Source organism: Leptidea sinapis, chromosome 31 (assembly GCF_905404315.1).
Source record: "Leptidea sinapis chromosome 31, ilLepSina1.1, whole genome shotgun sequence".
In the NCBI taxonomy this organism is placed as follows: Eukaryota; Metazoa; Arthropoda; class Insecta; order Lepidoptera; family Pieridae; genus Leptidea; species Leptidea sinapis.
The window spans coordinates 2,885,910-3,030,088 of record NC_066295.1 but is presented as its reverse complement, the minus strand read 5'-3'; the positions used below and the strand labels follow the sequence as shown (position 1 = coordinate 3,030,088).

At 34.9% G+C, this 144,179-nt stretch overlaps 1 protein-coding gene, 1 long non-coding RNA gene and 1 other non-coding gene across 3 annotated transcripts; all 3 read right to left on the bottom strand.

Moving 5' to 3' along the window:
- Positions 1-23,928: 23,928 nt before the first annotated feature.
- Positions 23,929-25,457, bottom strand: LOC126974051 (uncharacterized). Its single transcript, XR_007731469.1, has 3 exons — positions 25,184-25,457; positions 24,580-24,779; positions 23,929-23,982 (listed from the first exon to the last, which is right to left on the bottom strand). It is a non-coding gene; the product is annotated as an uncharacterized LOC126974051 (long non-coding RNA).
- A 1,552-nt stretch (positions 25,458-27,009) lies between these two features.
- LOC126974043 (tetratricopeptide repeat protein 28) lies at positions 27,010-143,675 on the bottom strand. The gene is made up of 42 exons (XM_050821415.1): positions 143,410-143,675; positions 131,659-131,710; positions 108,978-109,147; positions 108,589-108,692; positions 106,741-106,943; positions 99,012-99,109; positions 88,581-88,806; positions 74,295-74,540; positions 73,479-73,642; positions 72,123-72,198; positions 71,265-71,378; positions 70,261-70,480; positions 69,552-69,771; positions 67,974-68,247; positions 67,022-67,120; positions 66,636-66,752; positions 64,984-65,106; positions 63,471-63,676; positions 62,723-62,902; positions 59,145-59,289; positions 57,083-57,185; positions 55,892-56,028; positions 54,350-54,527; positions 53,407-53,521; positions 52,041-52,198; positions 51,557-51,655; positions 50,221-50,336; positions 49,561-49,676; positions 47,673-47,800; positions 45,256-45,462; positions 42,580-42,728; positions 41,255-41,362; positions 40,782-40,860; positions 39,528-39,628; positions 38,784-39,007; positions 36,866-37,033; positions 34,860-35,015; positions 32,949-33,052; positions 31,860-32,010; positions 30,941-31,089; positions 29,394-29,519; positions 27,010-29,093 (listed from the first exon to the last, which is right to left on the bottom strand). Exons 2-42 carry the CDS (start codon positions 131,680-131,682, stop codon positions 27,970-27,972), a joined length of 7,005 nt encoding a protein of 2,334 aa, XP_050677372.1. The 5' UTR covers positions 131,683-131,710; positions 143,410-143,675; the 3' UTR covers positions 27,010-27,969.
- Positions 57,459-57,532, bottom strand: Trnaf-gaa (transfer RNA phenylalanine (anticodon GAA)). The gene has a single exon. It is a non-coding gene; the product is annotated as a tRNA-Phe (tRNA).
- Positions 143,676-144,179: the final 504 nt, after the last annotated feature.

Below are 144,179 nucleotides of genomic sequence, written 5' to 3'. Positions count from 1 at the left end.
GTAGCCCGACATCAAACGTCGCAAAGTTGTAAGACTCACTGAGACCGACATATTTGTGACGTTTGCTGTCTTCGGCGGTCAAAGCCGCAACCCCAGCACCAACTGAAGTGCCTTGAACATGAGAAGGAGCCAGAGTGTCGACGCAAGTCGCGTCCCACACCAGCGCCCCTCCCCGTGTCGAAGCCACTAGGTACATTCCATATTAATTGCATGTTATCACATAAAGTATTGTATATTTTAAAAAATTTGATAGACATATTGAAACGTAGATTTAGGTTCAATTGACAGATGACATTAAATCTGGACTTGGATATTAAAATGGGCCGTAGCCCATATTATAAAAGTGTTAACAACAGAAGAGATTTAGTTTCTTTCTGTATATGGTTTCCGTAGATAGTAACTGCTGGCTTTGATCTTGGCTGGCAGTTTCTTATAAGTTCTTCTCCCCATGTCAAAGCCCGTTTACGAACTGATGTAGCTTCATGACGTGTTGCAATATGTAAATTACTTACTTACAACTTACTTCCGATTTTCTTGAAAAGTGCATAATGCATAAATACTGTCGACTGTCTTTTAAAAGTTTCATAAACTGTATATCGGCAGGGTGTGGATAAAATTAGGTTTGGGACTGAACGTAAAAACGTTTGAACGTAAATAAAACAGAACGCAGATTTTTTTGTGTTCTGTGATAAATAAGTGTACTTCCTTCAGACGTGAACACGTATGTCCGGTTTACGAATTCGTTTCGATACATGAAAGGCCTTTTACTTAATTAGTTTGTAATAATATGTACAGTGAGTGATTGCTTAAAACTTGAACTTGTCTGTGGAATGTAAACAGCCTTCAAAAAACCGCGAGTGGCAATAAATCGAGTTATCATAATTTTATGAATGTTTTATTTAATTTTTTTGTAATTTAATTTCAAAATCTGACTGCAAGTATATACAATTTATAACTTTATACAATTGAGAACTTTATACAATTGATATAAAGGGTCAGTTTCATCTATCAATTTAATTATGAAAGTATGTTATTTATAGAGTTTTCTCCATAAGAAAAACTTGAGAGTTATTTATATTTTCAAATTTAAAATGATAATTTTATCATCTGAATGGCTCGTGACCGAAAACGCCGACCACCATTTTGTGACGTCACTCACTGTAACAAAAACCAACACACCCACGATACGGAGTACGGACTATGAAATGTCTTATTATTTGAAGAAACATCGTTATAGATCGCGCTGTACATTTGACGTTTCTTTGTTTATGTTATTGTGACGTCACGATCATGGCGGCGCCCTTTTTGGCGCGAATATTTGCCGTAAAACTTTAAAACAATTTTTCTTAGCGTAAAGTGGAATTATTTTGAGGAAATAAAAAGACCAGTTGACTACCGAATCTTTACGAACATTTTCGAATATATTTTAAAAAGTCGAAGAGTAGCCTATTGAAATCGTTCCACAATAGAGTTCCTGAATTGAGTGTTGTCGAATATACGACTACTGGTTTTTGTTTGTGGTAAACGCGAATACTTGGTTCATTAGATTATCTACCATGTTTATATATCGTCTAGATAGAGCCTCTATCGATTATACGTCACTACGTCTTACACTCGTGATTTCCGTCGCTAGATACTTCGATTTAGTGCACGTGCGTCATCTGAAAATATAAGCTAACTGTTCGCCTCTATTTCTTTGACGAGTTGACAGTTTTCACAGTCTGTCTAGATGTATAAATTATCTTACGCCTGCTTGTTGAAAACGATAACATGAACACAAAACAAAATGTTACTTATTTTTTTGGAAGCCACTAGAAAATATTCCTTGATACAGCAGATTCATAATAAGGTATCTGACAACGAATTTATTTTATTTTTCAATGTTCATGTGCTATCTAAATCTAGATAGATATCAAATCTATAGAATTTGACACCGAGGAATGTTTGTCAATGGATAAACAATGAAATACGTGGACTAAGAAATCTATACTAATATTATAAAGCTGCAGTGTTTGTTTGTTTGTTTGAACGCGCTAATCTCTGGTACTACTGGTCCGATTTGAATGATTCTTTCAGTGTTAGGGTAGTCCATTTATTGAGGAAGGCTATATAGGCTATGTTTTTTTTTTCAAAATTAGGGATCCGTAATAAAATTGCTATTTTGTAACACAAGGTGTAAAATCGAAAACCTATTCTTGCGTGCGCTTCAAAAACTATTGACAATAGAACAAAATGATGTACAGGCTATAATATAGGCAATATTTTATTACTTATAAAACTATCGCGTGAATTATACTTTATATGGCAAAATAATTTGTTTGCCGGGTCAGCTAGCACCTAATAAAACAAGTGCTTGTCCAAAGGCTCACTATATGAATTGTGGACCATTCATTGGTTTTTTGATCAAATATAAACTTAACTACCATAAATCTTGCATAACATCGAATTTTGTTATCTAAAATATAAAAAGAACAGAAAAATACAGACAGAACTCACAAGGTCCTGGCTATATTTTTCTATACTCAATCGAGATGAAAAGTTGTATACTAGCAAAGTAGTACTTAGAATCGACTTATAAGTAACAAATTACTAGGGTACTAGTTGTTACTGGTTGGATTAACGGGTGGGTGGATATACGATGATAATTTGAAACAGTTTAGAATTGTTTTGGACCCAGTTGCAGGCGAAGTTAAACTTGTACTAAAGGTACTGAGAAAATTGCATCGAATCATTCCATAGTATAATGGTTGATAAAAGGTAAGTAATCTTGATAAACGGGGCCATTCGGTGGCTTAATGTATGTAAAATAATGTAATTATTCTATTTATTTATCATAACTTTACGCAAATTACAAAATTACAACTTTTATGTGAAATTAGATCATTCGCTTGCATTAGCTTGCTTGCAATAAATTTGAATTTTGATGTTTAGCAAATAAGAATAAATTATTCACTTGTTTTTAATAAATAATAAATTTAAAATTATATTGTTACTAATTAGAACTATATTTGAAATAGCACTCTGAAATAATTTCCATTCTAAATAATTTGTTTTTATTTAAAGTGACATTCCTCACTTCTGGGAGTACTTAAATTTGTATCCAAAATTTATGAACGATGCGGCACTCGAACCCGCAACTTGTTGGAAGTTGTTTATATTTCAAAGAGCGATGTCTCAAGTTAATATCCTAATATGCAATTATTGGGGTTGAGCAGGTTATTAACTATAAAGTAAATCCTGTAGATGGAGCCACAACCTGAGAGTTGAGAGATTTACGAAGGATACGTTACGTTGGTTCAGTTGGAAGAGCGCTCGGTCGGAACGCAATCAATTAAATTTTTTTTTATTACAAATTTAATTTCCATTATATTATAGTATTTAAAAAAGAATAGAAATCTTTTACATTTAGCTTTATATTGTATAAAATGTAGATATTAGCTATACATATTAGATAGATTGTGACAGCTGTGATAACGCCAAATGCAATGCACGCACACTAACACAAAGTGACATACATATCGCGAGTGTAAGCCGTAGCTTGTCACGCACACTTAAGTATTAAGTTTGGCTTGTTTTCATCGGTTTCCTAGCAGCAAGAGGCTCGATCTTGACGTATAAATTATCTAAGTTATATTACTTTTATTAAAGCAGAGTTTCCGATATCAGGTTCATCTAGCCACCACACTGCAAATCCTTTACAACACCGCGTAATCCCTCTGTGAGCTCTTTTTTTCTTAAAAAAGCATAACTGAAGTATAAATTGAAATTAACGGTATGGTTTTCTTAATTTTACTAATTTCATTTAATTTTCCAATCATACGAATGTGTCTGATAAGCTGTCAGAGCAAATTTGATGCTATATCAGCTGAAATATTTGAACAACTTCAAAGATTGTTAATAAACTTAAATTGTATCATGCTTATACTAAATAACTTAGTCATTATTACCATGACATAATATTTGCATAACATTAATGTGTCCTGGCACGAACAGTAGACAATCTTTGCACAAAATTATATTTCGGTTTCTCAGAAATTAACCTTGTGGTATATAAAATGACGTCAAAAGTTTAGTATTTATAACGCGCTCTGCGATCTAAGTTCATAATTTCTATCGTCAATGTGCTCTCAAACTTATCCAAATCATCATTCTTTTCACATCTCTAAGCCACTTATCACCATGTTCACATGGTTCAATTTAAACTGACCAAAAGGTCGACCACTATAGCGCAGTGTTTAGTGACCCTGCCTAAGCCAGAGGTCCCGGGTTCGAATCCCAGTAGGTGCAATTATTTATATGATGAATATGAATGTTTGTTTCCGAGTCATGGATGTTTATTTGGATTTATGTATGTTTATGTAAGTAAATATATCGTTGTCTTGTACCTATAGTACAGACTATCCTAGTTTGGGGCAAGATAATTTGTGTAAGAGTATGTTAATATTATTATTTAAAAAAAAACATTTGTCCCTCTTAAAAAAACGGAAACAACTTTGTATGAGTACGTTCAGAAGATTCAACTATTATCGATACCAGCCTAGCGAAACTCTCAAAGAAAAAAGCGATTCACTCGATTGTACGAAACGTGCAGTCGGTACCTAACGGTAATTAAACTGCAAACCGTATAGACGCAACAGGAGCGCAAGGGGTTGAAAGGGCAACGGGGCAAGGGGGCTTCAGGTTCCAGCGAGGTCCAGAAATAATATGGGCGTGTTGTACACAGTCAAAGTTGCGGGTAGCCCCTAGTCTATTTACATTATATTAATAAATATAGAATAGTAAGTTTAGTATTAAAGGTCACGCACGCGCTCTATAACTTAATTATTACACTTATTTATCAACTTAATCTATCCAATTGAAATTCTATTCGGTGCTATAAAAACGTGTATCGATCTGAGGTCGAATGTGATTCGATAATCATTCTTGCCAATAGATATATTAAGAGACTTTAGTTTATACATCTATGTATAAGTATTCCTCAGCTAAGTCTATGTAGATATTTTTATAATACGAAGTGACGATATAGGAGGTCGTTCACGAGATTGTAAGATATACCCCCTGCCCATTACAATACAGTACTGCTCCCGGTTCATTTCTAAAGTGAAGCGACGTGCAGATATTTAAGACCAAGTAAACAAGACTCAAAGATGCGTTGGTTTGAGACGAATAATCTGTACTTAAACAATAAAAAAAAATTGTTTACGGTTTGTTACACCAAACACAGCGGAGGTAGAATCCAAGTTACAACCAGAGATTGGAACTTGTGGACACTACGGTCTTCTTGGGTATCACGGAGATAAAAAGCTTCAGTGGGGTCCACATATTGCCCAACTAGCAGATAGACTCAGGCATACGCTGTTAGAAAAATGAGAGAGTACAGGAATGTGCGACCGCTACATTACTATAGTTTAGTTATTTTCATATTCAAATTCAAATTCAAATATTTTTATTCAAAATAGGATGTGAAATCACTTATTGAAAGTCAAAAAAACTACCACCCATTCCAAAGTGAATGCCTCAGGCCTGAGAAGAATGGGCGCAACAAACTCAGCGGGCTTTTTTTTTCATCAAAAATATGTTTTACAATTAAAGTAACATTTACAAAGTAACATTGTACAATTAAACTTATTATTTAATAGCCTGAGGGCGGTCGCTCCATTCCCAATCTGTGGTATCATTAAGAAAGTCATTTATGTTATAGTAACCTTTACCACACAAACGTTTTTTAACAATTCTTTTGAATAACGTAACACCTTTGTTTTGCACATTTTCTGGGATCTTGTTGTAAAAGCATATACATCGCCCCACAAAAGACTTACTAACTCGACTTAGCCGAGTAGTAGGCATCATCAGTTTATGTCTGTTCCTGGTGTTAACATTATGGTTATGACAGTTTCTGGCAAATTCACTTATGTGCCTATGAACATATATTACATTATCAAGAATATATTGAGAAGCAACAGTCAAGATGTTAATTTCTTTGAATTTTGCTCTCAATGATTCCCTAGGACCTAGGTTATAAATAGCGCGAATAGCCCTCTTCTGCAGCACAAATATTGTATTAATATCGGCAGCGTTGCCCCATAGCAATATACCATAGGACATAATACTATGGAAATAACTAAAGTATACTAGTCGCGCCGTATCTATGTCAGTTAATTGTCTAATTTTTTTAACCGCGTATGCTGCAGAACTAAGTCTGTTCGCCAATCCTTCAATATGGGGGCCCCATTGTAATTTGGAATCTAGAGTTATGCCAAGAAATATAGCAGATTCCACCGGTTCTATCACCTCTCCATTTAACAAAACATTTGCATTTACATTTTTGACATTTGGTACGGTAAATTTAATGAATTTAGTTTTCTTGCTATTTAACAATAGGTTATTAGCGCTAAACCAGTACACGATGTCAGATAAAATATCGTTCACTTCGTCATACATAGCTTGGTTTCTTTTCACTTTGAAAATCAGTGAAGTGTCGTCCGCAAACAATACTACCTTATGTTTTTTCTCTATAAGATTAGGAAGATCATTTATATAGATAAGGAAGAGGAACGGTCCAAGAATAGACCCTTGTGGTACCCCCATACTGAGAGGAGTCCCAGGAGATCTCCTGCCATTCACGTCGACCCTCTGAATTCTATTGTTTAGATATGAAGAGCGCAGTTCCTTTTATGCCATAGTGGTATAGCTTCCTGACCAGCGTTGAATGTTGAACACAATCAAAAGCCTTAGATAAATCACAGAAGATGCCAAGTGCATTCTGCGATTCCTCCCAGGCATCAAAAACTTATGAGAGTTAAAGTAAGTAAGCATTTGGCTTAAAATTATTTTTTCAAAAATTTTACTAAGGGTCGGCAAAACCGACACAGGACGATAGTTGTTCGGGTCAGAAGAGCATCCCGACTTAAATATTGGTGTAATTTTACTATGTTTCAGAAGGTCAGGAAACACGGCACGATTAATACAATTATTAAATACTATTGCAAGATATGGTGCTATGACATCAATTATTGAACTTATTATTTTAACAGAAATGCCCCATATATCAGCAGTTTTTTCATGTCTAGAGATTTAAAAGTTTTAATTATTTCTCCAGGGCTAACAAAACTAAAATTGAAACTTTGTTGACATCCTACAACATTTTCCAGAAGAAGTGAGTCAGCAACACTGGTGGAGGAGACAAGAGTGTTTGTGATAGAAACTGGAATCTCAGAAAAAAAATCTCAAAAGCAGTAGCAACTTCCTGCTGAGATTGAATTATTGTATTGTTTATTGATAGATTATATTCAATATTGCGGTCTTTCAATCTTCCAGATTCCCAGTTAATAACATTCCAAGTCATAGCATAATGAAGTACGATATTTTAATGTGGGGTCATGCTGCTGACATTGATATAGTGTTTGCTCTGCAAAAGAGAGCTGTTCGTGTTATTTATCAGCTTGGTTATAGACAGTCACTCAAAGAAAAATTTAAAGAAATAAATATTATGACTGTTCATTGTCAGTTTTATGGAAATTTAATATACGTTCACAATAATCGTCACCTTTTTGCTCTAAATAGTGATTTTTCATTATTTTAACACTATATCTAAGAAATATCTAAGTGATCGGATTGCCTGGGACAAGATTATGATTATTTTATAGCAAAAACAATGACAGTACAAGTTTTATTTACATAAATCTAGTGTCCTGATGTTTGTTTCCAGTGAATTTCTAAAGTAATGAACTTTCATCGAGTGCAGTTTAGTCTCGACTTGAGAGATATTTAGACTTGATTTATTTCGAATTAGGGATTCATAATTCTTTTTATTTTCAATATTTGTTTTGTATGGACATATTTTCTATGAGAGAAATTTATTGACGCACGGTTTGACAGTGCTGCTGTGATACAATTTCGTTACATTAAGTACATTAAGTACGTAAGTAGAAGAACGTCTTTCGGTAGTATTAGAAATGACATCAAAAAGAATGCTGAAGGAATCAATATTGAGAAAACAAATGCCTTTCATTTCTCCACTCGTTGAGACACAAGATGTTAAGCGTCATTAGGTCACTAATGTCATCATCAGCTACGGCACCCTTCAAACAGAAACACAATAATGCTTGCTACCTATCGAAGAAACCTGTTACTGGTGATACAATTTAGGCTTTATGAAGAATATTATTGCGAAATCTTGAAAAATATACACCTACACGTAAATTATTTCCAGAAAAAATAGAGTTTATTAAATTAAGTTTTTGATAATTAAATTAATTTAATTAATTTACCTACAAAAAGTCACCAGTAGGAATTAAACTCGCAAACTAACTTGATTTGGATTCCGTTCGAGTTTCGACCAACGATCTAGTAATTTTCGATTAGCAAAGACTATTAGATTCAAGGTAACAACTTGTTCACTTGAACAGCTTAATCATAGGTCGTCTGTGTGTATTTAACATTGTATCGTACGGTCGTGTGAGCTGTCAGTCGACCGTCGCGTCGCGTTATCGTGCGAGTTATGGTCGATATAGACGTCTTTAAGATTTAAATCGACAGCGCTGTTATTCACGTAATTTCAAAACCGCTGACGTTAAGTTTCGATCCTATCCGGGTTTTGCTCTAAATTCGTATTGTCCTATATTTTTTCTAGAACATTAACTGAACCAAAACTGCACCGGAGCTGCGTGTCAATGATATTTGAACGAAAAGCTCGCTCGAAGAGTCCAATATTGTTTTACCAAATCTAAAATCGTCCAGTAATTTTGTTGCATTTTTTTCTATTATTGAAAATAAGAGACAAGACGAGCAGGACGTTCAGCTGATGGTTAATGATACGCCCTGCCCATTACAATGCAGTGGCGTTCAGGATTCTTGAAAAACCCAACAATTCGGAGCGGCGCTAAAATTGCGCTCGTCAACTTGAGACATAAGATGTGAAGTCTCATTTGCCCAGTAATTTTACTAGCTACGGCGCCCTTCAGTCGAAACACAGTAATGTTTTTCCGTTACTGCTTCACGGCAGAAATAGGCGCTGTTGTGGTACCCATAATCTAGTCAGCATCCTGTGCAAAGGAAACTCATTAAATTTGCATATTTACTATCTTAGTTTTTGTTATTTGTTGTTATAGCTTCAACAGTAATATAAACTCAATCAAAATTTCAGCTGTCTATCTAATGTGGCTTACGAAATACAGCGAGCTGACAGAGAGACAAAAGTATTGACGGATGGTCTGCGGAGATTGGAGTCATAGTAAAAGCGATCGCGTTAGAAAACCTTTACGTACGGAACACATTATAGTGTGATAGTATCAATGAATCGTCAATTATCTACCGATTCGGTTTTGACATCTGGGAAGGCCCCTTGTTAGAGCGTGAGGGTATATACTAGTTGGAGCGATGAGTGTGTGCATAGGTGTATAAAGGTGATACACACACTACACCTCCCCCCTAAAAAGAAAAAATATATAAATAGTACACATATTTTTTATACATATTTGTTCAATTTATATGATCATTACGTTAGATATAATAAAAAAAATTTAACTACTTATATACTAGTTGGAGCGATGAGTGTGTGCATAGATGTATGCATAACATATATATATATATAGCATAAATGCATGTCCACAAAACAGCTCTGAACTCAAAAGAATACAACACATTGCTTAAAAACCGAGTTTACAAATTGCCTGTTACTAATGTCAAAACTGCATTTGCATGTCGCTTTCCAACCTTTTTGTACCCCCGGATTTATAATAAACTGGTCCAGCTATGTAAATTTAAAGAACACTCCATCTTCAAGGCTAAAGAGCTTCTATCAAAATATTTAATACAACTATCCTATATGGAAACTGAAAATCTTCTTAAGGTACAATCCTAAAAAATACACACAATACATATACACAATACACACACTTTCATACACACAACACATATACACACAATTAATACTTGTATAGTTATTACTGTTACTTTATTTCTTTATATGATTGGTAAAATTTTAGTAATCAGCTTGTTGTCACTAGCCGCTTGTATATCTTTATTTTCTGTTAATTCTACTATTTCCCCCACGAGACAGGCAATGCCTAGTGTGGGGGTCAGTATAAAATGTTAATTTGTATATGAAAAGTGCGAAATAAATGATTTTGTATTTTTGTATTTTGTATGTATAAAGGTGATACACACACTACAAGGGTATGATTGGCAAAACCATTAATTTCACTTTTTTGGTCAATAGAATTAACCATAATTCGTTACAGATGATTTATTTTTAAATCAGAAACATCAAAATAAATTCAACACGTAGTAAAGACACATTAATCATTATTGTATTAAGGCTTGGCATTCAGTATTTATAGCCGTTTTGAATTTATTACGGCTAGCGTGTAGTACTTTTAGCTTAGTCATTGTCTGAGCTTTGTGTAAACATATTTTGGTACAATGTGTTCCGCTTGCAACCCACGATTTTATTAAAACTAGCAAATCACCTCAATTTCGGTATTAAGTTATCATAAAATACACAATAGTTTTGAGAACAAATGTATTCAATTTTCTGTAAAGTATCTGTTTTACTTTTCTACTTTTGCGCTTTTGTAAATTATGTATTGTCATTGAATATATTTTATCAGTTGTAACTTGAAATTGCTACAGTATTATATTGAGCGCGTTTATGTCTTTAATATGAACTAATAAGGAAATAAGAAACAGCTGATATTTAAGGCTTTCTACAATAGGGTATTGAACTGTATACACGTGGCTGCATGTGTATAGAAAAGCACTACAAACTTTATTGCCCAAAAATATATATTTCTAATTTAATTCATTAATTATAAAGTTCATACATCAATATTCATTTACAACAAGGTATCAAGATTCTCCATATTTGGGTGTCCACCCTTTAAGTGTTCTTATACCGTTAAGATAAAATATTACCTTAATAGGTAAGGTTGGTAACATATGAGTAAAAAGGAGAATGAGAGAGACGTGGAGAAAAAGAAGAGTAGTGATAGTTACGGAAGTGTTGTGGTGGTTTGGTTATGTGGGGAGGATGGATAAAAGATCGGTACTACTTTGTCAGGCATGTGTAGGAGGAAAATAAAGGAATGGTCGAGTTAGGCCTACATTCCTTGACCAGTTCTGGGATTTATTAAAAAGGGCCAGCCAACAATGCCGAGAACAAGAGAGCGTATTGAACGGTTTTATTAATTATCCTGTTGATCAGGATACAAGATCAAATTAATGAAAATGTCATTGTATAATTTTTCATTCCGTCGCCTTGTTAATTCGTGTTCGATCCGCCATCTCGTTTATACGTACTTACATACAGTTTATATGTCTATACCTATTGTTATTATTCTATAACCTCAAGGAAGTTATTCAAACCCCTGATGTCACCCATGACCGCGGGGAGAGTCCTTGGTGACAACAGGTGTTTGGCCCGGTATGTGGCCACACTTCGGCACTCCAGGACGACGTGAGTGTGTTTCTTCTGTCTCCATGCAAGCCCTGCTCAGGAGACTGTCGGTAGCACCTATATTAAACAGATGCTTGTTAAAGGGGCAGTGACCCGGTATTACATGAGTTATTTTAGATTCATCAGCTTGCGAGAAAGATTCTGATCTATACATGGAAGATCTTTTTTTGTATTTGTTTATTTGGATTAAGGTCTTCCAGCAGTTATTACAATTACTAACCCACTGTTCCTGGTTAGGTTTGAAAATATTTATCTCTCATTCAAAACTTAAAGTCACTTACATTATAATATAATAATTTATACCACTAATAATTCGATTCGTCGTTCTTTACGCATTTATAAGGTTGCAGTACTTACTCACCTTAAATAATCTTCTTCACAGATCAAGATCAATGGCGTTTTACAAAAAAAAAAATAGGCTAGGATATCAAGACATATTAATGAAAATATTTTGTCTAAAAAGGTTCTTAAAGTCTTGAGATGAGATGAAAAAACGTTCAGAGTTTCTGTTATAAAAAGTATCCAGCTATAAATCAAGATTAACCTTCGACGCAACATAATATAATTGATATGTGTATCGGAGAAGCTGTTTTAACTTATAATATAGTCGTCATGTCCTTAATGATGATTTAAACGTGATTAATTTGATTTTCGTCAGATAACTAATGCAAGTAAAGTGCACACAAGTTTATTATCTATACTTAATATTATAAAGAAGAAAGATTTGATTGTTTGTTTGTTTGCATTGAATAGGCTCCGCAACTACTGAACCGATTTGAATAATTCTTTCACTGTTGGGAAGCTACATTATCCCCAAGTGGTATAGGCTACATTTTCAAAAAATTAGGGATCCCTACTAAAAGTCCAGTAATGTAACCCTAGGTGCAAAAATACGTACGCGAACGACGTCGCTGGGTATCAGCTAGTAGGGCAGTAAACTTAGTTCAAAGTGTTCTAAGTGCGTTCTACTTCAAGTTTAAAATCAGCCCTAATAGATTTGTAACTTACTATACAATACAAATAAATCAAAATCAAATCAAAATCACTTTTTTCGTGTAGTTCAAGGAAATGACACTTATGAATGTCAAAATTGCTCTTTTCTTTTTATATTTGCCGCCACATCGGAACGTGTTGGCAAAAAAATCACTGCCAATCTTTTAAATCAACATTTACAAATTATTTCAATAACAATATGCATAAACTAAAAATGTGAGTATATGGAGCAACCTACAAAACTTTTAAACAAGAAAATATATATTACATTATCTTAGAGATACATAACCAGAGTTAAATAACTTTATTTCTACTACCTATATTGTATGTTAGTTTATTTGGTACCTAAATAAAAAAAAAAATTAAAATGTATTTTATATATCTTTTCTCTCTCTATATTATAGACATTAAACTCCTGCTGAATGGCTGCACGGATATTAATAAAATTTTGTGGGTGTCATTAGATTAATCCAGTAATAGTTTAGATTTACAATTTGATCCCTTAGAAAATGATTTTTTGGTTATTAATTAACACTTGAAGGTGGTGTTAGTTTTGAAGATAGGTTAGTTTCACAACCCGGTTTTGCTTATTATATACTTAGAACATTAGGGGCTTTTTCCTGGTTGAATTTGAGTGGAAATTTATGTTATGATATGTTTCTATTTATTGGTGTTTTGGCTTGGTTTGAAGGAAACATTTATTTTACAGAATGCAGATATAGGTATAATTATTTTGTTGTAGTAATGTTGATCTTAAATTTGTTATCAAATTAAAAGATTTTTTGTGGAAGAGGAGGATGACACAGACAGACATAGGTAACCTTTTATGGGCATAACGCGTAGTTACATTCGGGTCCATTCTCTCTTGATACACCAGAGACTTCACCAGAGCCTTGCTGACATTATAAAGCGTCGATTAAACATATGTATTAATTCGAAAGCCGAAAGTACATTGGACGAGTATCGAACCGGGGGCTCCGGGATAAGAGTCGACGGTTCTATCACTACGCCATCGACGCTTTATAGTACATATAATATTAAATTTATTTCGTATCACATCGTTTGTCCGCGATGAACTCCTAAGCTAGTGAATCAATTTTAATCAATTAATATTGTACACTGTATGCATTTTGATCCAAATTGACAGATGGTATAGTTTTTATTTTGATCAATATATTTTAATTTCAAATTTTATTTTTGTATGAATTGAAATGTACTTTTGACGCACAGTTTGACAGTTCAGCTCTGACATTATTTCCTTACAAGAACAGGACCTAGGTAATAATTACACAAATACAATTTAAAAAAAAATATTATCAACGCTGCGGGACTCGAACCCACGACCTGCGGCGTTCCGTGCCGGTGCTCTAACCAACTGAGCTAACCGTTTGAGTGACGTATCGTCATAAAATCTTGTATGCTTTGTTCAACTCTCAGGTTGTGGCTTCATCTACAGGATCTACTTTACAGTTGAAAACCTGCTCAACCCCCGACTTCAGATGTCGCTCTTGTAATAATTATTGTAATGTAAGGTAAAAATATTTTAAATTTTGATATGAAATTTTGTTTATATGCATTTGTGTATGTGAAGCCAAGCACATCGGATACCAGCTAGTATTATATCATTATTCAGAAATATATTTTTTTAAATTTCTCTCTATTCACGATGAATCTTAAAGATTTTTACGGCATTTGACAGATTCTCACGAACAGGGGGTCTATTACCAAAATCGAAAGCCGAAGTTTCGGTCCGGAACGAAAGAACGACGAACTTCAAATTAAATCTTATTACGAAAACACTTCGGATCCGAATAGTGCGGGCGGTTTTCGTGTCGGAACCATAGACACAAGTGAATTTGGGAATAAGGTAAACGAAAGAAAAAATGTCTAATCGCGAACTTCGTTGCGATCTTCAGATCCGAAACACTTTCTCAATAAGAAATACTACGATCCGTCAACCGAAACTTCGTATTTCGATTTTCGTATATAATTATGAACTCTGTCGTCTGTCAGACCATCGAGTATTTTATTTATTAATTAATATTTTACTTATTAATTTAATTATACCGTACGTGTCTAGGACGTGTGTTTGTCACTTTACTGTATCTAAGATCTGCAGCTTCAATAAGAATACGTAACCTTGGGGTTACCTTTAATAAGAATTATGTTATATTAATTAAAATAAAATTAAAATCTTGGGATGCTATTCATGAATATAATTCTGAAGCTGGTATGATCTGCTATTTGAAAATATTAGATGAATTAAACGGGTTTTAGAGTTGAACTGAATATATATAAATAATAATATATAAATACAACGCCTTAAATTCTTTACACATGAAAACATTGAAATGTAAATTTTAAACAATTAATTATACATTTATTTTCGGAGTCCTTCTCTTGAAATATGAAAGTTTTTGTTAAAAACCTTGACGACTGCAGATATAGACGATCGTTAATAACTTTAAATTCGATTTTTTTCCGATATCTGTCTGATATTGCCCACTAAGTAATTTAATATTCACCCCCCCCCCCCCCCCCCCCCCCCTCTCGATGTTTGGCGTTCGTCTTCGAGTGCGGTGAGGAGCAAGCAGTGCGATGTTCAAGGAACTTTCTTCCACGTACAACCAAACTGTGGAATAAGCGTCCTTGTATGGGCTTGTGTATTCAAGACGATAGGACATATTATGTACCTTTAAAAAAGGGCGTATAATCCTGTGATTCCTCTGGTGTTGCAACAGAATGTGGGCGGCGGTGATCACTTAACAGGCTTGTTTGTCCTCCTCGTCAGTGAAAAAAATATTCTTTTGTGTACCTTCATTAACAATTATAAACTGAAAGGCAACAGTTATTATTTTAATTTCCTTAAACTATTTCTTGTTACAATTATTTAGGATCTAGGTCGTAAATAGCACCAATACCGCAATTTTTTAGCACAAATATGGTATAAATATCGGCTGCATTGCCCCATCATAATAATTTTTGTTCCGCTCAGCTCAAAATTTTTACCTATAACATAAGTACATACACATAATTTAACGTAAAAAAAAAGGAACGAAGTTCCTTCGGCTAATGTAGAATCGACACAATTCAATTTTATGTAGGTTTTGATTTGGATTTTTCTCTTAAATTTTGCAGTATAGTTTTTATTTAAGTACAGGAAAGTATTGAGGAAATTCAGTATTTTAGGAAATAATAAATTACGTAAAATAAAAAAAAAATTGTAATCCAAATTATCAATTAAAATAACAAAATATGTCTCTATATTTTTGTTTGACAACATAGTATAGAAATAATTACAAAAGTCGCGCCTGCGCACGTCTCATTTAACGGTTTTATTCCACGGACTTTTTCTTACGGTTTTACTATCACATTTTTTTCAGTTCGGTCCCGCAGCAAAATCCCTATCTCCTCCAAGCCTGCCGTAAGGAACTTCGTTCCAATATTTTTTGATGTGAAGCTTCTAATGCAACTTCCAACAAGGTTGCGTTAAACGTTTAACGCTACGATGGAGAGGGTACGAAAGAACTGTTGCGTTAAACTTTTAACGCGCCTGGTTTGGAGGGTTTTGATGTATTGTTTTTTTTTTGATGCAGTTTTTGCAAGAAATATTGAAAAAATAGAACTCAAACATTTCATATCTTACTTTAGTTATCATAATCCCATTATAAATGTTATATAATTGGATATTTCTCCACTAAAAAATGTTAATTAAAAGATTCGATCAATTGTGAATTCTAAGCAATGTTAATAAAGTTTGTCTTAAAGAAACAATATGATTTCACTAATTATCAATTTCTATCCCTATCATTTCCAAAATAACGAAGTTTCGCTACTTCCGCGCGGAGAGACTCCACTCACTATTTTTTTTATCATAATATCATTGTTTCCCCTCTGGTTCCAGACAAAAATCGACTTATCGGACTGACAACGAAGGACTAAGAAACTAAACTAACGACTTATTTTTGGCAGGGATAATCATGGTTTAAGAAACACATTTTAAAACTATTTGAAACACAATAATATCAAAAAATAATCCCAGGTCGGTCAAATAATCACTGCAATGTAGGCGTAATAACTTTAATGAATATAGATTGGTATTCTTTTGTCGTGTGAATTACTTTACCCTTGGACGCTTCACTTAATCAAGTAATTACACATTAGTACATAGTTTTAGTTCGACAGCAAAAAGGCCAATTTTGTACGCAATGAGTATTTTGTAATAAATCGGATATTACATCTGTTTCGGGCAATTTGAAATAATACTTTTAGCTCCTTTTATAAAGATTAAATTGTCGGTTCACTTCGACGGTAATGCAATTTAATATTTTCTTTTATTAATTCTTATATATTATTCATTAAATCTATAGCACATTACATTACTTATTAGCTAGATAACATAAAACAAAACATTGGCCAACAGTGATGAAAACAACAAAAAAAAAAAACTTAAATTCTTAAATAATCTGCTTGGGGTAAAATATATTTCATAAAAAAATATTTTCATATATCAGCAAAGAGAAAAAATAGTAAGAAAAGTGATAAGCATGACTTGATACCACGACTAGGGTTGGCTCCAGAAGAAGAAACTTCTTAAAGGTCTAGAACACAGCACACACACATCTATTTCCTACGACATACAGTTTTGTATAGTAAGAAAGGTAAACAATCAAATTTCAATTGTGCAGAAGTGCTAAGCAACGAATGTTTTTTTTTATGATAATAAGGGGCGAGACGGGCAGGATTTTCAGCTGATGGTAATTGATACGACCTGCCCATTACAATGCAATGCCGCTCAGGATTCTTGAAAATCCCCAAAAATTCTGAGTGGCACTACAGCTGCGCTCATCACCTTGAGACATAAGACGTTAAGTCTCATTTGGCCAGTAATTTCACTAGCTACGGCGCCCTTCAGACCGTAACACAGTAATGCTTACACATTACTGCTTCACGGCAGAAATAGGCGCCGTTGTGGTACCCATAAGGGTACCCATTAGATCATCATCATCTATCATCATCATCGTCTACGTAGACTGTGAAAACGCCGAAAAAATTGTGGTTGACAGTTAACCACAATTTTGAACAATGCACGCACACTAACACAAAGCGACATACAAAAGTCAGCTGAACGTCCTTTTTTTTCATAAAAAAAATCGCGAGGGTAGGCGTAGCTTGTGACGCACACTAAAGTCATAAACCTGGCCTGCTGTCATCGGTTTTCTAACAGCAAGAGGCTTTATCTAGTATAAAATATCAAAGATAAAGACATTATAACGGAGTTGGTTCCCTCCGCGTTGCCTAATGGCAGGTTTTTGATCACTCTTTTGCTGTTTTCAATACTTTTATATACTTTTATATATTTTTTTTATACCCATGTTATAATGACATGAAAAAAATGCGGTAGGTTGTCTGGTCCGAAGTTTTTGAACAGAATACCTTCATTGGGTAGAATGTGTCATTCATGGGGTATTTATTATATTACTAGCTGACCCGACAGACGTTGTTCTGTATACAGATATTATAGTATAATAAACAAAATGATGTGTTTTATGAATTTGTCAATAATAGAAAATATGACCATACAAAACAAATATTGGAAATTAGAATAACTGCTTTAGATTGTAAATTTTCTCCCACAATGTCAACAACCACTTCGTCAATGGTGAGTGAATTACACCTCCTTGTGTGTTCACCGGCAGGTGTTTTGTCAGCTCGAATGACAATATTATAGCTGTTTAATTTGCACGAACTCGTTGCATTCTAAGCCTATGTACTTCATTGTCACTCTCAAACTTACGACTTATCAGTCTAAATAAAAATAATCTGATAGATAGTTAACAACTGTTGTTAATCTACCAACTATAGTGAGTGAAAAAGTTAAAAAGATAATAATATAAAGATTCTAATCTTTCAATTTCAAACAAAACAAAATTGATGTTTTTTTTTAATTCTGAGCATTCTCATATTTATTCACGTTCCCTGGCCTTCCAAAAATAATTCAAGACGAAAATTAGCCAAATTGGTCCAGCCGTTCTCGAATTTTAGTGAGGCTTACGAACAGCAATTCATTTTTATATATACAGATTTATTTACCGAAGCGAGGCCAAACCCACAATCCGTTGTTGGCAGCATTTAATACACTTGGAAAATGGGCTCAAAATTTTGTTAATTTTAATTAAAGTACATGTTATACAGGACTAACACAGACATATATCATGGACTTAAGGTTTTCGTACGATTATTCTAGACCCAGAGCTTTAACAATTTAAGAAATTAATATCTACAAATAAATCTTTAAAAATTAAAATATATAATTATTATTTTTAAAATATTGGCGCTTTAAACCAGAATCGAGTCAAGGTAAAGTAAATGTATTTTTCACTTTTGTAAAGTTATGGAATGCGGTTTTATATTCCGGTTAAGTTCTTAATACGTTTAAACTATACACTTGTTTTTGAAGTAAATCTACTTTGGGCGCGATTTGAGTGTACCTACTCGTAAATCAGATCTTTTTCTGACGAGATAATTGCTAAGAACTCTGTCTTACTGTAAGTGTACTCAATTTACGTAATGTATTACTAGTAAAATTTTGACACTAAATGACTAACGGCCGTTTTCAATAACCTATCTATCCTTAGTTTAACTTACTAGAGGTAGACAAATCTATCCTTTTACGCTTACTTACATTTCAATTATCTAACAACATAAAGCATTGGACTATAACTATATGGGACATAACTATGGATAGATAAGATCTTGTTATTAAACGGTGACAGCAATGTATTTGTAACTAGAGATACATAATTGAAAACGGCCGTAAATGAGTTATCTAATATTCAAAAACTGCCACCAATTCTACTGTGGCCAACTGAGAATACACATGAAAAATTCAGTACTATTGAAAATATCCGCTAACAAATCAACGCAAAAACATTTAGAAGATAATCCTTATGCCTGATTTGTATTTTTTTACTCTTTTTTAATAATTCCCTTTTCTTTTTCTTTTTTTTTATTACATTGTACAATTTGAACCATGAACCCTACTGTAGTGTCCCTTCTGTCTGTAATAGTCTTGTTAAATCAACTACGCTGGCAGTAGGGTTAAGTAGGAAAAACTTACGCATTCTAACCAGGACACAAACAGATAAAACATTAACCTCTTCATCCTAGGCCTCAGATATTGCAGAGCGTGTACATTCTGTAATAGTACTCATGAAACCAACGGGGCTTCATGTGTATAGATGAAACCCAACGGGTATATGCACTATTGCTTGAAGTTATACAGGAAGCTATCACAATAGATCTCATTGGTCGCAGTGAAACAGTGCACTGAACTGTACACTTAAGCCGCTTTAGAAGCCATAACCATACATTGTAGTACGAATAAATCTGACTCGCTGTTATGTTTATTAAGCTATTGCATAGCTTCTATCGCGGGCCTTGAGCGGGAGACCGAATCCAGAAATTCCGTACACCCCACTTACTAGATGTATATAGATATTTCGCCACGTTCATTACAGTTGCCGTGGAACAGCGGTTATCACGTATGCTTTTATTATCATAATAATTTATATTTAAATATTATCCTAATAATAATGTATTAATATTCCGTTTAATTCATTGCATGTCCATAATTTTCTTCGGTATCGGTATGCAATATTTTATAATTTTTTATTTATTGATTTTTTTTCTAACGGAAGTCATATTCTTCAGCAGTCACCGTGTGTTCGTAGCTTTCGTTATTTAACTTTAGTAATAAATGTAGAATATCGGGACTATAGGACTTGTAGTCTGGCCACAAATATTGTTACAACTTAAAAACTCTTTTTTTTTTTTAAAAACATGGCTCACTATGAAGTATAACTAAGAAGTTCAGATCCTTAATACCTGCTGGGTAACTTCATAGTTTCAAGAGTAAATACCACCGTGTCCCCAGATTCCTTAGCTTTTCTTTACCTTCAGCCACACGTCGCAGCCGTCGATGCACATGGGAAATGACACCCTGACCCAAACGTCAAAGGAAAATCAGATCTTCAAGCATTATTTTTGCCTCCAATTTGACTTTTAACGACTGCTTTCCATAGTCGTACGTCACCACTACCAACTCGCGGTGTCAGAGCTCTATGACGGAAGTACCGTTCAGACAAAAACTACTTTCCCAGCTCTAGCTATTTTCCTTAGACGTAAAGAAGTCGAGCAGGCCGGATGCATTTCTCTCACCGTATTCAGAACATGTACATCTCTGTTATGGCTGGTGGTGTTTATTGTAGTATTCTTTCCAAAACCCGTATTCCCGGACTCATGGAGGTCACCCCAGACCTTTGGCTATAACCTTGCTGCTCTCCAAAATCATGGAAAGCCTAATGAACACGACTGATTTTACGGCTTCAACAAGCTGCAAAAGGTGTTTCTCACAAATCTTCCTTCGTTTGGTCTGCCCGAGAATTATGCAATAGACCACTAGCTTCCTCACTCATTGTCTGGTGTTACCCGAAGCTATGTGCTATCTCCTACACTATTTCTTCTGTTTCCCCGCCATCTGGATATCTGGTGTTCTTCTACATTGCGATTTTCAAGGCTCTTTATTCGACCCACAACCAAAGTATGGAATATTGAGCGGTCCAGGACTATTTTGCACCTTTAAAGTCAAAGTTAAATAAACTTTATTCAAATAGGCTTAATCTAAGCGCTTCTCAATTGTCACTACAAATATTTCTTTTAAATTACTGAATTTACCATATGTTCGTATAATATTTAGATAAGAGCGTATAGTTTGCCTTTGCTTCTTGATTTATATATAATGCTTCAGTTATAATATAATCTAAAAATTAAAGTAGCCTTATATTTTTGGATCATCTGGATCCTTTCGGGGACTCACTCAAAACATTCCGAAGTAAAATTTTATTATGTGATAAATTAAATAATTTGTAATATTAACAAAATATATTTTATATTTAGCTGATTTCAATTTAGCGAACTACCTAGACCTATTTCACTGTGTTTTTTTTCTCGGTAATAAGTTAATACGTTTTTTAAATTATGTATAAGCTTCATAATAATTGCATGCTGTATCTACATTAAACGATAATGCATCGAATAAATAAATAAAAAAAATATTTTGAGATATCTGCCCGTCAAAATCGCTTCAGCTGTATCGAAGGTAAACTAAGTACGCACAGGCAGACGAACATTAATTTGACATTAAAAAGGATCCGTTAGTTTTTAAAGATTAAAGAGTTTAAAGATCAGTATGCTCGAAGGTCAAAACCCGGCCGTAAATACCAATTCAGACCACCATGATGTAATAAGTGATGAAGTGCAACGTGACCTGCGTGTCCACACGATCCTTACATTAGGCCCTGTCAAGTAGCCGCAGACCATGTCACTTACAATTACCTAACTTAACTTACGCATGAAGTATTTATTATTAAATTATGAAGCATGTATTCCTCCACAGCGTTACGATTTCATATGGTTCGCCAAAGGCTGTTCGCAAAAAATTGTAGAAATTACAATTAAATAATTTGTTATTTTTAAAATGTTATCGCTCACTTCTGGGTTAATTAAATTAAATTTGTAACCAAAATTTATGAACGATGCGTGACTTGAACCCGCGATCTCTCGAGTTCCGTTCGAGTGCCCTTCCACTGAGCCAACTGTTCAAGTAACGTATAGATCATAAATATTGGTATGTGTTGCCTACGATGCGGGAGCGTCTCCGGCATCGTTCATAAATTTTGGCTACAAATTTAATTTAAGGCGAGGTTTTCCCAACACTTTAGGTAAAAATTGAGCGAACGTTAGATTCGATAGGTACGCATGGACACGGGCGTCGGGCATCGCTGAGAACGAACCGAGCGATGCGGGTCAACGACCGCCGACCCAAAGGACCGCGTAATTTTTTTTAAACTTATAGTTGTGGTAGAGTACGGAATTACTGTGATAATATTTTTTATGCATTTTTGAAGTAAATCTTTTTTATCGACGTATGAGAGAAATGTTATATTACGCGCAAAATTATGATTTCAACATTATGGATATCGTATCCGAGATTCTCGAGGGTGCAGAGAACGATTGTGTGATCATTTTTGAAATCCAAGATGGCCACCGCTCAAAATTCGTCCTCAACACCCTCGAGTACCTCGAAAACGGTATCCATATTGCTGAAATCATAATTTTGTGCGGCGGCCATCTTGGATTTCAAATATGATCACACAATCGTTCCCGGACCCTCGAGAACCTCGGACACGATATCCATATTGCTGAAATCATAATTTTGTGCGGCGGCCATCTTGGATTTCAAAAATGATCACAAAATTGTTATCTGCACCCTCGAGAACCTCAGACACGATATCCATATTGCTGAAATCATAATTTTGTGCGGCGGCCAAATTGGATTTCAAAAATGATCACAAAATCGTTATCTGCACCCTCGAGAACCTCGGACACGATATCCATATTGCTGAAATCATAATTTTGTGCGGCGGCCATCTTGGATTTCAAAAATGATCACAAAATTGTTATCTGCACACTCGAGAACCTCGGACACGATATCCATATTGCTGAAATCATAATTTTGTGCGGCGGCCATCTTGGATTTCAAATATGATCACACAATCTTTCCCGGACCCTCGAGAACCTCGGACACGATATCCATATTGTTGAAATCATAATTTTGTGCGGCGGCCATCTTGGATTATAAAATGATCGCAAAATCGTTATCTGCACCCTCGAGAACCTCGGACACTATATCCATATTGCTGAAATCATAATTTTGTGCGGCGGCCATCTTGGATTTCAAAAATAGCCACAAAATCGTTATCTGCACCCTCGAGAACCTCGGACACGATATCCATATTGCTGAAATCATAATTTTGTGTGGCGGCCATCTTGGATTTCAAATATGATCATACAATCGTTCTCTGCACCCTCGAGAACCTCGGACACGATATCCATATTGCTGAAATCATAATTTTGTGCGGCGGCCATCTTGGATTTCAAATATGATCACACAATCTTTCCCGGACCCTCGAGAACCTCGGACACGATATCCATATTGTTGAAATCATAATTTTGTGCGGCGGCCATCTTGGATTATAAAATGATCACAAAATCGTTATCTGCACCCTCGAGAACCTCGGACACTATATCCATATTGCTGAAATCATAATTTTGTGCGGCGGCCATCTTGGATTTCAAAAATAACCACACAATCGTTCCCGGACCCTCGAGAACCTCGGACACGATATCCATATTGCTGAAATCATAATTTTGTGCGGCGGCCATCTTGGATTTCAAATATGATCATACAATCGTTCTCTGCACCCTCGGGAACCTCGGACACGATATCCATATTGCTGAAATCATAATTTTGTGCGGCAGCCATCTTGAATTGCAAATATGATCACACAATCGTTCCCGGACCCTCGAGAACCTCGGACACGATATCCATATTGCTGAAATCATAATTTTGTGCGGCGGCCATCTTGGATTTCAAAAATGATCACAAAATCGTTATCTGCACCCTCGAGAACCTCGGACACGATATCCATATTGCTGAAATCGTATTTTGTGCGGTGGCCATCTTGGATTTTAAAAATGATCACAAAATCGTTATCTGCACCCTCGAGAACCTCGGACACGATATCCATATTGCTGAAATCGTATTTTGTGCGGCGACCATCTTGGATTTCAAAAATAATCACAAAATCGTTATCTGCACCCTCGAGAACCTCGGACACGATATCCATATTGCTGAAATCATAATTTTGTGCGGCGGCCATCTTGGATTTCAAATATGATCACACAATCGTTCTCTGCACCCTCGAGAACCTCGGACACGATATCCATATTGCTGAAATCATAATTTTGTGCGGCGGCCATCTTGGGTTTCAAATATGATCACAAAATCGTTATCTGCACCCTCGAGAACCTCGGACACGATATCCATATTGCTGAAATCATAATTTTGTGCGGCGGCCATCTTGGATTTCAAAAATGATCACAAAATCGTTCTCTGCACCCTCGAGAACCTCGGACACGATATCCATATTGCTGAAATCATAATTTTGTGCGGCGGCCATCTTGGATTTCAAATATGATCACACAATCGTTCCCGGACCCTCGAGAACCTCGGACACGATATCCATATTGCTGAAATCATAATTTTGTGCGGCGGCCATCTTGGATTTCAAAAATGATCACAAAATCGTTATCTGCACCCTCGAGAACCTCGGACACGATATCCATATTGCTGAAATCATAATTTTGTGCGGCGGCCATCTTGGATTTCAAAAATGATCACAAAATCGTTATCTGCACCCTCGAGAACCTCGGATACGATATCCATATTGCTAAATCATAATTTTGTGCGGCGGCCATCTTGAATTTCAAAAATGATCACAAAATCAAAATCGTTCTCTGCACCCTCGAGAACTTCGGACACGATATCCATATTGCTGAAATCATAATTATGAGCGGCGGCCATCTTTGAATTCAAAAATGATCACAGAATCGTTCTCTGCACCCTCGAGAACCTCGGACACGATATCCATATTGCTGAAATCATAATTATGAGCGGCGGCCATCTTCGAATTCAAAAATGATCACAGAATCGTTCTCTGCACCCTCGAGAACCTCGGACACGATATCCATATTGCTGAAATCATAATTTTGTGCGGCAGCCATCTTTGATTTCAAATATGATCACACAATCGTTCCCGGACCCTCGAGAACCTCGGACACGATATCCATATTGCTGAAATCATAATTTTGTGCGGCGGCCATCTTGGATTTCAAAAATGATCACAAAATCGTTATCTGCACCCTCGAGAACCTCGGACACGATATCCATATTGCTGAAATCATAATTTTGTGCGGCGGCCATCTTGGATTTCAAAAATGATCACAAAATCGTTATCTGCACCCTCGAGAACCTCGGACACGATATCCATATTGCTGAAATCATAATTTTGTGCGGCGGTCATCTTGGATTTATCTAACTTCCCTAAAGTACATATATACAAAAATCTCGCGTGGCATAATATTCAAAATAATATTACGTATATTTTATTTTAGTACTTTCCGACTTACTTACATACATATTTCAACAAATAGGTACGCTGTCGCATCATCATTATTTTTTTAGTATCATTCCCGCTTTGTACTTTTTCGCTCTTACGTTATGTGAGCCGTGGTCACGGGCGTACTGCTGGCTTGAGCGAGCATGCAACCAAGGCGTCGCGTTTGGTTTATTACGAAAAAAATTAATATAAAATAATTCACAAAGCGTATTGATAAATCCCACAGTTAAAACTTATAAATACTAATAAACTATCGAATAAAATAAGTTTTGTGTTTATAGCTATCATAGTTTTATGATAATATAAACAATTCAAATAAAAAAGACTATTTTTCAAAAAATAAATCTATCGAGATCTTTTTTCGTAATCGTGTTTTCAAAACAGCGATAATTTAGATAAAGAAATGAAGATAAACATGTCAAAAAATTGGAACCGTAGTATTTGTAGAAGTATTTTAAGTAGGTTTTTAAAAATGTTACTTTTTAGGACTATAGCGCCTTAAGCTATAAAAGTAATAATGTTTATTACGATCTAATTACTTTAAAAAAACGATACCAGCTTTTTCAATTCTCCTCCTGTGAACACATTGGTGTTGCAAGAGTTTAACTTACGTATATACGTAGACCATGCATTATTATTTATTTATACAGAGGAAATAAAATATAATGATAAACCTAAGTATCTCAGAAATAAAAAAAAACTTATCTGATACCTGTTTACGTAATAATTAATAAAATATTTTATAAGAAAAGGAAATTTGAAAATAGAAATCTTATTTATGCTATAAACGTTTGTAAGTTTGGATGTTTGTTCCTTTGTCTCGGCAAAATGGCTCAATCGCGATTTGCCTGAAAGTTGAAATGGTGATTGCTTAAACCTTGGATTAGGACATACCGTACATCTTATTATTTTTAGCCGACTTATATATTTTTATATTATATAGGTTGGTTACAATAATATAATGGTCACATGATAACACACGTTACACGCAGGCATTGTATTTTTGCTGCTCTATAGAGTCCACGCGGACGATGTCGCGGGCAACAACTAGTGTGCAATAAATAACTATAAATAAAATAAAAAAACTAACTATTCTTTATTCAGGATCACCTACCCATATTAGGATGTCGTTTACTAAACACGACGTACCAAGTAGCACGCTTCTAGTTTTTTGGTGTGATTTTAAAGACGTTTTTCTCAAAAAGTGAACTAAATTTGACTCCTTTTCCAGCGGGGTAGTTTACAAGAAGGCATAGATTAGGCAAGTCGTTCAATTAAATTGTTGGTTTAATAAGATGGCTCCAACACACAAAAAATCAACGCTCTTGTGATATGGGCCGGGGTGATCACCTTCAGGAAAGCAGTAGACTCGTTCTTCTTCGTCTTCAATAAAAACAAATGGGGTACCCATTTAGCATACTCCCACTGCTAAATAATCCCACTGATAAAATTAAATGAAAAATGCAAAAAAAACTGCAATTTATTATTTAACCATATTTATTCACAATTAATTTATACAATTACACAATGGCAAGAAACTTCTCGTTACTAAAATCAGTAAATAAATAATGAATTTATCTTAATGGAAATAATTACTAAGTATTTATTTGCATATAATGATCTTAAATTAAAAAATTTACAAGTTTGACAGCATTCATCATAGCCAAATAATGTTAGAAATATATCAATATAACATAATATAGATATCACCTATTTTTTAAGTTGTTATTTGTGAGTTTGATTATTTCATTTTATAGGGCCGAGTATAGTTAGGTGAAAGTACTCGGGTTATATAGTGTGCACCGAATATAAAAAATTATAAGCGTTGTTATTGTTTAAGGTTTAACACTGCCTTTCTACCAGAGATGTTCGAGCCAGCATTTGAGAGGTGCGAGGATGTTTAAGTATATACAAAATTCTCTCCCTTCACACCGAAACATAAAAAATGCCTGCAATTTACTGCTTGTCGGCAAAAATACGCCACTTTGGTACCCATCTAACTGGCATCCTGTGCCATAGATTTAGGTGTATTGTTTAATTTAATAATTAAAATATAACAAAACAAGATAAAATATATTTTGCTGCCCATTTAAGAGTAAAGTATTTTAATTACTTTACAAATTACTTTCAAATAAAATTTTAGTAGAACTATTCTCTGTTGTTCAACAACGTTCCATGAGAATACTTTTACTTAATTGTTTCACATTACAAATTGGAAAAACATTTTAAATGTCTCATATTATGTGGATTGGTTCTTGATTTTACCCACTTCCTATCTATCTCTTTAACGTGTTACTGGATGATCACCATGATACGTGGAAGGTAATGGCGTCAGGATTGCCCTAAAGCGACATCTATAAGTCAATATACGACTTAAAATACAAGAAACAAAACATTATTAGCTCGTTATATTGTCTACATAATATTACATAATTACAATCATTTACTGGGCGGAAAATCTAATGTGGTATAAGTTGGTCTAGTTCGTACAGGTGGTCTTCTAATTCGTGGATGTGTTTTACCCCCCTCGTGACTCTTACTAGATTCTCCCTCTTCAGGTAGATATGGCGGGCGTGGATTCAAAACTAATGTTTTGTATGATGAATGTGAATCTGCAATACTTCTTCCATCTCCTTCGTCTCTTTTCGACAATTCTAAAAATGGTGACACGGAGCGTTTCTCTATACCGCTGGGGCCTGGAGTCTCTTCTTTTGGTTTTAGATCGTAAGCGTTCTCCTCTTTTCTCTTGGGTTCTGTGTCTTTCTTGAATTTATTTTGCCGCTCTATAATTTCCGCTGTCGTTAAGTCAGAACCTTGGACGTCAGTTTCCAGTGGTGCCGTGGATAGCCAAGGTCTGGAGTTAGTAGAAACTCCCCAACGTTCTGCATTTTCAGTCGTATCACCCAATAATCCTAACTTTTCTACATTCTGCAAAAGAAGATTCTCACTGGAACTAGCAGTACGCATTTCAGTCTTTGAATCTTCTGCCAAAAGAAGTTCAGCAAGTGGTGGTGCAAGTCCCAATCCAATACTTCTTTCATGGTACACTTCTGAGATAGTTGGAGTCAATTCGCCGCTCATGTGTCTAACTTGAGACATGGGGTCTCTGTTGATCTTCGGTCGTGTACGTTTAGATGTAGATGGCTGGTTCTCTTGCTTGTCTTCTTCAGTTCTTCTGCGTTGTTCTGAGACTAAATAATAGCAAGCATCGAAATACCGCTGCTGAAGGTCAGGTCGCCTTCTGAGGACGGTATCATGTCCAGAGCTCTCCCAGTCAGAGTCGTCAGATGGGGGTCTTCTGGTGTATAGTGTGCGTATTTTGGTTTGGTGTGCTAGGGCAAGGGAGACGTTTTGTTGTGCAGCGGGGGGAGAGGGAGTGAACGCTGCGTCACTCTCTCCTCGGTAGCGGGGTGGGGGCGGTGCGGGGGGAGGGGCTGTGCGCCCATCTGGCTCTCCTCTACCGACCTCGCTGCTTGCTCCGGATCCACGCACGTACATCGTGAAGGCACCGCCGCACGAACCTAATGGCAGAGGCGGCGGGGGTACTGATGATGCGGAGTCTTCTGTAAAATTAATAATTTGACAATTAATGTTTTTATACCTTCTCAATAATAAAGTATTCGTCCAGCAACTGTAAGCAAGTCTAATACCCACTGGAGTGGGATGTATGTGATATTTTTTTTCATGTCTATAAAATTTTGAGACTTTTAAAAATTAACTATTAAATATTCAAAGGCTACGCGCAGACAGTGAAATCTAAGTGTTTCGTCTTTGCATATTTTTATATACAATTATATAAAAATATGCAAAGACGAAACACTTAGATCATATCAATATATGATGATTGTAAATAATTTAATTACGTCTTTGTTGTTTCTGTGATATTTCGCCGTCGGAATGAGGTTCAAGATCTCCATCGTCAATAGACGCCAAGGATTCCACGCTGGAGCTGGACTCCAAACTCAAGCTTCTTGGGGCTTCTTGTGTGTCTGTTAGAAATATGTAAAGTTATTAATATACCTTAAAAAACAGATGATGTGGCCTTTCTGCTAAAACATGGTAGTAAAGTATGGTATTCTTCATGTATAAGTTATTGTGTAACAGCCTTACAAATGAAATTGGCATAAAGTTATAACTATCATAAATCAAGAAAATGTAAAATGTTTACAAATAGACATTTTGCTTACGATTGGTTCATTCGGACGTATAACGTTTCCCGCGTTTATTTTATTGGCTGCTTCTTCGTGCTGCGTCATTCGGAATTATCATTGTATTGACAGCGTTGTCACCGATATTGTAAACATTTAGCATATTCTTTGTTTATGCTTAGTTATAACTTTATACCAAGTTTATTTGTAAGGCCGTAAGTGTTTATACTGCGACACTATTTACAATTAAAAAAAACATATACAAATTAAAAGTTATCGCTTTATAGAAACGTTAAGATTACAGGACTATATGACCTTAATTATAACGAGTGAGTGACAGTTGTAACGAATGATATGTAAACATTTACTTACCAACAAATTATATCAAAAAATAATAATGATCTTTAAACTTAATTAAAATTGAAACCCTAATAAAAAATATTACAAATGTTGATATTGGCTTAAATCCTCGGAAATACAAGGATCCAGGAGCCTGCAAACATCCCATGAATGTTTTGAACTGTTTGGACAAAAAATGGGGTTTACCTCCAAATAGGGGTCCTTATTGCGAAAACGAGCCTACGATACCATACCAACTTGGTATACGAATGAATAGTCATATTCAGTTGTGAGCTTGTGTTTGTAGTCAGCAACATGAAGTAGGTATTGTTGAAGTGAGACTTCTTTATCAACGTATGAGAGAAATTTTATAGCAATGTCATCACGATATCGGTTACGCGCCATGTTGATTTTTCTGATATTTGTGACATTCTTTTATCAATAACAAGAGCGAAAATTTTAAAATGTGAAAGGGTATTAATGGATTTTATATAGAAAATATAACGAAATAACAAACAGTGAAATTAAATGGTGGAGTCCCAGGAACATTTTACACTTTCAACAATAAACAAGAATAAAAGAAAAAATAAGAACCTAAAAATAACTTGTAAAAATCGAATGTATTAATTTATTAATGAATATCAGGTAATATTATTGTGAGGTTTAGTTGGTACCACGTCTATAATTAAAAATTATGTTTTAAGAATAATTATTTATATATATGTTAATTATTACTAAATTTAATGATTATTTTGTTTTACCACAATCGCACGTAAATACACACATTTTTTTATATTACCAACGTTTGTGTGAACTTCCAATGCGACACCAGTTTTGTACTCAGCGCACATTATGAGCAAGAAGATTGTGGGTCTTGGAAGAAGTTGTAACTGGATTTTAGACAGAAACATGTGTTTACTAACCAAATAGTGCAAGAAGCGCTTGTAGAACGAAGTGCACGTGTCGTCTGTTGGTCGCCTTGCCGCGGAGAGTGACGTCATCCTGGCCTACCTCCGCCAGATCGAGACCGAGCGAGGCCAAGAGCTCGTGACAACCGCTCACACGCCATAACCTGAGCACAAATAGAGTTTTTCTTATTTTTGGACAAACGAGCAAACCGGTCAACTATTTTTAAATAACACCGCCATGAGTGTATGAAATGGTACAGAGACAAAGTTTCATACAACCACGCAAAATGGTTGACTACTACCGGGGATGTGTGTGTCCACTTGCCGCTTATTGCGTACGCGGCGAGAAGCACATATAATCGGTTGACGATCGCACAGACAGTGGACAATTTCAGGGTTAGCGCGACAAGTATTGTTTTAGGAATGAATATTAATAAAATAAATAAAAACTACTTAAAATAAATGAATATTAATAAAAAAAAATAAGGCTTGAATATTTTATCATAAAAAGTTATATAATATTGTTATGGTTGTTTAGTGTACTATATGCATGAATAATACGAGAAAAATAACAATATATCATATTTAACTATCCCAGGGACTACAATACCAAGGTAAACATAAAAAAATGGTTTATTTATTTTAACTTTTTGTGACAACTTTAGCAAAATAGGTAACAATATTTCCCTCTTAAGAAGCTTATTCTCTGTACCGTTTATTTACTCATGTGCCTCCGCTACTGTTATTCTGGAATACCAGAAGAATCAAAGAAGCTACTGCTGTTGCGGTTCTTTTAGGGAGAGTACCAAAGTGCTATTCGCATCGATTTAGAAAAAAATATTAATAATTTAACTAAATTATAATTCACTTGTGAATATTTCCCTAAATTTAATAAAATAATTAAACACTTTAATATTTAAACATTATTACTCACCTAACGTTGACAGAAACCTCAATGGTATCGGTGTCAGAACTCTTCACTGAGAACTGCGAGATGATGGATCGTATGACGGATATGATGTCATCAGCCACGTCACCGTTGGCTATCAACTTCGACAGCGCTTGCAACGTGGTGGGGGTTAAACCTTTAAAAAATATATATATAATATAACTAGCTGACACAGCAAACGTTGTATTGCCATATAAAGTAATAAAAAAATCAATATTTAAAATATTTGCGGTATAAAAATAGGGCCTACCAAATATATCGTACTACAATTATAATAATATAACTAATAATATAAAAATCGCGATACATAAATAGGCGTTGATCGTAGAAGGGTTAGAATTTGAAGTTGTATGTTCTATTTTGTCAAAAAAATAAAGAAGAAATTTGGGTTATGGCACCCTTATCATTTAGGGGTATGAGAAACAGATGCACACAAAATTTCATTCAAATCGGTTTAGCCGTTTTGGAGGAGTTTGGTAACAAACATCGGGACACGAGAATTATATATATAAGATATTCTATTAGATTCTTAACTTAATCTCAATTTCTTCTAAGGTTAAGATATCGTTAGTCAATAAAGAAAATAGACAATTTTCTTGACTTCTTCAATAAGATTATCGCCAACTTTACATTCAAGCATTTTCAAACCGATCTTTATCTTAAGCTTTTGGAGTTGTGGTTTATAATAACTAAATTTTGTTAAAAGATTTTTAAATTCTATACTTTTGTTAATAAATGAATAAAATTAAAGGAATTAAAAGATGTTATAAATAGATATAATTGCCGGCTAGATTATGGGTACCACAACGGCGCCTATTTCTTCCGTGAAGCAGTAATGTGTATGTATTACTGTGTTTCGGTCCGAAGGGTGCCGTAGCTAGTGAAATTACTGGGTAAATAAGACTTGACATCTTATGTCTGAAGGTGACAAGCGCAGTTGTAGCACTGTTTAGAATTTTTGGGTTTTTCAATAATCTTGAGCGGCACTGCATTGTAATGGGCAAGGCAATTACTATCAGCTGAACGTCCTGCTCGTCTCGACCCTTATTTTCATAAAAAAAATACGTTGCACACCTAGAAGTGCCTGTAGACTAGCAGAACACTGCGTGAGGCGTTCCTCAGGGTCACTCTGCGGGAAGAACACGCTAGATGGAATACCGTTAGCGGCTGGCTCGAATCTGCAATCAATATAGTCTGAATCAGAGGCGTGCATTGGTTTTCTAGAAAGGTAGGCACTGTAGATGTAATTAGTCGTAGTTGAGCTTTGGAATATGTTATTCAAATTCAATTATTTTTATTCAAAATAGGATGTGAAATCACTTATTGAAAGTCAAAAAACTACCACCCATTCCAAAATGAATGCCTCAGGCCTGAGAAGAATGGGTGCAACAAACTCAGCGGGATTTTTTTTTCATCAAAAATATGTTTTACAATTAAAGTAACATTTACAAAGTAACATTATACACTTAAACTTATTATTTAATAGCCTGAGGTCGCTCCATTCTCAATCTGTGGTATCATTAAGAAAGTCATTTATGTTATAGTAACCTTTACCACACAAAAGTTTTTTAAACTACAAAAAAACTTTTGAATTAATTTGGAGATAGCTTACCGTAGGTATTTAGAATCTTGCGTTAGGAAATTTTTTATGAGTAGGTGTTCAAAAGACTTTTGGTAATAAAATAGTGGAACATAATTAAACTAAATTAACTTTAATTAACCAGCTCTTTACGCCTGAAACACAGGGTTACCTAGTTCAGGTACAGTGTGAACCAGCTTTAAGTAAGATTTGTATTATTATTCTTATTTTGTAATTTAATAATCTCTTAATAAATAAATTGAATTGAATTGAAAATTGAGTTTTACCTTTACATGTTCATATTATGTTTAATAAATACACAAATAAAATTTGAAAAACAAAATTTTATGAACGATGCGGGACTCGAACCCACGACCTCCGGTGTTCCGTGCCGCTGCTCTAAGCAATTGAGCTAACCGTTCGAGTACCGCCTCGTTATAAAATTCTGTTTGCTTTGTTCAACTGTCAGGTTGTGGCTTCATCTACAGGATCTACTTTACAGTTGATAACCTGCTCAACCCCAATATTTGCATTTTAGGAAATTGACTTGAGATGTCGCATTTGTAAATCTAAACAATATGTTATGTTTTTAAAGTGATAACCCTCGCTTCTAGGATTAATACGCAAATAAAATTAGAAAAACAAAATTTTATGAACGATGCGGGGCTCGAACCCACGACCTCCGGCGTTCCGTGCCGGTGCTCTATCCAATTGAGCTAACCGTTCGAGTACCGCCTCGTTATAAAATTATGTTTGCTTTGTTCAACTGTCAGGTTGTGGCTTCATCTACAGGATCTACTTTACAGTTGATAACCTGCTCAACCCCAATATTTGCATATTAGGAAATTGACTTGAGATGTCGCATTTGTAAATCTAAACAATATGTTATGTTTTTAAAGTGATAACCCTCGCTTCTAGGATTAATACGCAAATAAAATTAGAAAAACAAAATTTTATGAACGATGCGGGGCTCGAACCCACGACCTCCGGCGTTCCGTGCCGGTGCTCTATCCAATTGAGCTAACCGTTCGAGTACCGCCTCGTTATAAAATTCTGTTTGCTTTGTTCAACTCTCAGGTTCTGGCTTCATCTACAGGATCTACTTTACAGTTGATAACCTGCTCAACCCCAATATTTGCATATTAGGAAATTGACTTGAGATGTCGCATTTGTAAATCTAAACAATATGTTGTTTTTAAAGTGATAACTCTCGCTTCTAGGATTAATACATAAATAAAATTTTAAAAACAAAATTTTATGCTCTCTTCTGTGCTCTAACCAATTGAGCTAACCGTTCGAGTACCGCCTCGTTATAAAATTCTGTTTGCTTTGTTCAACTCTCAGGTTGTGGCTTCATTGTAAATACATTTTATAAATCTATATTAACATCTGGATGTGCTTCTCACCTAAATCCAACACTCATGAGCAGCTCCCTCCATCCGCTGACGTTTCCAGCTTTATTCTCTATACTCTTCTGTGTGGTGTACATGGCATTCTTCTGCCCTCGCACTATTCGCTGAAGAGACTTCTCAACTAAGTGAAGGCAAACTCGCAACGCGTCCCTGAAGAAATAGGAAAATATTAAATAATTGTAGGAGTTATTGTTATTGGGCATTGTAGCTGGTGAGACTAAATCTGGGGCACATCCAACCAACTCATTAAATATGCATTCCGTTTGAGATGTCTTGAAACTTTGATCTGCTGTTTTAAAGGATCCTATAACATCCTCAGCCTCATATAGCTGGGATTTTAGTTTCACTACCAGATCCAAGGTTTCCTCATATTCACTTCTATACTACTCAAACCTATTGACCATTGCTAACAAGTTTTTATGTTCTTCTAATAACTTTGAGTTTTCTATGTGCAATTGACATAGATCAGTTTATAAATTTAATAACATGAGTAGGTACAAAATAAACAACTAACTACGGCATGGTTTCAATGTGACATTCTGAGATCATTTATTCGTCTAGATAGATTGTGACAGGTGACAACATAAAAAATAAATGCGGTTGACAGTTAACCTCTATTTTGAGCAATGCACGCACAACTACAAAAGTGACATTCAAATTGCGATTGTAAGACGTAGCTTGTCACGCACACTAAAGTAACAAATCTGGCCTGTTTTCATCGGTAGTTTTTTCTTTCAAGTGCATGCGTTATATTAATACTTCTTCTCACTTCCCATATTCATGGATACATAAATATGCTTGATTGCATAAAATCGAAATGTTTATGTTATTAGCTATTTAATAGTTTGCCCTTTATAATAATATATTCTATTCGTAAGTTGTACGAAGAAAAATGAAATAATAATAAAAAGATAAAAATAAATTTTGCATGAAGAATTAAAAATAAATTAACAATATAATGCTAATTGATAAGAGGTAGTTAATTGAGAAAAATATTAATTAAATTGAACTACTAAGACATATTATAAATAATTGATAGTATACTCCATATTATCCTCAAGGAATCAATAAAGGTATTTTAATGTAAGTTTGTTGCATCATTTTGCATATTATATTGCAATTGAAATGATTTGTAAATCGATGGAAATGTAAAGTGGCGATGAGTTTCTTGCTACTTCTTCTCATTAGCTCAACCCTTTACGAAGTAGCGGTAGATTCAATAAGAAAAATATATTTTTGACATTGATAAGTGTCATTTCCTTGACCTACATGAATAAAGTTATTTTGATTTGATTTGAATAATAATTTATTTACAATAAAATAGACAACATTAAATCCTGGGTAGGAATTCATAGACCGTTTCATTCATTTTTTTGTTATAGGTTATAGTTAGTTTATTCAATGACGAGTTGAAAAGAAAGGCTGAAGATACCGGCGCACCCCAGTATCAGCTGGATCCATTTGACCGCGTGCAACGCAGTTCAGCTTAAATTGTCGGGGACCCAGTGCTCTGTGAACGGCTGGATCACTTGGCGTTGTGTAGAGACGTCGCTTCATTGTGTGTCTTCTACCTAATTTATCACGGGAAGTGTACCGAAGAGTTCCTGCCGCCAAATTCCACCTTTCCACGACACGCCACAAGTTAGGATATCACCCCCACCATCTGGATGTGTGGCGGACCTCCACAGTGCGGTTTTCCAGGAACTTTCTTCCACGTACTACAAAGCTGTGGAATGAGCTTCCTTGTGCGGTGTTTCCGGGACGATACGACATGGGTACCTTCAAAAAAGAGGGTACACCTTTCTTAAAGGCCAGCAACGCTCCTGTGGAATCACAGGAGCGTCTGGTGTTGCAAGAGAATGTGACGGCAGCGATCACTTAACACCAGGTGACCAGTACACTCGTTTGTCCCCCATTTCCATAAAAAAGATACAGAAGCTGATATAAAAATGGGCACCAACATTCCTTAGGGGGATATGTTATTAGAAGAAGAAGATTACCTGCAGTGGGGGGCGGGTGACGCTAGTAACTCGCACAGCGCTTGTCCCATGAGCGCCACCTTGTTGCTGAGACGCACGTTGCTGCCCAGCAACACGCAGCCGGCCCAGTGTGCGGGATGTGCGAAGTGCTTCGTGTGCCGCACGGTCTGCATGGCGTCGCCCAGAGCTCTGCGACGATATCATAGTGAGTGAAACACCTACTATACTTCTATATAATAGTGTTACGAGTATATTCCGTGTGGTAAATTTCTACCCTATAGTACACAAATAAAATTTGATAGCAATATTTTATGAAGGATACGGGACTCGAATCCACGACCTCTCGCGTTCCGTGCGACTGCTCTTCCAACTGAGCTAACCGAGTGACGTATCGTCCTAAAATCTTGTATGATTTGTTCAACTCTGAGGGCGTGGCTTCATCTACAGGATCTACTTTACAGTTGGTAACCTGCTCAACCGCAACATTTGCATATTAAGAAATTTCAAATTCAAATATTTTTATTCAAAATAGGATGTGACATCACTTATTGAAAGTCAAAAAACTATTGACTTGAGATGTCGCTCTTGCAAATCTAAACAATATGTTGTTGTTGTTTTTTAAAGTGATAACCCTCACTTCTTGGATTAGTACACAAATAAAATTAGAAAACAAAATTTTATGAACCATGTGGGATTCGACCACGACGTTTCGCGTTCCCGCAAACCGCAAATTGTGTACCTTATAATAGTTAGTTAAACGATTCAATTGGGGAACCTTAATATTCACTCTAGAACTTTTTTTTGTTTGTATAAATTGTTTTTTTTTTTTGAATATATTTAGAATACAGACACGGCACGCGTTTGTATTGAATATAATATGTAGATTATCAGTGGCCAGACGACTAATCTTAAATATAAAGTCCTGATGGTAAGTATCATTATGCATTGCCACTTCTGGTTCTTGAAATACCCAATACTCTGAGCGGTACCATAAATGCGCTTGTTACCTTGTGACATATAGGATGTTCAGTCTCAGTAACCCAGTTTTTATAAGACTACGGCGCCCTTCAAACCAAAATGTAAAGTCTTGGCATCAGGAAAAGGTCATCATCAATTCAGCCGGAGACGACCGTCTTCCATCCACCAACAATGTGTGTACGTGGTCGCCATTTGAGGACTTTACTGCCCCAACGGCCATCTGTCCGTCGAACTGTGTACTCTGCCCACTGCCACTTCAGTTTCGCAATAATCTGGACTATTTCAGTGACCATAGTTCTCCTCCGGATATCTTAATTTCTGATTCGATCTCGCAGGGAAATTCCTAGCATAGCTGCATAGCCCATGCGCGACCATGAGCAGGAAAAATTATACTAACTTATTATTTATATGATATTACGAGGACAAACGAGAGGATCCTCAACCATACTGATACAAAACTATTTTTTTCTAATGAGTCAAGGATCGATGACAATGGAATATTTTCATAAACATTTCAACATATCCTGACCAATAGCGATTCAGTATAACAAGAAATATTAAGTCTTATTATTGTAAATACTTCTGATGCTGTTCTGAGATTAAAAAGAAGAAAATGAAGAATATTTACATTGTTGATTATATTAAACCAGAGGACTTTGGACAGTAGACTATAGAACGAACTCTTCACATGTCTTTTAGCTTGAGTTGCTATGAAAACTTTTTTACTTCTTCAGGATGTTATTTTAAATGAAAATGTCTTATTTTCCTTTCACGTCACAGGATGTTATTTGTCAGGATCGCCGGAAGACGTCCACTGCTGACAAAGGCATCCCCCAAAGATCTCCACGACGAGCTGCCCTCGTCCTACATATTCCGGCGATCTTGACCAGATCGTCGGTCCATCTTGTCGGGAGCCATCTTGCAAAATAATAAACAAAATTTTAGAACAACGTAAACTTACTTGGCAACCCTGCTTCCTTGTAGAAGTGCAGAATACAGTGCCCTATACAGTATCTTAGTGGCAGTATCTTGAGGCGCCGGCCACAACGTGACCAGTATAGCTTGAGCCCCAGCAGCGAGCAGTGCCCTGCAGAGCCGAGACACTCCCTCACCGGCCTTCGTTACTGCATCTGAACTATCCGATTCTTCGATAACAGATGTAGATGGCGCGCATGATATTACTACCTTTAATAATAAATACAAAAATTTTGAAAGTTGTTATTGAAAAGTCAATATAACACAAGTAGCGCTATTATCTAGTGTTATTACATTACCCTTACTCCAAAACTGATTGCTTATAAGGGATTTACATTGGCTAAGCTGTCGGGTTGGCTCATCTCAAAAATGATCAATGGGGAATAGTAAATCCAAAAATTGACATCTAGGTGAATTCTCTTAATTATGATATAAGTAGGTACATTAACTTCGTGGAAGTTCTCGTGTTTCTAACAGTTCTTATGTGAAATGTACGTCTAAATTTTAAGCAATCTATTTCCACCTATGCTCTCAGTATGACCTCAGCTCAGAAATCTCTTTTTAAGAACAATAGTAGGTTTCCTTTGAAATCGACTTTGAAATGTACACAAGGAAAGCATACAATTTTAGTTATCATAAAGTTTTAGGAAGCCTGGAATATTTGCGGGGAATTCTGTTTTTATTTAAAAAAAAAGAATTACTAATGACAAGGACATCATAACTAACTTACCAATCTTGCAGTCAACTTCAAGTTCATAATTTCGGATGCTGTCAGCATGAATTCTGAAATAGGTGGCAGATCTTCATTGCTATGCGATATTATATCTGCATCTGTACAAAAAAAATGTAGAATATTAGTTATTGTAGCTGTGCTCATAACGAATTTCTTAAATTTATATTAAATAAAATATAGTCAGCAGATTCTCGTAAACTTGATAGTGCTTTTATTAAATTAGTAATAAACAATTTGTTATATTTTGAAAGTGACACACTCTATTCTAGGAATAATACACAAATACAATTTGAAAACAAAATTTTATGAACGATGCGGCGAACGATCATCTACAAGATCTACTTTACAGTTGAAGCCACAACCTGAGAGTTGAACAAAGCATACAAGATTTTATGACGATACGTCTTCGAACGGTTAGCTCAGTTGGAAGAGCACTCGCACGGAACGCGAGAGGTGGTGGGTTCGAGTTCCGCATCGTTCATAAAATTTTGTTTTCAAATTTTATTTGAGTAGTAATAAAACTAACTACACTAATAAAGTTGATAACTTGATGAGTGCCGTCGTACTGATTTCATATGGGAACCGAACCTGCGTCCATTAATTCGTAAGTAACAATATTATAAAGAAAGAAAAAATGATTTAATATTACGATAATTTTGACTATAATATCTATTGAATTCATAGATCTGTTGATATTTACCCGAATTAAATTGTACCGCAAAATGATGATGTCGCCTCATACACGCGTTTTACAAGACACTTCTATTTGATTTTTTTTATTTAATATTGACACACTTTTACACAAATTATCTTGCCCCAAACTAGGCATAGCCTGTACTATGGGTACAAGACAATGATATATTTAATACAATATACTTACTTAAACATACTTAAATACATATAAACATCCATTACTCGGAAACAAACATCCATATTCATCATATAAATGATTGCACCTACCGGGATTCGAACCCGGGACCTCTAGCTTAGTAGTCAGGGTCACTAACCATTCGGCTATATCGGTCGTCAAACTTCTGGCTTATGCAAAGCGTAGAAATGAGTAAAATCATTGTCTAGCTTCATTATTATTATAGCGATACGACTTGGGCACCAGACCATTAGTATTACTCGTGTCTTAAAGCAGATTTCATTTACCAACCGGTAAGCCGCTTTTTTAGGAAAACTAGTTAGCATATGTATTGTTGTTTTTGTTTGTTGGCGAACATAGTCATTTAAAACTTCAAGACTTACTTTCTTCCTCTGTTTCGGTCGATGTATCGGCAGCATTGCCCCCCACACTTGAATTCAGCCTTTTTGCTTGTGAATCCACCTATTAAAAACATTATTGTTTACTTGTGGCAATAACTTGATGGAGAACGTCGCTCTTTTAAAAATGGTTTCTTAAAAACTACAGAGATATCTTTCGCGTGGCAATTGTTTATATTGCGCTATTTATATAATTTTCAAGTACTTGGGATGCAATATATATAGCCTTACTTTATTCCATGCCTCAGACTACTATGGCAATACAAAATTTTATGAAAATTTGTTTAATAAAATTCTATAATGGGAAAACAGATGGACGAATTCATTCAGATAGAACATCATTCAAAGAAAAGTCTAGGAACAAAACAGGGCCAAAAATTTAACTTGGGGAACGAGAGTGCGCATTCTGAGTACGATTATTTTAGTAAATTTTTTGATTAATTTTTATTGGTACTTACAACTTCTCCAGGGCTAAGTACAATTGCTGATGTCTTCCAGCACACATGTGTAGCAAAGTGTATGCACTCGGCTTGAGGAAGCTGGGCTATTACTGCTTCCTTTGATGCCTGGTAAATACAGATAATTGTTATTTATTGCACTAAGATGCACTTGTTAATGTACCTTTAAGTAGATGCAACGAAATCTGTTAAAATTTTAAGCAGGTTAACAATTTTTTCGGTGTTGGTTCCAGTATGACTGTAGAAGTATTTTCTTCACTTATTTATGCCGCAAGTTAGATATGCATTTGTACTGTAATGCTCCGTTTTGAAAGGTGTGTCTGCTGGTAATTAGAAACAATAGTCTTCTTCCTACACCTTCCTTCATGATCATCTTTCCACTATTTCAAGCGTGTTGCGAAAAGTGTTGCCACATGAAGTAATATGCAACGTTTTTATAACTCACCTGGAGTTGTAGGAGAGCATTAACAGTAGTGATCTCTTTCCATAAATTTCAATCTCTTTAATACAAAAGATATTTTTTGAAGTCAAAACTTCTTGATCTGATCGAAAATTCGTCAGATAGTCGTTGAAATTTTGGATGAAAGTTGATTTTTCTGAGAGATAAACTTTTTAATGTAAAATAATTGTAATAGTTCTGAGGTGTTAAATGTTTTATGTGATATAAATTGTCATATTTTTGTACGATAGCGCAATAAATGAATATTGTATTTTAACACATAAATCATAGTACTTTCATACTGATAAATAAAGCAATTCGTACAAAATCATTCCCTAATCATTCCAAAATATTCAAAAATGCACAACGTTATGTTCAAGTTTTTACTTCTGCCGGAGTTTAAATGTTCCTCATATTCATTTTTCATAGTAGGGATTTTTAATCTGATAACTGCGTTTCGGTTCTTTCTCTGGTTATTATATATTAAATATTTCATTTAATTAGACTAAGTGGTAAATTATCCACTAAGATCGGGATTGCAGTATTCTTGGCCCATCTCTGTTACAGCATCTCCCTTAGACCAATTCAACTAATAATATACTTCATCAGCATCAGCCGGAAGACGTCCACTGCTGGATAAAAGCCCCCCCAAAGATTTCCACGACGATCGGTCCTGCGCTGCCGTCATACAATGTATTCCGGCGATCTTGACCAGATCGTCGGTCCATCTTGTGGACCGTCTACCAACACTACCTAATAATATACTTATGGTGGTTTTAATGAAGCCCAACGGGAATTCGAATTCTGGACATAATCATTTATTTGTTTATCATTATCATCATATTTAGACACACTAAGATAAAAATGACGAGTTTTCGATGCGTACTTGATAGTCAGTGAGCGGAGTAACCCTCAGCATGTCAGCGACCAGCTCAGCCTCCTTCAGCAGGGCAGGGTGAGACGACCACCGCGACCCACCCACCCGGGCGCCGCCAATCACTAGCGACCTCATCCCTGACTCATTGTTGGATGTACCTATGAAATAAAACGAGTAAACTTGATGGACACAGTCAAGGTATCAACAAAATAATTCATTAAATCTAGCTTTTTTTATGATATTTATCACGATTATGTAAGTGTTTTGGAGGCGAATCTTCAGCATCGTCGATAAGTCTTGGTACAAATATGTTTTGAAATAATGGAAGATTAACATGGCCAGGGTGTCAATATAAATTTCAATTAGGTACACATACATACACATTTATATATATACTGACGAGCATCTGTTCGAATACAATCATCAAGTAAACATACTGTGATTGCTTAAAATTTAGGTCTTTAAAATGTTAATACCCTTGTGGATGTCAGATCATATCTTAATATATATAAATTACGTGTCTTGTTGTTTGTCCGCGATGGACTCCTAAACTAATGAACGGATTTTAATGGGGTTTACTTCATGGAGTGCAGTTTAGTCCAACTTGAGAGATAGGATAATTTTATTTCGATTTGGTATACCCATAATTATTTTTATTTCCAATATTTGTTTTGTATGGAAATATTTTCTATGAGAGAATTTAGTGACGCACGGTGTCACAGTTCTGCTGTGAAACAATTTCATTATAACCACAGGGAGCATTTTTTACGAAATAATTATTGATATTTTGAAATATTATTGGCAAATTCCTATAAAACAGTATTTATTTTTTATTATCTACAGAACAAAGTCTGTCGGGTCAGCTAGTATTTATATATTATTTAAAACTTTTTAAAGCTGTGGATTATGTATAAAAAAATTAAATAAATAAATAAGCGATTTTGCAAGCTTGTAATTGTAGTGTCGCTATTAAGAAAGAGGAATTCAATCTAAATTTATTGCGCGATACTTATAATGGTGTATTTAATATTCACATATACAGGCTGTTGTTGTTAACTGTGACCAGGCGATTCTTCCGTAACTATTACAGTTATCCAAAAACTTATTACTAATATTGAAAGTACGTTATCCAATCGATATATTGACAATACTCATAAATGTCACTAGCTGACCCGACAGACGTTGTTCTGTTCATATTAAAAAAAACTCTTGCGGGTGGAATTTCGTAAAATCCGTTCTTAGCTGACCTCTACTCGGTGAAAAGAATATTCCTAGCAAATTTCAAGTCTTTAGCTCTAATGGTTCCAAAGATATCGTGATGAGTGACTATATACGTGGAAATCTCTTATATATATATAGATTATATATAAATGTCGATATAATGACATATTAAAACTCACAATAAATTTTTAAAATTCAAACGAGAAGTATCCAAAATTTTGATATAAAACTCTCCCATTTCGTATCAATTTAATAAATAAAAAAATTCGGATTCGAGTTTTTTTCATTTCTTTGCATTTTCTGACAACATTTACCATAGTAATGTATATTTTTCTAACACTATCATAAAACAGAGATTCCAACGAACAAAAGTCCACCGACTTGTTGAATAATATGATAGTTTGACGTGAGAATTTTTTATTTTTTTTTTATTTATTTATCATATTACATATACCGATATAAAACTAGGTCAACTTAGCATCTAAAAAAACCACAAAGGTTAACAACTAATGCTAATAACACTTAATAATACGTCACAACTCACAACTTATACTATAAATTAAATGAATAAAAGTGAAAATATTTTAAAAGACATAAAAACGAATAAATATAACTTATAAATATGACTTAGCAGGTTCAAATTCTCTTAGCTGCTATAATTTTTGTAATAGATAATCTTTTAGTCTGTAATTAATGTTTTTAGTATTTAAATTTTGCCGCTCAATGAAGGGCAGCTCATTTAGCAAGCGAGGTATTAGGTAATCGGCAGTTCGTTCGCCGTACACGTTGCAGGCCCGGAGAATCGACAACCGGTTCTGAGTTATGGCTCTTGTTTGTATAGGATGTTCTATCGAATTTCTATCGATTGAAAATTAGGATTCCTTTTTCGATATTAAGTCAAAATATGGTGAAAAAAGAAATATTTCAGATCAAAAAAATTACAGTGTACCTAGGATATAAAAAGGTGACTGTTCACCAAATCTTATGGATTTTTTTTTGTAAAAGATAAAAATAAAAAACCCAAATCTTATTTATTTGAATATTTCACATAAAGTTTGAGGTTATGTGAAAAGAGTGCAAAACCAATAGTTGTAGGTCTTTTTATTACCTACAACTACGCTATTCAACTTTTTTCCATAGCACTTGTAGTTACGCCGGTAATCGATATAAACCGTTGTTTACCCTTAAACACCCCCTTTTTCCACATCTCGAACTCAGATCGCCCTACTACTAGATACCTTGTTAATTGTCTTTATTAAACTATTATAGTTAGTACAACCAAATCTTTAATTTTTATTTAGAACACCAAAATTTTATGAACGATGCGGGACTTGAAGTCGCGACCTCTCGCGTTCCGTGCGAGTGCTCTCCCAACTGAACTAACCGTTCGAGTGACGTATCGTCGTAAAATCTTGTATGCTTTGTAATAATTAGTACAGAGTTATAATTATAGTATAGACTAACCATGTTCAGAGCGGAGTCGATTCTGCCTGTTATGTTTGTGAGGTCTGAGCGGTTTGATGGCGGGCGCGGCCAGGAGTGCGTATCTCTCGCACAGAGGCTCGGCGTCAGCGCCCGCTCGAAGCGCCCCCCATGGACACGCGAACAGGGCTCCCTCGACCACCAGGATCAGCTCCCGACGACCGCCACACCCTCGGTGGCTGTGCGACGCTACACACATCATACTTAAATAACTCATTTTAACTATTAACTATTATATCACCAAGGAAAGTTTATTTCATTCGTATTGCTGATAAAAAGTTATGTGACATAGACATGGAATTTTTACCGATGAAGTGGGCACCAATACATAGAAACGAAGCCGAACCATAAATTTTCACATAAACATTAATTGCAAGATTTCATCGAAAGTATTATACACCGAATTGCACTCCCGAATGGACGATCGCATATTTTAGAGTAACTCGTTTTGAAGTTTTACGAAGATGACAATAAAATGAAATAAAAAAACTAGCTGTGTTAACATTTACCAGTGAGCTTCTTTGCACAGGAGGCCGGCTTAAATATGGGTACCACAACGGCGTCTACTGCCGTGAAGCCGTAGCTAGTGACAACTGGGCAAATGAGACTTAATATCTTATGTCTCAAGGTGACGCTCGTCAATTGTAGTGCCGCTCAGAATTTTAGGGTTTTTCAAGAATCCTGAGTGGCACTGAATTGTAATAGGCAGGGCGTATCAATTACCGTCTGAGCGTCCTGCTCGTCTCGTCTTTGTTCTCATAATAAAACTTACATTGTTACATAATCCTTTTCATTTTAAGTTAATCGGTAATTTTACGTATTGCAAAAGTTGGTATATAGTTTGTTGAGACAAAATAAAATATTTATATTTTAATTGTTAGTTCGAGGGCATAAGAGAATAATAAACATTTATAATAGTACATTATTACAACGTTCTAGTAATTGTGAAACCGTTTACTCTCACCACGGAGCCTCCGGTTCAATCCTCTCCTACCTACTACTCCTACCTCTCCTCTACTACCTACCAGTTGTGTTTTTCGGTTTTTAAATTCAGGTTCTGTTATCTTAGTTATTTTAACGTATAGATGGACTGTGACCGCTGTAAAAACATCTCTATACTCTATCTCTATTTTCAGCAAACGACCAAACACTCAAACAAGATCCCTAACAAATCGCGAGTGTTACACGTAGCTGTCATGCACACTAAAGTAATAAAGGAGACTGATAACCTTTTATACATTATTGGGCCATGATGTAAAAGCATGAAATTTGTGTCAATAAATAGCTTATAAATTAAAAAAGCATCACTGAAAATTTGAGGATATTTGGCAATCTGAAAGCTGAGTTTAAGGAGGTTTTGTAAAATTGAGGCTAGCAATATATGGGCAATAACTTATATTAAATCAGCTGATTTTTGAAATGCGATTGTTTTTTTTTGTATGATAACGATTCTACAAGTTTTGCAATATCAGAAGTCAATTAGAAAGAAGGAAAATATCAATAAAACAATCTGAAACACTCAAATGACAAATAGCGTAGTTATAAAACGAGTAATTGACAATTGACGTTCTAGACAATTCTGTGGCCGTCACTGTCAGCACAGATAAAAAATACAAAACGAGATTCAGAATCGACCTTTTCTTCGATCGATTTCTTAAGGTTATATTTTTTTTAACAAGACATTGTGTTATGTTATTAATAATGTTTTTTTTAGTAAGGTACTTTTATTGAATCCATCATCTGGTCCAAGTGGTTTTGGGTTGAATTGTATAAACTCATTCACATTAATCGATTATAGTAATCGTTATCCCATTTTAATCGTGAGTTTTAAGATAATGAAAACTTAATTTTAAGATTTCTCGTTTTCTAGATTGTGAATTAGGCTAATTTAGTATATTTTGAAATAGAGAAATATTACAAGTTCTTAAACCATAATTGAACTTATTACATTTTCGCCCAGAAATCCCCGTCTCCTTTAGCCTGTTGTTTTGCGTTGCTGTACAACAACAGGCTCTATCTAGACGTATACATTATCTATTATATTAATATTAGTGATAAAAGTAGCAGTTTAATCGGTTGATCTATTGTGTGGGACATTGCTTGGACGCACGTCCTGATGAGGACCACACTCGTAGTGATGAGGAGATTCGGGCAAACGCTCAGAGATGACACATTCTTATTCTCAAAGGAGACCTTCCTTTAGAAGGCGTGGTATCCTTAGGGGGCTCAATTGGGGTAGGTTCTCTGCCCAGAGAGCTTTAAGAGCTTTTGAAGGTTTTAAGGCATGTTTCTTGGTGTTATAAAAGAGCATGAGCCGTGGTCAACAACTGTCTTGTTAGGAGCGTAAAATTAATCCTTAGCTTGAAACTTAAGCTGGAGTGTCATGTGTCTAAACTTACCGTGGTTATTGTTACACGAAGCCGGCAACAAATCTTCGAATGGCGCGAGAAGCATTTGATAAAGGTCCAGGAGACACGGCGGTCCTTGCCACGACGGCTTGTTCTTGCGTGGCCCGTGGATACTGGATCTTTTTAATGAAAGCATAAATAAGACCATGGTAAAATAATATACTCTGCCTAGTATTCTCGTGACTGGCCTAAGAATATGTCATCAGTTGTGATGACTGTTATCCAACTATTTTAGAGTGAAAGTTATAGATGTGAGCGACACGACAATAGCGATGAAATGGCGGGCTGTCAGTATGATATATATTAACGGCTGTTTTCAATAACCTATCTATCCTTAGTTTAACTTACTGATACATTGCTGTCACCGTTTAACGACAAGATCTTATCTATCCATAGTTATGTCCAATATAGTTATAGTCCAATGCTATCTGTCAATAGGTTATTAAAATGTAAGTAAGCGTAACAGTATAGATTTGTCTACCTCTAGTAAGTCAAACTAAGGATAGATAGGTTATTGAAAACGGCCGTAAATCGTGACGTAGTCTTAGGCTATCGTGGGAAGAGAATATCAAGCAGCTTATATTAAACTATGAATTAATCTATCTGCCTAGCTAGTAACGAATTGCATTTACATATCTGCTACATTGTGTGTATTAGATTAGATTAAATTTACTTTAAAAAAAATATTACTTCTTGTCTTAAAATAATGACATCTCATCATAATTTAATTGAGCTAAGTGCATAAAATATAGAGTTTTTTTTATGGAATAGGAGGACAAACGAGCGTACGGGTCACATGGTGGTAAGTGATCAGCGCCGCCCACATTCTCTTGCAACACCAGAGGAATCACAAGAGCGTTGCCGGCCTTTAAGGAAGGTGTACACCTTCCTTTTTGAAGGTACCTAGAATAATAACTAGAATTTTGAAATGAATGAAATTAAATGAAAAATGAATTAATACTTAACAATAATTTTGCATGCCAGAAATGGCCGATTGAATTGATACCTTAAAATTATTTATACCCATTGTAACATGTTTTCTGGCAAAATAAAGGATGTATGATTTATATAACTGGCATATTATAATGCCGTTTTGACTCCATTCAAATAAAAACATACTTCCAGCCAATGTTATTTTTTGATTCATATTAGCAATATAATGCATGTTTACGTTAAATATTAACTCTCAAAATAACAGAAAAATTGCAACAACAAAAAAAGATGATGGTGCTACTGTTTTTCACAAGCGAGTAAGTGTGAACAAACGTCAAAACGTGACCGAATTAGAACGTTTTCAAGTCACGCAAAATTATATCTGCCTTATTTTACATACAATATGGCAGCATATCAATGTGTTTAATATATTTAGCAAACAGTTTATCAATAGTTTATTGTGGAACTCGAGCGACAAGAGTAATCGACAACGTCGCATGCTTTGCACATACTAATACGTATTACAAATGCGACGATTTGTGTATTATTTCTGACTCCATATTAGTTTTTAAGCTTTTGTAACTTAAATTATAATCTTATTTATTAAATTAAACTGGCAGACGTGTAAACCTCAATTCAGTTTTGATATTTCGATTGCGTGAGACAAGTAAACTTTTCGCACTCAAACAACATTTTAATTTACGAAAAAACTCACGCGTAATTTTAAAATGGGCAATCGGCTCTTTTACAACCGCAACAGCGTGCGCCAAAGTATTATTGAAGCTTACTAGTCGTGATTATTAATTGTAGTTTTTTGATATTTAATGTACTAACTACGGTGCACATTTTTATTCTTCATTGATAAAATTACGTGCTTCTAAATGATTGCTGATCTAATTAAAATTGAGGGTAGATTTCAATAAGATTTCAGAAAATTTTAACAGACCTTGTAGATCCTTGCAAACTCGCCACGGAACCAGCCACAGAGCCTCCAACTGAGCCCACGCTGAACAGCGAACTGAGTGAGTAATTTGAAGAGTTCAGCAAATGATTACGATTTACCTGAAAATACTTTATATTAGCACATTTTGTTACATGTAGGTACTTTAGGGCCGGGTTTTTACCAAATATTGTGAATTGGTTTTGTTTAAAAATTAAATATTCGAAGAAAACTGGCCTCCCATTTCCTCTCTCTCCGTTCCTTATCCACGATCCCCCCACCCTACACTCCTCTTATATTTTTATATTATACATGTATATATAACATATCTATTTAATTACATTAGTTTTTAAGTTAACCTAACTTGAGTGATAGCAAACAGCCAGGTTTTCCCAGTTTACTGGATTTTTCCCCACAAACCATAAGCATAATAAAGTTTTATCCCTCAAGACTTAGATGGGGTTATAGAATAAGTTTCTGAGACCTAAATATAAGGTTTAGTTGTATATTGCTATAATAATAATAAGATTTTAAGAATAAGTAGATTAAAAGTAATTTTGTACATATTTTAATACGGAATATAGAAATTTGAAAATAGATTTTTTTTTTCAACGCCAAGGAATTTTATAAAGTTTAAGTTAGTAGATAACATTGTGAAGTACATACTATTCTAGCCAGACCAGTGCTCGGTCTGTCGTCTGGTTCCCACTCTTCGTCTCTGCGTTCAGCCGTCTTCAACCAGGTAGACCATTCATTTATACACCGCTCCAGCTTAACCACATCTGGACATGAAGATATAGGTATAATAGTTGGTACTTGAATGAAAAAAACGGTGAAGAATTTAATTAAATTAATTTAATTTAATATATAATACTGTTTGAGATCCATACAAATAAAAAATAAACTTAAATTTAACAATATAAGCAAGCTCTAAGAGAGCTTGTAAATAAACAAATAAAAATAATTAAATCGACAATTAGATCATATTTGTTAGTAACGAAAACACACACTAACCCCCTTATTTATAATAGTCTGCTAACTTAAAGCATTACTAATTCTCACTCTGTCTTTTTCTATTGACCTAAGTCAGAATGAGAAAAAACACTCCTAAGCGGCTGTTTAAAGTTAGCGGACCATTATGAATAAGGGGGTTAATCTAATGTTAGAAAATATGTCAATATACCAATAAGTTGATAAATTGGGTAGGTAGGTAGATAGTAGTAGGTTTATTGGTCCTAATATCTGCTTATCCTTCTGGGGTACAGAGCTCTTTAATTATAATGTAAGTGTCTTGTCAAACGTGCTATTCGCTGTGTCGATTGGCTGATCGATTGCCGGTCCCTATGAATTATTACGACAATAAGAATGAAAGGACATACATGCCTATTCATTTTGATACGCAGAGTATGTTATAAGATATAAGAATAATTAATATATAATAAAAATATAATATAATAATAATCTTAATATATATAAATTACGTGACACGTTGTTTGTCCGCGATGGACTCCTAAACTAATGAACGGATTTTAATGGGGATTACTTCATGGAGTGCAGTTTGGTCCAACTTGAGAGATAGGATACTTTTTATTTCGATTTGGGACCCATAATTATTTTTATTTTCAATATTTGCTGTATGTATATTTGTATGGACATATTCTCTATGAGAGAATTTAGTGACGCACGGTTTGACAATTCCGCTGTGAAACAATTTCATTATAATAACAGGGAGCATTTTTTACGAAATAATTATTGATGTTTTGAAATATTACCACAAATTCCTAAAAATCAGTATTTTTTTTATTATCTACAGAACAACGTCTGTCTGGGCAGCTAGTTAATATATATATAATAAGGTATAATGATAATTTTTATGATTTTGTAATACTTAAACGCCAGTCTTACTATCATTATTACGGTTAGTTTTGAACGAGGAGTTCAATCTTTACATTCTTAACATAACTGTAAAAGAGCTGAAAGTACTGAGAATTACTCAACTTACTGGTGTTGGTTTTAAGATCATCGGCGCTGATGTCGGGGAGACTGTTGTCACCATCTTCCACTTGGTCTATCAGCGACACTTGGTGGAACCTCAATATTCCTGAAATAAGTTCATAGCTATAACACCACAAATTTAATCCTTTCATCCTTAAAATCTGGACAAATGGCATCATGAATCCCATGTGCCTTTTAAAAGATATTTCATACACATAAAAGCTGTGGGATTAATTGCCTTAAATGGTATTATCAGGCAAACATGATAATTGTTTGCATTTTTTTCATGCCAATAAGGGACCCAACGAGCACGACGTTCTGATGATGGTTATTGATACCATGTCCAGTGTTTATAATCCAGTGCCATTTAGGATTCTTGAAAAACCCAAAAATTCTAAACGGAACCACTTTTGCGCTCGAGACATGAGATGTTAAATTTCATATTAATTTTACTTCAGGAAAATATAATATATTAGAATTTCCATGAGTACCTTTATGTGGTTGGATAAGCCAGGAATAAAGTCTTCCAGCTGCCAGGCTGTAGTACAACACGGGTGCTTTCAGCTTGTTTACCACTTCCAGGATATGATCAACACTCGACGGCAGCCATTGCTCCACTCTTTCTTTGTTTCCATCCTCTGTAACGTTTCTGTAACAAATAAACATATATTATAGTTTTACTGGAACTTTAGGTGATATTATATAATTAGCTATACGTATGTATAGCAAATTTAAGACTTTAATTGTTTTCTCATGGATGCCATTGTCAGATCTCGACCAAATTAGCTTTCAAAAAAAGAATTGTCAAAATCGGTTCACCCCGTCGCAAGTTAAGATAAAAAAAACATACCGACGAATTGAGAACCTCCTCCTTTTTTGAAGTCGGTTAAAAAGAATAGGGTGGTATAATCAGAACAACTACTGAAGCGGTACGCAAAGGGAGGTCACAGAAAAATTTTGTTTAGGGATGAGAATTGTCCAAAATGAATTAGTCCAAAATTAGTCAAAGCTTTAAGAATGCTTCACAAAGTGCAACATGGACACTATCCGACTTCAGTGATGGTTTGGTGGGGTATTACCTATGAAGGACTGACTGAGCCATACTTTTGTGAAAAAGGTATCAAAACATCGGCACATGTGTATCAAAATCCTTATATTGTATCCTTGAGAAGGTAGTGAAGCCTCTTAACAACACCTTATTCAATTACCAAGAATGATCCTTCCAGCAAGACTCGGCGCCGAGTCATAAAGTGGGAGGCTCCTTTGCACAGGATGTCGGCTAGATTATGGGTACCACAACGGTGCCTTTCTGCCATTTCTGCCGTGAAGGAGTAATATGTAAGCATTACTGTGTTTCGGTCTGAAGGGCGCCGTAGCTAGTGAAATTACTGGGCAAATGAGACTTAACATCTTATGTCTCAAGGTGACGACGCAGTTGTAGTGCCATTCAGAATTTTTGGGGTTTTTCAAGAATCCTGAGCGGCACTGTATTGTAATGGGCAGGGCTTACCAATTACCAAAGCTGAACGTCCTGCTCGTCTTGTGCCTTATTTGTCTCAAATTTTTGTTTTCCCTTTTTCAACACACATGTCTAGAACCTTTTGTTTTGGAAAGGAACCTGATGGACTCGAATCAGTCATTATTAAAATCAATCAAATAACACGGAATCGCAACTTCAGTATTAACGCAATAAAACGGAAAGCGATGACTACGGCACAGCACTACGTTGCAGGCGTGCTAGCCTCACCTACCTAGCCTAGCCTACCCACTCTTTACCTCATGGCCCCGACTGCATTCAACTCGCGCGACAACTATACTCAGAGTTAGCAGAGAAAATGATCAGACATCACCGCTCACCTCTGCATGTTATGAACATCACTGTTCTGTGATGACACATGTTTGTCCAAAGTGTCCAAGCCGCGACACCGGCCTCGTTCCGCCACTAACAATGCTTCACCTTCTCGACCCAGCTCTGTTATGAAATGATAAATTCAGTTTTAGTGGAATGAACAGCAAATTTAGTAAGGAGTAAAATTATTTATTGGTTCAAATAAGACACTTATGAAACACAAAGCTAATTTAAAACTGCGTTTAAATTGTATTAGGAAGGCGGAAATAAGGACAATAGACATACATAAGCAATTATATAAAAGTTGGTGACTTGGAAACAATTATTATAAAAATATTAAACATTCAAATGTGCAAACCTACCGGGAGTTGAACCTATTTTTGTTATTGTAAAATTCAACGTTTTCAAGTGGGTGAAAATAACGTTTAAAGATTCCTTTACATAGATCCACAGACATACAGAGAAAGGTGAAGTTAATAATAAAAATATGCATAAAAGAACCGATCAGTGTCTTGCTTCTCAGGTCTAAATCATACATTTTTGATCTATTCGAACTTGTGCAAAGTTTTAATAAATGAGTATAACAAAAGTAGAATAATATTTACTTTTTAATTCTGGTATTATTTTCTTCTGAAATAAAAATCGAGGGTAGCTGGAAATTCGAAAATATAAATTGCGGGTAGTTGGTAATATTCGCCACGAGCGCACGAAACGTGATGGTGGTGGGGAGGTTGGTAGGGGGTTCGTTAGCCAGTCTGTTGAGAACATCGGTGCGGAATACTGTATACTGTGGAAATAATTTATTGAAGGAGTTAAATATACGTGTGGAAGTGCAAGTGAGATCGTTGTTCCACCTAGTTCCAGTATTTACTTTAAACTTGGATATCTAAGTTTTGATTTAAGAATAGCTCCGTTTATGCCACTTAACACTCATTCACATTCACAACTAACCAACTAGGACCCTCTGCAGTGCGTGTTGTGTTGATGTATACAACGCTGCCATCTTTCTGTCCCTGTGTTTCTCATTGCTGGACTCCAGAACATTCAGCGCTGCTTGCAACTGGTCCTTCGCTTCTTCCAGCTCACCAGACGCCCACAAAGCGAACCCGAGTCTGTGACGAACTCGAGACTGAAAGCAATGTTTAGGCGTATATGTATGTATCGTAGTCAGGAACGAAGCGAGTACGGAGAAGATGATTCGGTATTCGTCTTAGCTCGCGTGTAACCGGCGTGCGGTACGAGTGCGGGCGCACTACGAGCGCCGAGCACTAGCACTTAGCAGGCAGCAAAGAGTATAATAATATAAAAGGAAAAGAGAGCCCTCTCTACGCATTATGAACTGTCTATTTGAAAACTAGCGCCATCTGGAGATTGGCCCCGAAAATAACTATATATAAGCTCGAAATAATAAAATTCATTTTTAATGTTGTGACGCAATTAAATAACTAACTCTACTTTTGTAGGTATTGCAATTTTTTACCATGTTGAAATTGCGCGTAGAGTTAGTTATTTAATTTTGCCACAACATAGCACATAAGGGATAGATTTAGTAGTGTAAATATGCAAAATGGAACACGAGAGCTACATACATGCGCTAACGCTAGAAGTAGCCGCCATTTTATGACCAGTGGGCAATGACACAAATAAAGAAAAGTTGAAAGGTTTCAAAGCGAGTGACAGCTGACAAAGCTTTCATTTTCGGGCCACCTAACAGATGGCACTACAGTCTTCTGAAAACGTCACTGTCTGTCCCACCCCTGGCAGGCAGTCAGGAATAGCAATCGAGCGAGGCGGTTGTGAAACACGCACCCGCATGGCAAGAACACCTCGTTATTATAAAGTAATATATTACATTTGGAAGTAAATCGTTATATTATTATAGGTACTGTGTGTTTACTTGCTGTCGTGTTCAAACGTCCATTACGATGGACAACCACGAAGATATGACAATGTGACCGGCTTTGCCCGTCATATTTATTTCCAACTGTGATAATAATAACGTTAACAACCGTACCAAATATTATCTTATGCCTACTACTCGGTTAAGTTAAGTTAAGTCTTTTGTTGGGCGATATTTATGTTATGCTTTTAAGACATGATCCCAGAAAATTTGTGACGATATTCAAAAGAATTGTTAAACATCATTTGTGTGGTATGACATTTCTATTTCATAAATTACAATCTAAATCCCAAAGAAACACATAATATAATTAGCTGATAAGATATATAGACATAAAAGTAAGTTAACATAAACTACAATACAATTAAATTGAGAATTTTAATAAAGTACTAAAACACCTCTTTAATACTTTCGACATATCTAAACAAAACATTTGTTTAGTAGGAAGTAATAAATTTTGTTTTTACATTCCAGAAAAAAATCTCCGGATTGAAAGCTTGCAAAGCAGACATAAGACTCTCTCGATCTCAGATCTCAATCGACAAACAGGTTATTAACATATCAATTGTTTATTTAAATTTCAGATAAGTTACCTCCTCATCAGCATCAGCTAGACCTTCGGTGGCTGCAAGTGACTGTCTCAGGTAGGACACAGCGCTCCCACATGCGCCCATGGCGAGATGAGCTCGACCCAGGTCTGCGAGAGCATTAGCTCTGCCGCGACTGTCACCTATCACAAATATAAATTCGTTACAAAACTGACCATCCAGAAATGTGAGTGAGATATGGAATGAACAGCATATTCAATTTCCAAAAAATAGAAGAGTAAAATGCATTTAAAAAAGAATAAATTTAAAAAAAGAGGAAAAAAATTGGAAATCGATAAGATAGTAATTTTATGGGCAGGGCGTATCAATTACCATCCGCTGAAAGTCCCATTCGTCCCTTATTCTCATAAAAAAAAAATTGTTACTATAAGCTAATATGACAATATCTATCACAAATTTCTATGAGCTGTGTTATAATTTTTGTCTACACCCATGCCTTAAATCCTCTATTAAAGATTCTGAAACAGTTACCTTATTGCCAACATTAAAACACCCAATGTTCTAATAACCATTACATCATCCAAACGAGTGTTTTAATGTTGTACTGAATTTCATAACAACACTCCTATCTTTTTTTTCAATCCCTTTATGCTCAAAGAGTTTTAACAGACAGCCACATTCTTATTGCTCGATGCGTGGTATCTGTATGAATTTCAAAAAAAGAATATTTTCGTTTACGCGCGTTCCACACTACCAGAACGTCGCGCGCCGAAAAAAAAAAGTAGGTTATTCGAATTTCGAAGCCCCACCATTTTTCTTCGATATTTTTATTGTTTTGTTTACAAAAAATTAGCGATTCTTAAACGCTGCAAAAGAACATAATATTGTGAATTTTAATTGTTGCACTATACAAAATGTAAATTACTACAAAAATAAATAATTCTTTCTTAACACTTATTTTATTTGTGATGGATGATATTAGGTTACTACTAGGACAGGCTGTTTTAATGTTAGCAGTAAGCTGTTTCAGAATGTTTTAGAGGATTCATATTCAGGGTGTAGATAAAGTCTTGTATGCACCTGTTGATAATTAGGTATTAAAATACTCATGTGATACTATAATCAAAATAAATCCACATTCGTGTTTTAATACCCCTTATTACACAACTGTTGCATAAATCTAGTTGGCATCTTGTGCGAAGCCTTCCAATCATAAAATAATATCAAGGGTATTACCAGAAGCAGTAGCATGCCTCAATCGAGACTCGTGCCAGCGGGCCGCCTCGGCGTGTGCGCCCGTCGCTGCGTGCGCGGCTCCCAGACCGCCGCAAGCACGACCCTGTCGAAACAAATAAATTAATAAACATTAAATGGGAACAATCTAATAATATATGTAAATCTAATAATGCACTCAAGTCAGAATATAGAATTTGGACAGTTGATTTCTTTTCATTCAGATTTTTCAGTATAGCCTTGGTCTTAGTTTTTTTCTTTAGTGGGTTGTTATTTATGTAGCATGTTGCTTTAACTTAAGTCACTTACCATGTGAATGATAGTATGATTGTACAATATGTATTTTTGTACACAAATAAAATTTGAAAAACAAAACTTATGAACGATGCGGGATTCGAACCCACGATCTCCGGCGTTTCGTGCCGGTGCTCTAACCAACTAAGCCAACCGTTCGAGTACCGCCTCGCTATTAAATTCTGTTTGCTTTGTTCAACTCTCAGGTTGTGGCTTGTGTGTTTATAAAGTTTTGTTTTTCAAATTTTATGTGTGTATTAATCCAAGAAGTGAGGGTTGTCACTTTAAAAAAATAGTTTTATGTATTTTTGTGTCATTTCAATTCAATATACCTAATATTAGATAAATATAAAGATTTTAGTTATAATTGGGATCTAGTAGTATTCTGTCGAGTAATGGATGACCCCGACGATACAGTGTTTACTTTTTTTGGGGTACGGGGTCCACGCTTTTTGATCTTAATGCAAAACTATTATAATATATTTCTTATTAGAATTAATAAAAATCTGTCTAAGTAATTGTAAAAAATATATCAGAACGTTAGTTGTATGCAGTGCGTGTAAAGAAGTGAAATAAGGTATTTATATTTGTAATTCCAATTCAAATATTTTTATTCAAAATAGGGTGTGACATCACTTATTGAAAGTCAAAAACTACCACCCATTCCAAAATGTATGCCTCAGACCTGAGAAGAATGGGCGCAACAAACTCAGCGGGCTCTTTTTTTTTCATCGAAAAAATATCTTTACAAAGTAATATTGTACAATTAAACTTATTATTTATTAGCCTGAGGGCGGTCACTCCATTCCCAATTCAATTCAAATATTTTTATTCAAAAAAGGATTTAAAATCACTTATTGAACGTCAAAACTACCACCCATTCAAAAGAGACTGCCTCAGACTTGAAAAGAATGGTCGCAAGAAACTCAGCGGGCTTTTTTTTTAAATATAAATATGGATTACAATGTGATATCGTACAATAAACATTTATAATTAAAGAGCCTGAGGGTGTTCGCTTTATTCCCAGTCCGTGGTGTCATTAAGAAAATCGTTTATGCTATAATAATCTTTCCCACACAAACGTTTTTTGAAAATTCTTTTAAATTTTCGGACACATTTGTTTTTTACATTTTCTGGGATCATATTGTAGAAGCATATACATCGCCCAACAAAAGACTTACTAACTCGACCCAACCGAGTAGTAGGCATAACAAGTTTATGTTTGTTCCTCGTATTAACATTATGAATGTCACAGTTTCTAGAGAATTCTTCAATGTGCTTATGAACATACAGAACATTATCAAAAATGTATTGTGAAGAAACAGTCAAAATGTTTATATCTTTAAATTTTTCTCTTAATGATTCTTTAGGCACTAGGTTATAAATCGCGCGAATAGCCCTCTTCTGTAGCACAAAGATGGTATTAATATCGGCCGCACTGCCCCATTACAATATACCATAGGACATAATACTATGAAAATAACTAAAGTATACTAATTGCGCCGTATCTATGTCAGTTAACCGTCTAATTTTCTTAACCGCATATGCTGCAGAACTAAGCCTATTCGCCAATCCTTCATTATGCCCCCAAAAATTTCTCTACAAAAGTAGATTAATATCAAAATTAATTCATATTCATAACAAAGTATTATCCTAATTCTTGATTCATGTTCTGCGTGTGATTCTTAGCTGAAGAACGCAAAGCGTGTCTCCGACCTGTGTGAACCGAGCCTAAAATACGAATGATGGCCCAGTATCCCATATATTATACCTGTAGGTGTGTCAAGCCGAGCGCGTTGGCGAGCTCAAGCTCGGCTCGGTGGTGTTTCAGCGCAGTAGCATGCTCGCCGAGCGCTTGGTGCGCCGCGCCCAAGGCGTGACATGCTTCCGCTTCCATTATCCGATTGGCTAATTCTCTACAAGTAACAAGCAATTACATACACTATTAATTAAAAGCAATGAAAAGTTACTCCAATTTTAAGATTACTTCTCCCTGTCTTGTAATTCTATTGTGACAAAAAGGTAAGATAAAAACAAAAAGTTTTAAATTTGGAATAACTTTAATTCGCTTTTACACAGATTATGTTTATTCACTAAACGCGCAGAAGCCAAAAATAGGAACTCATTGGATTTACTCATACTGTAACAACAGATTTTATATGTGTTAATCATAATGCATACAAATACATATTTAGGTAAATGGATAAATATAATTATTATACAATTTAATTGAACAGGGGATACCTCTTGCAATGAACCATGTTATAGTATAGTATCAAACAAATCAAAATTTATTTGTTGTAATAATGTTGTTAATCTGGTACACCAAAATATTCAGGGTATGTTAAATAAGGAACTTGAAATTGAAATATACATGAATTGCAATAACATACATATACTCTGTATTACTGAACACTGGCTTAAATCACATCACATCATGTTTAACTTCACTAATCACCGAGTTGGTAGTTCATTTAGCCGAGTTAATTCAATACATGGTGGCTCATTAATATTAATTAAAAAAATTTTAAATTCAAGGAACGAAAGGACATTGTGAGCCTCTCTGTGGAACTAGTGGCCGAGATAGCTTGTATACAATTAGATCAGTTCATTATTATAAGTGTGTATAGACCTCCATCAGCACCATATGAGGATTTTGAAAATGTGATGGATGCAGTCTTGTCTAGAGTTTGTAAGGGCAACAAAAGGGTTCTGATTTGTGGAGATTTTAATATTAATCTATTAGAACATTCCTCCATGTGTACTAAGTTTAAAAGTCTGTTCATGTCATATAATCTCAGTAACTTGTTTATAGAGCCAACTAGAATAACACTGACCACAGCTACTTGTCTAGATAACATTTTTACAAATATAAAGCCTAACAGCAAAAGTATAATAAATCAACTAGAATCAGATCACTGTGGACAACTTATTAGTTTTGATTGGCCGACAAAGAAAACTATAACTAAAGACATCACTGTTGTACCAATTACACAGGGCCGTCTGAATTTATTTAAATCTTACCTATTTAATAAATTGCAAGTAATGCCTTTAGAGGAAAATAACCCCAATGTTCTATATAATAATTTTTTTAATTTATTTAATACTGAATTTAAAAAAATATTTACATCGAAGACCATTACAATTAATACTAATACCAAATTTAGTGAATGGGCTACAACTGGAATTCATAAGAGTAGAATGAGGCTCTACAGCCTCTATGATGAAAAAACTTTCAACCATAATCCACTCTTTCTGGAATATGTAAAAAAATATTCAAAAACATTTAAACATGTTTGTCAAGCAGCAAAATCTTTATACTTAAGAAATAAAATAAGACATTCTAACGATAAAATCAAAACTACTTGGAAAATTATTAATAATGAAACTGGTAAAACAAAAGATCAAAACTCTGAGTTTAATCTAAATATTAATAATGTAATTGTAAAATCAAACTTAGATGTTGCTAGAGCTTTTGAAAATTTCTTTACCAATGTTCCCATATCTACCACTAAACATTTAAACTTATGTCCAACCAGGGCAATATCATTACTTTCTGCAAATGTTACTAAATGTTCAAATAATTTCCAATTTAAGTATGTTAATATCTCGGATATCATAAAGTCATTTAAAGAGATTAATGTTAAAAAGACAGCTGACCTCTGGGGTATATCTGTTAAAGTAATAGGCTCTCTGATTGATATAATAGCGCCTGATCTAGCCCTAATATTTAACAAATGTATAGACTGTGGCACATTTCCAGACCTCATGAAGCATAGCAAAATAATACCTTTATTCAAGTCGGGTTGCTCATCAGATCCCTCTAATTATAGGCCTATCTCAATTTTGCCTACCCTGAGTAAAATATTTGAAAAACTAATACTGTGTCAACTACGCGCTCATTTTAACATAAATAAAATTATACATGATAAACAATTTGGATTCACTCGGGGACGTTCAACTGTTGACGCAGGTGTTGCATTAATGGAACATATTTTTAGTGCTTGGGAGGATTCACAAGATTCTTTAGGAATCTTTTGCGACCTTTCCAAAGCGTTTGATTGCGTCCAACATGAAATTCTAATCAGGAAATTGCAACACTATGGCATAAGAGGAAGTGCATTAAATTTATTAATCTCATATTTGAATAACAGGATACAGTATGTTGAAGTTAATAGTGTAAGGTCTTCAGGCTCCGTGTTAGGAATGGGTGTCCCGCAGGGTTCAATTCTCGGACCATTTCTGTTTTTAGTTTATATCAATGACCTACCCTATCTTATAAAGAACACACATGATATAGTATTGTTTGCGGATGATACATCACTATTATTTAAAGTTAATCGACATGCAACTACTATTGAACATGTAAATAATGCTATTTCTAAGGTAGAACAATGGTTCAAAGTAAACAATCTTCTTTTGAATGGTAAGAAAACGAAATGCTTAAAATTCATATTACCAAATGTAAAAAAGATTAACACACATATTAAATTAAATGGAGAAATGTTGGATCTTGTAAATAAGACAGTGTTCTTGGGTATAACTCTAGATGAGAAGCTTCAGTGGGGTGACCATATATCTGCCTTAGCAAACAGATTAAGCTCTGCAGCATATGCGGTTAAGAAGATAAGAGAACTGACTGACATAGATACGGCCAGAATAGTATATTTTAGTTACTTCCACAGCATTATGAGCTATGGTATCCTTTTATGGGGTAATGCTGCTGAGATCGATACGATATTTGTGCTGCAGAAGAGAGCCGTTAGAGCCATTTATAACATGGGATCTAGAATTTCGTTAAAGAATAAGTTTAAAGAAATAGGTATTATGACAGTGGCCTCACAATACATTTACGAGAATTTGATGTTTGTACAAAAGAATAAAAATAAGTTCACAAAACTAAGTGACTTACATAGTATTAATACTAGAAATAGGGGTAGACTTGTCATGCCTGCCACAAGACTCCATAAAGTCAGTAATTCCTTTAGGTGTCAGTGTGTTCGCTTCTATAATAAACTCCCCGAACATATAGCAAATATGTCTATAAATAAATTCAAAGCCTACACAAAAAGTAAATTAAGCAGCAAAGGCTATTACAATATCCAAGATTATTTAAATGATAAAGCAGCCTGGAATTGAATTGATCTACTTAAAGTGTGATTTTAATTGTTTGATGTTATTTATATTACTTATTTGATTTGTTTGATTTTAATTTTATCTGTTTGATATTATTTATTTATTATTATGAAATTTAGTGTATGACTGAACTTAAGCCATTGTAAATCAATGTTATGAGTTCAATAAACGTTTTGATTTGATTTGATTTGATTTGATTTACATAATACATACTTCGCAATGTTCTTCTTGTGTTCCAAGCATGATACGGCTTGTTCTAAGTTGTTGAGTGAGATGTGTAAAGCACCCAGTTCTCCGTACGCGTGGGCCTTTGCAACTGGATCTCCGAGCTCGTGCGCTACCACCAGGCGCTTTTCCAGACAGACCAGAGCTTGCTGGAGATTTCCCATCGACCTGTTAAGAGAACTCCACTTACTCATAGTATTTTCCTATAATGGATTAAAACGCGTGTAATTGCAACTTAGTTTTTATATTACTTTTTGAGTAAATGTTACATTTCTATTATTAATTTCGCTAACCCAGCGTTTCGTGACCTTTTCAGAGCACGTTTTAACAGGAGTCGAGATAGTGTTTGTCATAGTTGTCATTATGGTGTTCGCGCCATTTGTTGCCTCGGAGTTGGTATTTGCTGACACCTTTGAAATTAGAAAACACTCAAATTTAATTGAGAAGACGGGCTAAAATTATCTATCGTCTGGGATCCAATTATCTCTAAATTAAACCCCAAAACTACACATACCAAAAAAAATAGGACACTATCAGTAAATTTTGCTAAAAATTGTTACAGCAGTACCCGACTTCCGTTGCAATGCCGCGATATATTTAAAAACATTGATATATATTATTTAAAGAGATTATAAAGTACAAGTGTTTTTAAATAACTTGGTACTTATGTAACATACGTTATGTTACATTAACCTTTTAGATAGCTTAAACAACATCAATTACTGGAGAGTCTTACTTGTATGTCATCGCAAGGCCTGTATACGCTCGTTCTTGTTCCCTTGCACTGTTGAGTTTCAATGCGGCCGCTAGATGCTGCTCATGGTACTTCAGGGCTTCATCAGGGTCCCCGAGAGCATCGTAGCAATTGCCGAGGAAGCCCAAAGCTTCAGCGCGGTCTATATGACACGTGGGTGTGTTTACTCGCTCCAGTATCGCCAGTTGCTAAAACAATAGCGTTTAGTTACTTTATGAAGCGAAGAATTTGAATTGTAAAAATAATAAGGCAATTAATATATATAGGCTCCGAATATGTTTTTGTCCATTCAGTGTCGAGAGCCTTGGTCCGTGGGGTCCTAGCGCTATAAGGCTTTTTAAGAAAATAGCAAAAAGGTAAGTCGACATCACAGAAGACCGAAGAGCTGGCAGCTACCTACAAATAATTAGTCTAGCTATTCAAAGGGGGAACGCTGACAGTATCTTCGGAACCTCGCCTAAAGGGACTCCTTTTAATAATATATTTAAGTTATTATATTATATTTTTAGGCTATTAATAATGTATTTGATAGATATGCAAGTACTACCCGCTTACATTATCTCTGGACATGACGTAGATAACGTCACATCATCGCTTTGTTACGGTGTGCAAAACAAGCATCACTAGGATATTCTTATTACGAGAAAAAAATGATTTACTTCGTCAGTATTATAGATTGATGTTAAGGTGTTGTGCTGTGAATTTCATTATTATTGATTATCATTATTATTATAATGACGAATAATCAATGAAAGAATCTGGTTTAAGTAAAAATAGAACATTACAATACGAGTGCGCAAAGTAAGTCGTTCCTACGTGCGCACGAGTATCGTTTATTATTTTTCCTATTAAGTTGCGCAAAGTTCGACAACTACAATTATGATGCGAAGCGACTGATACTTTTACATTCGTTGTCAGTATTAACAAAATGGCAGAATACAAAACGAAAGAAAGGAAAAAGATTTTTCCTATTATCGCCCTATTATACTGACAAAGAACGTCAAAGTCAGTCGCTTCCCATCATAATTGTAGTGGTCGAACTTTGCGCAACTTAACAGGAAAAATAGTATACGATACTCGTGCGGAACGACTTACTTTGCGCACCGTAATTGCGTATCGTAATGTACTATTATTTCTCTGGTAGAACTATTATAGCGACACAGAACAACAGAAACTACAGAACTATTAACAAGAAAATTCAAAACGTAACAATGAAAACTTTAAAAACAAAGCAGTGATAGCACGAAAATATCACGACATGTACTAACAGTAATGAAACTGCAAACCGTACTGATGCATCAGGACGAGCGCGAGGGGTGAAAGGGGCTTCACATTCCAGCGAGGTCCAGAAATATTGTGGCCGTATAGTATATACTTTACAATAAACTTTTAAACCTTCCAAAATTCATTTTTTTATGCTCCGGGGCAGCACAGGGTACTGGTGATGTTGGCATATTACTTAACCAGTATGCGAGTAATCTTTGAAGTTGTTTACCTGTTCAAAGTAACCAATAGCATCTTCGTAATGTCCCATATTAAGTTTGACGATACCCAAGTTGCCGTACGCTTGTGCCTCCAAAGCACAATCTTGTAACTCTTGCGCCCGTTCTAATTGTTCCTGTTGTATCATTAAAATCAATTAAAATACCAAATAATACTGGACTGACATTAAGACTAGATGAATTTTAATAATAATCAAAGTCAGACCGACATACATAATGAATATAAACAATAATGAAACAGATAAACCTCCTTTGGGTAGGTCAGGTTAAAAAGTCCTAACTTTACTGTTAAATTTTATTCAAAAAGTTAAAGGAGTACTTACGATTTTGAAATTTAATTGAAAAAGAAGAAGTTATGTTAATTTGTCACGGGGAATGTTCCGAAGAGCTGTTTCATCTGATTCCTGCCGCCGAAGAAAATGTGGGCGGCCGTGATCACTTAACACCAGGTGACTCGTACGCTCGTTTATCCTCCTTTTGCATAAAAGTTACTTTTTGAGGATATCACTGTGTTTCTTTTAAAGTATTGCTATTGCAAATCCCATAATTGTAACTGCTAACTACAAAGAATAATTTAATCTTGCTACCAATGTTCATCTACATTATGTCAGTAATTGGAATCGTAACTGTTATTCCAATCCGTATTATTTACTAATGATTTCACAACGAATGCACTTATACAATTATTTACTCTAATTAAGTTTTCTTTTATGGCAAGTGAAGAAACGATCGATCATTGGTGGTTAGTGTTTGGTCCTGCCCATTACAATGTTATACCGCTCAGGATTCATGAGAAATACCGCTCATAGCAGCGCTCGTCATCTTAAGGCATAAAATGTTAAGTTCCTGTAGCCCGATAATATCTAAAAGGCAAAAGGCATTTATTTTCTCAAAACTGATACCTTTAGAATCATTTTTGATGCCATTAGAATGTTATCTCTTGGTACGGCGTCCTTTTGACAGAAACATGAAGAGTACTTGTACACTCTATTACTTGACGGAAGAAAACGTTTAGACATATCTAACAATATAGCCGATATTCCGCCTGCCACTGGTGTAACCTTGGATATATTATACTAAATTAAATTTGTAACTAAGTTTTATGAACGATGCGGGACTCGAAACCGCGATCTCTCGGGTTCCGTCCGAACAATTAATGAGCCAGGCGTTCGAGTGACGTATGGTTTGTTTGTCTTGTCCAACTCACAGGTTGTGGCTCCATCTACAGGATCTACTTTACAGTTGATAACCTGCTCAACCCTAATAATTGCATATTAGGAAATTGACTTGATATGTCGCTATTTCAAATTACCAAATTGTTATTTTTAAAATTACATCTATCACTTATATTTAAGTGCATTTCTATTTTCAATGAATTTTGTATATAGCCATCTTAAATTAGTAGCAGTTGAACTGTGTGTGCAGGGAATGGCAGTATGTTCAGGGAAATTTATCTATTACACCAATTTTTGCTGCAAAATAACGTGAACTTTTTCTGATATACAGACACACGAGACAATCAATCTGTGAATCGGGATTTCATCACATAAAGGCCACGACTTAGCACGTTTTGATGCCTTATGAAACTCTTTTGTTACTGTTATGGGCAGATTGTGCCCTTACTATTATTATAGCTGATAATCACCCTGTAGCAGGTGGCCGCATGCGAGTAGTTGCCCAGCACCACGTGAACAGCTCCTAGCTGCGAATGAGCTCGCGCCTCGCCAGCCAAGTCTCCTGCTTCTTGTCTGAGAGTTAGCTCCTGCACCAACAAAGTTCAGTTACTCTTTATTCGATCTCCATTATATAACTCTAGTCTGCGTTTTTATGTGCCGACTTCGTACTACATACGTACGTAATATTTTTTTTATATTGATAAAATTAAAGAAACTACATGTCTAAAATTATTACAAATCGTAGACAATAGTATAGGGATCAATATGCCCGTATTTAGATCTGGAACATTTCAAGTTGTTGCATAAAATAATCGGGCACACGAATATCCGAGTGATCAACACAGAGGATACCCACCTGTGTGTGATGTCCTAGAGCAGCGTCTAACCTTCTCTGCAGTCTTCTGGCGCGTCCTAGAGCTCCACACGCGGCTGCCTCCAAAGATCGATCACGGGCCTTTAAAAAGATAAGTAAATATAAAAATAAATAAACTATTTCAATCATTATATGGTTAGGACTATGGTTACATGTTCAGGACCTACAATATGTGGTCAGGGCCAACATTATATGGTCAGGACCTACAAATATGTGGTCAGGACCTACAAATATGTGTTCCAGGCCTACAAATTTGTGGTCTGGACCTACAAATATGTGGTCAGACAAAATATTATATTGTCAGAGCTTTGATTATGTGGTGAGGCCCTACATCAGGGCCTATACGAATTTGTTTGTAAAAAAATTAATACTTGTAAACGTGTTTACTCTGTTCTTTTCTGAGTTATTTAAAGCGAATAAGAAGAAAATTGATATCTTATTTACCTGATATTGACAAAAATTATCTCGCCAGTAAGGGCAAGTTCAATATACTTTGTAGTATTTGTAGATTTTGTCATAAATACTGAATATGACATACTGAAATACTAATTTAAAATACATACACTCTTTATCTATCTATGAAAACAATAAATTTTAATGTAGAGTAATAGGACTGCTCACAAATTCAATAAATACGTTAAGGCTTCTTTGACAAAGAAGGCTTGCAATCGTTTAGTAGATTATTTAGAGGATAATGATGCATGGTTCAAGTCTGGTTCTGCGCAGGCCATAAAATTGTACAATGTTATATTAAATTGGTTAATTTGTTATATGACTTAAAAGTTCTGGGCTGGGAGTTTCTTATCAGTTCTCCCCTCCATGTAAAATCCCCTTTATGAACTGATGTCGCTTCATGACGCTTACCAAGTGTTGTTGCAATATGTTATGTTATTGACTCTCTCTATAATAGATAACTATATTTCTATTAAAATACCTGTCGTGCGAATCCAAGCTGCCGCTGGTACATCTTCACCGCCTCCTCGACGTCTCCCATTTTAATCAGCACGTCACCAATATTGCCCAGAGCTCTAAATTTGCCCTGCAAGTGTTGCGTCATGTGGGCTATGGCTAGGAAATACTTTTGACACTCGAGTGCAGTCTCCAGGTTGCCCAGGGCAAGGTGTGCCAGACCTAGATTGCAGTAGGCTCTGCCCATGTTCATCTTGTCTTGTAAATCTTTGGCTAGTGACAGATCTTGATCGTAGTATCTGAAAAATATATTTAATAATAATTAAAATATTCTACATAACATAGTCCCAGGCATTGTTCTGGCGTTATTTAAAAATAAATTTAAATATTTTAATTTAAATTAATTTAAGGCGACACTAAATGCCAGCGACCTTGAGCGATATGAGTTCACGGCTGCCGGCCCACCATCTATGTAAAAAAGCCAATATTTTCATTATATTTTCAAAATTCTTGCGTGGAAAACAGTTTATATGCTTACAATCCTCGTTATTCACTACTAATCTGAATAAAATTAACCTACACAAAAAAGTACAAGGTATAAGAATAACTCTTCTGAGAGAAATACCAAAAAAATGCGTCACGCCATGCCAAAAAACTTGTTCAACTTCAAATAAAAGTGGTAGTTCAAAAAGGCTCGGCAGTGTTAACTTTAACCAACAGCAAGCATTAGCAACCTACGAATAAGACTTAAGGATATGTGTGACAGGATTAAGTAGTGTTCGTAGCTAGAAATGCTATACTTTCACCACAAAACTTGTCTAAAAACACCATGTCTGCGTGTTTTCTGCTTACTCTTCGCCTTAAATTCAAACGCGTGAAGGTGAGCGGGGAAACGGGAGAGGCATTACATTCTAGTGAGGTCTATTCTTTTAATGAGTGATAGTCGAGACTATTGCGCATTTGCTACATTTCACGTGTTATTAGAGTAAAAGGAATGATTTATTCCTTCAATAATTTAGAATCTGTTTTTCAGTAAGTAATTAAATGTGAGTGTAGGTACATACTATTAAATTTGGCTTGGCACCGACTTCAAAGCTAAATATTAGTAGCACATACAAATAATAGTAAATTTTAAAATTTATTAATATTAAAGGTAAAGGTTTGCCTGATTGGTGTATTATTTAAATTATGAGGAAATGTCAGTGGAGGAGGAATGAGGTATATTACGTAAATTAATTTTTTAAGTTATTTGATACTTTTCAGTTTTTGAAGTCGGTTTTTTAACGTAGTTTTTTTTTACTTTTTAATGTTAGTTAAGTTAATAATGATAATGTATAATACACCCTTAATGAAAACTCCTAAAAACCGTACACAAAACACAATAATTTGATCCACGTAGACAAAAATGATCATAAAATGATAACTACTGGACCAAAGAATGTAAAAAAAATGGTGGGACATAAATCTCAGAATAATCGGTGTACATACATGAAAAAATACCGATCGAATTAGAACCTCCTCCATTTTGGAGTCGGTTAAAAATTTCAATAATAAAACAGATAAAAGTAATCATTGATTGACGATAAAATTATGCAAATATCACCTGACAGCTTCTCTGAAATTTCCGAGGCAGTAGTGGGCATAGCCCAGGAAATGACAGGCTTTGGATTCAGCAGTGACGTCGCCGAGTTCTTGGGACAGCATCAGATGTTGTTCGTAGTAGGGGACTGCCTGAGCAAACTCTCCTCTAGACGAGAGGCAGTTCCCGAGGTTTAGGAGTGCGCAGGCCTCCCCCGCCGTGTCCTTCAGCTCTCGAGCAATTCCTGGTAAGAAATAAATTACGACTTTTTATATTTTACTCATTTTTTTATTGAATTAGCCGTTATTTTGCGGAATCCATAATTATTCAAATGCTGTCTTTCTTCTTAGGCATTCTTGAGTGTAAATTCCGCAGGATTCGACTTCGATCAATCGGACACGTGTTTAGTGACACATACACACTGATACTTTTATTGACACACTTTTTACACAAATTATCTTGCCCCAAGTTAAACATATATAGCCTGTGTTATGGGTTACAAGACAATGATATATTTAATACAATATACTTACTTAAACATACATAAATACATTTAAACATCCATGACTCGGAAACAAACATCCATATTCATCATATAAATGCTTGCACCTACCGGGATTCGAACCCGGGACCTTTAGCTTATTAGGTAGGATCGCTAACCACTCGGCTATACAGGTCGTAATAAACATCGAGTACCCATTTGTACTCCTATTTCATAAAAAAGTATACGAACCTAAATGAGCTCTATAATGAAATAGCGCCATATCATGAGCTCCTAGGGCCTGGTACGCAACAGCTAGGTTCCCATGGGTCGAGGCTTCGGAGCTTCTATCATGCACTTCCTTGGAGATGGTGAGCTCCTGTTTGTGGTATTTGATGGCCTGTTCATAGAACCCGGCGGCGGAGTATGCGTTACCTATATTCCCGTACGCCCTGCCCATTCCGGCTTTGTCCTGAAATTTTATAGTTATTGTTTATTAAGTGTCATAATTCTTACGAGAAATCAAAATCAAATCAAAATCACTTTATGTAGGTCAAGGTTATGACACTTACGAATGTCAAAAAATTTTTTTTCCTATTGTATCTACTGATACTTCGTAAAGGGTTGAGCTAATGAGAAGAAGTAGCAAGAAATTCTTTCAAATCAAGAAATACTTTCTTATATAATAAATCTGCTCCGACCAATTATATTCAATTATTCATTTAGATAGGGATTTGCATGATGAAAACTTTTATATTACATAAAATTATATGACGAATTTCTTGCTCAGCGACTAGTCTGCCGACATTGAAAATGTTCACCTTTTCGCAGTAATGTAGCCGGACCGTAGAAGGTAAAACAATTTTGAATATATAACTCTAGTAAGTACTATGACGTCATAGATACCGTAGTTAGCAAAATAGTATATTACGCACCTAGGGAAAAAGTAGGTCATTCTCACCCGCGGAATATTCACAATCGCGGGTGGCAATGTCCTACTTATCTCACGTGATGCGCATACTTTTTTTTACCCACCTGGATGAAAAGCTCGCTTTTAGTCCCTGGTACGAGGGCCAATAGTAGTCTTGCCAGGAGAGAATCGGCCACTTTTCTCCCTCGTACCAGGGACTGAAAGACAGCTTTTAATCGAGGTGGGAAAAAAAATCTATAAGAAGAAAATATTGGCATTATAAAGTCTTAATGCTATTGGTGGTGTTATAGATGTTTAATTTCCAAAGAGATATTTATAATTATACCTGTAACTGCCGGGCTATTGAAAGATGAGCTTGATGCAGTTTCAAGGCCGCGTCATGTTCTCCCAGTAATTGGTAGACAATACCTAGATTTGAACAAGCGCGTCCTTCTCCAACCTGGAATAAAGTTCACCGAAATCTCTTATTATTTGACTTTGTCTTAAAGGTTGACTATTTTCTATTTAGTATACATTTTAGATAGATGGCCGGTGGGACACAAAAGTCCTCGAATGGCGACCACGTATAGGAAGAGGTAGTGTTGGTAGGCCCCCCACAAGATGAAGCGACGATCTGGTCAAGATCGTCGGAATACGTTGGATGAGGGCAGCGCAGTCGTACGATCGTGCAATATAGCATTTATTCTAGATTATAAGTTTGCAATAGTAATCATAACGTAAGCCTTATTGCGTAATAAGTGTGCGTTTAGAAAAGTATGCCAAATGTGGCTTTTGACATACATGCACGTCTACTTTTCCTCTCTTTTAGAAATTATTCTACTAATGAAATTTGTAACCAAAATTTTAAACGATGCGGGACTCGTATCCGCGACTACTGGGTTTCCGTCCGAGCCCTCTTTCCCACTTAGCCAACCGTTCGAGTACGCATGGATCGTAAATTTTGGTATTTATTGTTCAACTCTCAGGCTGTGGCTCCATCACAGGGTCATCTTTACAGTTTATAACCTGCTCATCCTTGATAATCGCATATTAGGAATTTAACTTGAGATGTCGCTCTTTCAAATCTAAACAAATTGCTTAGATTAGGTTATAAATTTAGTTTTATCTAATTTATGCCAGAAGTGAGGAATATCACTTTAAGATAACAAATTGTTTAGAAATTAGTGAAGTTATTTATAATTACCTTGTCTCTAGCTGCTAGTGCTACGTCCAATTGTCTTTCATGCCATTTTTTTGCTTGAGCATAATCACCGGCACACCTTAAATATAAACGTTACGTTTTACTATTAAAAAATACATAGAAAAACCTAAAAAGGAAACAGGGGGGACAGTACTGGAGATGGTCAGATGAACTAAGGACGATAGCAGTCAAGACATGGTCTAGGATAGCTAAATATAGAAAAGAGTGGAAGAAGTTGGGAGAGGCCTTTGTCAAAAGACAAACAGATAGTGATAGACATTTATATATGTAAATTCTACTAACTGAATAAAGGCTTATAAAACGAAACAGCCGTAGTATGTTACTATAACAGAATAAAAATTATAAAGCAACATCTACAAACAGGTGTAACGCAAAAAATACATAAATCTGTTAAATAAATCAATATACATGATTAAATATTATATCTTGACAATATTACTAATTATTCATTTTACCATTTTTTCAGTACGTACGAGTAATTTAATAGATCGAGTAGTTGTGAAAAATCTACATAGGCTTATACTCCACCATCACTTCTGGGATTTGTAGAACAGAGGACAGCTTCCCTGGTACATTTAATACAAGAACTCAAAAAATTTCAGTTCTGAATTAAATTGTCGTAGAATTAATTTTCATGTCAGTAAAAATTCTACAGTCTACAATGTGTAGGTAAGTAATTAAAGATGTCCGATATTAAACGTATCAACAAGAAATAATAAAATTAAAAAAAAAACAGGTATCAAAAATAAGAGAGCTGGTTTATGCTTGCGGAAGAGTAAAGGGATGAATATCAATACCATTTCAATTAGAATGGTGAAGCCAGGTGCACTTAATAGATACATCCAAAGCCCTAACCCCTATTAAAAATTTCCCAACAACACATCAGGTGCAATTTTCGTATACCCGCGCACCGCAGTATCTTTTATTGAACGGCGTAACACACTACCTACTATTTCGTAACGCGAAGGACAAAAAGTTAAAATTACAAAACTGACTGCCTACTCGGCACGCGAAGAAGAAGAACTAACACACTCTGTCAAGTAATCGAATAAACGAATTCCTGTCGATTTACTAGTGTGATATAAGAGTGATTTCTACGTTAATCGGTTCGATTAATATGTAATGTACTCACTCATTTAGATATAGGAGAAATTCCGAGCAGAGTTATCATGCTTTTCCCCTGTTTTCTTAGCCTGTTTACCCGAATATAATTTATTTCAATACAATCCAATAGAAATCTTCACTCCTTAGAGAAAGGTAAACGTAAATAGCCTTCCACCTCCTGTGGAAGCCAGCCGTGATCTGTTTTTGTATTGTTTTTAAAACCCTAATATATACCTTGCAGCATGACCGAGACCTGCGTAGGCCCTCGCTTCAATAGCTCGGTCACCAAGGTTCTGAGCTATCCTCAGCACATTCTCATGGTACGCGATAGCTTGTGTGAAATTTCTTCTGTAATGATACGAAGAACCCAGGTTCGAATAGGCCCGTGCTTCTTCCACCTGAAATTTAATCAATTGATTAAAGATCATCTTAAATTATATTGCTTATAATTACTGTGTATTTTCCGCTTATTCTATTAGTTACATGTACACAATCTCATGACAATGTACTATCATTCTCCTAAGTTTTTCAGCCATCATGTCTCGGTTCTCCTGGGATATTTGCCTACATGATGAGTTAGCAGCTAGTACTTTTCATAACGCATATACAGCCAAAGTACTACAGCTTTATTTTCTTAATTTCTCTGAGAACTTCAAGTCACCCATCAACTGCACAACCGCCTTTTTCTGGATCATCTCTCTCGTCGAAATTTTCAAAATAAAGCAGTTAAATATTTTATTTATTAATACGGCTTTACTCACGTTTTTGTCGGTGTCGGTACCGACTAGTTAGGGCACTACGCGCCCAAGTCCGCAGTAAGAGGTGGGACGTTATCGCGAACCCATCACACTCACCCCTGATGACTTCCGAATGGTCCGAAACTAGTCGGTACCGACACCGACAAAAACATGAGTAAAGCCGAATTAGTAAATTATTTAATAATTACTCACAAAAGTTTTAATAATTTAGTTAAATATTTGCTTGTAGAAGCTACTTTGAGCGGCGGCAGTACTTGGTAAAAGTTAGTAACTTAATGTAGTAAAAACTTACTTGATCACCAAGTCGCCTTGCTAGTCTGATGTGCTGCGTGTGACAGTCCACGGCTGAATCAAACTCCCCCATTGCAAGGTAAACCGCGCCGACATTCCCGATCTCCCGTGCTTCTTGCAGCTTGTCACCCATTTGCTTCACGAGCTGCACGCATTGCTTGTGACTGGCCAGTGCGTTGGAGTAGTCCCCGATAGCTGTGTACACGTGGCCTAACGAGGTCAGCGCCGCTGCGGCCGCATATGTGTCCTGTTCAGAGATAATCATTATAATACAGACTGTATCCCGTTTCAGCCGGAAGACGTCCACTGCTGGACAAAGGCCTCCGCCAAAGATCCCAGTCCCGCGCTTCCCTCATCCATTTTATTACAGCGATTTTGTCCAGATCGTGGGTCCATCTTGTGGGAGGCCTACCAACACTATATAGGCCATTACAAAATAAATGTATTAAAATTAAGGAGTTGCCTCTATGTGATTCATTCAGTCTAGTAGAGACGAAATTGCAGGACTTAGGGTTTTAACAGATTTTAAATATACTTGCCCGTCCTGTATCTAAGGATGCCTTAAGTCTGTTTGAATCGATAAGTCTTATTTGTTGAAGACTTGCTCTTCTTTTTGTTAATATCTTTAGTTTGTTAAGTTAAGAATTTTGTTTTTCTTTTATTTGAGTGTTAATGTATAAAGATTATAATGAGGCTGACATGTAAGTAGATATAAAAGCCCTTAAATAAATAAAGAAAAAAAAAATTTTAAAATTTAAGTAAAATGACTGTTTCTTACATTCAATTTCTTATTACATATCTGTCAGGCGTCCTACAAAGGTTCAAAGTTTAATAAGAACAAGAACAAAAAATGATTAAAATCGATCATTTAAGAAAATATATATTTCGTTAGTCGAATCCAAAAAACGTTCGCAATACGTTAAAGTGGTCGATCTGTTTTTAAAGAAAAAAAGGTTTTGGAAGCTAACATATTCTACTCATATAACTCATTAAACTTGACTTAGGGTTAACAACACAAATTCTCACAAAATATTATTCATCAAACATATAAAATATCAAAGCTGACACAAGTCGAATGCCATTGTTGACTCTTCCTAAAAACACTTAAAATTCTATTCTCTGTTGGTTTAAAGTAAAGACGTGGATTAAGAGCAAATAATGGCCCTATTAGAATGCGGTGCATCCTCTTTACTGAGGAAATGAAAGATAAAAGAAAAAAGCTTCCAACGACAGACCGCCAATACAGCCTTTGTTTATATAATCGACGTTTCTAGTGTTGTGTCAATCGACTATCGATTTATATTTCGAAATAGAGTTTTTTGCTTTCTATTATTATGAACAATGTCTTACATAATAAAAACTATTACATAAAAAGTATGTATTTTATAACGTTTTAGTCTCCTTGGTATTTAAAAATTATTTTCTGCTTAGACTTGTGGTTTAGTTTTTATTGTTTTTAACTTTAAATTATCTTTCGCTTTCTTTTTGTATCGTTTGAATGACAAAAGTTTTAAATTATCCAGGTAAGCTTAGTTTGGATACAACACCCAATTGATGAAAATATTCTATATTCATCGGTCCTTGATATGTGTTACAATTTTTAAATAAATCAGACGTCTTGAAGTAGGAAAAAAATCACATTCAAAGATTCTGTTACAATAGATGCGTAGTTGTACCTTCGCTTGTCCATTGATGGTAGTAGATTGTACTGTTAATCATAAAAAATATGTCGATCAAAAAATATTATCTACAAGTGTTTGTCTTTCAGATATAACACAGATTTGTACCATAATGGTAACACGGGACAATATATTATCGTAATTGATCCTACGCGACCATAAAATACAATACTTTTAAAAGTAAAATTAAATTATTGCATAACATTGAATCTAATTAAAATTATCCCTTAAAGATTCTCCGACGTCAATTGTAAGAGATTAGAATTCGAATCACAACTAGTAATTTAAGTTAAATCAATGGCCGATACGCATGACAGAAACTTGCCTACATTTCCTAGTCATTTCAACTAAATGCAAATGACATAACTCATTAGAATTAAACTTCCTAATCAAGGCAGATTACGATTACTTTTTGTCGGTCTAATTGCCGACGATGAATCTAAGTCGATAAGCCGATATCGACGTTAAGAGCCCTTCACTAGCCTGCTTGAAGCTATCTAGCTAATTAAGTATGTGCAACATGATACGATAAGGTAGTGATTTACATATTGGCTCGATCTGTGGACGTTTTCCAGGTATTATAGTGAGACTTCTCTTGAACTTAGGCCTCTGTCAGATACAATTGCATCTCGCTGCACGCACGTTTATTGATATCATTACTATAATCCAAGTACATTCTGGTCGTATTTTGACAAACATTAGTTTGCGTTAGCAAAGGAGGTCTGAATAACCAAAAAGAAAGAAACGTTTAACCGTTAACGCTATTAAGTTTGGCCGACGCTGTATGAACGCCCGACTAATAACGCGTGTAACAGTTATAGCAGGTTTTTTTTTTTAAATAATAAGAAGTAACAAGATGAGAAAAGTAAAAGCCCAGTAATTTTATTAAATACTTTATTCAAACCGAAACCGAAATAGTATTGCATTGCAGTGATTCACGGCAGAAATAGACGCCAGAATAGTAGCTATCCCGGCTAGACGAAGCCTATGAAGACTTATGACAGATTATAGAAAAAAGAAGAAAAAGTAAATAGTCGCCTCTGCGGTGGCCATGATATTGGCATCCTGTGCGAAGAAACATATTATGTTGGACAAATAGGATGAAACGAGCTATACCTACCACACACAATAGCCATTAGCCACAATGAGACAAAGTGACTGCCTATTGACGTACTCTTATCCAAATTCTAAAGAATTACAAATAATATTTTCTTACCCGCATTTACTCAAAGCTAGATAGGGAGCAGTTCATCATATGCGTGCTACTTATCTTTTACTATAATCTTGTCTGCAAAAGTTATGTAATAATCTTCAGGAAAAATGGGATGACAGACTTGTTATAGGTAACGGGTTGGGCGTTCGATCTCTGTTCATCGTGTAATCTACATTACAACAATACATTGCAATAAATTAGCCTGTCTCCCAGAGGTGTGGGCAGAGGTTCTCATCCTTTATTTGTAACGCTCTTAACATACTTGACACAATAGCATTAATCTTTCAGAAAAGGTCTCTAAACATCTTTATATTACATTCCAGAAGTGTTTATAGAATTAACGTTGCATAAGTTAATTCCTTTTGGTGTCATTTTCATCTCGTTGTCTAAACAAAGTGTGCCCACTAATTTTTAGTTACGTATTCTAGCAGTCCTTAAAGAAACAAAAGTGGGTCAGCTTGGTATTTCAAATTTTAGAAACAATTTAAATAATTTTATTAAACAATTTAATATTTTTTACAATTTGTTTCGAGCGAGTTCTTGAATCTATCTTTTAATTAAAATAACCAATCCAGTATTTGATTTAATGTTGTTAAACATCAAGATTAATGTAAAATTCAACAGTACAATAAAACAACTATCCAATTACATGTACAAAGACCTACCTTTGTTCGGAACTTTTTGTTAATGATTAATTCTGATGACCTTGTTTTTGTTACTTTTGATGTCATTTAATTGTATGAATAATTTATTTCGTGTTTTTGGAACTGCATTTTTATTACGATCTAGCCCATAACATGTGAGAAATATATTAGCCACCAGTGATGGCAAACTTTTAGGTACACTGATACATTAATGTAATGCAAGGTACCCTTGCAATTCTTAGAGTAACAACGAAGGCCTTCGATCAATAGTACTATAAGGCTTTTTTGTTTGAAGCTACATCCTTACGTGCTTCATGAAAGTATATGCAAGTGAATCACATGATTCCTCACTTGGCTAAGCAAACAAGTCATTTTCAATGTAATCGTTTGTATCTCAAGTCGTTGAATGCAGGAGTTTCCCAGGGTACCCTGTTTTGTCCAAAACTTTATTCTACAAATAAATATGTTGAATATTAATTTGTGTTGTTTTTTCTTATTACTGGAATGCATTAAATAGTGTTGGAATAAAAATGTTTTCTCAATCGAGGTCTTAGTATAGGAGTTTGTAGATGAGCTAAAGGAAATCTCGTACAGTAAAACTCAGCAGTTCTAGGTTTACTCTTTTAACTCTAAATATATCTATTTTTCGTATTGCAACTCAGCTTCCAACGAGCATATAATGTTCAGTAGCAACTTAGCAACGTAACAACATAAACTATCTTGCGACACAACAGAGTCTAATCCCTTGAACGTTTGACAAGCTTAAATCCGTGACCGTGGGACAAGCTAGCTTGGTATTCGTTAATGAGAAATATTTCACTTCATGTGTTACCGTCAAATTAGTCGCGAAAAAAATAATAATATAGACACACTCTTACACAAATAAAAGGAACCAGATTCAAACCTATGTCTTGCTTTCACACAAAATGGTATCGTATTTATGTTCTACATGCACACAAACGGCTACATTAATCATGAGATTTCACAATTATGGCGAAGAAAATCTAATAGCCAAATGATAGTCTTATGGTTTTTGATAAAAAGCCAACTCTATAAACTACATAAGAATTGAATGCTGAAAAATTTGAGTTTACTAATAGTTTGTGATACGTCTGCAATGTTTGTCCTTTTTCTTATTTCTTTTAAGTTTATTCAATGCAATGGACAGGACACCTAATACGAGGCAAACAAGAAAAATGGGCCAAGATAGTAACAGAATGGTATCCTAGATAAAGAAAAAGATAGAGAGGGAGGCCGAGTCGTAGATGGAGCGACGATTTAAAAGATGCCGCTGGTGTGACGTGGAACAGATCATGTCATGACCAAGAACACTAGAAGAGCCTGGGGGAGGCCTATGCGAAAGCAAAACAATCTGTGCCGATGTCTACTGCAAACTAAATGTAACTCTAAAACTATTTAAATATTTGTTATTAAAGGCTATTATTATTATTATGCTGAGAAATTTAATACGCTATTTGCACAATAAACTCCATAACTTTGTGTGCCATAGAGTCAAGTCGATTATAAAAATATCGTGTTTCTGACAAATCCTCACCCCGACCTCCATTTACCGGTTACTTTAACTTTTTGTCGGTGGCCATTCGCTTGGAACGCGTAAAATATTTTTACGATTATTTGTTTCAGAGATCGGCCCATATACGAGCTCACATTGCTCTGTGAAACATGAACTATTTATTTAACTTCACATAAATCGTATATTTTATGTGCGCAGCTTATTTCTATACACGTTTATGGACGACACTTTCATTCAATTCATAATCAATTGAATAATCCGCAACGGCCATTGTCATTCGTTATACAGTATCACCAGAGAATACCAATTATAAAGCTATGCCTGTTTAACTGCTGGCGAGTCAAATATCCCAGTGTATAAATATTATCCGCGCTTGTATATCTTATAAGTATGTATATATTTTTAATAATTTGGTCGGTGGGAGAATAGGTCACGGTTAATTCCTGACCCGCCACGTACCAGTCGGTTTTTCAAATCCATTTGCACGATTATTCAACGCTTTGAGGTCGGCAAAGCTCTTGTGATTACTTTGGTGTTACAAGAGAATATGGGGTCGCGGTGATCATCTACCATCAAGTGACCCGCGTGTATATTTCTTATTTATGACAGTAAGGGACGAGATGAGCAGGACGTTCAGCTGATATTGATTAATACGTCATGCCCATTACAATGCAGTGCCGCTCAGGATTCTTGAAAAACCCAAAATTCTAAGCGGCACTACACTTGCGCTCGTCACCTTGAAACATTAGATGTTAAGTCTCATTTGCCCGGTAATTTTACTAGCTACTGCGTCCTTTAGACCGAAACACAATAATATTTACACATTACTGCTTTATGGTAGAAATATAACGCTATTGTGGTACCCATAATTTAGCCGGCATACTGTGCAAAAGAGCCTCCGACTGGTAACGGTATCTGGTGCTAAGTGATCACAATATTTTGCAACACCTGAGGAATTACAGGAGCGTTGCCAGCCTTTAAGGAATGTGTACGCGCAGTTAAAATTAAATTTATACCTACCTGTGTATAAGATTACGTTTGTAAAGGCTGTAAATGCGGTTTTCATTTGTGTTTTTCACAATGCTCGTTTTTTATGATATACGAGGATAAACAAATGTAACATGAGGTAAAGTATTTTAGGGACTCGAAAGAAATAAATACTTAGGAATATTGGATAATGTATATTTCATGTTAATCTGAAATATCAAGTTGTACTGTTCCGTGTTGTTATGGCCGGGGAGGTTTTAATATGAGAAAAGCAATCTAAATAGCAGTCTCATTGTTTTTGTTATTAAAATAACATGGCATGCTATCAGCTCTACACAACGTACGATATTGTATGGAATGTGTGATCAAATAAGTCTGTATTCGCATCACTAGCCACAAACTTATATACCATCAACAACTATCTGGACCGGACTGGTCAGGACAGGACTCAGGACCGTACCATGTACGACGCCGGACCAGTTGGTGTGGGGACCATCCGATAGTCCGGCCGTACCAAATCCGATCATGTGTTTAAGCTATAAGTCTCATTAGCCCAGTAATGTCACTAGCTACGACGCTATGAAAAAAATTTCAATTGTAATGCGACCTACGAAATAAAATATTTTCGATTTGATTCGATTTGCCTTTAAAAACACAAATAGTACTTAGACACTACAGATTGGCGGCAGAAAAAGGGCCCATTTGGCCGCAGAATGTCATACCATATATTAACATTACACATCGTAAAATGCAGTGAAAAAAAAGCAATCTCAAGATAATCACCCACGTAGGAAAAGATTGCCGTTTAAATAACACCAATTAATACATGTTGCACTCAAACATGTTATTTGCTAGCCAGTAGCAGTCGCCAATAGTCTCATGACCAAGGGCATATGCCCGACTCTCCTCAATCTATGTAAACACCTTATAAATGCCTTTTACACAGAACTGGTCTTATGCGATCGTTTAGCGCTTGCGTCTAACGCGGTTCATGTTTTTGCATTTACAACAAATTAACATTGCGATGGCGGCATTTCAAAGGAATTAGTTTCTCATAACACCGGTTTGGTTTATTCTTTAGACTCTAGAGAAGGTGATTAGAATACGTTGTACTCACATAAAATATAAGCGTTAAAGTACAATTAAATATAATATAATAATGATATTCTTGAAGTAAAACTTCTTTATACACGCTTGACTTGGGGAGTAAGCTGATGAATCCGTGACTAAAGTGTTACTAAAAATCTGATCAGGCAAGGCAAAGGGAAATTAAGTTCTGTTCACATAATTTTTTATAAGCAAATTAATAATAAAACTTTTTTTTATAAAAAAAAAAAATTTAAATAAGACAAACAATATTTTACAAATTGTTTTTATGGAAATATACTTGTTGAAATGTGTTAAATTAAATATTACTTTAAATATATAACAAATATTAAGCAATTTAATTTTATTTATTTATTTATTCGGAAACCCAATACTCGGACACATACAAAATATAAACTACTTACAAAAATAATAAAATATAATATCTAAGAGTCCATAACTGTTATCTTTCTTACTATATTATATGATTTGGGTAACATTATAAATGTATTTTTTATAAATTTGAAATCAATTAGCAATACTTACGTTTTACGAATTTCAAAACAATTATTTACATGTTTCCAACCAATATCCAATATCCTAAATAGAATTCCAGAATTCTATTTAGGCAGTCATAATCTTTGGACATGAGCTCGAGTTATGATTTTTTTTAAACTTAAGACATAAACAAATACAGAAATAACTTGAATTTATGTTTGCCTGAGAATAGTTATCATCATATATATCATTTAATCATCAGGAAAGGTCCGGAGCACCCGCAACCGGCGAGCATGTATGAAAAGAGTAATGAATATAGAGGAAGCGCGTGAGGTTTGTAAGGATAGAAGCAAGTGGCATTCTATTGTCTCTGCCTACCCCGACGAGAACAAGGCGTGAGTGTATGAATGAATATATATCGTTATCCTGAATAGTTATTATCATATGTATCATAAGCCTGACGAAAAGTATTTATTTGAGTTTCATGTTTTATGGAAATAACATCGTTCTCGAGAGAAAGTGATAGTTGAGAACACGTTTTACGAATACGAACGTTTACATTAGCGTTTCTTCTAGTTCAAAGTGTTTATATTAAAAATAAAGTGTTTTGAATATGTTACAGTAGGACATGAAAAACACACGCTTCTGTGCCAATATTCCGACACAAATAGTATTATTTTTTCTATTAAACAAATCAACAAATTCGGAACTAATAGAACTAAACATTTTAATACCATAACTGAAGAGATTTACCCCCTTATTCATAATAGTCTGCTAACTTAAAGCATTGCTAATTCTCACTCTGTCTTCTTCTATTGATCTAAGTCAGAATGAAAAAAAAACACTCATAAGCGGCTGTTTAAAGTTAGCGTACCATTATGAATAAGGGGGTATAAGTTTAACTCTCATAGACTCATACGCAACTCAAATATAAAATTGGCAGAGGTAGAGACTGCCGACAGAAGTGAAAACTTAAAACTTTTAGTATTAAAATTTGACATTTCATAATATTTAAAACAATTAAATTATTAATTTAAAATTATTTTTAAAAAACTTTCAATAATATATTAATCGAAAAAAAAAACACTATTTTAACAATACACGTTGAACTTTTCACTAAATCCATTCAATTCCATAAAAAGTATAAGATATACACAACATTAATGTTGCACTATACGTCAGCTGTATAGCTACAGATATACTGCTTTAAACATTAACAGAATGCGCCAAGGCAATGGCGCGACGACCGTCAGCAAGCCAGAAAATATAACTAGTCAAGTCAAAGTCTAATAAACTTTATTCAAATATGCTGGAACTAAGCGCTTTTGAATCGTCATCACTACATATTATTAAACATAGTACTTCATGGCTTCTGTCTGTCTGTTCGCAATAAACTTAAAAAGTACTGCACCGAGTTACGCAGGCCCAACACGGCTAAACCTGCATACGTTGCCACCCCGTACCTCGACGTAGTGCTGATCGAGCACCCATTGTCTTTTACATTTCTTTAGCTTAATTATAATATTGTTTATTCAGTCTTGTTCCAATTTACCTGTGAGTAACATTAAATATTGTTAAATAAAGTGCTTTTTAAAAACTTAATTCCCGACGCCCGATACATAACTACCGATTTTCTTTTTTTTTATGGAATAGGAGGACAAACGAGGGTCACCTGTTGTTATGTGATCACCGCCGCCCACAATCTCTTGCAACACCAGAGGAATCACAGGAGCGTTGCCGGCCTTTAAGGAAGGTGTACGCGCTTTTTTTGAAGGTACCCATGTCGTATCGTCCTGGAAACACCGCACAAGGAAGCTCATTCCACCGCTTTTTAGTACGTGGAAGAAAGCTCCTTGAAAACCGCACTGTGGAGGACCGTCACACATCCGGTGTCCACACAGATGGTGGGGATGATATCCTAACTTGTGGCGTGTCGTGAGAAGGTGGAATTAGGCGGCAGGATTAGATCAGGTTAAACAGCTCTTTGGAACACTCTCTGTGATAAATGCAGTAGAAGACACACAATGAAGCGACGTCTCTACGCAACGCCAGGTGATCCAGCCGTTCACTGTTTCAAGCTGTTTTCACGAATGGATACATGGATACATTTTGTATATACTGACGATATTTGTTGGAGGCGTCGGTAATAGATAAGCCGTCTTGGAGCACTCAAGTAAAACGCTGTCGAAACCCATTGAGATATAACAAAATAATGTATTGTGTATCTTATATAAGTCGACAGCAAAGTCCGCCATGGCATATGTCTATCTCTTAAGGATAACATACTACATATATCCACCTATATACTTTAAATTTTATAAAATAAATAGTCGGTGTCAGCCAAGAAAAGTTTGAAACTACACTGGCCTGCAAAAGTAAGTATCACACTTTTCAAATTATTTTTTTTTCTTAACTATAGAAGGTAGAGATTTAAGATTAAAAACGTTTTGTTGCAAATTTTATAGGCTTTAATTCTTAGAAACTAAAATTATACATTAGTAACATTTCTAACTTATAAAAGATAAAACAATGAAAATAGCCATTTTTAGTTTAGTGTAAAAAAATTCAACTAAAATGTATTACATGTTATTTAATTTTTAATAACTGGTATTGCTTCCTCGAGCTCTGATTACAGCTTCGAGCCGGTTTGGCATACTGAGCACGAGGTTTCGGAGCCGATGTTGGGGAATATTCTCCCATTCTTCTACCAGGGCCTGCTTTAGTGCCCTGAGGGTAGTAGGTAGTGGTCTGCGATTTCTGACTAGCCTCCCAAGCTCATCCCAGGCGTGTTCAATCGGGTTGAGATCAGGACTTCTTGATGGCCAAGCCATCACGCTGATACCGACCTCCTGAATATACTCTTGTACGATATGAGCCGTGTGTGGCCGGGCATTATCATGCATCAGCATTGATCCATCACCCATATTTGCTAAATACGGCCCTGCATACTCATTGAGAATCTCTTGAGCATATCTTTGCCCAGTGAGGGTGCCATTTTCTATGGCTACTAGCTCTGTGCGACCTTCTGAAGATATGCCAGCCCATACATGTACACTGCCTCCACCGTATTGGACTCTTTCTGAGATGCAGGCTTTAAGGTATCGCTCACCAGGTCGTCTGTAAACACTTCTCTTTCCATCAGAAGTGTAAAGAGAGAATCGAGACTTATTTGCAAACAAAATTCTTGACCATTCTTCTTCATCCCACTGCATGTGTTCACGGGCGTATCGCAGTCTCGCTACTCGATGCTGTCTCTCGAGTTTTGGGCCACTCGCTGGTCTTCGGGGTTTCAAATTTGCTTCAGCAAGTCTTCTTCTCACTGTACTGTCACTAATGTAGTCCCTCCGGGTCTGAAGTAGCTGTTGCTGGACTTCAACTGCATTTTGGTGGCGATTTCTTAACACAGTGGAAATAATATAATGATCTTCTCGGGCACTGGTACACCTGGGTCTGCCATTACAAGGTCTCCTCAGATGGTGTCCAGTCTCTTCGTACCTTCGCTTTACCTTCTGGACCGTTCGTACCGTCACACCCAACATTCTTGCAGTGCGACGCATACTGATGACTAGTTCCAGAAAAGCCATGATCCTAGCACATTCTTCAACTGAAAGAGGCATGATAAATAAATGTTATGTGCTTTTTAGCATAAATTTTTAAAACAAGACCCATCGATCCTGAAAAAAATTTAAAACAGAAAGAAAAATGTGAATGGTAAAATTGTAATTCGAAAACGTCCACTTTGAAAAAGGAATGGTTTTGTTTTTGAAGTTTTTTTTCAGCCAATTCTTAAAAGAAGGTTACCAACTATAAAGTTTTTATGTACAAAATTAAATTCTCTTTGGAGTCCTTTTTATTTCGAAAGTATATCTTGTGAACTTAAAACGTTATCCCAATTTTAAAAGTGTGATACTTACTTTTGAAGGCCAGTGTATATTCATAGCTATAGGTGAGATGTGCTTGAGTAGTGAGGAGGCGAGAGGAGAGAGTTGGTTGCGGCAGAAGGACACCGATTCCAAAAATAACAATAGTCGGAACTAGAATTCGGTTAATTAATTAGATTGTATAAAAATACACAAATATTTTTTACTTATTAGTCCATATTATCTGTTGTTTTAGAATAGTGTTTTTGAAGTCGGTTGTTCTTTTTGTTATAATATTTTTTATCTTTCTATTGACAGAACAGCGACTATCGGGTCAGCTAGTTATAAATATTTCATTTAAATTACTATCTACCATATGTTCGGAAAAAGTAGAGATCGTGCGAAGAACATACACGAAACTCAACAGCCACTCTTTTAAATCACTGGGTATTTTACAATAAGTGTAAAACAAAATAAAGTAATTGTAATGTGCTGCATGCAACATATGAATTGTATTCAAAGTTAGAAATCGATATTTAAATATTAAATATTTCATAAAGCTACTTACTTACTATACGATATCATATATGTGTGAGTATTTTATTATGATTAAATGTGTTTTATACAAGTAAGTGCTCATAAAATATATATTATAAAAACAAAGAACGAAAGGTAACTTTCATCACATTATAAAAAGTTAAAAATAAAACCACAATTTATAATTGAACGCGAGTTAAAAAAGAACCGCAAAGGGTCATGGTCGGAGATTGAATTCCTATGCAAAATTAAATAAAAGCAAGCACACTGTCGCGGTTATTGCAACTGAGAACCCGAGAACATATTTTGTTGTTTTATTTATAACAGAAGTAATCAAATACTTCGTAGTTGAAGCTTACGTAGAATGTACGTGTGGACCTTTGCAATAATTTTATTACGTAATATGAGGATATATCTTATTTTTAAACGAGCAATTCTTGTTCATGTGCGGTGTTTCCGGGACGATACGACATGGGTACCTTCAAGAAAAGCGCGTACACCTTCCTTAAAGGCCGGCAACGCTCTTGAGATTCTTCTGGTGTTGCAAGAGAGTGTGGGCGGCGGTGGTCACTTAACACCAGGTGACCCGTACGCTCGCTTGTCCTCCTATTCCATAAAAAAAAATATGTATATAATCTGAATCTCGGAAATGGCTCCAACGATTTTAATGAAATTAAGTATACAGGTAGTTTCGGGGGCGAGAAATGGATCTAGCTAGGTTTCAATTTTAAAAAATGTAGTTTTATCCGTATTTTAATGAGAAACTGCTACAATAACATTAGAATACAAAGGCAAATTTCGCCACTTTATACAAGACTTTAATAGCTCAGACATTGGGAAATCCGGAAAGCAGAAGAACCCGGTTCGAATCCAGAAGCTCATCCCAGGCGTGTTCAATCGGGTTGAGATCAGGACTTCTTGATGGCCAAGCCATCACGCTGATACCGACCTCCTGAATATACTCTTGTACGATATGAGCCGTGTGTGGCCGGGCATTATCATGCATCAGCATTGATCCATCACCCATATTTGCTAAATACGGCCCTGCATACTCATTGAGAATCTCTTGAGCATATCTTTGCCCAGAGAGGGTGCCATTTTCTATGGCTACTAGCTCTGTGCGACCTTCTGAAGATATGCCAGCCCATACATGTACACTGCCTCCACCGTATTGGACTCTTTCTGAGATGCAGGTTTTAAGGTATCGCTCACCAAGTCGCCTGTAAACACTTCTCTTTCCATCAGAAGTGTAAAGAGAGAATCGAGACTCATTTGCAAACAAAATTCTTGACCATTCTTCTTCATCCCACTGCATGTGTTCACGGGCGTATCGGGGTTTCAAATTTGCTTCAGCAAGTCTTCTTCTCACTGTACTGTCACTAATGTAGTAAAAAAACTAATAAGTTTTTTTTTGTTCAAGTTTTGTACATTCTTAAAAAACCGAGCAAGGCTCGGTCGTCCAGGTACTAGTTATTTATATAAGGATATATAATTGTATCAGCTAATTATTTTTAATCCTGCCATTTTTTATTGAAGAATTTTTATATTCATTTTTGTCGTTCAAATGTACGTGTCACTTGATGCTAAGTGTTCACCGCCGCCCACATTCTCATGCAAGGCCAGAGGAATTACAGGAGCATTTTAGGCCCTGTAGGAAGGTGTAAGAGTTAATACTCTTAAAAATATAAATCCCTTTTCTGCCATAAAATTTTTGAAACACTTATGTTTGGTACAGATTTTAATGCTCCTTTCTACAGAGACTAAACGAAAAGTCGTATAATCTCTACCTTGCAATCTCCTTAAATATTGTGTAAATACTAGATGAGTCATATTTGACACATTAAAAAAGTTCCTAAGAGTTTTCTTACCAATTTTTATTAAGGTAGCGTCAGGCAATCTGGTTGTAAATTGTCTAGGATAGTATCACCATAAATTTTGGCCAGACGAAAAAGATTTTTGTATTTTTTTTCAATGAAAAAGTGGACAAACGACCGTAAGGGTCACATGATGTTAAGTGATCATCGTTAATACCGCCCACATTCTCTTACAATCACAGGAGCGACGTTTAAGGCCGTCCTTTATGGAAGCTGATTTGTTATTTTTGAGCCAGTATCATAATGTTTTTATAAAATAATTTTGAAACACTATTTATATTTTTTGCAATCAAAAATATTTATTCAAATTAAAATTTGATTTTCTTCCAAAACTTATTTTCCTGTATGCTTGCTCAGAACATTTTATCAACTTACCTTACACTTCATAGCCAATACGAGCTGATAGCGATGTGCAGTTAATGCATCTTTATAGGACCCCTGGCTGAAGTACGCTGCACCAAGGTTTCCATGAGCTCTGCACTCCCCAGCCGTGTCTCCGAGAGACTTGGCAACGGCCAGGTCTTGCTGCATGTAGTTTATTGCTGCATCCAGTTGGCTGAGCGCCCAATGAGCTGATGATAAAGCGCTGAACACTGATCCCCTGGACAAAAAGATAGGAATCACTTATATATCAGTGCTGCATTATTAATAATGCCCAGTTGTAATTAACAAGACCTGAGTTACATAGCTTATAACGAAAGCCAGTGGGAGCATAAACGTTTTTCTTTTACCTTAAAGATATTCTATTATAAGATAATAACATATTAATTAATTTTATCTATTTTATTTAATTTACTTAAATACATAAAATAGCGTTATTAATATTGTATTTATATGTATAAAAAGGGGGAAAACATAGGAGTTTCAATGATCATTTCCGTCTCATTTGCCAGCCTTGTTACTTATTGTGATAATAAATTCAAAGAAGCTTATCGTTCAAGTAATCCATTTAATATTAATACAGTATTCAACTTAGATTAAGGATTAGTCTCCGCTGAGCTCCAACTAGATACCGCATTACCTAAGAACAATCTTTTTTATTACGGAAACTTTATATTGTAGTTTGTATTGGCTATTTGTAAAAATGCTTGTGTGCGTGTGCATCTTTAAAATTTTGTAACATACGCTTCGTGTTATTTTACATTGGAATTAATTAAATACAAAATACTTACTGATGATATGTGATCCCAGTGTGTTTCTTATTTATTGTAGTATTCTTTTAATAAAGTTTTTATACGCAACCCGGCATTTTAATTTCCAGTATAAGCAAAATTTAACAGAACAAGTGGCACATCAACGTCACACATTGTTGGAGACTGGCTCGAGTACGCCCACTTGGGCGTAGTATTAGTTGCCAAACTTTGCGACTACGCCTGAGGTAGTTATTTGGCGCGTAGCGGAGACCAATCATTAAATCTAAGGTATTCAATACTTAGAATTCACATAGTTGATTTTTTCGTTAAATAGCAACAGAAGTGAAGCTTTACGAAAACTTTATTTATTTATTCAAACTTCTTTCTATTTCAGCATTTTTCGATTGTTGTTGTAGATTTTGTTGTAAAAAATTTTATAAACTACACATATTATTTCATTATTCTATAAATGTATAATTTGAAAGATAAAGCCAGACTATTCACAACACTAAGCTGAAGTCGTGCTTTTTCGAAAAGTAAGAGTAATAGATAAAAACAGAGAAAGTATTGACTAAGCTTTCACAATCTGTGATAAAAGTTTTGTAATTGGTACTCTTTCATTTTAACAGAGATTATTAAATAGCAATCATTTTTTTTTTAATAAAATAATAAACTTATATACGAATTCTACATAAAACGTAACAATTACTTTACTATTTGTTTTTTATTGATGACGAATGTCTATATCAACATTTCATGGTAAATATATCGGCATATTTTATTTCATCGTGCATGTAACTTAAAATTAAAAGCACTATGTTAGGTAGGTAACTATGCAATTTCGTTCACTGGTGAAACAAACCAAGAAAACTTAGTTAATAATCAAAATAACAAAATTTAATTTTACTACTTCCTACAATTAATTTAGAAATCTTCACCCATTAGATCAGCCTTCACTCATGTCGATGTTCTAGTCAAACAATTTTTTATTACTTTACTAGCTGACCCGACAGACGTTGTTCTGTATATAATTAACTAGCTGACCCGGCAAACGTTGTTTTGCCATATAAAGTATATATAATTCACGCGATAGTTTTATAAGTAATAAAATATTGCCTATATTATAGCCTGTACATCATTTTGTTCTATTGTCAATAGTTTTTGCAGCGCACGCAAAAATAGGTTTTCGATTTTACACCTTGTGTTACAAAATAGCAATTTTATTACGGATCCCTAATTTTGAAAAAAAGCCTATAGCCTTCCTCGATAAATGGACTACCCAACACTGAAAGAATCATTCAAATCGGACCAGTAGTACCAGAGATTAGCGCGTTCAAACAAACAAACAAACAGACAAACACTGCAGCTTTATAATATTAGTATAGATAAAATAATGTTTTTATATGAATTTGTCAATAATATATCATAACATCAAAAATTACTTCGTATAATATGCACCCTGCTGTCGTAATGAAATTGTTTCATAGCAGAACTGTCAAACCGTGCGTCAATAAATTCTCTCATAAAAATTATATATGGACACATAAAAGGAAAAACAAATTTGTTGTTTTTATTTAATTTAGCAGCATTTTCCTATTTATTCACCTTTTAAACCTTCTCTGGACTTCCACAAATAATTCAAGACCAAAATTAGCCAAATCGGTCCAGCCGTTCTCGAGTTTTAGCGAGACTAACGAACAGCATTTCATTTTTATATAGACTACTTTAGAGATCTGTCTTGCTGGACGTACTAATTTTTTTAATGACACTGATGGTAATTGATACGCCACACCCATTAAAATCAAATCAGGATTCTTGAAATATCCAAAAATTCTGAGTGGGATTACAATTGCGCTCCTCTCCTTCAGACATAAGATTGTTAAGTCTCGTTTGCTCAGTAATTACACTAGAAACACAATGCTTACATAATACTTCACAGCAAAAATAGGCGCCGTTGACCAATAGACCCATAATCTAGCCGGCATCCTGCAAAGGAGCCTCCAGTGAAGCTCTTGCAACTTCGAGCCCTTTAGCAATTTTAACGGAATATGCTTGTTATTGGAATACGAGGCATTTAATCGTATCCTGACTTGAACAAGGCCACTATTATTGAATAAAGCTACACACATAATTATAACCTATAAAAGGTCATTTTGAAAGCATTTAATGAAATTGTTATTTTTATAACTTGAGGATACATTGGTACCTGTTTCCATTGCTAATCGGGAGTATATATTATTATACAAGTACTAACAGGAGTTACTAATGTAAGTATATATATAGAAATTCTTATAGACTACTAGCTGACCCGACGGACGTTGTTCTATAAATAATAAATAAAATACCGTTTTTTATGAATTTGTCAATAATATTTCATAACATTAAGAATTATTTCGTAAAATATGCTCCCTGTTGTTATAATGAAATTGATTCACAGTTGAACTGTCGAACCGTGCGCCAATAAATTCTCTCATAGAAAATATGTCCATACAAAAAACATATTGAAAATAAAAATAATTATGGGTCCCAAATCGAAATAAACTATCCTATCTCTCAAGTTGGACTAAACTGCACCCCATGAAGTAATCCCCATTAAAATCAGTTCATTAGTTCAGGAGTCCATCGCGGACAAACAACGTGACACGTAATTTAAATATATTAAGAAGATATTCTTACAAATTTTCGATAAGTAAGTCAAACGCAATTTATTTTGGTTATTGACTTTTACATAAAAAGGCAGCATTTTTGCTGCCTTTTTATATGTAAGGTAGAGCACAGGAGTTGACGTGTGTTTTATAGATTTTATGTTAGCAAAGCTACGGACGAAAGATAGATCGAAAATTAAATGTTCGTAGATACGGTAGATCTACACCTAACATCATTTATACGTTTAGATACGACTGTGACAGCTATGAAAACGTCGAAAAAAATTGAGGTAGACAGTTAACCTCTATTTTGAGCAATGCACATTGCAATGCCAAATTAACACAAAGTCACATACAAATCGCGAGTGTTAGACTCAGATTGTCACGCACACTAAACTAATAAACCTGCTTTCATAGGTTGTCTAGTAGCAAGAGGCTCTATCTATATGTATAAATTATCTAAGATCTATGCACGTCTCGCGTTTAACAATCAAGGCTAGTCGAGAACTGTAGCTGTTATAGTCTGTGAGTGTGTAGCACAGGGTGAGAAACAAGCGATTGATGTATAAAAAATTCATGGGATAATTTTATTGTTGTTTATTTATTTCTCATAAGTTCAGTATGTAATGGAAACCGATTCCACGCTTTTGGTATTTTAAATTATCGATGTATTCATACAGTTGAAGAAAAATGGGACGCTCCCTTGAACAGGATGCCGGCTAGATTATGGGTACCACAACGGCGCTTATTTCTGCTGTGAAGCAGTAATGTGTTTCGGTCTGAAGGGCGCCGTAGCTATTGAAATTCTCAAGGTGACGAGCGCAATCGTAGTGCCGCTAAGAATGTTTGGGTTTTTTAAGAATCCTGAGCGGCACTGCATTTGCATAATCGGCAATTACCATGAGCTGAAGACCCCGTCCTGGAACTCGTAGTCAGCCATTTTGAAATGTTAATTAAGGCTCCAGTTTAATGAGTGTTCTAATAAAGTTCTCGTTGTTTATACACATTCATTGCAAGTGTCCGAAGATGACGCATCAATCACCGGCACCATTAGCGGCCGCAATAACTTTTGTTGACATTAACACAACCCGCCTACCTCTGAAACTGGATACAGGACTAGACACATTCATTATTGGGACTCATTATACAGGATGTGGTATGATTGGCAAGCGAACGAAAGTGTCGATACCCTCACAATTCAAGATAAAATCCGTCTGTCCACGATATGCCACCAACGAATTCTTTCATATTTTGGCCACATAAAGTGAAGGGTTTTTTTATGAAAATATGGGATGACACGAGCAGGACGTTGAGCAGCTGATGGTAATTGATACGCCTTGCCCATTACCATGCAGTGCCGCTCAGGAATCTTGAAAAACCCAAAAATTCTGAGCGGCACTACAATTGCGCTCGTCACCTTGAGACATAAGATGTTAAGTCTCAATTGCCCAGTAATTTCACTAGCTACGCCGCACTTCAGACCGAAACAGAGTAATTTTCACATTACTGCTTCACGGCAGAAATAGGCGCCGTTGTGGTACCCATAAACTAGCCGGCATCCTGTGCAAAAGAAGCCTCCCACTGGTAGGAGCTTTCCACTGGGGTAGTGAGCCTGGAGAAATGAATCGTAGTTGGGAAAACAAATGGCAAGCGGGCCCGAGGCTGATTTCCTACCAGATGGACCGACCAAATAAAAGACTCCAGGTCCCCGAGGCTTAGCTCCGTTGTCAGGGCCGCGATGGGCAGAAGCCAATGGAAACAAATAGTTCACTCCAAGTGTGGACCACTTGTGGTCTGTCTGTCTGTTCGCGTTAAGCTCATAAACCACTGCACCGATTTTTATGCTGATTTCACCAATGGATAGCGTGTTTCTCGCAGATTTTAGTATATGATTTGTATAGTTTTTGTATATTTTTATTTAAAAATATATTTGTGTATATTAACGATATTTGTTAGAGGTGTCGGAAAAAAATAAGCTGCCTGGAAGCTTAGAAAGAAACCGCAGTCTAAACTCTAAGCCTTTGGAGGTATAACAAAATAATGTATGGTTGAATTGTATATCATATATAGGTCTACAGAAAAGTCCGAAATGGCATTCGTCTATATCTTAATGATAACATACTTTATCCTTTTAATACTTTAAAAAATCGTAAAATGTTTCATTACTAAATACGAAGAATACGTTTTTGTTTCATTTTTAACTCATTAAGTTTGCTTTCATATTTCCCATGGCTAAATTATATATAGTCTTTAGAATTTCCGAATACACACATATTTTTTTTTTCTAAAAAACCACATCTGGGCTAATATGACCAGCTTTTAATAAACAAACGGGAACTGCTACGGGCTATGTAGAATGATTGAGATCCTAAATAAGATAATTATTTAGTACAAAATAACAGAATTCTTACATGTTCAACTTTTCGAAATGTTTGTCTTAAATAATGGACATAATAAACACATACTCATTAAAATTTTATTAATAAACTAGCTGAGCCAGCAAACGTTGTATTGCCGATATTAAAATCGCGATACAAAAGTAACTGTTGATAAAAAATTAAATTTGGCGTGGACCACCCTTAACATTTAGGGGGATGAAAAATAGATGTTGTCCGATTCTCAGACCTACCCAATATGCACTCGAAATTTCATGAGAATCAGTCAACCTGTTTCGAAGGAGTTTAACTACAAACACCGCGACATGAAAAATTTTATATACTAGACTAGCTGACCCAGCAAACGTAGTATTGCCAGTTAAGGTAATAAATAAATTTTTGGGGTATAAAATAGATGACGACCGATTCTCAGACCTACAAAATATATCGTACGTAAAATTTATCGTACTACAATTATTGTATTCTATTGCCATCTTGCAACCCTTTGTACGGATCTGTGGATGGAACAGAATAACATAAAAATCGCGATACAAAAATAGGTGTTGATCGTAGACGGGTGAATGTTTGAAGTTGTATGTATTTTTCAATGCTAAATCATATTAAATAAAAATAAATAATAATGTAAAAAAATATATATTTAGGTTACATAATATCCTTATCATGTACTACCTCCTACGAAAGTTAGAAAGATATAAAGATTCTAATTAGTTATTCATTTAAAAAATTCTTTCAATTTGATTTCTGAACGACATGAAAGGAAAATAAAATTATTTTCGCGAATTTAATTTATTTTTCACCTTTTAAACCTTCCCTGGTCTTCCACAAATAATTCAAGACCAAAATTAGCCAAATCGGCCCAGTCGTTCTCGAGTTTTAGCGAGACTAACGAACAGCAATTCATTTTTATATATATAGATGAATGAATTACTATGGGTTAGTTATTCGTCCATCTGTTAGTCAATAATATATTTAATATCGTCTAAACTAATAATATACGAATTAAATATACAGCCCAGTGGTTAGTGACGCTGCCTACTGAGCTAGGTCCCGGGTTCGAATCCCGGTAGGTGCAAACATTTATATGATGAATATGGATGTTTATTGCCGAGTCATGGAATGTTTATATGTATTTATGTATGTAAGTATTTTGTATGAAATGTATCATTGTCTTGTAAAGATCATTTCTGTAAAAATGTGTCAATATTATATTATCACTAGCTGACTCGACAGACGTTATTCTGTACATAATAAATAAAATACAGATTTTTTATGAATTGTCAATAATATTTCAAAACATCAAGAATTATTTCGTAACATATGCACCCTGTTGTTATAGTGAAATTTTTCACAGCGGAACTGTCAAACCGTGCGTCACTAAATCCTCTCATAGAAAATATGTCCATACAAAACAAATATTGCTAATAAAAATAATTATGGGCCCCAAATCGAAATAAAAACTATCCTATCTCTCAAGTTGGACCAAACTGCACTCCATGAAGTAATCCCCATTAAAATCCGTTCATTAGTTTAGGAGTCCATCGCGGACAAACAACGTGTCACGTAATTTATATATATTAAGATAAGATTATAATTAAATAAAATAATTTTAAAGTATTAAAACACGTGTGGACAAAGTTACATTTTATTAGTATTATTTTAACCCGAGGTTTCTTGTCGTGTCATCATTCCTTAAAATCTATTTAATTTAAATAAATGTGTAACACTCGCGTTTATCAAAGAGAATACTAAACATAGGACTTAAATTATATACAGTATCCACCCTGTATTTGTTGTAGGTTGCTGATAAAAGCAATTCCTAGAATGAAGTGATAGTCTTACTTAGATTAATGGAATTCGCCCGGCCGCGTCACTTTGATGAGATTATATAAGATTTACGATTTCTCATGAAATTACCTTTATATTCTTGGGCTTGTGTTAATTTTGTACGAGCTTTATAACATCAAATTACCATAGTATTACATCTTGAAATTTATGTTCACATATTAATGTTAACACCAGAAGCAAACGTAAACTTGTTATGCCTACTACTCGGTTAAATCGACTTACGGCCGTTTTCAATAACGTATCTCTAGTTATGGATACATTGCTGTCACCGTTTAATTACAAGATCTTATCTATCTATAGTTATGTCCAATATAGTTATATTCCAATGCTTTATGTCGATAGGTTATTGAAATGTAAGTAAGCGTGAAAGTACCTCTAATAAGATAAACTATGGATAGATAGGTTATTGAAAACGGCCGTTTGTAACACTTTTATCCCACATAATGTACAAAATAAATGTCTTTCGAAATTCAGAATATCTGCAAAGAGGCGTTTGTGTGTTAAAGGTTACTACTACAACATAAATGACTTTTTTAATGTTACCACAGATTGGGAATGGAGCGACCGCCTTCGGGCTATTTAGTAATAAATTTTATTATTTGATATTAAATTGAAACGAAATTTTATTAAAAAAAAGCTAACTGAGTTTTTTGCGTTTTTCCATTCTTCTCAGGCAGGGAGCTTATTAAGCAATGGGTTCGTTGACGTTGATTAGCCTTAGTGAAGTGTGCTCATAATCATCTCAAACCGTTTTTAGGGTTCCGTAGCCAAATGGCAAAAAACGGAACTCTTATAGAGTCGTCATGTCTGTCTCTGTCCGTCCGTCCTTCCGTATATCACAGCCCCTTTTTCCGAAACTATAAGAACTATAATGTTGAAACTTGGTAACTAGATGTATTCTGCGAACCGCATTTAGTTTTTAAAACAAAACACGAAAAAAAACAACAAATTTTGGAGGTACCCCCAGACAGACAGAATTGAAACTCAAAAAGTTTTTGTCATCAAACCCATACGTGTGGAGGGAGGGGGGTATTTATGGATAAGTCTTTAAAAATAATATTAAGGTTTCTATTATCATTTTTTTCTAAACTGAATAGTTTGCGCGAGAGACACTTCCAAAGTGGTAATAAAGTGTCCCCCCCCTGTAACTTCTAAATATATCTATCTAGTAAGTAGTTTTTTTAATACGTCATAAATAGTATTATCAATAACTTAAGTGAAAAAAATTCACTATTATTAAAACATGGATCAAAGTTACAACGAACTACAAGAACTTTTATATTCTGTTACTTGCACCTACAGAACCCTTCATGGGCGAGACCGACGCGCACTTGGTTCTTCTCCTCCTGTCATAGCCCCTTTACGAACTGATGTAGGTTCATGACATTTGTAGTTGTTCACCAAGTGTTGTTGCATTATTTATTTATTTATTTACTAGGAAGGCAACGTGCATACAACTATCTTAATCTATAGATACATTTAAAAATTCTTTTATAATGTTGTATACTTCACTTACAGGCTAACTCGACATGCTTAATAGTATTATATACATCCTTTGTTAAACTAAAACATTTGAAATCAATTTTTGAAAAAATTTAACAAATTAAAGCCACAAGCAAAAGGCTGATAAAAAAAAATAACTATATTCTTACTTAATAAAACAATAACTATGAACAATGACTAACCATATTGCAGTACTTTCATAATTTTTTTGTCTTCTTTTTTAAAACATGGGGCAGAGTGCTCGTAAATATCTATACCAGCTCTTTTAACCAAGTTGTTGTAGGTGATAACTATTCTACACAAAGGGGCGGATCTGCCTAGGTTCGATCTAGTTAATCTAGGCCTGAACGTTAGTTTTTTGATAACATGTCATCTAGCATTACGCTTTGGTACCGCCAATTGGACCCTACTCAACAGATTTGGGCAATCGACCCCATCTATAACATTTTTTAGTAAAGAGAGATCAATTAAGTCCCTTTATGTTATATAATTGTCATTCCCTATGGTAAATATATATATAATCCTATTCCGAAACGATTTCAGATTTTCAAATTTATAAATCAATCACTGCAAAGAATTGCAAAGATTTTTTTTTTCTAGATATGATAAAGTATCTACACTCTAAGTATTCGCCGAATTCTGAGAGTCCCGTCTTAAGCAATTAAAGATATTTCCTTGAGAAAGGTATCGATAATAATTCAATCCATCACATCGAGATAAAATCGAGTTGAGGTGTTGGTTTCGACGCTCTGTAACAGCGACCACGACGCCGACAGCCTAAATACTTAAATTATATTTGATAACGACTCGAAATATGTTTGTGAAGATCCTTGGATGGTACTTTGAAGATAGCGGTGTAGGCGTAAAGGTGAGTAATAAATTGGGTGTACTTAACGCGTAAGACATTCCGATTTGGAAGCGATATTTCATTATTTTTTATAAATTAAGCATAATATGTTTTTTTTTAAACTGAAAACTTTGAAAATTAAAAGTTGCTTGCACACAGTTTTATTTTGTGGGTTGCTTGAATGAGGCTCAGTGGGTATGTAACTCGGTTACAGTCGGCTGTAGTCGAATAAGAGGGAGCGATTAATCAAGAGTAAAATTCAAAATAAGTTGGAGAATAATTTATACGCCTTAGATTAAGGATTGGTCTTCGCTGCGCTCCAACTAGATACCGCAGGCGTAGTCACAAAGTGGGGCAAGTAATAGTACGTCCAATAGAAAAAATAGAAAGATTAGCTCGTTCAAAAACAAAGAAAACTTTATAAGATCAGTACCTACCTTAACTTTAAGGAACAGGATCCTATCCTCAGCGCTGCTTCCAGAACTGTAACAGCAGCCTGGTAATGGCCTGCTGCTAGGAGTTCCTGTCCAACCACCTGAAACAACACAAATTAAATGTAAAAAAATATTTAAATCTTTGCCTAGCTGACTTTCGCAATGAATCCATAACTCTATTGAGTTTTTTCTTTACATAAAATATTTTGGTCCTTACTAATGTTTTCGAATGATTACTGTGGCTTTGAATTAATCCTTAAAACTAGTAATTTGTTTTATCGTTCTGGTAATCTGTGAAGCCAGTCACCTATGACCATACGGAAGTGACAACTTAACTAATAAAAAAAATTATACAACATTTTTTTATAAAGTGAGATAGATATTTTATACGTCTAGATATACTATGACAACTGTGAACACGACGAAAAAAAAACGGAACCTTTATTTACAGCAACTCATGCACACTAAAACAAAGTGATTGACGTATGCCGAGTGTAACACGTAGCTGTCATGCACACTAAAGTAATAAACCTGGCCTGTTGTAATGCGTTGCCTAACAGCAAGAGAGCAGTGATAATTTTTATAATATACAGGGTGTCCCAAAGTTATGGTACATGAAGGGGAAGTACCTTAAATATTGCGGTACATTAGATGGGTAGACAATATGTGACGCCCTGCAAGGGCATAGCAATGTTTTACATAAAATAAATAAGTTTTATACATAAGAAAACAGATATTAAAAATATAGATAGTATAACTATTATTATTAGTATAACTATTTATTTCTATATTATAAGTAATTCTCACACTTAGTGTAATTAAAAAATTCGGGTAAATCGTAGAAGCATTTTAAAACTAGAAAATTTTTAAGATCTCTTTTAAATAGAGAAGGATTATAAAATGTACATATGAGCAACATCTCGAAACCTATAAAACCTTAAGATAAAATGTACCAACATATTCAAGATTAAGTAGGCATTAATGATGGACATAATTAATACGTGGGATATTAAACTTTACATAAAATAGCCCTCAACAAGTTATTGAATAATAAAACCAAAAATTATTCTACGTTTAGTCATTCGGCAACAGCGAGCATAAAGAGATTTTAACGTTTCTTTATCAATAAATTTCATATTACGCGAATCTGCACTTAATTTATTATTACCCCGTTCTCTTATAATGTTGATAATGTATCTAAACGTATTTTATGACGTCTTTGATCTTAATAGCTTAGTACGAGGACGGGGCGACATTTTGAGATATAAAGCACTTGCCACACAAGTGACCATTGCGGTTGCAAATAATTATAAAATAACACTAGGGTATAGTTCTTTCTTTAAAGATATGATGGGGAAAGGAGTAGTTATATTTAATTTTATACATGATTAATATAAACATTTATGTATTTGTAACATTTATTTTGAAGTATATTTTTTACACATTTACCCCCTTATTCATAATAGTCTGCTAACTTAAAGCATTGCTAATTCTCACTCTGTCTTTTTCTATTGATCTAAGTCAGAACGGGAAAAAAACACTCCATAGGGGCTGTTTTAAGTTAGCAGACCATTATGAATAAGGGGGTTAATAATTAATATTAAATCATATTATGTTTAGCAATCAACAAGATGAATAAAACTCTTTTGCTATTTGGCATCGTCAGTCATCATGACATATTTCCAAATAATTCTTAAGTGTAACATCTAAGTTATTACTTATTATATTAGTAAGATATGAATCGAGGTTACTATAGATATATTACCCAAAGCTATCCATAGTTATGTCAAGGCACAAGTTGTTTGCAGAACTAAAACCTCTATTATAACAATTTTATGGTGACTACATTACATTTTCTTCGTCAGAAATACCAATTATTTAGCTTTCATCTTAATATACAAACGCTTACAAAAACCGCAATCTGTGTGACGTGCTATTAACAGAGGTTAAGATAAATAATGCGAATTTGAGTATCATTGTCGTTCGCAAAAACCGAGACGGATTTTTAAGAAGCCATTATCTTTTGTCAAATCCATCGACAGTAGCTGTCGTTTCTCAGTATGTCGACGCTTAGGGAACACCCACGTAAGAATACTTTATGCAAAAGATTACTTACGAAATCTAAATAACTATATCTGGACGTATCGAATATAAAGTATTTGTATTGTCGTATTTTGGAATATGGAATAAAAATGACTTATCGATTTTGATAAAATTTTAGGCAATCTTCAGAATTATCCTAATGAGATTCTCTTCTGAAATTTGGGGGCAAACGGATTATATTTTTTTTTTGTTTCGTTATTGAATAAATAATACTAAAAGTTATATTAAGAGTAATCAAAGTAAGAGTTCGGAATGATGTGGTATTTATACAGTTTTAGTTATAGTTATTTCTTTTGAGGTGTTTCATCTAGTGTGTGTTTACTGTTTTTTTTCCACTTTACTTACTTTGTTAATATTTATTAAACAAAAAAAAACAATCGATATATTATAGATATTGTTATATTCAAACGGCTCACATATTATATAGTAATAAGAATATATTTTCTCTATAAGTGAATATTGTAATATTCTTCTGAGAAATAAAGTTATCTTAAATGCTTATCTGTGAGGAGTATTGTTCATAGACAAATAATATAACACAAATTAAATTTGGACACAAGATAAACGATGCGGGACTTGAACTCACGTTCCGTGCGAGAGCTCTTTCCACTGAGTCAACCGAAGCCAACACTTGTCATTAATGTGTTTCTACATTATTTTCAAAAAAAAAAGCTATTTCGGGCTAATCTTGTATTGAAATAGTGCAGCAAATCAGTTCCGTGCAGGCAATAAATAAAATAGGTTAGTCTCCAAATGTCAGACGACACTAATAATTCAGTGAACGGGTCCCGTTTGGAGTCCGACGTCCGACTGTCGGCCATATTGTATGTAAATGTGTGGGGTTCCCGTATTTTATGGAGCTTTGATCACTCAAAACCCATTGTCTGCTTGTAAATGTTCCGAAAACGTTCCGATGGCCGACAAGGGCTGCGAAATGTATGCAAATAACTGAGATACCTTTTGTTTTGAGAAGAGCGAGTATTAAATAAACTCCAGTGCATATATATTCTTATGATGATAATTTACCACCATGGAAATATAAATAAGAAGATACTAGAAGTAACATATACTTTCATATTGCCTGTTCTAACATACGGATGCCAAACCTTAGATAATTTCGTCGAAAAAAATTGACTTTAGAACTAACCTCTATTTGAGCAATTCACGCACACTAACACATTTTTTTTTTATGAAACGTCTACGTCTAGGTAGAGTCTCTTGCTGTTGACAACCGATAAAAACAGCCAGATAAAAATATTTCGCTCGCGATTTGTATGACACTTAATACCAGTGGGAGGCTCCTTTGCACCAGATGCCGGCTAGATTATGGCTACCACAATGGCGCCTATTTCTGCCGTAAAGCAGAATTCATCTGTAAGCATTACTGTGTTTCGGTCTGAAGGGCGCCGTAGCTATGTCTCAAGGTGACGAGCGCAGTTGTAGTGCCGCTCAGAATTTTTAGGTCTTTCAAGAATCCTGATCGGCACTGCATTGTAATGGGCAGGGCGTTTCAATTACCATCAGCTGAACCTCCTGCTCATCTCGTCCCTTATTTTCATTAAAAAAAATATAATTAATAAATTCGATTATGGATCATTTTGCAGAATAGCGATATTCAACAGTTGTACCTATTACGCCACCACAGCCTTTATGTACTAACTCGAAGTCCTAAAATAATCTAAACACGAAGCTTACAGTTAAATGCTAGAATATACCCGCAATGTTCAACATAATCTATGTAATTGTTAAATCACTATACATCTAGGCCCCGTTTCTCGACCTAATCTCCTTTGCTTCGTTGAACCTAGAATATTTAACCAAATGGAGAAGACAAAACGTTAGAGTCTCATCACGGTGCACGTATCAATGTATGTTTTTGGTTTTCGAATTTATCTATACGTTTATTCACGCTTTATAAGGTAGGCAACGCTCTAGTGATTCCTCTGTTGTTACAAGAGAGCCGCGGTTAGATCACATACCATCTGATGACCCGTATGTATGTATGCATGTTTCTTCGCCTCCATAAAAAACCAGGTAATGATTTTTCGTAAACGTAAGTCACGAAACGAGCAAATTTTCTAAACAATAAATATAATAATCCTAATTTGTCCATAATAGTCGTTACGCATTACAAAACAACCCGAGCTGTTCCGTAATGCGATGTCAATTTTTGCGAAAGATGCTTGTAAATTGTAATGCATATGTAGTGTCATCAGAGTCATTGATATTCTAGGAAATAAATTCTTTACAATTCCTTTAAACGTCATTTTAGCATATCCACTATTTGGAAACGATAGCTGCTTAGAAGAAACGGCGTATTAAGTAGAATAACTATCCCAATAGTATTTTTAATATAAATATACTATAATATATAATATATTCACTTAATAAAAATAACCATTCGAAGACATCTGTGATAAATAATCATCAAATGCATCGAGAGCTACTTTATACTCATTTTCTATTAAAAGACGTATATTATACTGCCCTCTCCGCTTGGTTGAATACTCTAAACTCATTTCCGATACACACTATCTTTCCGCGCATTCATTAATAATACCTCCTTAAGATAAAGCTAGGTCTAACAGGTTTGTTAATAGAAACTCACACGACTAAAAGCTAAATTGCCTGCGTACGTATTTTATAAATAATTAAATCTCAACGGGGAAGTAATAATACAATTAATACAAAATCTTCTGCAACAGTGAATGGTAATAATTTATGATTGTGTTGGCATATAAAGCAACCATCGATCCCTAAGCACTATATAGATTTTACGTCTAGGTTAAGTCTCCTTAACACATAAAATACCTGATTATTTATTAAGACTCATTTATTATTCAAACAAAATAAATCTTATAACTATATTTACAATACTATGAGAACATAAAATTAAAACTATCATTACGTGGAAGCGTACCAAGAATACTGGCAGCATTACCGCGTTGGATATCAAGGCTGATCCGTTGACCGAAATAGCTGCCAGCGTTTGGGTTTCCAGTAGCCTTGTTTATTGATATATATAATATTAATATAATATTAATTTTAAAGGACTCAAAAAATTCATCCAAGCCATCCTATGAAATAGGATGCTGTAATCTAGAGTAGAAATGTTAAAAAATATTTGAATTTTTGAGTGCAAATAAATGTTAATTTATAGAAAAAATGTATTTTTCAATTATCCACTTTGTACTATACAAAATAATAATAATTCAATCTAATTCATAAAAGTAGGTATGCAATTATTCATCCATCTTTTGTTTCATGTAAAATTATCGTCCGTAAACCAACTTTGTAGACCAATTTTTTTACAAAAAACAGTCTCTATTTGATGACGTACATATTAAAATAAAGCACTTAAAAATTTAAAACTACACTAAGTACTTTACACTTAAAAATTGAAAACTACACTTAATTTTTTTTTATAAATAAATGTAATGTAAAATGTAAATATTATAAATACCTCGTAAAAATAACTCCTATCTAGCTTGAGTAGAAAAAAAATGTTACCTGCCTGCTTCAAAGAGTTGTCGTTATTTAACTTAAAACGAAACATAAGTCCACTTAAATGGTATAAGTTAATGCAGGGGCTGTCGATACATCGAATCCAGCTTTATTTAAACCATATTTAAACTGTCAAGCATTACTTCACGACATCCGATACGGTCGGGAACTTCGAAGAGTCTCGAAAATAATCAGCAGATTGTTTAAAGTATTTGATATATGTACTTGGATTTGCTGTAAATATGCCATTAAATCCCTTCACATGGAAACTAAACTGATTGTTTATTTGGTTTTGCGATACCAATGTGATTTAAAACAGGACAATTTACTAAATTTCGTGTAAATAATTTGACTCATTGATATTATCTTTAGAATGGATGGTTTGGTTCTAGAATTTTTGAAGTGAAAACTTATTTAGCGGCGTTGAGTGCTTTTCTTGGGATGGGCATAAAATGTTAAACTCGCGTCAGGACACGTGACCTGATCGAAAATTCGTAAGATAGTCGTTGAACTTATGGATGAAAGTTGATTTTTCTGAGATAAACTTTTTAATGTAAAAGAATTGTAATAGTTCGGAAGTGTTAAATTTTTTATGTAATATATATTGTCATTTTTGTGTACGATAGCGCAATAAATGAATATTGTATTTAACCACATGCTAGTACTTTTATACTGATAAATCAAGCTAAATTATTCCCTAACCATTTCAAAATATTCACTAGTGGGACTCCCGGAGTGCACCCCGTTGTTTTAATAAGGGATTATATTATGTTATTTTATCTTTAGTATTAATTCCGCTCTCTTTATTCTAGAGCTACTGAAGATGCTTCGTGTAAAGGAGAAATAAGTTTAGATTTGATTTCAGCTGGGTTTTACGTTACTAACTACGAGTTCGTGCAGGAAGAGTTTAATCAAAACTCATGCATCCGCACGGCCTAGGCAAAGCCCCTATCGTAGGATAAGGAACTCTATTTCAATAAAAATATCATAAATATGCCAGTCCCGCCAGCGATGGCGATTTTTTCCGTCGTAACATAATAACGTAAATGTACAAGGGCTTAAGGGCAATTACTTGGCTAATGAGACAACACCTTGTCTCAAAGTGACGAGCACAATAATTGTTATACTCCTCCGAGTTTTGGGTTCAATCAATAAAGACTACTGCATTGTAATAGGCAGGGCTTATCTCTTAAGGGCCACTTGTCTGGTCACTATATTTCATAACATTCCTAGGTATACATAAGTACAGATATCTAGACAGAGCCTCTTGATGCTAGACAAACTGTCACTTTGTGTTAATGTGCGTTTACACAGCTGTCACTGACTATCTAGAAGTATAATTGATCTAAGTAAAAAATATTAAAGCCAATTGCATTTTGTTCAAGTGGTTAGGATGTTAGACATTAACGACTTCCGTTTGAGACGTTCTTTTAATTTTCTCAGGACGATGGTTTCGCTACCTCGCGCAAATTCATTTATTTAGCAACAACAACTGGAGAACTGAACGAACAAGATTAAAGAAAGAAACCATGATAGCGCTTGCCAAGTTTTTATATTTAAGTTTTTTTATAGGGAAATCTAATACCATATTAATGTGTGTATTAATACCTAATTTTATACTACAATTTGCTGGTAGCTTGGCCACGGGGTAGGGCGCTGGTGTGGGACGCGACTTGCGTCGACACTCTGGCTCCTTCTAATGTCCAAGTTACGTCAGTTGGTGGTGAGGCTGCTGCTTCAACTGCCGAAGACAGCAAGCGTCGCAAATATGTCGGTCTCAATAAGTCTTACATCTTTGTGCTATTTGGTGTCGAGATACTTAGCCCGTGGGGTACTGAGACAGGGAGAGTGTACAAAGTACTATCTCCTCGCCTCAATAGGGCTACTGGCAACCCAAGCGCTGGCAGCTATTTCGGTCAACGGATCAGCCTAGCTATCCAACGCGGAAATGAATGCTGCCAGTATTCTTGGTGTGTACGAAGAATACTGGCCGGAATGGAATCCCCGTAATGACAGTTTTAATTTATTATTTAAATAATTCCATGAGATAAATATGCTAAATATCATTGATGGGATACTAATGATAACCAGCGATACTGTTATATGTAAAGTAATGTGTACTTACGGATATTAACACAAAAGGAGATTGATCAAGTTTCATAGCTTCCAGCTGCCTGAACGTTGGTTCCAGAGTGTTTCGCAGCGGAGATTTCAATGAGGCCTCTACTAAGGAGGCCAGAAGTTGACGTGATGACGGCTCCACTCCAAGTCCTGAGCTGAATGCGGCCAACGCCTCGCCGTGACGACCAAGGCATTGCAATGCCACACCTTCGAAGTGTCAAAACAAGTAGGAAGGAATTAAATACAGTTAAAACTCTAACGACATTACAAATAAACTTGTCATAAAATTATATCTGAAAATAAACCAAGAATATGTAGAATCTTGACTATATCGTTGACAACACTGTCAGTACAATGATAATTCTGAAGTTTTCCGATTGTCAGGCAGCCTTGCAAATAAACGCGGGAAATGTTATAACGTCCGAATAAACCAATCATAAGCATAATGTCTATTTGTAAACTTTTTTCATATTCTTGGTTTGTTCTCAGGTATATAAAGTTATTCCATGTTTACTTGTATGATTGTAAAGGAGTTATATCTTAATCAGATAAGCCCGCTATATAGATTATTGTGGTGTTGGTTAAAGAACTTCTATTGTAAAAAAAATATGTAAGAGAATAATAATCGAGTCACCTGATGTTAAGTGATCAACGCCGCTTACGTTGATCACAATGATCATAGGACATCACAATGATCATAGGAACGTTGCCGACCTATTACGTAAACAAAGTACACTTTAAACAGTTATTTATTTGAATTTTGTGTTTTAAACAATTAATTAAAAATAAGGTGCTATTAATTTAATTATAATCTTATACATAAAATTCTCGTGTAGCGGTGTTTGTTGCCAAACTTATCCGAAATGGCTTAACTGATTTGTATGAAGTTTTGTGTGTTCATCGGATAGGTCTGAGAATCGGCCAACATCTATTTTTCATACACCTAAGTGATACGGGTGACCATCCATAATTTTTTTTTGACATTTTATTTCATTATGATTCAGCATTTAAAATACATATAACTTAAAATTTCACCCGTCTACGATCAACACCTATTTTTGTATCGCAATTTTTATATTATTCTGTTCCTTCCACAGATCCGCAATAGGGTTGCAAGATGGCAATCGAATGTAATAATTATTGTAGTATGAAAAATTGTATGTACGATATATTTGGTAGGTCTGAGAATCGATCGTCATCTATTTTTAATATCCCAAAGTTTTAATGATTGAATTTTTCTATTACGTTATATGGCAATACATCGTTTGCTGGGCCAGCTAGTATTTTATATAAGTACTAGTGGACCAGACAGACGTTGTCCTGTACACACGTCTTAGATTTGAAAAATCGGTCCAGCCGTTAGGAGGACTTCACTAACATACACATGAGCTGGAGAATTATATTATATGGACGGAATTGAGAATCTAAACCAATCTCAAATTCACTGGGACACACAAAAAATCATCAAAATCGGTCCAGCCGTTTAGGGGGGAGTTCAATTGTGAATTTAAACCATTCTCAAATCCACCTGAAGACACACACCAATCTCAAATTTACTGGAACACACAAAAAAAAATCATCAAAATCGGTCCAGCCGTTTAGGATATTATTCAATTATGAATCTTAACCATTCTCGAATCCACCTGAAGAGACACAGAAAGTTTCATTAAAATCGGTCCAGCCGTTTAGGAGGAACTCCTCCTCAACTGAGTTACAACAGACGCACAAAAGAAATATATATACTAAGAAGATAACCGATGTTTAATATTAATTATTTTAACAATAATCATAATTAAAATCTATCTATAAATAATAAATAGAAACAAGTTATTATAATAGGGTCGCTCATTACCTTGTCTATAGTAAGCCTTTGGCCAATTAGGGCAAAGTTCCCGCGCACGAGTTGCATCTTGAAGAGCGGCTGCGAACTGTCCCTGCTTAAGTCTAGCAGCAGATCTAAAAAAAAAGAAAATTAGCTCTGGTTTATAATACTTATTACTGGTTGAATAGGTTCTTTGCCTCTTTAGTAGGACTATATAACATGAATACACTCTGAATAATATATAAAGTAAATTGTAATAATGTAGGTGCATTTTAATGGGTTAAGATCGCTCTTTGAGAAAGATTAAGGCTACACTTTTCAAATTAAAGCAGATTTAGTTTGCTGTCGTGTTTATTTATATTTTAGTTGCAACAGCTCATTTCTTTCTTCTCTAAATAAAACAAATTTGTATTGCATACCTATTGCTGTACAGGATATGATTAGCTGGGTCCAGGGTCAGGGCATCTGTGTAGAGAGCGACCGCTGTGGTGAAGTCACCGGCCTGGCACGCGGCGTTCGAAGCTCTCACCTTCTCCACGAAGACAGCTCTTGATGCAGCTCCAAGAGATGATGAGCCAGAAGGCTCAACCTATAACGAAGTTTTACGTGATACTCAAATTGATTTGACATGAAAGATAGGAAAGTGTTTTTTTTTTTGGATCAAATTTATTGAATCGGTAATCCTTAAGTATCCATATGTTCTGAGTTTTATTGACTGTATAATTCCGCTGAGGTTTTGCCCTTAGTTTTAATTTTAAAGAGCCACAATTCCAAGCAGCCAAAATTACTTAAGAATTACAACTATTTACGAATATTAAGATATTAATTTGAATTAAAAATAACTCTATTTTTATATATATCTAATTCAAATCAAAATCAGTTTATTCAAATAGGTCACGCAAATGACACTTATGAATGTCAAAAAAAAATAAAATATTTTTCTTATTGAATCTACCGCTACTTCGTTAAGGGTTGAGCTAATGAGAAGAAGTAGCAAGAAACTCATTGCCACTCTTTTATATCAAGATTTACAGATCATTTCAATTACAATATAATATGTAAAATGTAAAATGATGCAACAAACACACTCAAACATCAAATAGTCAATGTCTTACACGAGTAAGTAAAAAAAATAAATGTAAATTAATACAAAAGTTATTGAGTACAGTAGCTGCATCATCCACATACACCATAAATCAATAAAGGTATTCTGTGAGCATTTTATAAGCGATTATAAATAAATAAACATGTATATATCCATACATATATATAGATAAAGATATACATTGCTGTGTGTTCTAAAAACAATACCGAATCCAAAATAGTAGATTGTACAATTGGGCGAATCGCAAAAAATACTGAATAGATTTAATTAAAATTTTCGTTCGGAACAATATACAGACTACACATTGTCACGCTGATGCAGGCATATTATTTTTTTCTTTATAACGTCCACGCAGGTGACGTCGCGGGCAGAAGCTAGTGTAATCGAACCCGTAACCCGTCGCTCAAAACGACAACACTCAGCAAGCTGGTTCGTGAAAAGATTAATGATTAATAAATGTGATTAATATTAAACGGATCGTTTGAATTCTCAGTGCACCGTATTTATTGATGTTTAATTGGTATCGACTTTAATATTATTCTTGATTTATTGAATACCAGTTTCGCAGTTTCTCTCGTTGGAAAGTAGCGTTATATATGAAATTTATGGTTTTGTACATGCTTAATGTTGTCTTGTGGTGGAATTAAGAAAAGTGTTCTTTTTTAATGAAACATATTGCTGAAGGATAGTCAGTGTGCGTTATAATAAACATAATAAATATCTCCTGTAGTCATGATCTTAATATATTTGTTTGTGCTAGCGCTACTGACTTCCGTAAAACAAATAAAAACGATATTATACATTACTTTCAAGTAAATGCCGGCAGGGTCAAAAACTCTTCTCTTATGAGATGGATTTGTAGTTCTTATAATTATGTATATAATCAATATCACAACGTATAACGATCCTGAGTAACTCTGCAATGGATCAAAGGACAGAGTAACTTATTGGGCAATGATGCTGCAGACGAGATCATTGCCAGTTGGCCATAAGGAGATCAGAGGCTGTAGTTTCTGAACCGGAACCACTGCTACGCATACCTCAAGCCCAAACCAAAACGTGGCTACGAAAAAAAGGGAAAAAGCCCATCTAATAGAATGGAGAGACAGTGAACTATGCAGACAAAAAAAGACAACAGTTTCGGCTTCATCAAAGAGGATTGCCCGCAACCCTGATGAGACTACACAGGGACAGAACACACAAATTTGTAGATGTTTTCACCAGTCAATGTCCCTTAAACAAACATCTATTTACCATGGGTGTGACAGACCGCCGCTTATGCAGAGGATATTTTTTTCAATATTTCTTTTTGAATATTTGTTCATTCCAAAAATTCTGAGCGGCACTACAGTTGCGCTCGTCACCTTGAGACATTACATGTTAAGTCTCATTTGCCCAGTAGGTAATTTCACTAGTTACGACGACCTTCAGACCAAAACACAGTAATGTTTAGATATTTCTGCTTCACGATAGAAATAGGCGCCGTTGTGGTAATCTAGGTGGCAGCCTGTGCAAAAGAGCCTCCCATTGGCCACTGGAGACAAAGGAAACGCGTGCTTACAGAATGGAGAAGTGTGGTCGAGCAATCAGCACAAGCTCCCTGATGCCTGTACTAATATGAAAAGACTGATGGACTTCTGGGATGATCTAGGCTGGTTGGAATAAGAAGACGAAGAACAAGAAGAAGGCACACACGCACTATGGGTCAATCAAGAAGCTAAGTGCGTAAACAGCCCAGTCAAACTAACTTCTATCACCAGATGTCCTTGAGAGTCGAATTTAATTAAAACTAATTCATCAGCGTATTAGTATTAGCGATAAAATGGATACCCGTGATGAACTTCTATCATGTGATCATGGTCGTTTGTAAAAAAAAACTGGTTGATGGCATTTAGGCACATTCGATTTGAGAATATTTAAGAAAGAGAGAATTATTTTCCTATCACAAGTGTCGTCACTCCGATCAAAGCACAAAGGGGCCTATTGTTCAGTTTTTCAAAGGGAATATAACCCTTTTTAAATTAGATACACGGCACGCCGTGAAGTGTTTACCACCTGTGCTATCTAGTCGACCGATTCTGTTCAGGGTTGTCACAAATGAAATTACTGTTTGAGAAAAAAGAAAAAAATATTGACTTAGTAAAATCAACGTTGAAGTTTAAATTTAAAAATAAAACAAAAATTGTAAAAGTTGTTAATTACCAATTTATTATCTTATTTAAGACAATTAAATAATATAGAAAGCTCGAATCTCAATTAAGGCCAAAACTTTATGTCATGTCGGAGAGTTAAACATAAATAAATCTATCTGAAAGCTCTCAAGCAGATATTATATACTTTACTAGCTGAACCGACAGACGTTGTTCTGTGCATAATAAAAAAATACAATTTTTTTATGTATTTGTCAATAATATATCATAACACCAATAATTATTTTGTAAAATATGCTCCCTGTCCATGAAGTTCTATATTATGTATAGAACGTCATTGCTCCCTGTTATTAATATAATGAAATTGTTTCAGCAGAACTGTCAAACCGTGCGTCAATAAATTCTCTCATAGAAAATATGTCCATACAAAACAAATATTGGAATTAAAAATAATTATGGGTCTCAAATCGACATAAAAACTATCCTATCTCTCAAGTTGCACTAAACTGCACTCCATGAAGTAATCCCCATTAAAATCCGTTCATTAGTTTAGGAGTCCATCGAGGACAAACAACATGTCACGTAATTTATATATATTAAGATAATAAATACTTAAACGTTATCGACTTTTCGCGACCAAACCAATCAAATCACAAGCTATACTCATAATGTATTTTTATATGATTTATATTGCAGAGCCTCTTTAAATATTAGTTAGTGGTTGTTATCCATGCCATACTGTACTATACTCTAAATAATATGCTGAGCCCTTGATTAAAACGCGTGTATTAGTAACTGTTTTTTACGATAGTTTTTGGGTAAAAGTTAATTTTTTATTATTATTGTACCTAACCCGACGTTTCGTGATCTTTTCATAGTACGCTATCAGGAGACTCAAAACTTTCACGCGTTTCAAACTTTATCATGTTTAATTGAAATGTGTAATATCGCGTCAATCAAAGGAAATACTAGATGATACAATCATGGAAAATTAACCCAATGGTAGTGGTTATTCTACTCTTTATATAAAAGGTAAATAGGACGATAATAGACGATATAAATAGAAAATATAACGTAAGTAAGACAATGACTAAGGTACAGTATATTTGTGAGAAAAATGCTGCCCAATATCTCTACTCACATACATCCTTAACAGCTCATCACCCTGCAACGTTGCGCTTTATAACAGCTGCGTGCCTCGTACCACTAACATACTACGTGCCACGATTATTGCCCCTTCGTACAAATTGCGAGAGTCGCTATTCCGGGAAATCTCTTAATACTCGTACCTATCAACTCTTAGTCAATTGAGATTCTGTACAAACTCAAAATATGATTTATACTTCCAATTTAAATTAAAAATCTTTTTTATCTTAACAATGAATAAAGTTTAAAAATTGTATTACTATTTTCAAATAAAGTTGCCTATTATTTTTTCATGATAATTTTAACTATGACATTCTATAATTTCATTCTGTAGTCATTCGAATTATCAGAAAAATGTATTTATATAATTAAGCACTATTTGTATCAACAAAAATCATTCTTATTCAACAACGGACCAGCGTGGCAAAAGTGATTTTTTTATGACAATTAGGGACGAGACGAAAAGGACGTATAGCTGATGGTAATTGATGCGCCCTGTCCATTACAATGCAGTGTCACTCAGGATTCTTGAAAAACCCAAACTTTCTGTGCGGCACAACAATTGCGTTCGTCTCCTTGAGGCATAAGATGTTAAGAGTCTCATTTGTCCAGTAATTTCACTAGCTAAGGCGCCCTTCAGACCATAACACAATAATGCTTACACATTACTGTTTCACGGCAGAAATAGGCGCCGTTGTGGTAGCCATAATCTAGCCGACATCCTGTACAAAGGAGCCTCACACTGGTAAAAATATATAATGATTTTCGGGTATATGGATGCCCTAGACGTGTTTCATTTCTTTAACAAATCAATTAAAATTTCCTATCACACGAACAAGTCGTCATATGGACAATTTTATTCAGTGGCCCTAGTACATCAAATATTGTCATCGCTCCTTAAGCAGTGGATAAAAACATCTGTGCGTTTGTAGTAAGGTGGTTAAAATTACTTTGAAAGATGTCAAAAAGCGGATAAGACTAACAATTAATGTTATCAAACGTGGCAGCCCTACATTTAAAGTCCGTGTTTTATTTTTTCTCACGGACTGCATTCCCAAGTCTTAACACCGAGACTGTCGGAACCCAAACTTCCGTACTCTGCAAGACACAGATATATTTTATCTAAAAACAAGCTAACGCCTGCAATAACGTCTGTGTTGACTTCAAAACTGGACAGTGTTGCATTTAAATTGTATTATTTTTTCTGGGAACCGATAAAAATAAAACATACATCAATTATTACCCCAAGCTTATTACAAAACATCAGTGATGAACCACATTCAGATCGTGGCAAACTGCAATTAGTTGGTTTTTCACTTTATTTATTAAGTTTTATTTTCCACACCTATGTTGTATAATTAATAGAAAGTGTGTGTGTAATTATGTATGCATGCAAGAAGTTATACTTCTTTGGCGTAACAACAACAAAAATCCTGAAAATTATTTACTTCTCGTTCTATTCTACGTTTGCACAAAGAACAATATTGTAAAAATCTTGCAAAGATGGCTTTGACAATTAATTATTGAATAATGAATACGATTGTATGGGCTTGAATCTTTTGCATGTCCTAATAATGGAAGAAACCAAAAAAACAGGACAAAATTTTCTTTAAGTCCTGTACTGTATTTTTGCGTCAGAATATTTTCATTGCGTTATGTTGTAATCGACTCTTCCATTTATTTTTCCAACCAATTTTTGTGGATATTGAGGTATGACCGCGCCTTAAAGCATATAACGAAATTAAGCTCATACGACAAAGTCAGCACACAACGTAGCAAGTTTATTAAAAAATTCTCATTTACCAATACTTATCAACGATGTGGGTATCTCGAAAAATAAACGTTATAATCGGACGTTATATTAAAATTTCGTTAAAAAAAGGCCCCGATAAGCGAGCCTGTGTTATTGGGTAGGTAATTATTTTTTACAAAATGACCTCACATTTTAAAAGCAATAGCTCGTCCCTTCAGATATTGAACACCGGCTATCGTCCATCGTGTTTTGAAGACTTGTTTTATTACGATCACCTAATTAGTTTTGACTCAACGGAAATGCATTCTTTCTAAGTATATTAGATAATTTTTATGCGTGTTGATAGAGCTTTTTGTATGTAACTTTGTGTTTGCGCCCTCAATTTTTTTTGACGTTTTAACAACCGTCACAGTCTATCTAGACATATTAATGATGTAACCTTAGTACGTAAGTATCAAATTGTAGTTTTATTTAGGTATCCTCTAAGCTTCAAGGTCTCTAAACCGGGTTGAGAATACAGAATTTCGGGATTGTAGACCGAAACACAATAATGCTTACACATAGCTGCCTTACGGTAGAAAAACCCACAATATATACCTGTGAAAAAGAGCCTGCCACTGGTCCATCGATTCGACATTGCAAATTAAGCGTGCTAACACAATACTAATTCAAATTCAAATATTTTTATTCAAAATAGCATATAATATAATTTATTGAAAGTCAAAAACTACCACTCATTCAAAAAGTATGCATCAGGCCTGAGAAAAACGGCCACATGAAACTCAGTGGGCTTCTTTTTTTCATAAAAATATGGTTTTCCGTACATTAACACTTATTATTTAATAGCCTAAGGGCGGTTGCTCTATTCCCAAGCTGTGGCATCATTAAGAAAGTATTTTATGTTATAGTAACCCTTACCACACAAACGTTTTTAACAATTCTTTTGAATAACGTAATACTTTTGTATTGAACATTTTCTGGGATCATGTAAAAGCATATACATCGACCCACAAGTCGTACTTACACGACTCAGCCGAGTAGTAGGCATAATAAGTTTATGTCCGTTCCTGGTGTTTCCATTATGGTAATGACAGTTTCTAGCAAATTCACTCATGTGCCTATGTACATACATAACAATATGAAGAACAACTATGTTCATGCCTTTACTTATGTCTGTAATCCTTCCCTAATTGCGCTAAGACTAATATCCCAGAATATAGGTAATCCAAAGGTAATCCACGGCATAGTGTGCTTTGTCACTGACTTCAATATTGTACAATATTGTATATTTTTATTGAAAAGAGCGCAAAAAAAGAATGCTGGGAGAGTTTCTTGCGCCGCTTCTTCTCTCTCAGAGCGCCATTTGTTTCCGAAGCGGTAGTATTATCTAGTACTATAAGAAATGATATCTAAAGGAATCAATTTTGAGAAAATAAATGGCTTTTATGCCTTTTTTTCATGCCTGTGCGTAAAAGGGACATCACTACATTTGACTTATCGGCCTTTTGTAATACCAAAGGGTAGGGATGGATACTTACGTATTTGTAATACGGACTCGTGACCATATACCGAGCTACCATTAGGTGACCCAAAAATTCTGAGCGGCACAACTGCGCTCGTCATTTGCCCATTAATTTCACTAGTTACGGCGCCCTTCAGACCACAACACAGTAATGCTTACGGCAGAAATAGGCGCCGTTGTGGTATCCATAATGTAGCCGGCACCGGTGCAAAGGACTCTTATGTATAATTCACTTAAATAAGAAAGCCTAGATAAATCGTACTTTTATCAGTCCTGTGAAGGTAACATTTTGGATGTTTCGACTCGTTGACAAAAATAAGACAAAAGTAACAACAGCACCCTAACTTGGTCAGGTAAGGCCGTGGGTTAAAATAAAGAAAAAAAAATAACCGCGTCGGCATTCTTTGTCTATTTTTTCCCGCCTATTATACCGTGTGCTTTCGCCTTTTGTGTTATTACGCCGGATATAAAACAATTAACTTGTGGGTCCCGAGACAAATCACACAAATTATTTTTGTAATTCGTTTCTTTCGGAACGTGGATGGATTTCAGTTCTGTGTAATCAATTGTTTGCAGTGACGAGCAATTTTTAAAAGGCTTCGGTGATATAATTATTATATATGTGCAAATAATGTTTATTATACCTGGTCCGGTTATAAATTTTGTTGCAAATAAAAATGCATTACTTTTTAAGTGACGTAATTCATCATAATTAATTAATTCAATTTGAGGCAACATAGTACGTACATCTAATATTTAAAATTCTCGTGTCATGGTGTTAAATATTGAACTTCTCCGAAACGGTTTGACCGATTCTCATGAATTTTTTGAGTGCATATTGGGTAGGTCTGAGAATCGGACAATATCTATTTTTCATCCCCCTAAATGTAAGGGTGGTCCACAAGATTTTTTTTTTAATTTTTTTGACATTTGTGTTACATATTTGTTTGATTATGTCAGCATTAAAAAATACATACATCTTCAATTTTTCACCCATCTACGATCAACAGTTACTTTTGTATCGCGATTTTGATATCGGCAATACAACGTTTGCTGGGTCATATCGTATTTATACTATATATACAATATACTAATGACAATGTCGTGCATCATTCCCCCAAAGTCTAAAACTCTTGGCAATTACAAAAACGTGAATGAACTTTGACCTTCACGTGAACAAACATCACGATTGTTGTAGAATATTATTCATATTTTATTTTAGATGCGGTTAGTTAGTTAGATGGAGCTTACTTGAAAGTAGTAAGGCCAGTCTTCAAAATTCCAGTGAAACTTTTATTACACTGTCTTGAAACTTTTTCGTCTGTGTTGCATGTCGCGTGACGGTCGGGCGGCGCCTATATCTCTCATATTGGATGCAGTTGCGTTCGGATGGAAGAGTAGGTTCGAACCCCGCACACTCGATAAAGTTTTTTTTTTATTTTATGAAAATGTAAAGCATAATACAACCAGTGGGAGGCTCCTTTGCACAGGAAGCCGGCTAGGTTATGGGTACCACAATGGCGCCTGTTTCTGCCATGAAACAGTAATGTGTAAACATTAATGTGTTTCGGTCTGAAGAGCGCCGTAACTAGTGAAATTACTGGGCAAATGAGACTTAACATCTTATGTCTCAAGGTGACGAGCGCAATTGTAGTGCCGCTCAGAATTTTTGGGCATTTTCAAGAATCCTCAGCGGCATTGCATTGTTATGGGTAGGGCGTATCAATTACCATTAGCTGAACGTCCTGCTCGTCTCATTCCTTACTGTCATAAAATATATTTGATTTTTTTCTATGCTGATATTAATACCTTTTTTATTTTGTGAAAAGAAGTTTTACTTGCATCGTGGTTTCATAAAACCACACAATTGCTTTTTATATTTATCTAGAAATACATAAAGTAACTTTAATTTTGAACAACATGAAGCAGAGTTTCCGATGACTGGATCAGTCTTCGACCATAGTTAGTATTACACCCTCCTCACGTAGTTACCGCTTCTGTCACTGTCTATGTGACGGAAGTTATAAAGATAGACCTACTAATACTTTTTCCCGTTCAATAAGTGATTTTTAAATCTTATGTATTTTGAACTATATTTAAGACATGTATTCATAAAAATAGCATTTCCTTCAGCTCGGTGCGATGCTATACAATTAATAGCTATATTATTACTCGTGACTATGTCATTTGAATAACAGTATACCGTGTAAGTACAGTCATGTAAAAAAATAATATACTTATCTATGCCTGTGTTTTGGACTAGCAGAGTATAATTACCGGACCAGCATTATACGAATTCCGTCAGCAATTTACGTGGCAACGTAATCTAGTGTAATACCAACAACCGCGAGAAAATTGCTTTCATATCATAGTTTTTGTTCCGGCACGCGTACATCGCGAATGGAATGCATTCGTGACTATCGGTTTCCCTCGCAATCATTGTCCGCCATGTTGGATTCGCTGTCAAACTGTTGCTCATGTGGCCATTGAACTATTGCGTAAAAATTATTCGTTGCTTTGTTTATTTCCTTGTGCGGTGATTTGAAGGAAAGAATTAGTAAATTAAAGGAAATAATATAATGCCGTGTCAATGTACTTTTGACAGATTTAACCTTATTCATTTTTTATTGACATATTATAATGACAGTTGCTTCACTGAAATGAGAAACCCGCCAAAATACGTTTTGCAATTATACGCGATGTATAGATCTTACCAAAATATAAATGTAATCTACTCCAGAATATGAACTCTTTTGCAGCTCTTCATCAGATGATGCTACATACAAACGTCTATATCAGTTTGAGTGATAATTCCGCCAAAACTTCATTTTCTTGCAGAATTTGGTGAGAAAACCTCTCCTGAGAATGCCTCGTGTGGAGTCGAAGCACAATTGATTGGGGATAAATATAGACGAAATTTACACTAAAGATAACTCAAAAAATTTAAATAATTATGGATTTCCGCCAAATAACGCCTTATTCAAAAATATATAATATATAAATCGTTAAAAATGAAAATGGTGCTTTGCTTGCCCCTGTTAGAGTGCCCGATTGAGTGCTATAGGAATTTAATGCGGTAGGAATCGGAGGCAGCAGCTAGTGTACAATTTTATCAAACTTTTGGCCAAGCTGTGATGTGTGTTGACGTGGTTCTTTGCCAAGTTATCAGGTGTATAGTAAAGGATAGATATTGTGATATCATTATACCACGAAAATTTTAGATTTAAAAGGACAAAAATAGACACCGCGGGAATCCAAATATAACGCGGACGAAGTCACGAACAGAAGCTTCGTATTAAAATTAAGAAAACTTTATACAGACAATAACTAAGTCCAATTTGTTGACTATTCTATTCATTCCGCTGCGCTGCCGAGAATCGGCGCGGTGTGAATGACGCTTTAACGATTAAGGGCTTTCAAAAAACCACAAAAAAAACACACTTTACTGGAAGACAAGCCCTTTAGTTAACTATTCTTTATTTTTTCTCATGATTGTTCTGATCTGTCGTTTTATATACATCCAATCAATTCGACACGTGTTTCGCCTCTACACGAGACATCCTCAGGAGAAGTTGACTAATGCCTATTAACTGCCAAATTCTAGCCCATAGTCACCTGCAGTTGACTTGATGTAATTGAAAAGTGAAAAAAATTTGGATAATTATTGATTTCCGAAAAATAACGCTTAATTCAATATTTTTTTTTAAATACATGTAATATAATATTTTTATACTTTATATTCCTTTCTCCTATCTATGTAACGGAACCTTTCAACGTAACTTACACCTGCATGACGTCAGATTTATTTGAAAGGCATTCAAAATTTCGACAAACAAAATATCGAGTATTCTATATAATACTAGCTGACCCAGCAAACGTTGTTTTGCCGATATTAAAATCGCGATATAAAAGTAACTGTTGATCGTAGATGGGTGAAAATTTAAAGTTGAATGTATTTTAATGCTGACTCATAATCAAAGAAATTTAAAAAAAATGTCAAAAAAATTAAAAAAAATAATTTCATGTTCAACCCTTAACATTTAGGCGGATGAAAAATAGATTTTGTCCGATTCTCAGACCTACCCAATATTCACTCAAAATTTCATGAGAATCGGTCAAGCCGTTTCGGAGGAGTTCAATGTTTAACACCATGACACGAGAATTTTATATATTAGATTATAAACTCCGCCATTGTGAGACAAAAAAAAATTTAATAATATTTTATAAGACTAAAGAAAAACATGCTTTAACGACAAGCCTGTAAAAAAAATCTTTAAAAATGTATCGTTCAATCTATATAAAGTCTGGTTTATTATATTATTCTTACAGATATATACCGACGCGTACAAAAACAAAACTAAAAATAGTTTATTTCTAAAAAAGGAAAATTAAAAATATAATCTTGTCTCAAGACCATCTTCCAATCTTTAATTTTCATTAGATCGGGATCCTAGAGCTGGCAAGGGGTTGCACCTTAATTACTTATTACACGCAAAAGAATGCACTGTGTACGGACAGCACAAGTTATCGCAAAAAACAGGATAATCTATGCACTTTTATTTTAAAGTTTGTAAAAAAATTTAACGGTATCTGTTCTCGTATGATATAATTGCATTTATAAATGTGTTTTAATTCAATCAAAACAGTCGTACATTAACGTCCATTTTTGAATATCTTTATTGATTTAGTGGGTTTTGAATAAAACTGAGCTGTCACGCTGGGCTATGTAACACTCATTCGGATAAAGTCAGCTTATGTCGACTAAGGGAGTGAAATCAGTCAGAAAAAAATAACACATTACCAATAATAATTATATGGAAATATTTTTCGAACATATGAATATATATACAAACATTTATATATATCATATTAATAACTTCGATTTCAGTTAATATTATTTTTGATTATACATTAAGAATAGATTTCATAATTCTTAGATATTAATTATAGAATAGCCTGACCATATTTGATATAATATTGCTTATAGAATTTGTCGCAATGTAAAACAATAAAGGCATATTTTGACTTCTTGGATTATAAAAAAAACTAGGCTTCATTATACAAATGATTTGAGTTTTCTTTAGTGTTAATTCCGCCAATATTTGTCTCTAAACAATTCGACACGTGTTTCGCCTCTACACGAGGCATCCTCAGGACGTGTTGTCTCGCCAAAATCTGGCACGAGACTCTTTGAGTCTCTCTTTGAGACAAATATTGGCGGAATTAACATTAAAGAAAACTCAAATCGCTTGTATAATTATGGATTTCCGCAAAGTAACTCCTACTTCAATAAAAATAGGCTTCATTGTATTTAAATTAAATTCGTAGCCAAAATTTATGAACGATGCGGGACACGAATAGGGTATACTTATGCATGAATTTTAAAAATAATTAAATTTGAATTTTTACATCCTAAAAATTATCAAAGACATTAAATTATAGATAAAAACATTCTTATTCAATTAAAAAATAAATATTCTTTCCCGGCAAGATATTTCGGCTATTCAAACGCACCATTTTGCGCGAGGTTTCCGTGACGTCAGAGTCTATCCCAAGAATCTATATTATACTAATAAATGTATGGCCGGTTTTTTCCTTCGGTTATACTGCGTAAACTACTGAACCGATCAGAATAATTCTTGTACCATTAGATGCAGCGGAGAAGATTTTAGTATATAATATGTTGGTGATTACTTATCTCGAACCTATTTTTTTACCTAGAAATGCATTACAGAAGAATTATTTCGATCGTAGTAGTTTTCGCAGTATAACCGAAGGAAAAAACCGTCCATACATTTATTAGTACAGTAAAGATTCTTGGGATAGATTCTGACGTCACACTGCGCTTCAACCAATAGCATTGCGTTTCGATGTTTTATATTTCGCGGGTATTTCTTGCACTTTTGTATATTTAATATTTATTATTCAACACAAATTTAATAAAAAAAAACTATTAAAGATAAAATAAATAATAATAAAGATTAGAAAAAATAATATTTTAACTAAATATAAGTTACATAAGTTATATACCCTATTCGCTCCTCTCGAGTTCCGTCCGAGCGCTCTTACCAACTGAGACAGCCGTTCGAGTGACGCATGGATTGTAAATCTTCTTCAACTCTCAAATTGTGGCTCCATCTACTGGATCTACTTAACAGTTAATAACCTGCTCAACCCTATAAGTGCATATTAGGAATTTGACTTGAGATGTCCGTCTTTCCAATCTAAACATATTAATTACATATTATAAATTTTAGTTACAAATTTAATTTAATTAATCCCAGTCACTTTAAAAATAAAAATTTGTTCATTATCTTTATTAAAATTTAAACCTATCCCAATGTGAATATGTTGACCGTACATAGTAATATACCTACGCCTCTGAAACGACATGGGCTTAAAATTAAACATCTTGTTTCATTACGCTCTACTATTTTACCACAGGCAAAACTATACTTTAAAGCCTTACCTGTAGATCGATATTGGAATACTGAAGCAATGAAAATTACACTTTTACGAGTTAAATTTTTTGATTGTAACGTGTAATTTGCAATACTCTCCTGTGTACCAATTGCTCGGTATTACACAGGCAATTTATAAAATGCCGTGCAGGAATTATTTATAGCTTAAACAGACAGTTCTTATTGATGATTATGTTTTTTTTTAATAAAATTCGCACTCAATGCACTGAAAACACCCACAGACGAAAATTTCTAGGTGAAATTTTTAAAGGGATTAGAACAGGTGGGTCGTGACACTGCAAAATATATATATAGAAAGAATTTCGGAATGAATAAATAATTTGTAATTGTATTGGAAGATATGTTAGGTTCTAATTAAAAATATTTTGTAAAGCGATGAAGCTATAAATGTAGATTTAAAACAGGGGCAATGAGTTTTTTGGCACTTATTCAAAACTTTTCCCAAGTAATGCTAAATTCTAAATTATATAGCTTTTGGCATTTATACGTGTCATTTGTTTGATTTAAATGAATAAAGTTATATTGATTTGATCTGATTTAAATTTAAGTATCTCCGTGCGTTGATGTCTAATATTAAGATATTAATGTAATCTTACGGTTGTAACTTATATTACAAGAAAAGTAAGTGATATTGAATATTTATTTAAATAAAATACTTCTTAAATAATTAAGACGCGTGTAATTCTAGCTGAATTTTACATTAGGTATTTGCGTAAAAGTATTTTTTTTTAACCTTACCCGACTTTACTGTGACATTTCAAGGCTCACGTTTTCAGGGACTCCCTGAGAACGTGAAACCTAATATAAAATTACAGACACAATTTACACGCGTCCCTTAAAAAGTATTTTATTTAAATAAATATTTAACACTGGCGTTTACGAAAGATAATACTGGATAATGCCAACAGAGTTAAAAGATTAGAGTACACTAAAACTTATTAATTCCCCGTTTCTCCATCACTTAGCCTTAGTTAATATTCTTACATAAAAATTGGAAGGATGCTTGAAAAACGATTCACAATTATCTACTAAGAAAACAATAAGAAATTCCTAAGCACTGAGATCTTCCCCATTTCAGCTGGTTGAATAGAGGAGTGGGAGGCTTCTTTGCACAGGATGCCGGCTAGATTATGGGCAGGTATTACAACGGCGCCTATTTCTGCCGCGAAGCAGTAATGTCTAAAAATTATTGTATTTCGGTCTGAAGGGCGCCGGCGATAGTGAAATTACTGGGCAAATGAGACTTAACATCTTATTTCTCAAATTGACGAGCGCAATTGTAGTGCCAGTCACAATTTTTAGGGCTTTCAAGAATCCTGAGCTGCACTGCATTGTAATGGGCAAGGTTTATCAATTCCCACCAGCTGAACGTCCTGCTCGTCTCGTTCGTCTGCTTGTCATTAAAATACAATACAGTGTAAACAATGATTGTAAAACATTATATCGAGTGATCGTAGCGGATATTACAGTTCCCACTTGTGTGTCGATCATTATCTGCCACTTTTGTGGTAAATGTGGTCACAGACGTGCCTGCTCTACGTTCGATATCTATCTTTTTATGATAAGAAATGACTAGACGATCAAACCAACGGTTTGTTATAATACCCACTACCATTCACTCAGGATTCATGAAAAACTTTAATTCTATGCAGCACCGCGATTGTGTTCATCAAAATGTGGTATAAGATTTTAAGTCTAGAACAAAAGTCATGGAAAAGTATTGTCATCTTTAGGAAGACTTCAACGTTTTTTTTTTGAACGCAGCCGGGTCAGATTTTGATATTGAAACGAATAGAGATATTTCACTTTGGAGAATAAATAATAAATCGCAAGTAACTGTAATTAGTGGTTTAGGTACCACCAAATAATTTATCATTTGTAACTTTTCCTACAGGCTAATTCTTGAAACATTTAGTGATCGCCTTCTTTTCGTTTTCTCTTTCTTCGCGACACTCTTGGCAGAACGGTCCTGGTCATCACGAAGTCATATCTTTTGGGGCAAATGAGATTCGCCTCACGAGCATTCGTCACTTTTCCCTTTTCTTGACTGGCCGACAGCTTGGCACACTCGTTCAATACTCAATAGACCGCCCAGCAGACTTAATTTGGTCGGTCCATCGCATCGCGACCTTTCTCGCCCTCTGGTGCCCTCCACTTTGCCCTGCCTTGCCTTATGTTTATTTAATAATAATATCCCAAGCAGTAAACCACTTTTCACGGTATACGTGTATCATTTTTATTATTTCAATTCAAATTCATATATTTTTATTCAATGCAGGTTTTTTTTCAATATATTTAGACTTGAGAAGAACGGGAGCAAGAAATTCAGACGGCTTCATTTTTTTAAATATTTTTTTTTCTCCTCTGATATTTTCTGCCATCTTGGCGATCTGTGCCTTGCACAATAAGCCAATTTATTGTCTCTTTGATGGTTAATTTTTGTCATGTCATTTTTATAGTCAGTTTCATCGAACTGTTCTGGGTACATGTTTGCTAACTATCCGGTGGTGAATCTATCAGCAAGGTTAGGTATGCTGTGTCTTTTCAGTCTGTTGTATATGACACTATCAGTGCCCTCCAATTGGGAAGCCAAATTATTTATATGGCATGATTGTCGCAGCTGGTACTTTATGCTGTAGTTGGTGATTTCCTCTTTCACAGTGTTCAGTTTTAGATCAGCATGTTGCTAATGTACTGGGGAATGTTACACATGTTTCGTAACAATATAAAATAAATAATAAAAATAAATATTTGTAATACTTTGAGGGCCGTCGCTCCATATTGGGTATCATTAAGAAGGTCATTTATGTTATAAAAAGGCATAAAAGGCATTTATTATAATTTCATTTCTAATAATAATAATCTCTTTGATTTCATTTCTAATACTACCACCACTTCGGAAACAAATGGGGCTCTGAGAGCTAACAAGCGGCGCAAGAAACTTTCCTAGCATTTTTTTTTGCGATCTTTTTAATAAAATATACAATAGTTATAGTAATCTTTACCACATAAACGTTTCTGAACAATTCCTATGAATATCGTAACACTTTTTTTCGTACATTTTCTGGGATCAAGTTTTAAAAGGATATACCTATATCACCCAACAAAATAATAACTCAACAGAGTAGTAGACATAAAAAGGTTATGTTTGTTCCCGGTGTTAACAATATAATTATCACAGTGTCTTCAAAATTATTAGCTGTAGCTTTTATGCCTTATATGACCGTATGCGTGATTAAGTATTGCGCTCTAACCCTCTTATTGTCTGGGTACTGAACACTCCAATAATTACTCACCGCAGACAGTTCACAATGAGTCGTATTTCAGTATTGTGGAGACGCCTGGATCAAAATCAGCAGTTGCTAAACCAGTTACTCTGCTAGTAGTAGGGCTGAGTTTAACTTAGTTATTATAAGTAATAGTATTATGAGTATTTATGAAACAAAAAACTTCTTAAGCCACAATCAAAAATATAATAGTTATTTATGCAACGGTTGTGTAATAAGAGGTATTAAAATTTTAATAGCTAATTATCAACAGTTGCATACAAGACTTTATCTACACCCAGAATACGAATACTCTAAAAGATTCTGAAACAGTTAGCTTACTGCTAACACTAAAACACCAGTCCTAGTAGTAACCTAATATCATTCATTACTTACTTATATACATATAAACTAAGTATTGAAACAATTATTTATTTTAGTAGTAATTTACATTTTGTATATTGCGAAAATTAAAATTCACTCGAATATAATGTCCTTTTGCAGCGTTTAAAATGAATCACTCATTTTTGTAAACAAGACAATAAAAATATCGAAGCAAAATGGCGGGGATTCGAATAACCTACTTTTTTTTACGGCGCGCGACGTTCTGGAACGCGCGTAAACAAAAATGTCCTTTTTTTGAAATTCATACAGATACCACGGATCGAGAAATAAGAATGTGGCTGTCTGTTGAAACTCTTTGCGCATGAAGGGATCGAAAAAAAAACTTAGGAGTGTTGTTATGAAATTCAGTACAACATTACAACACTCGTTTGGATGATGTAATGATCATTAGAACATTGGGTGTTTTAATGTTGGCAATAAGCTAACTGTTTCAGAATCTTTAATAGAGGATTTAAAGCATGGGTGTAGATAAAAAATTTTACCATATGGGAGTGACAATAACACTACTACAACAACACTTTAATTTTGAATTAAATGAATTCAAATCATTTTTTAGTAGTTCTGTGATATTTTTTCTAACATAAATTATATTCATATGTTATATTATGTATTATGAGGGAAGTGTTACAATATTTATCAACTTGAATGTTTTCCAAAGCGAATCTCTTGGTCGCATATTATAAATTGCTCTGATAGCCATCTCTTGGAGCACAAAATACAATGAACACTCGCAGTATATTCCCACAATAACAAACCGTATTAAACAACGTTTTACTAAAATAAAATAAGTACAAAAATATAAATAAATATCTATTCCTAACTAGTAGCTATTGACGTTCAATAAGTGTCTTAAATCCTATTTTGAAGTATATTTGAATATTAATTCAAATCTTAATATATATAAATTACGTGACACGTTGTTTGTCCGCGATGGACTCCTAAACTTATGAACGGATTTTGATGGGGATTAACTTCATGGAGTTCAGTTTGGTCCAACTTGAGAGATAGGATAGTTTTTATTTCGATTTGGTCCTATTAAACAGTATTTTTTTCATTATCTACAGAACAACGTCTGTCGAGTCAGCTAGTAAAATATATGACTAACTTCAGTAAAGCGGTAATTTCGAGAAATTCCCACGATTCAGTCAAAACAATAAGAATGTAAAGATATCTGATCTAACATAATATACTTTTATTCAAATAAAGTCAGCAATGTTGTTTCAAACAATGAATCGACACATGTACCCGCGTCCCGCCCACAGAACATCTCACATCTACACTTCAACAATTTGAATTTCATTACTGCATATTTTATTCGAGCTACTTTAAGCGTTGCTATTTTGAACTCTAACAGTATAATGATAAGGACGATCGCGACTGTTTGAGTTGTAATACTCGATTTTGTTGCAAGCGTGGGTTATGCGTTCGATTTACATTCTGATATAACTAAGTTATGTGGTAATACTATGTAGTCAAATGTAATTCAGAAATTATAAAAATAAATTTTGCGTTCTCTGTTGTTACGTGTCTCTGTTGAATTACCTAAAGTTTTTTCTTCTACACTTTTATTATAAAGAGAATACAATATACCTTATATATATACCTTATAATAATGTAAGATTTAAAAAAGTTGCATAAGAAAGTTGTGTTAAAGAAAGCTACATAATCACAAACTAACGTGGACACTATGTACAAAACAAACTAGAAATGCTTAAAATAATTTCAAAATAGGCTAATAAAAAGTATCAAAAATGTGCCTACGGTCAATATAATTGGGTGTGCATTGTCAATACTATTAGACACTGCATAAAATAGGCTGTAAGCCCTGCAGATTCTATTCTATTCTATTCTTCCTACTGTGGCTTCTGTGGAAGATATACCACAGATTTGCCAGAATCACGTTAGATTAGACTACCAAGCTTTGAGTATGTGTCTTCTAAGTTTAACGGTAATAATCGGTGTTCAGATTACATAAAGTTTAATTTTCTAATAATATCTGAAACAAATAATATACATGCTTGTAAGACTATAAATGACATACACAAATAGAAATACTTAAATAATTAATTAATATAAGTACTAAATAATATTTACCACTTAATCTTATTTATTTTAATATATTTACACAAAATATTTACAAAAGGAGTGTAAACTAGGGAGAGGGGACATTTAATGGAGGTTGGACGGGGACTTCAGCGGGTATATAATTGTGCAGAGAAGATTGCATTAAGGGACAACTAAAGAATAAATGATCCTTGTTTCGATCGATCGAAACAGAGGAAAGTTGGAGACAGATCTAATTGGCTCAGTTTGGCGGTAAATACACTCTTGTGTGTTTTGTTGGCGTTAAGTTTAAACAAATAGATTGACATCTAAACAATTTGTTATTTTTAAAGTGATATCTCTCATCTCTGGGATTAATTATACAAATTAAATTTGCAACCAAAATTTATGAACGATGCGGGACTCGAATGGTTGGCTCAGTTGGTAAGAGCGCTTGGACGAATCCCGAGAGGTCGCGCGTTGTATCGATTGACATCGGCTTAGAGTCAGTTCGTAGAAACAACCTATTTTTTCCAGTGGGAGACTCCTTTACACAGGATGCCGGCTAGATTATGGGTACCACAACGGCGTCTATTTCTACCGTGAAGCAGTAATGTGTAAACATTACTCTGTGTTTCGGTTTGAAGGGCGCCGTAGTAAGTAAAATTACTGGGCAAATGAGACTTAAAATCTTATGTCTTAAGGTGACGAGCGCAATTGTAGTGCCGCTCAGAAATCTTGGGGTTTTCAAGAATCCTGAGTGGCACTGCATTGTAATGGGCGTATCATTTATCATCAGCTAAACATCCTGCTCGTCTCGTCCCTTATTTTCATTAAAAAAAAGGATATTTATCTGCTCAACTAGATAGGGCCTCCTTAAGGGCCCGAGTCTCATCGTTGTTAGGTAGAATACTGCTACTGGTTGGGAAGGTAATTACACGTATGTGCTATATTAGCCACGGCAGATGGAACTAATCGTAAATACATTCTAAGTATTGCACAGTGAGTTTATTTCACATTCCGCACGTGGCAATAAAGAACCGTGACATATAGAATAAGTTCTTGGTATTTTTCTGTGACATTTATATTACAGAGATAATATCTTCCTAGATATTATTTTTTTTATGAAAATAAGGGATGAGATGAGCAGGACGTTCAGCTGATGGTAATTGATACGCCCTACCCATTACAATGCAGTGCCGCCCAGGATTCTTGAAAAACCAAAAAATTCTGAGCAGCACTACAATTCCGCTCGTCACCTTGGGACATAAGATGTTAAGTCTCATTTGCCCAGTAATTTCACTAGCTACGGTGCCCTTCAGACTGAAACACAGTTATTACCATTACTGCTTCACGGCAGAAATAGGCGCCGTTGTGGTACCCATAATCTAGCCGGCTTCCTGTGCAAGGGAGCCTCCCACTGGTAGTATGGAGGTGTGTTATTATGCCTATATTTCAGCCTCAAGTATGGTTATCATCCAACAATAATATTGATTATCTAAATCCATGCTTTAAATGCTCTATTAAAGATTCTAAAACAGTAAGCTTATTGCCGACATTAAAACACCCAATGTCCTAATAACCATTACATTATCCAAACGAGTATTGTAATGAAATTCAGTACAATACTCGTTTGTATGATAACACTCCTTTGGATGATATTATGGTTACTAGGACTGGCTTTTTTAATGTTAGCAGTAAGCTAACTGTATAAGAACCTTTTATAGAGAATTCATAATGCAACTGTTGATAATTAGGTATTAAAACACTCATGTGATATCACACTCGCCATCGTGTTTAAATATCCCTTAGTACACAACAGTTGCATAAATAACCATTGACGTTAATCATCACTGGATTGCGAATTACGCTTAAGATTATAATAATTATTGTGTCATTTAAATAGTTTGGTGCAGCCCCACACATATAAGTATATGTTTGGGGCTGCACCAAACAAACAAATATCCAATATTCATAACATACGCTTCCAGAATAAAGTATTAAGGGAAATTGTGAACGCGCCTTTTTACATTCGAAACACTGACCTCCATCGGGACCTTAACATTGAGTTCGTTGACAAATTTATCCAAAAATATGCTGAAGCTAATCAACATAGACTTCACCATCATAATATACATAATAGCTTTAAGGGTAGTAGGGTTAAACGTATACACTTTTATAATAAAGTCACAGCCACTGTTCAGGCATTATCAATAAATAAATTTAAATGTTTTATTAAAAAATGGCTCTGTCGTAAATCCTACTACTCCACAGCTGAATATCTAAGTGATCCGACAGCCTGGGACTAGTTTATGATTATTTTATAGGAATAGCAATGACAATACAATATTGTATATTTGATTAAAAAGAGCGCAAAAAAAATGCTGGGAGAGTTTGCGCCATTTCTTCTCTCTCAGAGCGCCATTTGTTTGCGAAGCGGTATCTAGTATATTAGAAATGACATTAAAAATAATTCTAAAGGAATCAATTTTGAGGAAATAAATGTCTTTTATGCATTTTATCATATGAACGTCGAGGCAATCCAGCTCCTTGACAACACTAAAGAAAACTTAAATCATTTGTATAAAAATAGTGATATTACAAAAGACACATGAGCAAAGTGAATTCCCCTTAATAGAGACATTAAGAAATGTGTTAATGGTGTGTCCATTAAATCTATCGAGCAGTTTAAGTTGAAGTAGAATTACTTATTAGTCTAACTTACGGCTAGATTGTAATGCAAGTGGGGCAACATTAAATAAAAAAAACACTTATTTATACTTAGTATAAACGAGGAAATTTTGTTTTTTAAATTTTATTTTTCTATGAGATAGATTCTAGACGAGCATGGTTTGACTTTTTGTGGAACATTCAGAAACATGGTTTTGTTTAACTTTTTGTTATGAAAAAGAACGACAAGCAAGCGTACGGGTCACCTGGTGTTAAGTGATCACCGCCGTCCACATTCTCTTGCAACACAGGAGCGTTGCCGGCATTTAAGGAAGATGAACGCGCTTTTTTTGAAGGTACCCATGTCGTATCGTCCTGGAAACACCGCACAAGGAAGTTCATTCCACAGCTTTGTGGTACATGGAAGAAAGCGGAACAAAAAGCTCCTTGAAAACCGCGCTGTGGTGGACACATACCGATGGTGGAGATGATATTTTAAGATAGTAACCAGTATCATAAGCTTCTAAGTAAGTTAAGGTATAAAATTAGAAAACAAACCTCGGAGAAGTCGCGTTGCGACATGGTATTTCGACTTTAGTCTTCATTTGTCCTGTAAATAAAAAAAAAATTAGACATACATAGAGCACACAATCTTTTACATGTTCATGGCGGGATTTTAATGCCTATTTGTTTTCAAATATATTTATTTAGCCCGTAGGACACAAAGTGCCACTTAGGTACCTATGTCAATAACAAAACAATATCGAAGCTTATAATAAAATAAATTTACCTATTAGATTTCATTAGTGGAATAAAACCATATATTATGAACTGAATTCTAGCAAGCTGTACCTATCTTATAGCATGTCTCTAAAGTATCTTTCACTTTATTGTTTATTTTTAATAAAAAAAAAATAAGCTATTTAGCATTAAAATTAACATAGCTATAATTGATATTGACACACTTTTTAAACAAATTATCTTGCCCCAAGTAAAGCATATATAACCTGTGTTATGGGTTACAAGACAATGATATATTTAATACAATATACTTACTTAAACATACATAAATTCATATAAACATACATAAATACATTTAAATTAAACATCCATGACTCGGAAACAAACATCCATATTCATCATATAAATACTTGCACCTACCGGGATTCGAACCCGGGACCTCTAGCTGAATAGGTAGGATCGCTAACCACTCGGCTATATAGGTCGTCTATGAAATACAGCGAAAAATTCCATAAAAACGTTGTTTTAAATAATAATTTAATTTTGATTTAAATAATTTATTTTCCTATGCTCATATTAGAATTTATATTCATTTACAAAAATTCAGATACGTAGGTCACACTAAAAGTTTTGCGTAACTTAAAAAATAACATGTTTTAAGCAAAATATTATGTTTATTGCTTTTCAAAATACTTTCCTTTACATTTTAATCATTTTTTCATGCGATCAAACTATTTTTTAAAACAGGAAGACCACAGATCTGATGGCATGTTTTCTACGTGCTGACTGAACGCTATCACTGCCTCTTCGGAATTGGTAAAAGTGAAACCTTTCATCAAATCTTTGATTTTGGGGAAAATACAGAAATCACAGGGTGCCAGGTCGGGGCTATGTGCAGGATGGATGACGAGTTGTACTCTTTAGGAAGCTAAAAATGACTTTGTTTTGTTGGCCGTGTGTGATGAAGCGTTGTCATGATGAATGAGAACGCGGCTTTTTGATCGTCTTTCACAAGATTGCTTTGTTTTTTCGGGTTCAAAACAATTAATCCACGTTTCGTATCCTGTGACAATGTCGTAAACAGCATTAGAATGTCCGTGGTCGTACTTCATTTGCATCTGTGAGCACTATTCCACGCGATCCCGCTTCTGCTCCGCTGTCAGTTCACGAGGGATCCAACGACAACAAAGTTTCCGAAATTTCAATTCTTCGTGTAAAATTTTCTGAATTTGGCTCATACCAATCCCCAATAGTCCTCAAATTCTCTCATAGGTAATCCGCGGGTTTTCTTCATAAGCCGCTTAGCAGTAGCCACATTATTTCCGTTGACCGCACTTGAAGGCCGCCCTTCACGAAATTCGTCATGTAAAGAAACCCGACCTCTCTCAAATTCAGCAAACCATCGCCTCACGGTGCTCAAGCGAGGTGCTTCTCTCCCAAAAACATTTTGTAGACGAGCGGCACAGTCTAGCTCAGAGAGAGAACTTTTAAAATCATAAAAAATCATCGCTCTAAAATCTTTTCAACTTAATTCCATTTTCGTTGCGTAGAACTTGGCTGTGTGATAAAAAACAATTGACAAATGATTTCCCGCCAATTGTTTTTTTTTTATTACTGAGAAGGTTGCAGCGTTTCAAGAAATATAACATTCGAAATTCAAATAGTTCCGATAAGCTAGAAGTGCAAAACTTTTAGTGTGCTCCATATAATTTCTATATTTTTCTGTACATTGTATACGTCAACATATTTAGTATATCACTATATAACGGCACTCCGTTATCCAACAAGATAATAAGAACATAACGTGTAACATATAATTGCATGAAGAATTCCTCACGCGACGGTACATTCTGTGAGATAGTTGAGTACGAGTAAAAATAATCTGTCAATTTTTAACATACACCGGGTCAGAGAACTGATTCAGCTCAGTTGGGCAATTACATATAATAATAATACTTAAACTTATTAAATCAATCCAAGTATACTTGCTTAAAAGTAAGCTCTTGAAACGTGCCGTTTATTTTTTCTCTATCTCATCATTCTGTTGACAAGCCCTTTTTATAACTCGATTTTATTGGCTTGTTACGTATCTATGTAACGGGTCCCTTATGATTTTCACCCATTTTTAAATGTCCGATTGAAGTGAATTAATATAAATATTTTCTCTAGACATAATAATTATTATATAATATAATATACATTTTATATTAAATACTGTCAAGAAGTGGTATAACTATCACGCTATTTTGGAGATTACTTAGAAAAGCAGCCTTAATTGACTTATAATTTATAACATCACAATTTAAAAAAAAGTCTTATACCTGCGGTGCTTACGTAGGTTATACCGCGTTCCAATGTTCTTTAAATATGTAGCTTTATAAAAACCTTATAAAAAACTAGTCGCCAGGAATTGTTAAGCTATAAACGACAGAAAATATTATTGTGGCCACTAGTGTCTATGGTTCACTATCAATAGAGAATACTTATCACTCCAAAGAAATAAAATATAAAAAAGAGGCGAGAAATGACAGCGCATCGTCGGTATTCAGTTGTTTTTTATTGTGTGATATAGCCAGATAATTGTTGATGAAAAATAAAGTCTATTAACCTAGTCTTGCCATAAATATTGAAACAAAGAAAGAAAAATTCTATTGCAAATGACAAGTATTAGGTACCTACTTTTACAGTGTGTTAGTTTAATAGATACATATAAAATACCTAATTTAAAATATAAAAAGCTTATTCCGAAGTGGTCTTCATTGGCTGCAATACAGTCCTTTAAACATTGAGGCCAGTTATCAATAGAAGCACGCACTCATCCATGGGAAAATTCTTCACAGCCAATGAATGACCTTTAGAGCAAGCCGTACTCTCCAAAACTGACCATAAATCATAATCCAGCGGATTAAGATCGGGACAAGACGGCCAGTCTTCATCTCTGATGAAGTCCGAAATGTTCGTTTCGGTGACCCGGCGCCGAAACTTGCTGACAGGACCATTCTTGGTTATTGAACGTGGTGTTATTAAGGGGCTTCACTACCTTCTCAAGAATGGTATCTTGATACACTTGTGCCTATGTTTTGATACCTTTTTCATAAAAGCATGGCTCAGTCACTCCTTCATAGCTAATACCCCACCAAACCATCACTGAAGTCGGATAGTGCCCACGTTGCGCTCTGTCGACTAATTGGGAAGCTTGCTCAGAGCTTTGAGCATAAATACGGTCATTTTGTTTTGTTAAAATGTTTCTCAATTGTAAAAATTTTGTGTGACCTCCCTTTGAGTACCGCTGCAGTAGTTGTTTCGATTTCACCACCCTATTCTTTTTTAAATTATCAGTTAAGAAATAACTAGTAAGTCTCTTATAGGCTGCAAGCCGTAAGTCATCTTTTAAAATACGCGACATGGTCCTAGGTGCAATCTTCATCTACCGAGATAAAATTTTTTGCTTTCGGGCAGAATTTCTTGGAATTCTTTCCCTTACTGCTTTAACCGCCTTTTTCGTACGAACACTACGTGGACGGCCATATCTTTTTCTGTCACAAACAGAGGTCTCATTGTACCTATTGATAGCCCGGTACACAAACATTTTACTTATAACAAGCGTACCTACTTTGTGTAAGGCAATCACAGCGATTAGGTTCTCTTTATCACCGCACTCCATTTTAATATCGCAAAATATTGTACAATGTATTGGCGCCAAAATGAGAAAACTCAATGAACAATCATAATATAAAAATGACAAATTCCAAATTTAAATGTAATATTTTGTTTATTTTTAATTGTAACAGTATTTATTGCCAGACTAAGTATTCACGAAGTAGTTTACACATGGGAAAATCATAGATTCTTTTAAATCTATAGAATATATTGTATGCAATGACGACTTAAATATTTAATTAATACATTCAAACGTTCACTATATAGTGTATACTTAAGACAAAAAGGACTTCTGTAATCGTTCGACACTGCATATTATCATATGATCTATTCGACTTTCTTTTGACGAGTACGATTTTATTACAGCAATAGATTTATTATTTTTATAACCTGATTAATACAATGTTATTCGATTTAGCTTTCTGTACTTCCCCTCAACGGAAAGTTAGATACGCTATGCCAAGCCTAAACTTAACTAATACCATTCTTAAAAGTTCCCCAAGTTTTGCATCACGTATTCATATACGAGATCTTCAGATTACAGAGAATCTCTACAATCCATTTCAAATTATAAAGCTGACATTACGAGTCTCGAAATGATAATATTTTACGATGATAATAACTTTGATTGTTGCCCCGAGACAGTCTTTTTAACTGGTAGCAAGATGAATTTGTAATTCTAAGGCCGTAGCTCCGGCCATTACACGCACGGCAGTTTACGTGTTGGTAGAACCTTTGTTGAAATATAATACGAAGTTACTTAGAAATATTACTTAGTTACAAAGGTTTATTTACTAAAACTTACTATTGTTACTAAATATGAAATATTATTTGCATAAATCTTTATTATTGCTTTTACTTAGTAAGAATTCAACTATGGGTCTGAGATATTTTAATAGCAAGCTAAACAAAATAATTTTTAAATATTGAGATTTTGTTCTATAGCGATATGAATTCCACTCGTTTATTGTTTTGTTTAAACATTTTTTTGTGAATATAAAATAGGTATAGATTTAAATCCTCATGTTTAGAAATTATTTTCTACTTTTTAATTGATACAAAGATAAAGATGGTTCAGCGGTATCAAAATCGACCATGTCTTTAAAAAAACCATACATTTTTCCAAAAATAATTAATGTAATACAAACCTTTGCAACACAAAACAAGAACACAAATGAAGTTTTTATGATTGGAGCCATAGCATAGATAATTTAAAAGAAAAATATTTATGAGCAATTCCCACAGCCATGACTGGAATTTAGTGGAACTAATATAATATAACGTAAATTAACAACCCATAGAAATTATTGATTATACACGCGATCAGTTGATCATGGTTAGGTATGATCAATGTTAAGGTAGAGCACAGAGACAGAGAAAAACTTCAACTTGAAGCAACTTTATTTATAGAAAAAGAGAAGAAAAGAGCTAACGGCTCACCTGATGGTATGTAATTACCACGACTTATACTGTCTTATAACACCAGAGGGATCACAAGAGCATTGCTGAACTTATGAAGCGTCGAAGAAACGTACAATTGAATTCGACAACCGAAATGACATTGGTACGTGGCGGGCAAGGATTGAACCTGCGGCTCTGTGGTAAGAGTCAATGTTTCTACCAATATACTTACAATATTCTAGCGTTTAGACATCAAAGTGTGCGAGAGAGAGGTGCATCTCTAACAGAGATACCTACTGAAAGATAGTAAACGTAAGCAAATCTATTATTACTTTAAACATTTTGATTGACAAGTCGTAAACAGCTATGCTTGTCATTAGCTTTTGAATATTAGTCCGGTCAATTTAGACATCCAAGGTAAGAAAAATTCCCATTAGGCTGAAAATTGTTAGCATCGTTCATTACACTATTATAAAGGAAATGTGCAAAGACCTCATCGATCCGGCACGTGCAAAAAAAATTACCCGTGGTCAAAGGTCACAAAAACGGGTTTTTCGTGATTTTCAGCAAAACGGTAAGTTTAGTCATAAAATGAGCTCAGACAAAAATTGTAGATTAGATAATTATCTATAAAAAATGTCTGAATACTTTTTTCCTAAAGCCACCGTTTTTTAGATATAAGGATTTAAAAATTTGATAGAGTTGTAATCGTCAAAGTATAAGTACACCATGTATATACATCACTGAAGCTGTAATACATGCAAAAATTATCGTAACTTACACCTAATTTTGAGCCTAAAGGGAATTTTTGTAACCTCACCCCTATTTTTTAGTCTTTTAGTACATTGACAAATCAAAATTGGTCACACTATATCGGGCTGGCAGGTTCATGGACTATAGGTACGTTAGCATTTTCTAGGTCTATGGTATCATTAATTACAATTACTAAAATTACGCTCGTCACCTTGCGACATAAGAATATGTTAAGTCTCATTTGCCCAGAAATTTCAGTAGCTACGTCGCTCTACAGACCGAAACACACTAATGCTTCCACATTACTGCTTCACGGCAGAAATAGGCGCCGACTATCTATCAGCAGACTGTACCTATCGAATAAGCCGCAATAGTTACACATTAAAAAAATAAGAAACAAGATGGCCGCCACAAAAATAAAATTGTTCAACAAGTGTTATATCTTTATGTTAAACTTGGCACTAACTTGAAGATATTATTATTCGAATTCCGTCAGTGCAACGTGTGTGTGGGTTATTATTTGTGTTATTAAATTCAGATGAAGTCGCGTGCTGGCCGTTAGCGTATTCTGCCGCGGGGTAGACCACTTTGAACCTTTACGACGCCCAATAAAACTGACGGCTAACAGTAGCTACCGACTCACTATACATGACATTAATAAATGAGCTTGTAGGCAGCTATTATATTGTAAACAGATTTATTAGGTTTTCGCCTGAGATCTATGGAGCGTACTTATACTTTCCTCAGAGTTTACTTACGTAAAACTTAGATAAGTGAGATAAAACGTGAAATGAAATGAGATGTATTTATTGCCTCGAATACAGTATACATTATAGATCTTAAATTTATTGTAGTGTCTTCTATTCGGCTAATTTAAATTAGCATGGATAAAGTTTACTTACAATTTAAAAAATCCTTAACACTATAATTTTTTTTGTCGATTCACCATTTAAACAGGAAAATTTATTGAATTAGGCGTTACTTTGCGGAAATCGATAATTATACAAATGATTTAAGTTTTCTTTAGTGTTAATTCCGCCAATATTTGTTTTTAAAACAATTCGAGACTCAAATCTCTCGTGCCAGATTTTGGCGAGACAACACGTCCTGAGGATGCCTCGTGTAGAAGCGAAACACGTGTTGAATTGTTTTAAAAACAAATATTGGCGGAATTAACACTAAAGAAAACTTAAATCATTTGTATATTTAAACAGGAGTCTAGTAAATCGTTTGGGCTGTCTTAAACTTAACACAACATAATTTTAGCTGTCAAATGACTATAAAAACGTAATCAAATATTACCGCTTGCACTCAGCTAAGTTTTAGGTAAGTAAGGTCTGAGCAAACTCTTAGCCTAGATAGTCTCATAGATTTCGGTCTTAGAGAGAAAGCAGCTTCTGCTGCTATTTATATATTTTTGTCGTATTATTGTTTACTTCTGATATGATTTCACGTGGGAGGGTTTGTCATGTACGTCGTTACAAGTATTAGTATAGGAAGCGATGGCTGGTCCACTCGTTATACCCATGAACAACCAGGCACCACAATCCTAGCTGTGGTTCCAGGTTATCGAGGACTATTATTATTTAAATTATTAATTATTATTTAAATCCCTGCTACCTTTATAAGTCTCACATAATATTTATATTTATTTAAAATATGACGTGACCATTTTTTTGTCTACAGTATGTACTCTTTTTTGTATGATTTATTTACTTTTTTTTAAAAATTGTTAAGTAAGTTGTGACCATTGAGTATTTTTGTTGTATTACTTTCCACAGATTATGTTAATGTAATTTAAAATGTTGAAGCTGTATTATTTTTTGATTAAAATAGTGGCAATGAGTTTCTTGAAACTTCATCTCATTAAAACTAGGGTTTCTCCACAATGGTGATAGATGCTTAAACGTCCGTATAGTTTTGATATATTACATAAGTGTAGGTCAACTGCCAAATTTTTTCCTATCTTCAGCTATGTGGCTGAGACATGGACAGTAAAGAAGGCCCATAGAGATCGGATTGATACCTTTGAGATATGGTGCTGGAGGAAGATGCTTCAAATAACTTGGACAGCATTCCACACCAACCAATCCATCCTTCACACTCTAGGTGTAAAAACTAGACTCTCATCTGTCTCCGTAGAATCTCAGAGTTCTTTGGACACATCGCCAGAAAAGATGGCCACAACCTCGAACAACTGATGGTTACTGGGAAGGTAGACGGACGACGCCCCAGAGGTAGCATCCCTATAAGATGGTCTGACCAAATCCGCACATCTCCGGATACCGGACTTCATGACGCACTGCACGTAGCCAAAGACAGACACAGATGGCGAACTATTGTCAAAAAGTTGAAGCCTCAGAGTAATCACGACCCTCACCAATGAGGAATACAATGCGAGCAGGAGGAAGTAAACTGCTGCCTTAAATACCCTAAAACCCAAATGATTGCATATTAGGCAATATTTATTATTACACTCCAGATATTGTTCTTTGAAAATTACTTATTTATTACATTTTAAGTTAAGATCCACTAAAAATAATTATTTATTTTGTGGGGTAGAGTTTGTGGAGAACACTGGAGTGTAAAGCGAAAGCTAGGGTTTGGGTGGGGGGCCATAGTGCCCTTCGTGGAGGAACTTCAGTACTTTTACTTAAAGAAGAGGATATACCCCACCTGAGGATCCCACGTCTCCTTAAGTGATAGGTTACGAGGATGTGATTTAAACTCTGGCAGAGCAAGTGCACCAGGTCACTAATTAATAGCATTAATTTCCACTATAACTATATCTTGAGTCTGTGTCTGTAAGTGCAACAAGCGTAAAATTGTAATAATGAAAAGTGTGACAAATATGGAATGGACACTGTTTGTTTTTAGGGTTCCGTACTCAAAGGATAAAACGGGGCTCTATAACTAAGACCCCGCTGTCCATCCGTCAGTGCGTCTGTCAGCAGGCTGTATCACATGAACAGTGATAGTTAGACAGTTGAAATTTTCACAGATGATGTATTTCTGTAGCCGCTATCACAACAAAAACAGTTAAAAACAGAATATAAGAAATATTTTAGTAGGCTCCCTTACAAGTGACGTCATTTTTATAGATGATGTCTTCAAAAGTTCATAGATAATGGTACGGAGCCCTTCGTACGCGAATCTGACTCGTACTTGGTCGTGTTTTCCTAAGTGATATCAGTGTAAGTATAAATATAACTCCGCAGTTAATTCTTCAAAAAGGCTATGGCCAAATTTAATGAAAACAGATTGTTTTTTTTATTAATAAAAATAAGGGACGAGACAAGCGAGGCGTTCAACTGATGGTAATTGATACGCCCTGACAATTAGAATGCAGTGCCGCTCAGGATGATTGGAAAACCCTAATATTGTGAGCGGCACTAAAATTGCGCTCGTCACCTTAATACATAAGATGTTAAGTCTCAATTGCCCAGTAATTTGACTAGCTACGGCGCCCTTCAGACCGAAACACAGTTATGTTTACACATTATTGCTTCACGGCAGAAATAGGCACCGTTTGCTACCCATAATCTAGCCGGCTTCCTGTGCAAAGGAGCCTTCCACTGGTGAGTAATTATTAATTGTGTACCTAGGTAACACTAAAAATGTTTAGAAAATGAAAATAGCTTTAATGTAGAAAGTTGCCAATACTTTTATTGTTTTTCGAAGTAATCTCCGTTCCTCTCTACACATCGTCGCATTCGATGGAACCACTGAGAAAAGCAGTGGGCCCATTCTTCCTTAGGGGTCTCTTCTATGGCATTTTCGTACGCTTTCACCGCATCTTCAGGGCTCGTAAAGCGAATACCTCGAATTTTGTTTTTAGTTCTTGGGAATAGATAAAAGTCCCAGGGCGCCAGGTCAGGACTGTATGGCGGAATACTCATTATATCGGCTCCTGCCATAGTCAAATATTCAACAGTTTTGTGGAGTGTGCTGAAGCATTGTCGTGATAAAGGAGGATCCTACTTCGAAGGCGCTGCTGTCGAATTTTTTCCAAGATAACAGGCAAACAGCGATTGACATACCAGTCTACAGTAACTCTTCTCGCATCTTCTAGCACAAATTTCCCGAAATGACCTTTCCGACCAAAGAATGAGGCAATCATCTTTTTCCTTGACTTCTTCCTTTCTTTACCATAGTTGGCCGATCCTCGAAAGGAAACATCAACTGAGCTGATTGTCTTTTGTTTTCGGGTTCGTAGAAATATATCCAGCTTTCATCTTCTGTGACGATGTCAAATACAGCATTTGAGTCACCGCCGTTGAACTTATCTAACATTTAGCGACACCAGTCCATGCGAAGGTGTTTCTGGTCGACGACCAGTAAAAAGTTAAAGTATGGGGTATCTGTACAAAGCTTCCTGACGCCTAAATGTTCGTGTTATATTTTTTGAACTTGACTCATACCAATGCCTAGGCTTGCACGTATCTGCTGATAGGTCACTCTCGTTTCTTCCTCTATCATGCGTCGCACAGCACTGTTGTTTTAGGACGTCGATCACGCGGATCATCATTGAGAGTTTAAGCGTGAACGTAGCAACGTTCACGCTTAAACTCGTTAAACCAATTGTAAAAAGTGGCTTCATTAAGAAATGTTAATCGCAGCCTATCACAGCTTTTTTGTTGAGTAAGCCCACAACGAAAGTCATAATAAATAATTGACCGAAAATTTTCTCGCGTTAGGTTCATTTTCACGTGTAACAAAAGTTTTAGGTTTGTCGCCAATTCACAAAAACAAATGACAAAGGAATGCAATACACTACATTAGGTTACCAAAGAGTTCTAAAATTGAAATTCAAAAATAGTTTTCATTAGCAATGTTTCTAACTGGCCAGTTCTAAACATTTTCAGTGTTACCCACGTATTGTTGCCGTGAGAGAATAACAATCAAACAGACACAGATAATTTTACATGTATGATAAAAATTGATGGTGGAATACTTTTACTGAAATAGGTACCGTGGTTCCAAAGGTTACCTTCGCATACTTTAAATTCAAATATTTTGAATCAAAATTGGATATAATATCATTTATTGAACGTCAAAAACTACCACCCATTTGAAAAAGTATGCCTCAGACCTGAGAAGAACGGGCGCAAGAAACTCAGCGGGCTTCTTCTTTCATAAAAAATATGGTATCGTACAATTTAACTTATTATTTAATAGCCTGAAGGTGGTCGTTTCATTCCCAACAAAAGTCATTTATGAGTAACCTTTACCACACAATTTTTTTTAACAATTCTTTTGAATTTCGTAATACATTTGTTTTGAACATCTTCTGGGATCTTGTTGTATATCGCCTCCTAAGACTTACTAACTTGACTTAGCAGAGTAGTAGGCATTATAAGTTTATGTCTGCTCCTGTTGTTAACATTATGGTAATGACAGTTTCTCGCAAATTCACTTATGTGCCTATGTACATACTTAAACATTATTAAAATTTATTGAGATGCAACAGTTAAGATGTTAAGTTAAGCATTCAGAAACTTACGAAATACCAATTCTTTATAATTGCGACAGAGTTATTATGTTATGGATTAACAGGTAAGAGTTATACAATCGTAAAACTGTCGAACGGCGTGTAGAGATTATTGAACTCGACAAGTTAAGTTAACATTTAAGTTAACGAAACACAAACCGAAGGTAACTCTACTATATCTTACCTCTTGAATTATACTTTAGTTGTAATGAATATAGTAAAATAAAATACAGACACTATAATTTTAGTATTATGTCACTTACCATCTCAATATCCCATCCTAACTCTTGATTCAAACCAATTATAAACACATTTCTTTCAAACTTGAATGTTGCACTGGAACAATAAAAAGTTGTCTAAGCACAAGTTTTCTATTTAATTAAACTTAACACACTAATGAACACTGCATAAATGTCCACACTTCATTCTAACTTATTTTTGATAAACCGGCGCGTCTTCTAATATTTTGTTAAAGTTAGAAAGTTACGTATGAAACAGAATGGCATGCGCCTACGCAGGTTTCGTTAAACTGTTTGCGCTGCGGTTGCCTGGTGATATTACCGTGGTGGCTCTACGTTTAGTATCAGTGTTGCCAGTTCTGGAAGTACCAAAATTGTAGAAATTTAACTATTCCGGGCTGACTAAAAAAATTCACTATGGATCGAATGCCTTTAGTTACAATTAAATCTAGTTTTTTAAAATTTCTTTCATTCATTGATATAAATTTGTTCTATTGTACTTTATGTTATACTATTTAAAAGTTTTGTTTTGTGTTTAATCATTGGTTTTACCAATTATGTTATACTTCTTCTTACTTCTATCTATATAATATATATATATATATATATGGTCATTGTTTGAGGCTCAATCGCCTAAACCACTGATCGTATCGACATGAAACTATCACCATTAGATGCGAAATTTATCCTAGATGGTTTATGGCTAATTTTCGAATTCCAAACTTTCTTCATTAATTTATTTCCTTTTAAAATTCGCACAGCGAAGCGGGCGGGAACGGCTAGTATATTATAAA

Excerpts from the sequence above, each read along its gene's own strand:
- LOC126974043 (XM_050821415.1), bottom strand. The coding sequence starts at position 131,682 with ATGTCGCAACGCGACTTCTCCGAG. Across the intron at positions 99,110-106,740 it reads CTCCTTTTGTGTTAATATCC|GTGGTTGGACAGGAACTCCT; the intron begins GTAAGTACACAT and ends GTGTTGTTTCAG. Across the intron at positions 56,029-57,082 it reads GAGGCATGCTACTGCTTCTG|GTGACAGTCGCGGCAGAGCT; the intron begins GTAATACCCTTG and ends TATTTGTGATAG.